General features: G+C 48.3%; 2 protein-coding genes across 9 annotated transcripts in view; one reads left to right on the top strand and one right to left on the bottom strand.

Annotated features, from left to right (window-relative positions):
- The first annotated feature begins 353 nt into the window (after positions 1 to 353).
- ACACB (acetyl-CoA carboxylase beta) lies at positions 354 to 109542 on the top strand. 8 transcript variants are annotated; one of them, XM_067014677.1, is made up of 54 exons: positions 354 to 450; positions 789 to 944; positions 7827 to 8408; positions 26396 to 26528; positions 28484 to 28622; positions 31314 to 31423; positions 31638 to 31719; positions 32872 to 32970; positions 34173 to 34282; positions 34377 to 34487; positions 37637 to 37846; positions 38134 to 38304; positions 40518 to 40679; positions 42748 to 42911; positions 45816 to 45966; positions 46065 to 46168; positions 47216 to 47297; positions 49752 to 49897; positions 51047 to 51197; positions 52733 to 52867; positions 55486 to 55632; positions 57081 to 57269; positions 58766 to 58866; positions 60451 to 60539; positions 60632 to 60756; positions 66160 to 66273; positions 66437 to 66550; positions 67123 to 67212; positions 70440 to 70558; positions 73223 to 73360; positions 74172 to 74271; positions 74360 to 74467; positions 76766 to 76822; positions 77059 to 77100; positions 78820 to 79035; positions 80470 to 80625; positions 81716 to 81919; positions 83346 to 83501; positions 88617 to 88739; positions 89067 to 89336; positions 90245 to 90342; positions 91399 to 91519; positions 93906 to 94016; positions 94882 to 95025; positions 96309 to 96429; positions 97992 to 98088; positions 100015 to 100111; positions 101721 to 101856; positions 102871 to 103048; positions 104877 to 104989; positions 105929 to 106083; positions 106812 to 106982; positions 107085 to 107221; positions 107940 to 109542. In XM_067014677.1, the coding sequence occupies exons 3-54, from the start codon at positions 7837 to 7839 to the stop codon at positions 108064 to 108066; spliced, it is 7296 nt and encodes a 2431-aa protein (XP_066870778.1). In that variant the 5' UTR covers positions 354 to 450; positions 789 to 944; positions 7827 to 7836; the 3' UTR covers positions 108067 to 109542. The 8 variants fall into 8 exon arrangements, with proteins under 8 accessions (XP_066870778.1, XP_066870779.1, XP_066870777.1 ...); XM_067014678.1 differs by having other exon boundaries at positions 789 to 956; XM_067014676.1 differs by lacking the exon at positions 789 to 944 and having other exon boundaries at positions 7753 to 8408.
- A 5763-nt stretch (positions 109543 to 115305) lies between these two features.
- Positions 115306 to 121896, bottom strand: part of FOXN4 (forkhead box N4) — a 23279-nt gene continuing 16688 nt past the window's right edge. The window contains exons 3-9 of the mRNA XM_059040315.1: positions 121458 to 121582; positions 121251 to 121364; positions 120816 to 120943; positions 120088 to 120184; positions 118979 to 119186; positions 116648 to 117040; positions 115306 to 115565 (exon numbers count right to left, since the gene is read on the bottom strand). Coding sequence (XP_058896298.1) covers positions 115306 to 115565; positions 116648 to 117040; positions 118979 to 119186; positions 120088 to 120184; positions 120816 to 120943; positions 121251 to 121364; positions 121458 to 121582 — 1325 coding nt within the window. The remainder of the gene's footprint in view (positions 115566 to 116647; positions 117041 to 118978; positions 119187 to 120087; positions 120185 to 120815; positions 120944 to 121250; positions 121365 to 121457; positions 121583 to 121896) is intronic.

Genomic DNA, 121896 nt, shown 5'->3' with positions numbered 1-121896 from the left:
CAGAGACCAAGACAACGTTGTAAAGCAGTTAAACTCCAATAAAGATGTTTAAAAACAAACTCTAGAGGCTCAGCGTTGGGCAAGGGGGTGGCTGACCACACGAGCAGCTAAGTAGGCTCTAAGTCCAGGAGTGTGACAAGCCAGAGGGAGGTGGCCCTGTGGGCCAGAGAGTATACACAGCCTCTTAAGTACTTGAGCTTGAAGCTGGGGGAGGGGGAAGGGCGAGGACCTTGGCAAATGGCTTATATTTGTGGATGACAGATAAGGGCGCCTGACTTGGGGGAAAACTCACTCGTGTCCAGCATGAGCTGGTCCAAACTCCTCCCCATGGACATGACACCAGCCTCCTGCTGAAAGGTGACACTCCACGGCCCCAGTTCCCTCAGGCACCGTGTGGGAGCCTGTCAGACCCACACGAGAATGGAGCCGGTGGCCGTGGCCACAGTGGCGGTAAGTGGAAGCGAGCAATCGGGAGTTCATCTTGGTGGGAGGAAACATCTGAGTGGGGAACAGGATGGCTGGTTTAATGCTGACATTCTGCCCTCCTCTGTCCCTCAAAGGCCAGGCCAGGTATGGGTGGGTGTGTTGGAGGCGGGTGGCTGGAGAACAAACTCCCACCCCGCCTCCCTCTCCAGCCCTTGCTTGGCTGTCAGCCAGCACCTGTTGGAAGCGAGCAGTTTCCTGCATTCGTTATGGTCAGGGCCACGATTGCTCTGGCACCAGGCAGCTGTTGCTTGAGTTCGGTTTGCAACAGATAAAAATAGCTTCGGCCCTCGCTGGGTTTTCAGGTCAGCTGGGTTGTTTCAGCAAAGGGCAGCAGCTCGGCATGGCACGTCCACAAGGGTTCACTGGAAGGACTTCTCTGGCCTTGACTGCCCGTGGATCTGAACCACATGTACAGTGCTCCTTCTAGACCGCTGTGCACATCTGGCTCCACCCTCCAGGTACACAGCCAGGTATCTGATTTTAGGGTCGTCTCCAGGTGCTTGTGGGAACACCCTCCGCTTTATGGAATTTATTTATATTCAGTTTCAATCGTGGAGCAGTGGGAAAGGTATGAGCATTGGGCCTGGATGTGAACAAAGTAAGGGAACCAGACTTCTCTGAGCCACAGTTTACCGAACTGTAAAATGGGACTGTAATAAAGACCATAGCAATCGTAAGATCCACCAAGTTGTTCTGAGGATTGGAAGCTTGAGGGCACTGTACATGCTTGGTGGCTTTTTGATGCTTCTGATCGCATTGACACAAATGCTACATAGGTTATTCGAAGAGCAACTGTGAGACAGGTAAAGGGCGCGAGACTCAGCATCCCCATTTTACAGGCGAGGAAACTGAGGCTCAGAGGGTTTCTTTGGGAGCTTTGTCAGAGAGTTCCCCATTTGTCTCTATGTACTTACTTGGGAAAAGTTCTCATGTGGTGGCCTGTGGGTCCCCCATCATCACACTGCCAAGAAAAGGGAAAGACCCTGAGGTTTTTTGTGCGGGTAAACCTCCGCAAGGTAGGTTTGGGATGTTTGACCCACTGGCTCCTATCAGAATAACAGCAGCTCATAAAGGATTTGCCGAGTGAGGGGCGGGGGCTGAACTGGGGAGAACTGCCGGTCCCTCCATTCATTAGAACTTACCATTTAGAGCTTGGCAACTTCACCCACCAACCCTCAATTGCTGACCATGCATGTGTCCCGCCATCTTGCCCATCTGGTCATCCGCTCAACCCCTCTCCACGCACCACCTATCCATCCTTCCACCCACAACCCCCATCCGCCATCCGTTCATCCAGCCAGCAAGTTCCCAAAGTGCTTGTATGATGCAAAACCGCATGGTTTGATTGGTTTTCCAATGGAAATCAACGTAAAGTATTCATTCTCGGGGTTCCTAAACTCCAAACCATTGTAGCATATTTTTGCTCTTTTATTTCCTCAGCAACAACTCAAGTATTTTTCTATTTGGGGTAGGGGGAAGCTCAGCATTTCAATGTAATGCACTTACTATTTCTTATTTCTCAGAATTTCCAATGTGTACATTTAAAGTGTACCTAAAATTGGCCACATTTGCATGAGGTCTTCTGCTTGGCACTCTACTTCAGAACTGCCACGGAGACACCCAGCTTGTTCCCCTGGTGTTCCTGAATGCAGCTTCAGAAATGAGATCCTGGGGCTTCCCTGGTGGCGCAGTGGTTGAGAGTCCGCCTGCCGATGCAGGGGACGCGGGTTCGTGCCCCGGTCCGGGAGGGTCCCACATGCCGCGGAGCGGCTGGGCCCGTGAGCCATGGTCGCTGAGCCTGCGCGTCCGGAGCCTGTGCTCCGCAACGGGAGAGGCCACAACAGTGAGAGGCCCGCGTACCGCAAAAAAAAAAAAAAAAAAGAGAGAGAGAGAGATCCTGAAACCAAAATTCCTGCTTGGTACATACTTTTTGAGCACCTACTATGCACCAAGCACTAGCCTGGGCACAGGGATCCAGAAATGAGTGACAGTTGGTCTGTGTTTCCAAAGGTCTCTGAGTTGGCCAGGGAAGACCAGTGAACAGGCTGTTTCCACGGTGGAGGTCTGTACCCACCGGCTGACTTGGAGGGGGTGGGCAGTGGAGCTGTGAAAGCACGTGGCCCATGTGGCCAGCAGAGGGTGTGAGGGCGGAGTGGCCAGTTGGCACAGTCTTGAATGACCTTCATGCACTGCCGTAACCTCCTGCTTGGGGAGGATGTAGGGCTTTAAGCTGTCGAGCCTCCTGAAAAGCCAGGAGAGCCTTTGCACCATTTTTGGCAATGTCATCTGCCAATTACCAGAGAACACGTGTGAGTCGGTAATTTCAGGACTCTGACCTTTCTTGCTGGTGCTTTTTAAACTTTTCTTGAGCACTTACTGTATGCAAGAGATGAGTAAAGAAATACACCTTTTCCCCAGAAGCTCCCATCTCACAATCTAGAAGCAGGGGGGAAGGAGTGCATAGGTATAGGAGTTAAGACCAGTGGTTCTCACGTGAGGGCAGTTTTACCCCCCAGGGACATTTGTTCAGTGTCTGGAGATAGTTTTGGTTGTCACAAGTGAGAGGGAGGAGGGTGCTATTGGCATCAAGTGGGTAGGGGCCACGGATGCTGCTCGATATCCGACAGTGCACAGGACAGTCCCCACCACAAAGAGGTATCCAGCCCCCAATGTCAGGAGTGACTGACTGAGAAACCCAGGAGTAGGAGCAAGGCTTGAGCATCAGAAAGTTGGGGTGCCGCTGTGAACATGTGTGTTTATGTCATTGTTTGTCCTTGTTTTCAATGCTTTTGGGATATGCCTAGGAGTAAAATCCCTGGGTTGTATAGTAATTCTATGTTCAACTTTTTGAGGAACCACCAAACCATTTTCCATAGCAGTTGAATTATTTTACATTCCCCCTAGTAACTTACAATTTCTCCACATCCTCACCAACACTTGATATTGTCTTTCCTCCTTTCTTTCTCCCTTCTTCCCTTCCTCCCCGCTCCCTCCCTCTTTCTTTTCCTTCCTTCCTTCCTTCCTTCCTTCCTTCCTTCCTCCCTCCCTCCCTCCCTCCCTCCTTCCCTTCTTTCATCCTAGTGGGTGTGAAGTGGTACATTGTAGTTTTGATTTGCTTTTCCATAATTACTAAGGATGCATGTTTTCATGAGCTCTTTGTATATCTTCTTTGGAGAAATTTCGATTCAAGTTCTTTGCTCGTTTTAACATCAGGTTGTCTGTCTTTTGGTTGCTGAATTGTAAGAGTTCTGTATGTGTTCTGGATACTAGGCCCTTACCAGATATATGGTTTGTAAAAATCTCCCATTCTGTACATTGTTTTTTCACTTTCTTGATAATGCCCTTTGGTGCACAGAAGTTTTTAATTTTGACGAGTCTGATTTATCTATTTTTAATTTTGTTGCTCATGCTTTTGGTGTCATATCTAAGAATAAATCCATTGCCAACTCCAAGGTCATGAAGATTTACCCCTATGTTTTCTTCTAAGAGTTTTATGGTTTTAGCTCTTGTATTTAGGTCGTTGATCCATTTTGAGTTACTTTTGGTGTATGGTATGAGTTAGGAGTCCATCTTCATTTTTTTGTATGTGGAAATCAGTTGTCCCAGATTCGTATGTTGAAGAGACTATTCTTTCCACTTTGTCAAAAATCAGTTGATATAGATGTATGGGTTTACTTTTGGACTCTCAATTCTATTCCATTTGTCTATATGTCTGTCTTTATTCTAATACCACACTGACTATAGTTTTGTAGTAAATTTTGAAATTGGAAAGTGTGAGTCCTCTAATTTGTTTTGCTTTTTTAACATTGCTTTGGCTTTTTGGGGCCCCTTGCAGTTCCATGTGAATCTGTAGACTGCTTTTGGTAACGCAGCCATCTTAACAATAGTAAGTCTTCCAATCCATGAGGATGGGATGTCTTGCCATTTATTTAGGTCTTTAATTTCTTTCAGCAATGTTTCATAGTTTTCAGTCTATAGGTCTTTTACCTTCTTGATTAAATTTATTCCTAGATATTTTATTCTTCTGGATGTGACTGTAAATGGAGTTATTTTCTTAATTTCCTTTTCAGATTGTTCATTGTTGGTGTATAGAAACACAACTGATTTTTGCATATTGATCTTGTAGCCACCAACTGCTTAATTTATTACCTCTATTAGTGTTTTTTGGTGGTCCTTTAGGATTTTCTATATATAGGATCATGTCACCTGTGAATAGAAATGATTTTATGTCTTTTCAATTTGGATGCGTTTTATTTCTTTTCCTTGTTTAATTGCTCTGGCTAGGACTTTCAGTATGATGTTGAATAGCAGTGGTGAAAGTGGGCATCCTTGTCTTGTTCCAGATCTTAGGGGAAAGCTTCCCACCTTTCAACACTGAGTATGTATTTTCTGTGGGTTTTTTTCATTAATGTGCCTTATTCTGTTGAAGTTCTTTCATATTCCTACTCTTCTGAATGTTGTTATTAATGGGTGTTGGATGTGGGTTTTTTTGGCTGTGCCATGTGGCTTGTGAGATCTTAGTTCCCCAACCAGGGATTGAACCGGGCCCTTGGCTGGGAAACTGCAGAGTCCTAACCACTGGTCCACCAGGGAATTCCCAAGGGTGTTGGATTTTTGTCAAATGCTTTTTCTGTGTTCATTGAGACGATTATGTGTTTTTTCCCTTTGTTCTATTAATGTGGTTTGTTCATTGATATTGAGCAACCCCTTGACTGACTTTTTTTAAAAGGAAACTTGATGATCTTAAAAGAAAAAAAATCTCCTAACCCTGTGTATTACCTAGAAAATATCCCTGACAGCATTTTAGCAAATTTTGTTGCCCAAACTGTGCAAGAAGTACTTGGATCGTGTAGTTCTGGGAAATCTTGAGAACTTTTCCACTTCCCTTAAGAGCGTTGTGTTGAAATTTAAAAAGAAAATGCAGGACTTCCCTGGTGGCACAGTGGTTAAGACTCTCTGTTCCCAATACAGGGGGCCTGGGTTCGATCCCTGGTCAGGGAACTAGATCCCACGTGCATGCCTCAACTAAGAGTTCACATGCTGGAACTAAGAGTTTGCATGCCACAACTAAGGAGCCCACCTGCCGTAACTAAGACCCGGTGCAACTAAATAAATAGATAAATAAATAAAAAGAAAATGCCTTTTAGATACTAAAGTGATAAGCTTGAGTTTTGCGGTCCTCCTTTTTTTAAAAAATTTAGTTAATTTAATTTATTTATTTGTGGCTGTGTTGGGTCTTCATTGTTGTTTGCGGGCTTTCTCTAGTTGTGGTGAGCGGGGGCTACTCTTCGTTGCAGTGCGCAGGCTTCTCATTGTGGTGGCTTCTCTTGTTGCGGAGCACAGGCTCTAGAGCGCGCGGGCTTCAGTAGTTGTGGCATGTGGGCTCAGTAGTTGTGGCTCGCGGGTTCTGGAGCGCAGGCTTAGTAGTTGTGGTGCACGAGCTTAGTTGTTCCGCAGCATGTGGGATCTTCCCGGACCAGGGCTCGAAGCTGTGTCTCCTGCATTGGCAGGCGGATTCTTAACCACTGTGCCACCAGGGAAACCCTGGTCTCGCTTTTTTAATGCTTCTACTGGATAATTGTGGCAAAATTGGGTCAGAAATCTCAACACATTCAGGTTGCGTTCTCATTTGTTTGCTTTTTAAACTATTTCCTGCAAATAATAATTATCTATTCATTAATAGGGTAGAGTTAGTGTGGTGGTCAGAGGCATGGCTTAGAAATCGGCATATCTGAATTTATGTATTCAACAAAATTAATTTTTTTTCCATTGTTAAGCTCTCACTCTGTACCAGGCGCTGTTCTAGACCCTGGAACAGAACAGACCCTCCTTGGTCTTGCTGAACTTTCATTCTAGCTATGAGCATACCTGCATCAGGTGTACTAGCGCTACAAAGAAAATATGACAAGATGCCCATTCCTCTTTCCAAGACCATGGTGATGATTGTGATAATAATACAGTGATGCTGATGATCCTGGTAGTGATGAAGATGATGATCATAGAAGCCAACAATCATTTTCATCTACAAGTTGGAATATAATGAAGTCTTTTTTCAAGATAAGCTTCGTTGAGATATAATAACTCATATACTGTTTGACTCACGTAAAGCACAAAATTCAATGGTTTTTATTCTATTCAAAGAGTTGTACAACCATCACCCCACTCAGTTTGGGAACATTCTCATCACTCCAAACAGAAACCTTGAACGCTTTAGCTTTCACCCCCCTCCCATTAGCGCCAGGCAACCACTGGTCTTTCCATCTCTATCAATTTGCCTAATCTGGGCATATTATCTAAATACATGGAATCATACAATATGTGGTCTCTTTGGGGACTGGCTTCTTTCACTTAGCATGGTGTTTTCAAATTCATCCGTGTTGTAGCACGTACCAGTGGTTCATTCCTTTTTCTGGCTGAACAATATTCTGCTGTATGGATAGACCCCACCTTGTCTATCCATTCATCAGTTATTGGGCATTCAGATTGTTTCCGCTCTGGGGATATTACGATTAAGAATGCTGTAACAGAGTCTTTTTTTTTTTTTTTTTTGCGATATGCGGGCCTCTCACTGTTGTGGCCTCTCCCGTTGCGGAGCACAGGCTCCGGACGCACAGGCTCAGCGGCCACGGCTCACGGGCTTAGTTGCTCCGCAGCATGTGGGATCTTCCCGGACCAGGGCTCGAACCTGTGTCTCCTGCATCGGCAGGCGGATTCTCAACCACTGCGCCACCAGGGAAGCCCTGTAACAGAGTCTTTTAATGTACCTGATCTCATTTAGTTCTCTCTCACATGCATGTTTATGATTTATGGTGAGTGTTTGTTAGTTTATTTAAATTAGAGGTGGGAAACTAAGATCCAGAGAGGTTAAGAAACATGTCCCAGGGACCTCCCTGGCAGTCCAGTGGTTAAGACTTTGCCTTCCAATGAAGGGGGTGCAGGTTTGATCCCTGGTCGGGGAGCTGAGGTCCCACATGCCTCGTGGCCATAAAACCAAAACATGCAACAGAAGCAATATAGTAACAAATTCAATAAAGACTTTGAAAATCGTCCACATCAAAAAAAAAAAAAAAGAAAGAAACATGCCCCAGACCACAGAGCATGTAAGCCGGGAGGAGCACCCCTTCTCTGCTCCCTGTCTAGAGCTTTTCCCCTCCAGCTCTCTCAGCCGAATACACAGAACCTTAACTGGCTCTCACCACCACGTCCTTTAAGAGCTAGATAACACGATTACATAAATCCTAAAAGGTCTGTCTTGTTCCCTTACAGATTTTCTGAATGATCCTGCTTCTTTTTCTATCTTATTTGATTTTCTCCTTCTTGACCTTTTGCTGGTTAAAAAGCTGGGGGAAAATGACGGACTCCAAGCAAGTTACCAAGAGTAAATTGAAGGTGAGCTTCATCACAAGTCAGGAGCCTCTTCCGGCCTCAGACAGCTCCAGGGAGCCACTGCGGGAAAATTGCGGCAGCAGCTCTCTGCCAGAGACCCCCGAGCCGGCTGATCCAGCCGCCCACAAAGGTCCCAAAGACGCCTGCCAGCAAAGAAACTCCCAGCCGCCCTTGCTGCAGAATCCCCAAGGAAACCCCCTTTCCTCCGAGGACGCCTTCCCAGCACACCAAGCCAACGGGACAGGGACCGAAGGCCTGGAGACCCCAGATACCAGTGGCCTGTCCGTGCTAGCCAGACCCCAGGGCCAGCGAGCCAGAACCCTCTCCAAAGAAGACAGGAAGCAGGCGCACATCAAGAAGCAACTGATGACCAACTTCATCCTGGGCTCTTTTGATGACAACTCTTCTGACGAAGACTCTGGCACTGCCTTGTTCAGAGACTCTTCCCGGAAGGGCAGCCGAGCCAGCCTGGGGACCCTGTCCCTGGAGGCTGCTCAGACCGCGGGCGAGACTGAGACCCCCGTCCCCACTATAAGGTAACATACCCTCTGTCCTCGTAACCAGGAGGCGCAGAGTTAGGGTGGGGTCCACACCCTTCCCTGCTCAGCCAAGCTACCAAGCTGATGCCAGTGCTTTGAGGGTAGCTACGTGACAAGTAGAAGACACGAGCCCCCCTGCTTCCTTCCTTCCCTCCTATCAAAATCATTTATTGAGCATCTGCTGCGCGTACAGGGCCCCAGGCCAGGAAACTGGCTTTCTACAAGATCACGCTCTGGTTGCGGAGGATGACCTTGTATGCAACAACGAGTTATAATTTAAGCAGAATGAGGTCAGGTTGGCAAGAGCCAAAGCAATGACGGGAACCCAAAGGGAGGGACAGTTTCCCTGACTCCTGATGAGACATTCATTTACTTGTTCGTTCATTTGTTCATTCATCCAATAGGTAATTAACAACTGTAAAACATGCCTTCCCCCAGCGATACCTTAAAAGCAGAAATTCAAGGGAATTCCCTGGCTTTCCAGTGGTTAAGACTCTGCGCTCTCACTGCCGAGGGACTGGGTTCAATCCCTGGTCAAGGAATTAAGATCCCACAAGCCATGCGGCATGGCCAAAAAAAAAAAAAGGGGGGGGGGCAGAAATTCAAATACTATAACACATCCATCAAACTGATTGTTCGAAACAAATACCTACAGGTCCATCACAGGTGGGACTGTCCCGGGGGTGTAGTCAGTGGCTTCATTTCTGTTGTTCTTGTTATCAGACTTTGCCACCCCCCACTCCCAAATTACAAATGGAATACGGTAATTCCAGGTAGAAAACATGGAAAATATGGGAGAGCAGAGAGTACAAAAGAGCCACCAACCATGACTTTGCCAGCTGGAAAGAACCTCTGCTGTGTTCTAGTGTTTCTTCCTGCTTCCAGTCTCTTCTTCTGCCCTGGGAGTGGAATCTTTTTGGCTCTTCTTTTAAGCAGCTCTTGCACGCTCTCTGCTAAAATGAGGAAAACCTGGCCTGGGAGATGGGCTCTTACATAGGCACCAAGTTCCTGGGGAGCATGGTTACTGGAACATTTTTAACCCTGGTTATTGGAAATTGGAGATAGAGAAAAGAGAAAAATGCAAATATTCTCTATACTGATGATCTTTAGGGGAAGACTGTTTTGAGTTTCTGGAAGGGTTAAAGGAACAGTCAGACTTCAGAGTTGAGTTCCACCCTGGCTCTGTGACCCCACACTGTGTGACCGTGGGCGTGGCACATTGCCTCTCCTGGCCCCGGTCCCTCATCTGTAAAATCTTGAAGGATTAAATCGGATAATGTTTATAAAGTATGCACAGAGTTTGGTATACAGTAGGTGCTCAATAAGCAGTAAATTCCTCCCCAGCTCCTTTCCCACCAGCACCCACTTCACCCAGCACTCGAATTCACCCAGAGCTTCCCCACTTCTACCTACCCCTCTTCTACCTACAGTTTATATAAATTACCCATTTATCCTTTTTAACAATGGTACAAGGCTGGTGGTGGATCCCTATTTTACAGATGAGAAAACTGAGGCTCCGAGAGGTGAAATAAATACTACTCAGCTTTAAAAAAATAATGAAATAATGCCATTTGCAGCAGCATGGATGGACCTAGAGATTATCATATTAAGTGAAGTAAGTCAGACAGAAAAAGACAAATATCATATGATATCACTTACATGTGGAATCTAAAAAAATGATACAAATGAACTTATTTACAAAAGAGAAACAGACTCACAGACATAGAAAACAAACTTATGGATACCAAAGGGGATAGTGGGCGGGATATAAATTAGGAGTTTGAGATTAACATACACACACTACTATATATAAAACAGATAAACAGCAAGGACCTACTGTATAGCACAGGGAATGATACTCAGTATATTGTAATAACCTATAGTGGAAAAGAATCTGAAAAAGAATATATATGTGTGTGTGTATATATATATGTGTGTGTGTGTATATATTTATGTGTGTGTGTATATATATATATATAAAACTGAATCACTTTGCTGTACACCTGAAACTAACATAACACTGTAAATCTACTTTTTTAAAAATGGTTAAAAAAAAAAGAGGCAAAGTACCTTTTCCAAGATCATGCATCTAGGAAGTGGCAGAGCCAAGTTTCAAGGCCAGATCTGCTGGACAGCAGGATTCATTCTACTGTGTCCCAGTGTGTTCTCCAGTAATCTCCAACATTCTCTCCCTTCCAGACCCTTCTTTCCCTCATTATGACGGTTTCAGCAGGGATTAGGGGAAAACAGTTTATTAAACCAATTCACCCAAATGAAAAAGCATCAGAAATTATGTTAGACATGGATGTCCAACGAGGGGTTGCTAAGTGGCATCTAAGGAGGAGGAATGGTGAGATACATTTACCACACTGGCTCCGGCAGGAAACAAGATGGAGAGTCCTAGCAGGGAGGCAGGAAATGTACAAATAAAGAGGTAAACTGATAAGATAGTTTCCAAGTATGTTCAATGCCAGGAAGGAAACAGGCTACAGAAGAAATACCTGTGGGGATCTGTTTTAGAAAGATGTGGTCAGGTCAGGGAAGAGCTCTTGGAAGAGGCAACTTTCAAGCCAGAACAGAGCAGTCCAACAGAACTTTCTGCCACATTGGGATGTTCCAGAATGGAATGTTCTAGAACTCTGCTGTTCAATATGGCAGCCACTCATCATATGTGACTATTGAGCACTTGAAATGTGGCTAGTGTGACTAAAGAGCTGAATTTTATTTATTTGTTTGTTTGTTTGTTTTTGGCTGCACCGCGTAGCTTGTGGGATCTTAGTTCCCTGACCAGGGATCGAACCCGCGTCCTCAGCAATGAAAGTATAGAGTCCTAACCACTGGACTGCCAGGGAATGCCCAGAACTGAATTTTAAATTTAAGTTTTAATTAATTTAAATTTAAATAGCCTCATGTGGCTGGTGGCTGTTGTCTTGGATGGCACAGACCCAGCCCTAATGGATAAAAAGGAAACAACTGTGTGAATTCTTCCTACTGGTGCTAATTAAGAACTTATCAAGCAAATCCTGAGTCTTGGATTCCGAGAAAGTTCTGAAGATTAAATCAACTCATATTTCTAAGGTGTTTAGCAAGAGAATAAAGCACTTAATAAATGGTAGATTAAAATGGTAGGGCAGGGCTTCCCTGGTGGCACAGTGGTTGAGAGTCCGCCTGCCGATGCAGGGGACGCGGGTTCGTGCCCCGGTCCGGAAGGATCCCACATGCCGCGGAGCGGCTGGGCCCGTGAGCCATGGCCGCTGAGCCTGCGCGTCCGGAGCCTGTGCTCCGCAACGGGAGAGGCCACAACAGTGAGAGGCCCGCGTACCGCAAAAAAAAAAAAAAAAAAAAAAAAAAGGTAGGGGAGGGGGAAGACTCCCAAGTTTCTACTCCCTGTCTTCCACTACTATTTTGAGGGGTCTTTGCTGGTTTGTTCTTAAAAAAAACAGCTTTTCTGGACTGGCAAATTTGTAAAGGTAAACGATACTTAACCGAGGGCCTCCCTTTGCATATGGCTGTGGGCCAAAACAGGAAGTGAATTTTCTGCCCTTGTATCTTCATTGCATAAAACTTAGCATTGTAGGTGAATCATTTTTCCTGCCTTGTCCCAGCAAAGGACTGGGGGAGGGGTAGAAGGATCTTGGTTTTTATAAACCAGAGGCACCAAAACATAGAGATGAAGGTGCATTGTGAGGTGATGGGACACAGGGAGGGCCAATGTGCTGTGTGACCTTGGGTAGGCCTCTTCCCCTCTCTGAGCCTCCAGTGCCTCATCTGCAGCATGAGGAGGCTGGACCAGACTCCTGAAAGCTCATGGAGCACACAGTTCTTTTGCCCCCAATACATGTGCTTTTCAAAGTTGAGAATTTTGAATTTTAGTACCAGGGGCAACTCAGGTGCTTCTGCTGGTGCTTCCCAAGATCCTGGTATTTCCGTTAGAACATTTCCAGCCCCAGCTGAGTCCCCGAATCAGGGGCCTCTGATGGAGGAGACCGCACGTGTTCGTTGTTTCTAATGACCTGGCACAAGAATCCCATGTGGAAGTATCTTCAGGGAGTCGAGGCCCACCTTTACAGTATTCCCCACGTGCCCCTAGTTTCTTGATCGATCACCCTGATGTGTCGTGAAAACTTAATCACTCCTTGAGATCATGTCTTTAGTTTCTTTCTTTGTTTACTTGGTTGTTACCTGTCTCCTGCATTGGACCCCAAGCTCCATGAAAACAGGGCCATATTTTTGGGGTCTCCGCTTTTCCCCACTGCCTAGCCTAGTGTTGGTTCATGGTAGACTTTGAAGAAATACTCACCAAATGTGTGAATGAAACAAGCAACCCAAACCTGCCAAAGACAGAATTCTGAATTTCTGGGGCAAGCAAGACACTTTGTGAATGAGTCTGGGGAGGAATGAATGAATGAATAAATTGATGGATAGGTGGATGGACAGATGGGTGGATGGACAGATGGGTGGATGGATGGATGGATGGATGACTAGGTGTTTTGTTGTCCCTCTTTAGCAGCAGTAGAATTTCTGTTTTCATAAAATCCTTTTTGTATAAATCTTGTGATTTGTAGACTAGTTCCGAGGTTAAACTCCCATTTCAAATGTTTCTTCTGCCTTTAATACAGTTATGCCACCTCACACTTCCCTTCCATTTTCCAACTGGACAAGGGCTGGCTACGATTATAGATTGATTACAGATCCAGTGACTGTGCTCTCTGCTCAGGACTTCCCTCCTGTCTCTTTCCTTTTGGGATCATCTCAAACCAGGAGTTCGAGCTTGGTCTTCCTTTGGACTTGGAAACAGTCCCCAAAGGTTGGAATTTCCATGCAACCCTTCAAAACAGAGCTGATGAGAACATTACATGACATATATAGCAAAATAGTTGCTCACATATTGTGAAATGAAGGTTACAGGGCAATCCCACATGTTTTACAAGCAGCAAAGTGGTTAGTACACGATGGACCTGGGCTGAGACACCAGGTTCAAAGCCGCCTCTTACTCTCGTGTAACCCTAATAATCCTACCCTATGGGGCGCATATGTGGATTGAGTGGGATGGGACACATTCAGGATCACGCAATTGCAGTCCTGAAATTTAAAGTTCTGAAACTTAAGTTTATAAGTTGGCAGTGAACTCACCAGCAAAACCTGCCTTGATGCAAAGTTATTTATAGTCTTGTCCCATTTTGTGTGAATATTTATGCCTTCTGCTGGTGAAATATTAACACCATAATGTGTCACGTAAGGCTTTACCTTCCTAGAAAAATTTCCAAATTCTAAAATACATTGAGCCCTGGGAATTTCTCGTAAAGGATTGTGGGCACATGTATGTCATGTGCTGAGAATATTCCCTGATGCATAATAAGCACGAAAATACTCATCCTTAATAAATGTGTGTGTGTGTGTGTGTGTGTGTGTGTGTGTGGCTGGAGAGACTGTAAGGAATGTCTCCAAATAGTTAGTAATCATTGTCTAATTATGTGGTACACTTATGAGTCATCTAAATTTTCTTCTGCATTTTCTAACTTTCTGCTGTAAATATCATTGTTATAAGAAGTTTTAACAATGTTTAATAATAAAACAGTATAAAAATTACGGGGAGGAAAAAGCGAATCAGTCATCTCACTTCCTAGATAAGGAACTGAAACCCAGAGAGGTGCAGGGGTCTGTCTGAGGCCTCCCAACAAGATATCATAGGCCCTTAGGCCATTCAAACCCAGACCCTCAGCAGATGCAGATCAGAAAATGGTCTTCAAACTCCCAGTGTTGATGCTGCCTCCTAACCTGGGCCCCAGAAAAAGTACCTCCACCCTCCTCCTAACTTGTTCTTTCTATAAATGGGAAGCGTGAGGAGATGAGGCAATCTATCAGGCCGCCTTCAGCTGTGCATCCTTGCGGATGTCACCTGCCCTCTCCATGGCTGGACTGGATGCTCTAAGTCCTTTGTGGCTCTCATGGTCCTTGCTTTTGTGTGGAGGGTTAGACAGGTCTGAGTTCAGATCTCAGACCAGTCCCACGCCCTCTCCGCTGCAATTTCCTCCTCTGTTGAAGGGGGATAACATCAGTGTCTACCTCAGAAGGGTGCAGAGATCATGAGGGCGGAAGTGCTGGGAGTGGGGGGACAGCTCAGAGGCTGCCTCGGTTGCCATCATTTGCTTTTTTTTAAATTGAAGTATACTCGATTTACAATGTTGTGTTAATTTCTGCTGTACAGCAAAGTGACTCATACATATATTTATACATTCTTTTTCATTATGGTTTATCTCCGGATATTGAATATAGTTTCCTGTGCTATACAGTAGGACCTAGTTGTTTATCCATTCAATGTATAATAGTTTGCATCTAATAATCCCAAACTCCCAGTCCATCCCTCAGTTGCCATCATTTGAATGGGCATCTCCCAAAGTTCTTATATGTGGCCACGGCTATTTCCAGGCCCCACCGGGCATACACCTTTAAGGTATAGAAACCTGTGTCCACAGAGGAAGACGGACTGAAGAGGCAGGTGAAGCTCTCTGATAAAAGGATACAATGCAAAGCAGAGAAGTTGAAATATCCACACGGTGTTAATGAGTATTGGGGTTTGTCAATAGAGAATAAATATCTAGAAAAATGTGAGTAAACTGGAGAGCCTAACTGACGTTGGGTAGGGTAGGGTGTTTTAAAATACCTTCATGTCCTGATTTTAATTGTTTTTCCTATTTTGAGGTGGTTACATGGAAGTGTGGGCCATTTAGGTCATGAGTACTTTGGGGTTTTTATTTGAAACTTAAAAAAAAAAATCAGCCTATGGCAGGTTTCTTTTTTGGAGGGACTAAAGATAAAGCCATGAAGAAGCTTCTGGAAACTGAAGAACTGATCATTTTGTTCACCTGTTTTATTTATGAAAAAAAATTTTTGTTGTTGTTGAAGTACAGTTGATTAACAGTATTATGTTAGTTTCAGGTGTACAGCAAAGTGATTCAGTTATACATATACATATATATACTCTTTTCTATATTTTTTCCATTATAGATTATTACAAGATATTGAATATATATTTTTTAAAATTATTGTTGAAATGTTGTTGAATGTATAGTTAGAGGACTAACCAGCTAACCAGTGCCCTCAGTCAAGGCTGCTTACACAACTCCAGGGAAAGGTCACTGTTCACTTTGTGGCCGCCTGGATGGCGCCCCCTGGAGGTGTGGCCCTAGCTGTGCCTTTAGAAGAGAATACCTTTGCATTTATTTTATTTCTAATTTTCGGGGTTTGCTATCCACATAGACTACATTTACTACTATTGCAATGCTTGCTAGGCAGTGTGTCGGATCCTTTTTATTTATTATAACTACTTGGAGAAGCATTCATTCATTCATTCTAACTGGAATCAGATTGCCTGGGTTCAAGTTGCCAGCTGTGGCACCTTGGGCGATAGACATCTCTGCGTCTTCTTTCCTTATCTGTATTACGGAAATAAAACAGTAAGATTGCTGCGACGATTAAATGAGACAGAGGCACCGAAGAACACTCTGTAAATACCTTAGCAGAAGGAAACGTACTTAGGGTCACAGGGCAGCTGCGTCTTTCCTGTCTTGGAGGCCCTCATTTTAGCTGGGGACCCAGGTGGTTCCAAGTGTGTGCTAGAAGCTCACTGGGGCGGGGGCGGGGGGAGGCATGGAGCAGACACGTCCCTGGAAGTATAGGTGAAAGAATAAGCAAAAACCGGAACTTGGAAGCCAAAAGTTGACTTGACTGCGGGGTCTTTTACCAGGCACTGTGGTGACATCTGACTCACATTTTAAATAACCCATATTTTCCACCACTTCCCTATTGTGTGCGTATTCCTGCACGTGAATTGCCTGCAAGTTTTTCCCAGCTGCCAGTTTGTAGGGAGGATGCCATCCTGGAATTGTTCTACTCCAGTCCGGGGAGCTGGGGAGCCAACAGGTTTTTTAAAGTCTCGGGCCACACTCTCCCGGCGCCCAAGGTCAGCGGTGGCTGCGCTACTGGCTGGTCCCAGGCCGGGTGGGGGAGGCGGGACCGGGTGTGGGAGATGGCGGGGTCCGTGTCCTGTCCCGGGACAGGAGGCGGGGCCCGGTCAGGGGGCGGGACCTCTAGGGAGGCGGGGTCCGCTTGGTCGGGGCGGGGCCTGGGCGGGCGCGTCGGCCCCGGACACAGGAGCGCCGGACGCCTTTCGGGATGGAGGAAGTCCCACGCCGAGGAGGGCTCCTGCAGGGTGGTGCGCCGCCCGGCCCGAGGCACTCTAGGACCGCGCCTTCGCCTCCCTGTCGCTGCCTGGCTGGGCCCCGGGACAGGGGTCTGCTTCACAGGGGTAGGGGGTGCATGCTGTGCATCCCAGCCGGAACCTGGTGGGCGGCAGGAGAGTCAACATGAGTCCCGCCAAGGGCAAAGTCTGTTTCCCTGATCTCAAAGTAAAGTAAGTAAGGCTTCAACTTTAATGACCGTTAAGTTATCTTTAAAAAAAATTTTTTTATTGGGGGATAATTGACTTACAGTGTTGTGTTAGTTTCAGCTGTACAGCAAGTTATCTTTTTATAAACTCGTGCAGAGTCCCTCCCACCCCCACTCCCCGCCCCCAGCCCCTAGTAAAGACAGGCTGCGCCACCCGCTCCTTCCCCGCCCCAGCCGAAGAAAGGCCGGCTTCAGTTTGGCAGCTGGGGAGATGGAGCCTGCCTCACAAAACTCTAGCTGGTCTTGGCGGTGCAGGTGGTTGCCAGATTTGGCAGTGATGTTGATTGGAGAAGGGCTCTCGATAGCGCACAGGTGCCTCAAGGTTGACTGGTTGGCGGGGCCCGCGCTTTCCCCCTCCTCCTCCCTTTAGCCTTGATAAAGGTGATGGTTGCCTGATGGCAGGTCGTTTTGAAGGCTGGTGACCGTGAAGCCCGGGGCGAATCCACGTACCCTTGGGAAGGCATCCCACTTAACGGTTATTTTCTGAGCAGGTTAAGTGTAGGCATTTCTGTGCCTGAGCCCCTCTTAGCACCACCTGCTTCATTTCGTTTCTTTTATTTTTTTTTTGTCTTCATTTTATTGCATTTTTTAAGGTTACCAAAGTGATGCTGTGTTTGTTGTTGAAAATTCAGAAAATTATAGATAAGCAAAAAGGAAGAACAAACTCACCCATACCCCTCCCCTCCATTTGATCTTTATTAACAGCTGCTGTATAGTCTTTCAGCCTTTTTTAATTTTTGGTGCAGGTATGCTTTAATTTATGAACTCGAATCATACAGAACATACTATATTGTAACTTGCTTTTTCACTGGGCATTAAGTAGTCTGGACTCGGCAAACTGTGGCCCACAGCCTGTTTTTGTGTGGCCTGCGAGCAAAGAATAGTTTTTAACTTATTTATGTTTTTTGGCCGCGCTGGGTCTTTGTTGCTTCACGCAGGTTTTTCTGTCTAGTTGCTGCGAGCGGGGCTACTCTTCATTGCGGTGCGCGAGCTTCCCATTGCGGCGGCTTCTCTTTTTTGCGGAGCACGGGCTCTGGGCGCGCAGGCTCAGTAGTTGGGTGCAGGGGCTTAGCTGCTCCACGGCATGGGCATGGGGGATCTACCCGGACTAGGGATTGAACCCGTGTCCGCTGCATTGGCAGGTGGATTCTTAACCACTGTGCCACCAGGGAAGTCCCAGTTTTTAACTTTTAGATGGTTGAAAAAAAATCAGGGAATTCCTTGGCGGTCCAGCGGTTAGGACACTTTCACTGTGGCGGCCTGGGTTCAATTCTTGGTCAGGGAACTAAGATCCTGCAAGCAGCGCGGCATAGCCAAAAAAAAAAAAAAAAAAAACAGTTGAAAAAAATCAAAAGAAGGCTACTATTTAGTGAGATGTGAAAATTACATGAAGTTCAGATTTCAGTGTCTACAAATAAGGTTTTATTGAAACATAGCCACTTTATGTATCATCTATGGCTGCTTTTGTGCTTCAAGGGCAGTATTTAGTAGTGAAATAGAGACTGAATGGACTCTAAAACCTAAAGTATTTACTGTCCGGTCCTTTACAGAAAGCATTTGCCGACGCTTGTTCTGCATGGTGCATTCTAGGGGTCCATAGTGTTCCTTTAAATGGATACACTTTAAAATTTATAAACAATCTCCTACAGAGAGTGGATATTTGGGCTCATTCTCCCTTTTTGTTATTATAACTAACACAGTGAAGAACAGCCTTGTAGCTAAGTCTCTCCCTATCCTTTGTTCTTTTCCCAGGATGTATCCATCTGGTCCATAAACATTACCTATCTCCTGAGTGTAAGGCCTGAATCTGGAACCAGGAAGGGACACAAAAATGTTTGGGAAAAATGACCTCTGCCTTCTAGGAACTCTTTTTTTTTTTTTTTTTGCGGTATGCGGGCCTCTCACTGTTGTGGCCTCTCCCGTTGCGGAGCACAGGCTCCGGACGCGCAGGCTCAGCGGCCATGGCTCACGGGCCCAGCCGCTCCGCGGCATGTGGGATCTTCCCGGACCGGGGCACAAACCCGTGTCCCCTGCATCGGCAAGCGGACTCTCAACCACTGCGCCACCAGGGAAGCCCGGAACTCTTTTTTTTTTTTTTTTTTTTAAATTTATTTATTTTGGCTGCGCTGGGTCTTTGTTGCAGCTCGTGGGCTCTTTTTTTGTGGCTTGTGGGCTCGTTTTTGCAGCACGTGGGCCTCTCTCGTTGTGGCATGTGGGATCTTAGTTCCCCGACCAGGGATCGAACCTGGGCCCCCTGCATTGGGAGCATGGAGTCTTAACCATTGGGCCACAAGGGAAGTCCCTAGGAACTCTTGATCTAATGGGGGAAGCAGGTGTTTTTTTAGTAATTCAAATTCAAGGCCCACGGGAACAACAGTAATTAACTGCTAGCCTTTGTGGGGTGCTTTCAGGATGCCAGGCTGAACACTTTGTACGTGTGATCTCATGCCGAATTTACAACAGCACCGTGGGACCCTCAGTGGGTGCTGTCATCTCCATTTTACAGATGAGGAAACTGAGGCTGCCAGTGCTGGTGATAGCATAACGGGGATTCCGCTCAGGCTGTTGCCCAAAGGGCTCTTCATGGGCAGCCAGGTTGTAATGCATAATGTGCTTGAATAGACTCTTTCAAAATACAAGCCCTTCCTATTGTTGGACTAGTCAGCAGACTAAAGGACTCGACCGGTAACTAGTTACTCTGGCTGGTGAGTGTGCCAGGGAAGTGAAGACTCTTAGAGCCAGAAGGGCCTCAGTGGTTATTTAGTTTCTCGGATGCAGGGTTCAGAGAGGGCAAGAGACCCAGATGTGTGGCCGGCCCACCAGGAGGGAGGCTGACCCTCCAGTTTTTTTGTCTTTCCGCAGAGGAGGCTAACAGAGCCTTCAGGGGCACCCTCCTTGGAGTGCTCAGAGCATGTCTGAGCAAAGGGCCCGCAGAAGGATAGTGGTCCCAGATTTGAATCACAGTCTTTCTTGTGCACTACGTTTTTTGTGGAGTACGGTAGTCACATTCCTTCCACATTTGGAGCATCTGGCCAAAACCCTCAAGTCTTACAGGAACGAAAGCAGGCCACGTGGTCTACAAAGGATACATTTTTTTCTGATCTATAAAACTATTAACACAAAAAGTTTAACCTATAACTCTTGAATCACATTTAATTGTACACCTTAATCCAAAAGAATAGCTTTCACAAACCACTTTATTTTTTATTTTTATTTTTTAAAATTTATTTCTTTTATTTATTTTTGGCTGCATTGGGTCTTTGTTGTCTCAGGCGGGCTTTCTCTAGTTGCAGTGAGCGGGGGCCGCTCTTCGTTGTGGTGCGTGGGCTTCTCATTGTGGTGGCTTCTCTTCTGTTGCAGAGCACAGTCTCTAGGTGCATGGGCTTCAGTAGTTGTGGTGCGTGGGCTCAGTAGTTGTGGCTCGCAGGCTTAGTTGCTCTGTGGCATGTGGGGTCTTCCCGGGCCGGGCTTGAACCCGTGTCCCCTGCACGGGTAGGCGGATTCTTAACTGCTGCGCTACCAGGGAAGCCCCGACACAAACCACTATAATCCAAAAGAATGAACTTGCACGAAATTGGAATTGTCCCGGCAAGTTCAGACCATGTGATCACTGTGTATATAATAATATGAAGATGCTTTATTGGGTCACTGCATGGTTCCTCTCTTAGCTTAAAGCCGCTAAAAAGATGGAGATAGACAGCCGCACTCTGCCGCTGAGCTCTGTAGCCTTGAAAAGTGCCATCAACCCTTTGAACCCCGGTTTCCTCATCTGTCAGTGGGGCTGATCCTAATTGGCCTTTCCAGGGTTCTTGTGCCCAGGGCCGTGGGTGCTGTCCTGAGTCAGCACAAACATTTGCACAACTGGTAACAGTGATGACAGAATTCTGTTGCGGAAGAGGCCTACGCAGTCAAGAGTCATTGGGGATCCTGTCCTGAAGGCCTGGACCATCTACTAAGGAGCCAGAAATAATAGGAGGGCCAGGTCCCAAATGCCGGCCAGCATTCCTTGGTGTACAAACAGGGCCAGAGTTCAGAGAACAGAGAAGTGAATGTGGGTCGGAGTAGTTGGAGGACATCCCAAGAAGAGCCTTGAGTCTCTGTTGGGATGAAATAAAGTTGAGGCCAGGAAGGCAGAAGAGTCTGGTCTTCAGTGAGCCCCACGATATCCCGTTATGATGTCACTGCCGAGGGAATCCTGCTCAGGACCAAGGCCCGCTGCCCATGTTGAAATGTTGTGGGTAATCTCACTCCTACGTTGTGCGCATTAGAATTTCCTGAGGGGCTTTTGAAAAACCAAAGTCTGCAATCTTTTCATAAAGGACCAAATAATAAATATTTTCGTCATGGTGACAGTATGGTCTCTGTCACAGCTACTCAGCCCTGCCTTTGACTGCTCCAACTCCCACAGACAATATGTAATTGAATGGGCCTGAGTGTATTCCAGTGTATTCCAGTCATGATTTACAGATACTGAAATTTGAATTTCATGTAATTTGCACATGTCACAAGGTATGATTCTTTTTCAGCCATTCAAAAATGTAAAAAACCTTTATTAGTTTGTGGGAGGTACAGAAGCAGGTGGCAGACTGGGTTTGGCCCTTGAGCCCTAGTTTGCTGACCCCTGGCCCAGCCAAAGTGGCCGTCTCTGGAGGCACTGAGGGGGCAGTTGGCCTGAGAAATTTCCAAGCGTCCACTTATCTGGGGGTCCAAAGATGAGTTCAAAGCTATCGACCTTTCCTGGGCTATGCAATGTCCTTTCTTGCTTACTTGCTGGGTGATAATAGTAAGACCTTTACTTCCATCAGGGCATCAGCTCAGAGCAGTGGCCATCCCTGTTTTATGAAAGAAATGGTAGGGTAAGGGATTTAAGAGCTGGTTAATGCCAGGGCCCTAGCCTGATGGCCTCACACTGGAGCTTTTATACTGGCTCCCGTGCAGAGAGGCACCTCAGCTAAAGCTCCTTCCTGCAGGCCAGGCCCAGTGGTGAACCCTGGACACATGCTCTAGGTGGCAGATCCTATTAATATTATAAATATTCACATCCTATCAGGGAGGCAAGGCACAGAATATTGAAGCAAGTTTCCCAAGATTACACAGGTCATAAGTAGTAGATTTTGGATTCAAAGCCTGGGAGGATGGTTCTAGTCTACTGGGCTTCTCACTTGTGGCACTGTTCACATTTGGGTCCCTGTAATTCTTTGTTGAGGGCTGTCCTGGGCTTTGCAGGATATTGAGTGGCATCCGGGCTCTTTATCCACTAGATGCCAGGAGGACACGCCACACTGTGATGACCAAAAATGTCTGCAGACAGTGCTGGGCGTCCCCAAGGGAGCAAAGTTGCACCCAGTTGAGAACCCCAGATTACCATATTGTCTCTCAAATGTAAGTGCTTGTTTTTGAAAGTCCAGACCATAGAGTTACTTCCATTTATCTCAGATAGCTTTGTGCCTTGAAATTAGATCCCAGGGGTCAGATAGAATTGGATTGGAAGTCCAGCTCTGCCACTTGCCAGCTGTGTGACTTGAGGTCAGTGGTCCTCTCTGAGCCTCGGTTTCTTCATCGTGAGCAGGAGATGATGGTCTCCCCTGCATAAGGCTGTGGGGATTCAGGGAGGAGCCCCCTGTGCCCAATCTATGGTGACATTTGAGGATGTTTATTCCTTCCTTCCCAGTGCAGTCCTGCCTGGTCTCGTGCCTGGGCAGCTGATGGTGTCTGGCTGACAGCTCTGTTGTGTAGTTGACCGCACCTGAAGCCATTTCCAAAGTCACCGTGGAATATTTCAGCCTCCACACTTGCCTTGGAACGAATGCCAGCCAAAGGTCAGTCCCCCAGAGCCAATGTTGATTGGCCTCCAACTTCGTCAAAAACAGATAAAAATAGCCACTAGCCTCAGGCTGGCCCCACTGAAGCAAAGCCACACCAGCAGCATTGTGTGTTCACCCGTGTACTTTGCCGGGATGGGTTTGGGACCCTTCCGGTGGAGGGGCTGTGTCACCAGTTTTGAAGTCAAAATGGTGCTGTGAATGGTTTTTCCCAGGCCACAGAATGGTGTTTGTCTAATGGTTGAGTTTTTCTTTGTTGCTGTTTAGGTCAAATTGCTGAGTTTTTTTTTGGTTTGTTTTGCGGTACGCGGGCCTCTCACTGTTGTGGCCTCTCCCGTTGCGGGGCACAGGCTCCGGACGCGCAGGCTCAGCGGCCGTGGCTCACGGGCCCAGCCGCTCCGCGGCACGTGGGACCTTCCCAGACCGGGGCACGAACCCGTGTCCCCTGCATCGGCAGGCGGACTCTCAACCACTGCGCCACCAGGGAAGCCCTAAATTGCTGAGTTTTAATGTTGCCTGTATAAAAGTGGGATGTCTCAGACTTTCTGAAGCCACAGGATCAAGCCAGCCAGTTGGGGAAGACCGTGGACAGAATGAGGAGGGTGGATGGTTGGGGAGGAGGCCATGGGCAGAGGAGTGGCCTGATGCCTTTCTTGGTTAGATTGGGAGATCAGTCGCCCCCGATCCTCTTGGCATCACTGCATTGAAATAATATAGAGTTTGCCGTGTGCTAGATGCCATCTTTTACTTTTTATGTATTGATACGAGCTTATTTAATCCTCACAATCCAATGAGGTACATGTTAGTATCCTCATTTTACAGTGGAGGATACTGAGTGCCTTACCGAATGGATACCAAAATGACCATGGCTTTCAGCATCCCTATTACAAAGTTAATAGCTCTTTCTTCTTACTGAAAATAATATATCGTGGCAGAAGATTTAACAAATATAGGCAAAGAGGAGAGAACAGAAACCACCCATAATTCAACCACTTTGAGAAAGCTGCTCTTAACATTTTGGTATCTATTTCCCTAGATCACGGGTCTGCAAACGATGGCCCTCAGGCCGAATCTGCCTGTTTTCTAAAGAAAGTTCTTAAAAGCAAACTGACCTGCTTGTTGGTTAATGGAATGTAATTATGATGAAAGCACTGTTCGTATTTGTAAGATGATATTGACCTTCAGAGTCCTTTTCTAAGTCCTGTTTCGGTTCAGCAGTTCAGTCCTAGGAGGTTTTAGAAGAAAAGCTGCTTGCAGTTTGTGGGAGGCAGGAAGGCCAGTTCAGGGGCCGGAAATCATTTGTTCATTTGTTTGTTCTTTTGGACAACATGCATAAGCCTTGTTGAACGGAGACAGTCTTAAATGAAAATACAAATCCTGTGGTGGCATAGCATCATTATCGGTTTCTGTCATTCATTTCTGGTTTTGTTTCCTGGCCAAGAAGTCCGTTTTTTCATTTCTGATAGGCAGAGCTTGGGTTGGGTTGGGGATGAGGGGGACAGGCTACAGGTTTGTAGAAGGCTTTTCCCACGGGGAACTGTCCTGGATGGATAGACTTTATACAACAGAAAATGCCCACACCCAACGTTTCCTGGTGTGATGGAAAGAGCCCCAGTCCCGTTGACTTGCTGGGTGATTCCCTTTGCCTGACAGGACCTCAGTTTGCTCATCTGTAAACTGGGCGTTCTCTCCCCACAGTGGCTTATTGGCTTCCAGCTTTGCTCTTCCCGGTGACGTGCTGGCAGTGTTCCTTAGGGTCTATCAGTTCTTTTTCTTTTTCCCCCCCCAATATTTATTTATTTATTTGGCTGTATCGGGTCTTAGTCGCGGCATGTGGGATCTTCGTTGCTGCGTTGTGGGATCTTTTGTTGCAGCATGCGAACTCCTAGTTGCAGCATGTGGGATCTAGTTCCCTGACTAGGGATTGAACCTGGGGCCCCTGCACTGGGAGCACGGAGTCTTAGCCACTGGACCACCAGGGAAGTCCCGGGTCTATCAGTTCTTCACCAAAACTTTTGCCCCCCCCCCCCCAACCCACTCAGCCCCAGACTCCCCAAATGCCTGGTGACACAGTTGCTGGATGCACCCCTGGGTGGCGAACCTCTAACTTAATGCCTGGCAGGTGGCTATCTCCCTGCTTGAATAGCCCATTTCCGGGTTGAGAGAGTGGGCTGAATGCCTGATTCTGCACCTGTCACCACCCCACTAAATGACAGCAGAGAGATTTTTCTTAAAGAGCTGGAAACCCATCAGGCCCTGGAAGAACAGGAGGGGAAGTTAGCAGCAACATTTTGGAAGCCAGAAAGCAGAAGGACAAGCAGTCACTGGCTGAGCAGAACCAAGAGGGCTGAGCCATAAGGCAGCAGTGAGGGAAGCTGAGAACCTGTACCCCAAAGGTGCAGGGATGGGCAACATTGGGTGCCTCTGCGTCTGGGAGCATCTACATGAGAAGAATTGGGTGATGGAATCCCAGATCTCCGCATCTCCAGGTGGCTGGGGGCTTCCCGGACCGGGGCACGAACCCGCGTCCCCCGCATTGGCAGGTGGACTCCCAACCACTGCGCCACCAGGGAAGCCCTGTACCATCTTTTCAACAGGATGAAACTACTGGCGGCTATTCCCCAGCAAAACACGGGAGCCCATCAAGAAAGAGGGAGCCATGCAGTCCCTCAAACTCAGGATCAAACCCCAAGGAAAGGCAAAGGGCCAGTGAAGGGAAGTCCCAGTTGACGGTTGCATAGGGGTTTAGAGAACAGCGTCTGGATAAGAGGAGAGTCGAGGCCTTCAGTAATGATGTGGTCAATGGAAAATAATGGAACCGATCAATTATCTTCCATGTACTAAGAGGCTGAGGAGTGAGATGAATTAGCGACAGATGCAAGGAAAACCAAGTCAATGAAAAAAAATCACTAACTCCTGGGGGAAAAAAAAAAAAAAAAGGAACATCTGGTATACCGCACCCCCTCACCTGTGAATAATGACACCAGACTCATAAAACACCAAATACTGAATTTACCAAATTGCAGTATACCTGTATTGAGAGGCTGGGGAAAGGGGAGCAGATGGGTTGGCTGCTTAAGGCACTAATTCCACATCTGTGAAGATAACAAGTTCATAGGTGGATGGCGTCTTAAATGGATGCCTCACTAGATAATGTACACATATTGTTCAGAACCATGGAGATGTGTAAATGCCAGAAAGAGTCAAAATGTGATTTCCTCTGGGGTGGGGTTCTAGAGGGGGGATGGGGCAAGGACCCTCTATTTGTTATACATTTTTTTGTTTTCAGTTTTTTCAAAAAATTTGATATACACGTACAGAAAAGCACATGAAAGATACAAACTGTTTAACAAGTGTAAAGTGTTAGAATGTGGGAACTTCCCTGATCATAAACTTGCACCCCTGTTCTAAGCTTTTTTGTATTATTTGAGCTCCTAAATTATGGGCATGTAAAGTAAGAATGACTCTAAGATGAAAAATATGATCGTACAGCTTGGGGCAGGTCAGGGGGTCGTTCCTACTTCATTTGTGATCTGACCTCTGGAGTCTCCTCCTAAAGTGTTTCAAGTTCCCCGGAGGGGGGCTGCAAAGAAGCAGGGGTCTGATGGGCTTTGGCTTCTCTGTGGATGTGCATTTCACAGCTGCCGGGTGCCCGACCCCCTCCCTGAGCGTCCCAGACCTGCTTGTTCATGGGTCTGTCCTGTTCCCTGGCAGGCCCAGCATGTCCGGGCTCTACCTGGCGAGAAGAGGCCGAGAACAAAAGAAGCTGGACCTGCACAGAGACTTTACTGTGGCTTCGCCTGCCGAGTTCGTCGTGCGCTTTGGGGGGGATCGGGTCATCGAGAAGGTACAGATGGGGTCCCGGCACTCGGTGTGGGGTGAGGTGGGCCAACCAGCCTCAGGCTGCAGAGAAAAAGTCGTGCCCCTTTGTGAGCGCTTGCGGAGGGCTGGGCGCTGGAGTTCATCAGCTTTTCACCCTCAAGACAGCCTAAGTGACAGGTGTATGACCCCGCGTCACAGAGGAGGAGACTGGGGCCTCTGAGAAGGGTGGGGAGGCAAAGACCCTTTGTGCAGGGGGCTGCTTTCTGGGTTTCTAGGAGGGGAGCCTAAAACCCAGCCCTGCCCTCTCGAGGGGTATAGCTCCTTACAGGAGAGCAGAGCCAGATACTGGAATGACAGTAATGAAAGGAAACAGCTAAAATCGGTGGTTTGTGAAGGCTTTTCACATCGTTTCCTGTTCCAGCCGGTAAAGGCCCTGACCTCGTGCCGTTTGATCATTCCCGTGGTATTCACCGAGAAGCTAGAACTCAGGGATTTGACATTGGCTGTCCAAAGTCACGTAGGTAGTAAGTGCTGAAGTCAGGATTTGAACCCAGGTCAGTTTGACTGAAAGGCCTTTTTCTTTTCCATTTTATTTGAGGGTGGTAATAATAATGATAACAATTACAATAATAACAATGGCGGCAGCCACCATTTATTGAGGGTCTCCTCTGGGCCAGGCATTCTGTTAAGTGCTTTACATGGTTGTGTCTCATTTAACCATCCCCACAGCATTGTCAGTGGGTATTATTTTACAGATGAGGAAACTGAGGCCCAGGCAGGGGAAGTGGCTTGCCCGGGTCTCACAGCTAATCAGTGGCAGAGCTAGAATTTGAAACCAGAGCCCATGCCCTCACCCCAGCATCCTAAGTACGGCATAGAGACTCATATAGGCTTCCCAACTCGGCTGCCACCCGTCTCCCTGGCTGAAAATGCACACACCCACACGCCTCCCCCGCCACCCCGAAGCCTTGCCCTGATAATTAGGTTGAGGAAGCCATAGCCCAGCGGTTCTATCATCACTCATGGGAGGCATTTTTGAAAGGGGAGAAGGAATGCAGAAACTACGGTGGCCACTCGCGGGATGTGATGTCTGGGCTCGCATTCCCTTCTGTAAAATAGAGGCGATCACATCCCCAAACTCCAATGGGACGTGTCCTTCAGGGCCATCATGAAGATTAGTCAGCGATGGAAGGACCTTAAAATTATGGACTTGGTACAGAAAGTCGGAACTTTGGACCTATACACCTAATTTTTTTTTTTTTTAAACAAGAAAACTAGAGATTGGTTTTATAGAGACCAAACCAGGAGGTTTACCAGTCTGAGCTCCTCATATGAAAATGAAGCACAGAGTGGGAAAGGATCTGCCTAAGGCCACACAGCAAGTTCACAACACAGTGAGAACTGAAACTAGGACCCCTCTGTTGCTGGGGACAGCCAGCCCCACTGCCTTTCTTCCCTCCCAAATCTGGGACATTTAACCTTCTGGACACAGAAGCAGCCACCAGGGACAGTTCAGAGCATAGGTCATACTGTGGAGGGCTCACGGGTGCCAGCTCTGCCACTTACTAGCTGTTTGATCTTGGGCAGGTGCCTTAACTCCTCTGGGATTTAGTGTCTTTAACCCCAAATAGTGATAAAAATACAACCCCTTTCAAAGGGCTGTTGTGAGGTTGAAATGAAATGGTGCTGGTAAAATACACTGTACTGTAGCTTGGTACATACTAAACGCTCAAAAAATGTTACGTGAACCTGATGGCGCCAAACGAAGGAATCAGAAATCATTCATCCATTCATCCATCCATCCATTGGATCATCCATTCATGCATCCAGCAGACTTTAAGTACCTGCTCTGTGTCCCGTAGAACTACAGAGAGGTGCCATGGGAGGCTCACGGAGGTGAGATGGACCCTGGGGTAGCACCCAGCCTCCAGCACAGGTAGATGTGCAGCTCTGGCCCCTTCCTCGTTTTCGCCTGTCCAGGTGCTCATCGCCAACAATGGTATCGCCGCCGTGAAATGTATGCGCTCCATCCGCAGGTGGGCCTACGAGATGTTCCGAAATGAGCGGGCCGTCCGGTTTGTAGTCTTGGTAACCCCCGAGGACCTCAAAGCCAATGCAGGTATTGATACTTGGGCCCTGGCTTTCTTCCCCTCTGCCACGTACCCCCGTCCTTGCCTGCCCTCACCTCCTTCACCCCATGTGGGCCAAGTCCATCCTGGACCCCAAACAGCATCGCAGGGTACCTCTCCTGAGCTCGTATTTATTTCCCCTTTCTTTATTTAATTAAAATTTCTGCTGACAGCAAGAGTGACCCATATGTCGTATCAAAATGCAAATGGTTAACATGCAAAGCGGAAACCTCCCCTTTGAGAAACGTTACGGTAGACTGGTGTTTCTTCCTCCGTATGTTTTCTTCTTGCACTTGTATGTTTTTCAATCATTCCTTCATTTTTCTATTTCTTTACCTCTCCATGTCTATTACCATTGATCACTCTGTTAATAACTAGTGGACAGTTTGCTTTTTTCCCTGAACAGTTGTATCCCTTTACAGACCCTGCACACAGCAGGCAAACCGACCTTTTAAAAACACAGCTCAGGTCCCATCAGCCCCCTCCTGTGTCCAGCACCAGCTACCTCAGCCCCCCGAGCCTCCCCAGAGTTTAGGCCCTCGGCTCTGCTCTGCACAGACGTGGCCTCCTTTTTGCTCACTACAGTGAGGACAGGTTTCCTTCTTAGCCCCATTTTACAGATGAGATCATCGAGGCACGAGGGTCTAACTCACTTGCCCGGGGTCATGCAACCAGTATGTGAGGCAGGCGGGATTGAAACCCTGGGCTGAGTCCACACCCTTAGGTTGTCGGGTCTCCCATCGTGCTCAGGCTAAAATTCCAGAACCTCACTCAGGCCAATTAAGGCCTCACAATGACGTGGCCCCTGCTGGCCTCCTGGACCCCCATCTCCCACCTCTAGACATCCATCCCTGGGCCCCAGTCACACTGGCCTCATCAGGTTTGGCCTCGCTCTTTACTGTTGCAGAGGCTTGGAATGTTCTGGACCTTCTGCTGACAGTGCTTTCCCGAAGCTCTTTTTTTTTTTTTTTTGCGGTACGCGGGCCACTCACTGCTGTGGCCTCTCTCTCCCGTCGTGGAGCACAGGCTCCGGATGTGCAGGCTCAGCGGCCATGGCTCACGGGCCCAGCCGCTCCGCGGCACGTGGGATCCTCCCGGACCGGGGCACGAACCCGCGTCCCCTGCGTCGGCAGGTGGCTCTCAACCACTGCGCCACCAGGGAAGCCCGCGAAGCTCTTTGTACAGCAGGTCTCCACCCCTCCACGCACGACTTGGGTCTCATAGTCCTCCTGGGCATCCCTCTCAGAGAGCCTGGCGCTGCTCACAGCCTCTAGTTACCATTTTTGTCTCTCGTTTATCTTCTCCAACAGGATAGTAAAGTTCAGTGAGGAGAGGTTCATGGTCTGACTTCTCGCTTTATAATCTCTGGGACCTCTCCAGTCGTCAACACAACGTGTTGGGTAATCATCAGAGGCCGGCGGGCACGGAAGGAGGCATGGCCCTCACATTTCTTTCCAAGTCTGCACATAAAGTTCGACATCATTCCTTTTCAGGGTGTTTGAGACTTTCATAGTACAGATGTACCAACTCCTGACTTTTGATTGAGTCTAGCTCTTCACAGTTCAAAACACTGGCCCGTGAACACCCTCTTACATCAGTCTTTGGCCTCATCGATGAGTGTTTTCTTAGAACGTATTTCTAGAAGTGGGATGCTGGTTTTAAAGAACACGATTATTTTTAAATCAAAACATTGTATTGTATTCAGCTTTGAAAAGGAGGGAAATCCCGTCTCACGTTACAGCAGGGATGAACCTTGAGGACATTATGCTCAGAGAAATAAGCCAGTCAAATACTCTATGATTCCACTTGTATGGGGCACCTAGAGTAGTCAGATTCATAGAGACAGAAAGTAGAATGGTGGTTGCCAGGGGCTTCGGGGAGGCGGATGGGGAATTGTCGTTTTATGGGTATCGAGTTTGAGATGCGTGAGATGAAAAAGTTCTGGAGATCTGTTTCACAACAATGTGAATACGTGACAGTACTGAGCTGTACACTTCAAAAGTGATTAAGATGGTAAAGTTTGTTATGTGTTGTTTTTTTTTTTACCATGATTAAAAACAAACATTGTATTGTTTAACGTCTAAACCTTAAATAAGAATTTTTAGGGAGTTCCCTGGTGGCCTAATGGTTAGAATTCCAGGCTTTCACTGCCGTGGCCTGGGTTCAGTCCCTGATTGGGGAACTGAGATCCTGCAAGCCGCGTGGCAGGCCAAAAATTTTTTTTTAAAAAAGAATTTTTAAAAGCCACCTCTAATCTGACTATCTTGATAGCTTGTTTCCTTCTTTTTTGTTGTCTTCCAGGCCTTGTCCAGACACCCATGTGTTTTCTTTCTTTCTTTTTTTTTTTTTTAATCTTTATTGTTTATGTTTTGGTTTTTTTTGGCCATGAGGCATGTGGGATCTTAGCTCCTCGACCAGGGATTGAACCCACACCCCCTACATTGGAAGCACAGAGTCTTAACCACTGGACCGCCAGGGGGAGTCGCCAGATACACATATATTTTCACATGATTAAGTCATACTCAGTTTTCTTTGAACTATCATATACATTTGTCCATTGTTGCCCTAGAATGTTCATGGTTATCCTTTCAGTAACGGTGCATGGTTGCATCCTGCAGATGTCCTGTGCTCGACTTCAGTCTCTCAGCCCTTCTTTTCCTTTCTCTCCTGTTTAATCCCAGAGTATATCAAGATGGCAGATCAGTACGTCCCCGTCCCGGGAGGGCCCAACAACAACAATTATGCCAACGTGGAGCTGATTGTGGACATTGCCAAGAGGATCCCCGTGCAGGTAAGTCAGACGGGACACCCCAGTCTACCCACGGCGGGGGTGATGCCCTGAGCTCTGGAGCAACCTGATTCCGCAGTTCGGAAGGGATGGAGGAGCTGGGTCCTAGGAGACTCTGAAATCCAGGGCTGATGTGACCCAGCAAAGAGCTTCTCGGGTGTGATGGGAGGCGGGCTCTTGAAGAAAGACCTTTGTTCATGCCTCTTTGTGTTTGCAGGCAGTGTGGGCTGGCTGGGGCCATGCTTCTGAAAACCCCAAACTTCCGGAGCTCCTGCACAAGCACGAGATTGCTTTCTTAGGTAGAGTGCGCCTCCATCAGATGCGTGGGAATTGGGGTGTTGATGGGCTGCTCGGTGGGTCAGATTCTCTTTAATACAGCCCTGTAAGGAGGGGACCAGTTTGATATTCCCACGTCACACTTTCATGGTCAGGAGCAAATGAATCCAGGGGTGGGAGGTCACGTGGATAGGTCGGCCAGCCCAGGGAAATAGGAGCCATTACCATGGTTACTACAGCAGAATAATGCCGGCCAAGCAGAACCCTCTGCTGGTGTTCCTGTTGGTACTGAGATACCAGTCATGTTCAGATTTCTAACTAGGTTTGGAAACCTTTCTGATAAGGTCACACCTTTTCTTGGGCTGTTCTCAGACCTTTGGAATGCCCTCACCCCCTGGGACCAGAGCCTCTTATCTCTACTACTTATTAGGTGAAATGATACTTATTGTCTATGGCATCTGTTTGTTTCAGGATTTGGATTTGAAATTTGTAAACTTTGCTCAGTTACACTATCTGTTACGTGTGATGGGAATCATTTACCATCCCCAATAAATCCCTATTGCTGCTGCTTATCTCTGGGCCCACACCCCAGACTTGAATGTAAAGCAGCTTGGTGCTAAGTCAATACCTGATATTCACCTAAGGGTCTGCCTGGTGACCTGTGCTCACTGATGTATTCTTTGTCCATGACCTCTGATTGGCTGTCACATGGGACTCTCATTATCTCTCATGTTTAATCCTGGAGATTGATGGTCCAGCCCCAGAGCCAGCCAACTACAGCCCAGGCCAAATCTGGCCTACTGCCTGCTTTTGTAAATAAAGTTTTATTGAAACACAGCCCTGCCCATTCACTTATGTATTGCTTATGGCTCGTTATAGAAAAAGTTTGTGTGGTCTAGTGTTTTGAGGTGCTGGCTTGCCCCCTTGGTCTAGCTTTTTGCTAGTGAACTTTGTATAGGCCACAGAGCTTAGGTTGTAAATCACGTTTACAATCCACATGTATTGAAAGTTGACTGGTAAAGTAGCAGACTAATAGATTTCTTCTTCCCCGACTTGATGTTAAATCCTTGGAAGCTGGGACTTGGGGACTTTTCTTTGTGCACCTGGTTGGCACCTGGCTTCCAGGGCCTTGTGGCTGACTTGAGTCTGCCTTCCCCTTTGCCCCAATCCCTCAGGCCCTCCCAGCGAGGCCATGTGGGCAGTGGGAGACAAGATCGCCTCCACCATCGTGGCCCAGACGCTGCAGATCCCAACGCTGCCCTGGAGCGGAAGCGGTAAGGGACCCTGAACCTCACTTTGGGGGAACTCCTGGGCCCAATCTTGCTAATGTGAGCAGAGGGGGTGACAGGAGTATACTTTTTAAATTCTTTCATTAAAAATGTTTTAAATGGGGCTTCCCTGGTGGCGCAGTGGTTGAGAATCCGCCTGCAGATGCAGGGGACACGGGTTCGTGCCCCGGTCCGGGAAGATCCCACATGCCGCGGAGCAGCTGGGCCCGTGAGCCATGGCCGCTGGGCCTGTGCGTCCAGAGCCTGTGCTCCGCAACGGGAGAGGCCACAGCAGTGAGAGGCCCACGTACCACCAAAAAAAAAAAAAAAAAAAAAGTTTTAAGTGATCATGAAAGTGGTCCTATTTCATTGTAGACATCTTAGAAGCTAGGAGAAGTACAGAAAAAGAAATAGAAATCCTTTATAATTGACTGACCAGGTTTTGATCATGTGTTATATTGTTCCAGCCTTTTTTCTAGGCACAGCCTTTAAAAAACCAGAGCTCTTACATTTAATAGTTTGTGACTTGTTTTTTCTCACTAATCTTTCTATGTCAGAAAATACACTTTGCAACATTTAAAGTGCCTGCATAGGACTGTATTATACAGATGTACCGTAATTGATTTACAGTTATACATTTAGATTGTTTCCGATGAATTTTTTCTAATTTTGAAAATATTCAAAGCTTTGATAGTCCTGTACCTAACTCTCTACGTCCATTTTAATCACTTCCTTAGGATAAATTCCTAAAAGTGGAATTTCTAGGATAAATTTTAAAAATAAACAGGAAAAAGTCTCAAGAGTTTCTTATTCAGTTTGATTTTTTTCCTCCAAAGATTGAATTTTAAATTTAGAATGAAAAGTTTGTTTCTGTTTTTGTTTTAAATCTTCACAGGGTTTTGGAAAGTAATGATTCACATACGAATGACTCCATAGGGTAGAGTTGGAGTTGGGATTTTTTTGGATTCAGGTTAATATGGCTGTTCTTGGTAGACTCAGTCTGAATTTTCTTAAGCTTGGTTTCGCCTTCAGGGTTGAGTCAGTCCTTCAGGAAATTAAAATCCACTGCAGGAAGCTGAAGGACTGTGTCTGAATTCTGCTGGTCCAGAGGCCAGGTCCAGAGTGGCTTTGGTGGGAAGAGGCCCTGTGTTTCTGTGGCGTGTCTATGCTCTTTTGGGAAGGATTCAGTTTTCTTTGTGACCTTCCAGGTCTGACGGTGGAGTGGGCAGAAGATAGTCTGCAGCAGGGGCAAAGGATCAGCGTCCCAGAGAACGTTTACAACGATGGTTGCGTGAAAGATGTCGATGAGGGCTTGGAGGTAAACGCTTCTGGGGGGTTAGGTGCCAGAACCTTCTCATCATCCTGGTAGCAGCGGAAACCTCTAAAGTGGTCTGTTTGTCCTTTGCCCCCAGGCAGCAGAAAAAATTGGTTTTCCCTTGATGATCAAAGCTTCTGAAGGCGGTGGAGGGAAAGGCATCCGGAAGGTGGAGACTGCTGAGGACTTCCCAATACTTTTCAGACAAGTGAGCTGTTCGCGCCGCATATTTTTCCATGTGTATTTGGGAATTGTGTTTATTCAGTTGGTGGCCACCAGATTCTTTCCACTAACATTATTGTGTCACAATCAAGAGGACACTTGCGAGAGCTGCAATATTGCTGTGTTGTGTTGCAAAACAAATGTATACATTTTTACTCACGGAAGTCCAAGGCTTTTGTTGATCTGTACACTATTTCCTTAAGATGTTTGATTCTATGAATCAGTGTGTCTCTAAAGGATTTCAGAGGTATCTGTTTGTGAGAATATCTGTTTGTGTCTATATTTGTCTATCGAGAGATGGGATAGTTTGTACATTTTAGCAGTTTCAATATTTTTAACATTTCTAGACAATTGATTTTTATTGTCTGAACGAATCGTATATTTACTTATTTGTAGCTGATTTTCCACTTTTAAAACATTATGCCCAAGGGGTGGGGGAAGGGATAAATTAGGAGCCTGCGATTAACATATATACACTACTACGTATAGAATAGATAACCAACAAGGGCTTATTGTATAGCATGGGAACTATACTTAATATTATGTAATAACCTATAAGGGAAAAGAATCTGAAAAAGAAAATAATGTATATATAAAACGGAATTGGACTTCTCTGGTGGCACAGTGGTTAAGAATCCACCTGCCAATGCAGGGGACACGGGTCCAAGCACTGGTCTGGGAAGATCCCACATGCTGCAGAGCAACTAAGCCCATGCGCCACAACTACTGAAGCTCGCGTGCCTAGAGCCCGTGCTCCACAACAAGAGAAGCCACCGCAATGAGAAGCCCGCGCGCCGCAACAAGTAGCCCCCGCTCACTGCAGCTAGAGAAAGCCCGTGCACAGCAACAAAGACCCAACGTGGCCAAAAATAAAATAAAATAAATGAAAAACACTGAATTGCTGTGCTGTACACTTGAAACGTACATGATATGGTAAATCAACTACACTTCAATTAAAAAAAATTTTTTAAAGGTCACCTAACTATAGATTAAAGAAAAACCCACATTGTTGGCAATGTTTATAAAAATTCATACCGGTAATCTTCCTGTTCTTAACCCAACTCTTTTAATATTTCTAGGCTTTCTTGTAGACCTTGCTCACATGTATATTCAATTTATTTTATTTTTTTTAATTTTTATTTTTTAATTGAAGTATAGTGATTTACGATGTTTCAGGTGTACAGCGAAGTGATTCAGTTATACATATATATCTCTTCTTTTTCACATTCTTTCCTATTATAGGTTATTACAAAATATGCACGTGTATATTTTAAAGAGTTGTATTTGGCCTACACAATATTTTGTTCTACGTTTTAAAAATTTCAAATTGTGGATCATAAACAGTTTCACCCTGTCCAGTCCTTATATTTTGATGATTGCATAGTATTCCCTATGTGGCCATTGTCTTATTTATCAAAGCTTTCCCTTTTTGTGAAATGTTAAGCTTGCTTCCATTTTCATTATTATGCACAGTGCCACTATAGTGTAATATGGTATTTAATACTATAAATAATATTTAGCGTTTTTTTCTTCTTCTGAATTATTTTCTTGGGTAAAGACCATGGGGAAAGAAGGATTTAGTTAAATAGCATGTACTTTACATGCACTGACAAATACATACCAGTAAATTGCGTTCTCAAAAGGTTTACCGATTATACAGCTGTGGACCATGTGTGAGTATCATATAAAGTAGTGGTTTCACTACCACATGTCCCTATTGGGAGGTACTGGTTTGGGAGTATCTGGGGGGGAAGAATTTGTATTTTCGGGCAAGTTAGCAGTACAGAGTCCCCACGTACCCTTCACCTCCTTTCCCCTATTGTTAACATCTTTCGTAACAGTACCATGGTTGTCACAACTAAGAGATTAATTTCATTAATCCATGTCTATTAAGTGAACTCCAGACTTGATTTGGATCACCCCACTTCTCCCCACTAATATCCCCTTTCTGTTTCGGGATCCAGTCCTGGATCCTACCTTGCATTTAGGGGTTGTACATATTTTAAAGCTTTTATCTTTCTTTTTTTAAAAAACAGGCTTTACTCTTTAGGGTAGTTTTGTTTGTTTGTTTTGTTTTTTTTGTTTTTTTGCGGTACGCGGGCCTCTCACTGTCGTGGCCTCTCCCGTTGCGGAGCACAGGCTCCGGATGCGCAGGCTCCGTGGCACGTGGGATCTTCCCGGACCGGGGCACGAACCCGTGTCCCCTGCATCGACAGGCGGACTCTCAACCACTGCGCCACCAGGGAAGCCCCTTTAGGGTAGTTTTTAATTCACAGCAAAATTAAGTGGAAAGGACAGAGTTCCCATATACCCCCTGTTCCCCAGCTGCACGCAGAGCCTCCCCCAAGTTTGCTTTTTTTTAATTACGTGAGTTCAATATGAAAATGTTCTCAGTGTCAACATTTAGGCAGTTCAGGAGTACGTTACGAATAAAAAAGGAAAGGTCCCTTTCGCAACATCACCTCTCAACCCCTCACCCCTTCCCAGATGTAACCCCTGTTAGCCACTGGGTTTCTTTCCAGTACTTTTACTGTAGTATAGACTTTTACATAGACCTTCATATAATTCTGTTTTATTATTTTTCACATAGGTGGGATCATCCCATGTGTTACTGCAACTTGCTTTCACAAAGAATTTGTCTTAGAAATAATTCCATGTGAACACGTATTTTTACTTCACTTTTAAGGGTCTCTGGACAACATGCCTATAAGACAATGCCTTTCAGACATTAAAAGCATGGAGTCAGTCAGTCTGTAGGTTCCACCGAGGAGAGCTGGCTGAGAGAGTGAATTAAGTGGGAGAAAGAGAAACCTACAGAGTAGTGTGTTTGGGTTCTATTTTTGTTTCAAGAAACATTTTCTCTGTACGCAGAGAAGAAAACCAATTTGTACCCAACTCTTAACAGCATATTATCCTTAGGAGATGGTGTTGCAGGAGAATTGCAGTTTCTGCATTATGTATTTTCATCATATTTGACTTTAAAACCACAAGAATGTAATGTCTTTGAGAGAGGTAAAACTAAAAGATCGGCAAAACCACGGGCATCCCTGCCATCGTTTCACGCCCTCTTTGGAGAACTTCCTGCTCCAGCCCTGCTTCCCCAGGGAAGAGCCAGCCACCCTGCCGTCCCCCCAGGTGCAGAGCGAGATCCCCGGCTCCCCAGTCTTTCTCATGAAGCTGGCCCAGCACGCCCATCACCTGGAGGTCCAGCTCCTCGCTGACCAGTATGGGAACGCCGTGTCCCTGTTTGGGCGTGACTGTTCCATCCAGCGGAGGCATCAGAAGATCATAGAGGAGGCGCCGGCCACCATTGCCACGCCGGCCGTGTTCGAGATCATGGAGCAGGTGGGCTCTGGGGAGTTCGGGGGCAGGCATCTCAGCTCAGAACCATCAAGAGCTCTCAACAGTCCAAGTTGCCAAAGTGGGGTGGGTGTCCAAGAAGAGCCCAAGCGGTGTGGGGGGCCCATCGTGGAGGTGATTTCAGCCTCACACGGGGTTACTGGAGTACGATCTCGGAGCTCCCAAGGTCGTTTACACACAGCAGGTCCTCAGCCTGCCTTTGGCGAGGGAGCTTGTACGTTTTCCCCGAGAAAACCACTGGAAGCCCCTCGCCTACCTCCATCTCTCTGCAGTGTGCCGTGCGCCTGGCCAAGGCCGTGGGCTACGTGAGCGCGGGGACTGTTGAATACCTCTACAGCCAGGATGGCAGCTTCCACTTCTTGGAGTTGAATCCCCGCCTGCAGGTGGAACATCCCTGCACGGAAATGATCGCCGATGTCAACCTGCCGGCTGCCCAGCTACAGGCAAGGAAACGGGCTCCGAACCCTGGGGCTGCTTCTGCCCAGAGTGGGGGTCCCCTGTCCTGCTCAGATTAGACCTCCCTGCTCGTCTCTTGGCTGGTGTCCTGGGGAGTGACTGTTTTAATGTGTGGGTAGCACGGAGAGCCATGGTTTGTCACCTTTGTCTGGCCATAAAGCCCTTGGAGAAACTGGCAAAAGCCTTGGACCTTCACCCTGGAAAAATCTATTTTATACAATTTGGGGGCATTTGTAGACCTCCCCAGTACCCGTTCATAGACCTTTCTTTCATTACAGCCTCCTCATGGAGCCCTTTTAGACATTTCCGCCCCTAATTTCTCCCCTATGAAATGTTACTATCACAGATATACCGTATATCGGTTTGGATACTGTAGATATAGCTGTGTGTTATACAGGCATACCTTGTTTTATTGCACTTTGCTTTATTGCATTTTTTGTATGTTTTGTTGTTTTTTACAAATTGAAGGTTTGTGGCAACCTGTGTCGAGCAAGTTATAATGGTGCCATTTTCCCAACAGCATTTGCTTGTTTCGTGTCTGTGTCACATTTTTGCTAATTCTTGCAATATCTCAAACCCTCCACTAGCAAAAAGATTAAGACTCTCTGAAGGCTCAGGTGATGATTAGCATTTTTTAGCACTAAAGTATTTTTTATTTAAGGTACTCACATTGTTCTTTCAGACATACTGCTGTTGCACACTTAATAGGCTACAGTATAGTGTAAATGGAACTTTTATATGTGCTGGGAATCCAAAAAATTTGTGTGACTTGCTTTATTGCAATATTTGCGTTATTGTGGTGGTCGGAATTGAACCCCCAATATCTCCAAGGTCTGCCTGTACATAGAAAGAGTAAGATTATTTTCACCCCCAAGAACAAATGTTTACCCTGTTGGGCTCACCCCTGATAAGAACATGTCACCCAGAGTTAGGAACTCTTGCATTAATAGAAACTCTTTAATTTTTTAATTAATATCTTCTTCCTTCCTCCCTTTCTTTCTTTCTTGAAAATTTCTTTTAAATTTTTTAAAATTTAAAGTTTGATTAAATTTAATTAACTGAAAATTTAATTTAATTAGTTTTACTTTGATTTAATTAGAATTTTAACTTTAATTTCTTAAAAATCCTCCCAGAGTTTTTATTCCGTTTTTTATTTTGTTTATTTTTCTCAGTTTGAAAAATTTCAGAAAAGTTGCAAAAATAATACAATTCACACCCATACCCTGCACCTCGGTCCACCACTTGTTAGCATCTGACCACATTTGCTTCCTCTCTCTCTATTTGTGTTTTTGTATAATTTTTTTTTTCTTGGCTCAACCTTTAGAGAGATGTTTTGGCTTGAACTTCATGCCACTTTGCCTCTAAATCTTCCAGATAAGAACCTCCTGGGAATAATACCGCGATAGAATCGCCCCACTCCAGAAATAGAGCTTCGACACCCTCCACTTACCTATCTAATGTTACTTACTGTCCACATGAAAGTTTTCCCTGTCGTCCCAATAATTTGTTGCTGTCCTTTGTTGTTCAAGTCCAGGATCCAATCCAGGACCCATACATCCCTTTCCATTTTCAAGTCTCCTAATCTCTTTAATCTGGAACCGTTCCCCAGTCTTATTTTTTGTCCTGGATGTTGACATTTGTGAAGTGTTCAGGCAGAATGTCCCTCCATTTGGATTTGCCTGGTCATTTCTTCCAGCTGGAAGTCACTTAAACACTTCGGCAGGATATTACACAGGTACCATTGGGTCCCTTTTAGTGTGTCACATCCAAAGACCCAGCAGATTCAGTTTGATCTTTTGGTTCACCTGGTGTCCGTCACTGTCTGTTTTTCACTCGATCCTCCAAGCCCAGCTTTCCCTGTGTCCTTCACAAAACCTTCTTTGACTCTGCAGCTGGACACCATTCCCTCACCCCTTCCACAGCACTAAGGATCTGTGACTTTTATTTGATGCTCGCGATGTTGTTCTGTGACTGTCGCTTCTTTTCCCAGTGACACAGTTCACTCCTTGGGGGCAGGGTCAAGCCACCTGTCTTTCTCTCTCCGTGCCTCTCCTGCCACCGTGTCGCCGGGTCTGGTGGGCGCAGGAGGAGCTCAATATATCCGAAATCATTCGACCCCGCCCCCCACCTCCATGGCCTCTAGCACTGGCCTCCACGTTTGGGGACTGACCCTCTTTGGGGATGGATTTCTTGATTTCAGATCGCCATGGGCGTGCCTCTGCACCGACTGAAGGATATCCGGCTTCTGTATGGAGAGTCCCCATGGGGCGTGACGCCCATTTCTTTTGAGACCCCTTCCAACCCTCCCATCGCCCGAGGCCACGTCATTGCGGCCAGAATCACCAGCGAAAACCCAGATGAGGCAAGTCTGAGGGCCCTGAGTTTCCACCTCCCAGTGTGTGGCAGACCCCAAACCTTAGCCTGTTGAGACACCCACGTGCACAGTTTACAGGCGAGGACGCTGGGATGCGGGAAGGGACGTGCCACGGTTTATCCACACGTGATGCGTCCCAGGTACCGGGCAGATGCCTTCATATATCAGTTACATGACAGCCCCGCCGCTGGGCATTGTGACCCCACATTACAGCTCAAGAGGTTGGGGTAACCACCTTCACACCCGGGACTTGCTGAGGCCACGGCCAAGCCCCACTGGGGGACTTTACAGACCACGTCCATCTTTGGGACAAACAGCCAGGTTTAGAGCACAGGTCCTTGGATTTCTGGCCCCGTGAACTTTTTGCTGCAACGTACAATCTGGTTCATTCTAAGGAGTCCCTGTGTGACTTGTTCTTACTTGTGCCTTAAGATACCAACCAGCTGGCATCTATCAAGTTTACATGCTTACTGACAGTTGATTGTCACATAATCTCCATAATCTAGCACAATTTACTTGTTTAATAACTACATTTAAGGGCTTCCCTGGTGGCGCAGTGGTTGAGAGTCCGCCTGCCGATGCAGGAGACACGGGTTCGTGCCCCGGTCCGGGAGGATCCCACATGCCGCGGAGCGGCTGGGCCCGTGAGCCGTGGCCGCTGAGCCTGCGTGTCCGGAGCCTGTGCTCCGCAACGGGAGAGGCCACAACAGTGAGAGGCCCGCCTACCACAAAAAAAAAAAAAAAAAAAAAAAAAAAAAAAAAATAACTACATTTAAGAAATTTGGGATAAGAGAGGTTTGGGGTTTTTTTTACCGCCCCCCCTTTTTTTTTTGGTAAATAAATTTATTTATTTATTTATTTTTGGCTGCATTGGGTCTTCGTTGCTGTGCCTGGGCTTCCTCTAGTTGCGGAGAGCAGGGGCTACTCTTCATTGCGGTGCGCGGGCTTCTCATTGCAGTGGCTTCTCTTGTTACAGAGCACGGGCTCTAGGCTCGCGGGCTTCAGTAGTTGTGGCACATGGGCTTTAGAGCGCAGGCTCAGTAGTTGTGGCTCACAGGTTGGTTTAGTTGCTCTGCAGCATGTGGGATCTTCCCGGACCAGGGCTCGAACCCGTGTCCCCTGCATTGGCAGGCGGATTCTTAACCACTGTGCCACCAGGGAAGTCCTCCCACCCCACCTCTACCTTTTTAATGAAAAAATTTTAAACTATGGTGACTGTATTAGTTTGGGATCTTTGGCTACAGGCGAACAGTCAGTTCTGATGGTGGACAAGCAAAACGGGAAATTTTCAGAGGGTTGATGCCCTGTTCACAGGTGCCTGGGAGGATGGAGGATCACATGTAGAAATAGCCCAGGCACCTGGAACTTTCCATCTCTTGCCTCCAGGCATGTCTGCCAAAACGAATGCCTCCATCACAAGCTTCAAGAGTTCTAATCCCAGCAAGAGGATCCACCCCACCCCCCCTTTACCACAATTATACTCAGAAGGGAATGGGCCATCCCTGCAAAGGGAATTATGTGTGTGTTAGCATCAGCAAGGGCTAACACTGGATTTCCTTACCTGCTGAAATTTTCATAATCTGGAATTGGAAATCCAACTCCTCTTTTTTTTTTTGGCTGTGCTGCACAGCATGTGGATCTTAGCTCCCTGACCAGGGATTGAACCCGTGGCCCCTGCAGGGGAAGCATGGAGTCTTAACCACTGGACCACCAGGGAAATCCCACCAACTCCTCTTTTATTTACACTTTTTATTATCAACAATGGCAAACATTTAAAATCAGTATGTACCTTCACTCGGCTCCATCAGTGATCACCGGTCCCAACTTGCTGGTTGTTTTTTGACTTTTTTTTTTTTTTTAAGTAAAAATGACACACATTGATGTGCTCACCTGGAAACACCTGCACCCCTAGTGAGAAGTATCAGTATTTTGTTCATCACGCTAAGCTCTTGGGTGGGGGGGTGGGGACTCTTGGGTTTTCCTAGGATTTAATTCTGATGAAAATATATCTGGAGTAACTATTTCTTCCATTTTGCTTTTTCTGTCTGGGCTCCAGGGGTTTAAGCCGAGCTCTGGAACGGTCCAGGAGTTGAATTTCCGCAGCAGCAAGAACGTGTGGGGTTATTTCAGCGTGGCTGCTGCTGGAGGCTTACACGAATTTGCCGATTCCCAGTTTGGGCACTGCTTCTCCTGGGGAGAGAACCGGGAAGAGGCCATTTCGTCAGTATCTCCCTCCCTCCCTTCCTTCCCCACCTCGCTTACGAGAAACTAAAAATTAGCCTGCTGCTTCAGATGCAGCAGCGCTTTAGGAGATGAAGAGCAGACCCTATTTTAAATACCCTATGTTGAAGTCCAAGAACCCAGTCTGTCCTCTTCCTGTACTTGAGATCCATGACATACATGAAATCAGTTCACCAAGGTCATTGGTCTTGAGCTTATTACAGGTCGATCTTGAAGGAGATCCAAAGAATGTTCAAGGTGATTCTAAAAGTTTAAAAGGTGCTGAGTACTATATCCTTTTTTAAAAAGGTGGTGCTGGTTGGGATGAGGATGGGGGTTCTTTTAAATTTAAATCTCATAAGTGGTTCCTGGAGAAACCTACACTGACAAGCTTACAAATTCCAAAACATCCACATCTTTTTTTTGTTGTTGTTGAAGTATAGTTGATTTATAATGTCGTGTTAATTACTGCTGTATAGCAAAGTGATTCAGTTATACCTATACATACATTCCTTTTTTTAATATTCTTTTCCATTATGGTTTATCATAGGACATTGAATATAGTTCTCTGTGCTATACACTAGGACCTTGGTGTTTATCTATTCTATATTTAAAAGCTTAACATCTGCTAATCCCAACCTCCCACTCCATCCTCCCCCAACCCCCTCCCCCTTGGGAACCACCAGTTTGTTCTCTATGTCTGTGATCCTGCTTCTGTTTCATAGATAGGTTCATTTGTGTCAAATTTTAGATTCCACATATAACTGATACCATATGGCATTTGTCTCTCTCTTTCTGATTTAGTTCACTTAGTATGATAATCTCTAGTTGCATGCATGTTGCTGCAGATGGCATTGTTTCATTCTTTTTCATGGCTGAGTAGTGTTCCGTTGCATATATTTACCTCATCTTCTTTATCCATTCATCCGTCAGTGGACATTTAGGTTGCTTTCATGTCTTGGCTACTGTGAATAGTGCTGCTATGAACATAGTGGTGCATGTATCTTTTTAAGTTAGAGTGTTGTCCAGATATATGCCTGGGAGTGGGATTGCTAGATCATATGGTAATTTTATTTTTAGTTTTCTGAGGAACCTCCATACTGTTTTCCACAGTGGCTGCACCAACTTACATTCCCACCAACAGTGTAGGAGGGTTCCCTTTTCTCCACACCCTCTCTAGCATTTGTTATTTGTAGACTTTTTGATGATGGCCATTCTGACCCGTGTGAGGTGGTACCTCACTGTAGTTTTGATTTGCATCTCCCTAAAAATTAGCAATCAGAACCCCCGCATCTTAACATTTTCTTCTGCCTTGACCTGGGAACAAAAAGGTAAACACCAGTTCAGTTCGTAAAATTAAACATTCTTGTCGAGGTGTCTTATGGAGTGAAAGACATTTCATTTGAAAAGCATTTAAATCTGTCTGGCCTGGGGCGCTTAGCCATGAATTAAATGGAATTTCCTGCTTTTGAGGGAGAGAGTTTCTTTGCCAGCTTTGAATAATTCATCCTTTTTTTTTTTTTTCCTCTTGCGATATGCGGGCCTCTCACTGTCGGGGGCCCCTCCCGTTGTGGAGCACAGGCTCCGGAAGTGCAGGCCCAGCGGCCATGGCTCACGGGCCCAGCCGCTCCACGGCCTGTGGGATCTTCCCGGACCGGGGCACGAACCCGTGCCCCCTGCATCGGCAGGCGGACTCTCAACCACTGCGCCAGCAGGGAAGCCCTGAATAATTCATGTTAATCAGTGAAAAATTGAGACGCTTGGAGCAAATAAGGATTAATAGAAGGTGGGATGGTGGTCAGCCAGCCCGGCTGTCTCTGAGTGAAGTGACCTGTGGCTTGTCCCATACTGTGAGTGGCCAGCGATCACTTCAGCAGAAGAGGAAGGAAAAATTCCAGCTCTTATTGCCATCAGTGTCCAAAAGGGGGATCAACTGTCCCCGTTTTCCCAGGACTGTTTCCCGGGATGTGGGATTTCTCAGTGCTGAAACTGGGGAAGTCCTGAGCCAACTGGGACAAGCTGGTCACCTTTGAACCCAGTGGCTCAGCCTGTAGATGCAGGTTCGGGTCCCACACCCACCTTGCAGTAGCCTATTTGACACCCTCATTTAACCTCCCTGCGTCTTCATTTTTCTCACCTTCCCGCTGGGGTCTCGTGGCCACTCTGTCACAACCTGCTGACAGCACGCGGGAGCATCGTAACTGGTGTGAAAGCTCTCCTCTCCCAGGAAGGGTTCTTATGCCCCCTCTTCCTCTGGTACCTTTCCCTGAAACATTCTCCCTATGATTTCATGGAGAGTGGAGGTTTCTGTCCTTTGGACTGGACACCCTGTTTGGGGGGAGGCAGCCCCTCTGGGAAACGGGAGGTGGTTACAGCCAAGCACATGTGGGCTGGTGACCACCATGCCCAGAGGGGTCACCGGTGTTAGCCACCTACTCATGTACCCCCCAGGCACACCGGACAGCTGTGCGGACAGGTAAAGAGCGGCTCGTTGTTGGGACACTGGGGGATTTTGATAGGTCTAGCGGGAGAGGGAGTCAGAGCAACTGGCATGGTTAATAGCAATTATAATCACTGTAATAAATCGTTTCATAGCAGTTAAGGTTTATTGTTGAGTGACCATGTGCTTTATTTATACAGACTGTCTAATTTTAATCCCCAAGCATCTGTGTGAAGGCAGGGTTATTCCCCCATCTTCCAGATGAGGAAACTGAGGCCCAGGCAGTTAAGTCACTGGCCCAAGATTTGCTGTACCAGTCAATGCTGGAGCCGACATTGCCCCAAGCCGTCTGACTCGGGGCCCTCCCTAAACTTCTGTGCGGTTCCGACTCACTTGAAACCACTCCAGAACTCTGATGACGCGTATGTTAATCGGGAAAACAATCCGTGTGCCTTCCCCTCAAGGAACATGGTGGTGGCTTTGAAGGAACTGTCCATCCGGGGCGACTTCAGGACCACCGTGGAATATCTCACCAATCTCCTGGAGACCGAGAGCTTCCAGAACAACGACATTGACACCAGCTGGTTGGATAATCTCATCGCCGAGAAAGTGCAGGTGGGGAGCTGCACGTGTCTCCCCTGGGGGTCCTGGAGCCCTCCTGGCTCCCCGTGGCTTTGGTCACTGTGGATACTGATGTGCAGAGTCTCTCCCAGGCCGAGAAGCCGGATATCATGCTCGGGGTGGTGTGCGGAGCCTTGAACGTGGCCGACTCGATGTTCAGGACCTGCATGACAGATTTCTTACACTCGCTGGAAAGGTGGGGCCCATGGGGTACTTCCTTTCCCCTCTTGGGATATGTGTTGGTGGCAAGTAAGGCAGACACATGCTTTATCTGGGTGTAAATCCATCACCAAGCGATTAGTGAACCTCTCCTACGTGCTTGCCTCTGTAGAATTCCTTGGATAAACCTGGAAGCCCTAGAAGAGGCTGGGGTAGGGGGCGGGAGGGGAGGGGTACTCAAGACCAAGGCAGCCGCCATCCTGCAGACAGCAGTGCGCTTCCTCGTGCTGACCTGTGCAAGCTACGTCGTAACACTCAGGGCTTCAGAGAGGAGGAGGTGGATTTGAGAAGCAAAGCGGGTTATAGGTCACCTCTACGAATGGTTCTTTCCCAGACCCTCACCTGAATCAGGTGACCAGTGAAATGGACCCTGTGGAAGTGGCCAGGAGCTCCCTCTTAGGATAGGCCAGGGTTTCCCAACCTCAGCACCGCTGACCTTTTGGGCTGGGTCGTCTTTTGTGGTGAAGGCTGTCCTGTGGGACAGGGTAGGAAGTTAGCGGTATCCCTGGTCCCATCCAGAGCATCCCCTCTCCCCCTGGAAGTCAGGACAATCAAGTATGTCTCCAGATATTGCCAGATGTCCTCGGGGTAGAGGCAGACCCCACATTGGAAACCACTGTGGTAGGCAAAGGAAACTACTGAAAGGGAACTAGAAGGGCGAAAGTTCTTAGCACTTGGATAATATGGTTTTGAATGGTAAATAGAATCACAGTCTGTGCATTTGTTTCTTTCACAAGCAGGTGGCAGAATTCCCACGTAAGGAATTTTTTTCAAGAAGAAGCAGTATGGTTATTGCTTCTCAGAGGAGCCTTTTTGAAATGTCACATCCTGTAGCAAGAGCAGTTTCCTTAAGTTCTAAGGGATGTCAGGTTCCTTGGGACTCTCCATTCCTTGCCTTTTATCAATCAGGTGTGTTGATAGTTAGAAGAGGCAAAGAGTGGGTGGTTTTTCATATCCAGGGGATGGATGGCTGCAGAGTTCTTGGCCACTCCCAAACTGACCACTGGTCTGTCTTCTCTCTCAGGGGCCAGGTCCTCCCCGCAGACTCTCTGCTGAACATTGTGGATGTAGAATTAATCTACGGAGGCGTTAAGTACATCCTCAAGGTAAAGGTCCCTGTTAGATGTCTCCCACGCTCTGGTGGCTCAAGGGAGTTTTATTTCTGCGACGGGCCATCCCTGCAGTGGATTTTCTCACGCTTGGTCCCTGGATTCCCCGTGCAGTCCCGTGACCTTGAAATCTAAGGTCTTTGGATTCTAGAACCCGTAGGCTTGAGCCACACACACAAGGCACGTTAGAGAGTGTATTGGTTTCCCGTGGCTGCCATAATGAAGTCCCATAAACTGGTGTCACTCCAAACAACAGAAATTTATAGTCTCTCAGTTCTGGAGGCCAGAAGTCCAAAATCAAGGTGTTGGCTGGGCCATGGTCTCTTTGAAGGCTCCCAGGGAGCATGCCTTCCTAGCTTCTGGTAGTGGTGGGTGCTCCTTGGTGGTCCTTAGCTTGTAGGTTGTCACACCAGGCTCTTCCGGTCTCTGGCTTTGTACGGCCACCTTCTCTGAGTGTGCCTGTGTCTGTCTGTCTGTCTTAACATCCTCACCCTTCTGTGCCTGTCTCTCTGGGTCTCTTCTCGTACAAGAACACCAGTCAGACTGGATTTAGGTTTCAGCCTAATCCAGCACAACCCCTCCTTAACTAACTACATCTGCAAAGACCCTGTTTCCATTAAGGTCACAAGCTGAGGTGCCAGGGAGGACATGAATGTGGGGGGACATAATTCAACCCCGTACAAAGTGTGAGCCGGACCGTTGCTCAAGAGCAGAGCGTCTGGGTGCATTTCCCCGGGCTGTGAGACTGGCTTTGTCCAGCATCTCTGCACCGAGAATCAATGTGTGGATTTCCGACTGCTTCCGGGTCTATCGCCGGCATCCCTGGAGCATGTCAGGGTTGCTCTTCTCTGTTGGACGTATCTGGTGACCCGTCCTGAGCCGTCCCAGGCCAATTCAGCAGAGTGTCAAAGAATATTTGAGATGTGCGCGCACAGGATGAGCCCCCCGGGGGTCCAAGCTGAGGTGGCCTTCGGACGCGATGAGTCCCCGGGAAGCCAGGGCCTCCCCAGCACTTCCCAGCCTCATATTCCATGGAAAAGGCAACAGAATTTTTATTTTCTCTTACTTGATTTTTAACATTGCTGAGCACACATTGAACTTTCAACTTTGGAGATTTTCAGGCTTCGTTCAGCCAAACGAGTGTGTCATCCACGTAACGTGTGTAAAATCGCTTCCCTTTTGCCCCTGATGCTTCCTGGCTACCTTTGGGGGCCTGGGTCCCCTCAACTTGATTTTAAATATGACACATGCTCGTTGCAGAAAATTTCCAAACAGCAAACAAGCATGAAGCGTCAGAAAAACAGTCCACCATGGGGGAGTTCCCTGGTGGTCTAGTGGTTAGGATTCTGCGCTTTCACTGCTGTGGCCCGGGTTCAGACGTTTTAGCAGACCTCTTTTCAGTTATTTTTTTCCTTATGCGTTGATTTTATAAAGTTGCAAATGTTTTTACTGCTTTGATATTATCACGGCCTATAGTTTCCCCCTGTTATTAGCAAGTTTCCCTTAACATCAGTTTAGAGTCTGCAGCATGGTCCAATAGAACTTTCTGCAGGTGTGGAAATGTTCTAAATCTGCTCTGTCCAGTATGGGCCACCTGGGGCTATGGAGCACTTGAAATGTGGCGAGTGTAACTGAGGAGCTGAATTTTACCTTCCATTTAATTTTAGTTAACTTACATTTGAACGTCTGGCTAGGGGCTACCATATTGGACAGTGCGGGTCTAGAACATTCCATGGCAGCACCCACTGTTGGAGAGCTCGTTTGATTCTGGGTTTTCCCGTTACCATAAATAATGTGGCAATAAATATTCCTCTATTTCTTGCCATCTTTTGTCACTATATATATTTTTAAGAGGTTGAGGGCTTTTTAGGGTGCTAGTTTTCTGAGAGAGAGCACATACTTTGAACTGAGGGCCAGGTGGGGCTGGTGTTTCAGATTGAAATGCAGAGCCGAGGCCAGGGCCTGGCCGTATATGTCTCCTTCCAGTGTCCCAGATCCACTGTGTGCCCCTGGGCAGGGCCAGGTCTAACGGGCAGAGCCCTGGTCCATGTCCAGGCCACTGATGGAGGCCCCAGGTCTGCCTCACCCAGACCAAGACCCCCATCTCCCTGGCTCCCAGGGCAACCCTGCTTGGAGACAGGATCAGAAGAAAGGCCTCAGCCCTCAAGGGCACACAGTGGACAGTGATGTCCGGCCTGGGACTACACCCGCGGCCGGCAGCCACTAGCCCACCCACAGGGCAGGTGTGGCTCACTGGCCCCGGGCTCCCTCCCTGTCGCTGCTCCCTTGGGGTGAGTGAGGGCTGGGCCTCGAGAGGTGAGGTGTCCACCCCAGCGCTCCCGCCGTGGACACTAGCCTTTGCTTGTGGTCGGGGGGCCAGGCGGTGCTCTGGGGGCACAGGGCCAAGCAGGCATCCTCATTTCAGGTGGGGACATTGAACTGTCCCCACAGGTGGCCCGGCAGTCTCCAACCATGTTCGTGCTCATCATGAATGGCTGTCACATCGAGATCGACGCCCACCGACTGAACGACGGGGGGCTGCTGCTGTCCTACAACGGCAGCAGCTACACCACGTACCTGAAGGAGGAGGTCGACAGGTGTGTGGTCGTGGAGGGCACACAGAGCCAGCTCTCCCCTTTAAGTCTGAGGGTCTTAGCTAAGGCACCTTCTCTGGAACATTCTGGGGCTCCTGGAGAGGTTAATGTCTCGGCTGGAATTCCATGCAGCTGGCAGGCATTTATGGGAGGCTCCCAGGAGGCCCTATTCTAGTGACTTGGGAGGATTCAAAGCCGAATGGGACGTGACTCCCAGCTCCAGGGCCTGCAAGGTGTGTGCTGAGTGCCAGAGGCTCCGGGCCTGAGCTGCAGTGTCCACACCCATCAGATCAAGGCTTGGAGAAGATGAGGCCATCCGATTAGGGAAGAGGCTATTTATTGAGCATCTGCTTACACCAGATGCCGGGCTAGGTGTTAGGATACAGCCGTGGTCATGACTCATGGAGTCTGTCGGGGAAGAGACACATCGAACAAGCAGATGGCGGCAGGGAAGCTCGCTCTGTGTCTGGATGGGTGGAGGACTGGATGGTCCGGAAGCACTTTGCACAGGGGCGTCGCGTGTCCTCCTGGTCCAGCGTGTCTGAGCTCACATGATGAAACACAGACCCTCCCACCCCCACGGAAAGGCAGCAAAGACCCCCCCGACCAAGAGAGTAAGATGGGGAGGAGTGGGGTTCCAGAGGCCCCGTGCCTGGAAAAGCTCCAGTTAGATTCCCTTCCGAATCCCCGATGGAAGAAGGTGGACTAGATTCATCCGAGATCGGTGTTTTTTTTTTTTACCTCTTTTTAACCCGTGTTCTATCTGCCAAGAATATTCAAGATGATTATAAGCTTTATCCACGGGGCATGCTCTTCCCAGTTCTAAGGTGAAGGCTTTCAGTGGGTCAGTATTTACTGAATAATAGTGATTGATTGCTTTCTCTATACCAGGGCCTGTTGGAATTATGTCAGGAAAAGGAACTAGTTTTCAGCCAGTAAAGGGTCCCAACCCAGCTCACACCCAAAGTCTCTGCGGTAACTGTCAAATGCTACCATTTGGGAAAAATGGAGTAAGTCCCTCAAACCACACACAGGGTGATGCTCACGGCTGCCTTTTAGGAAGGGAAGATGCTGTCGAAACCCTGACTCGGGCACCTGGGTCGATGGTCCTCCCCAGTCTCCCCACCACCTCCCCACTCCTTCTCTCTGCAGTTACCGAATCACCATCGGCAACAAGACGTGTGTGTTTGAGAAGGAGAATGATCCCACGGTCCTGAGAGCCCCTTCGGCGGGGAAGCTGATACAGTACATGGTGGAGGACGGGGGCCACATCGAGGCTGGGGGCAGCTATGCTGAGATAGAGGTGACCGCAGAGCTGGCCCCCCTGGGAGGGGGGTAGGGCTGCAGCCAGGTCTCCCTTACACCCCCTCCCGCAGGGAGGGCCATCTACCAATGCTGCTTCACCTAAGCCGGCAGACCTCCCCTCTCACCTGGGCTGTCATCTGCAGATTCCTAAGAGAGCCATGTGTGGGGGGCTCAGCCCCAATTCCCTGCAACATCCAAAGGGAAAAAAAAAATCTCAAAAATGTATACCTCCCCAGGAGTGAGTAAGAACCGATGAATGATCATGATGCGGACAGTTAAAAAGTGGTAAGCCAACAGAAGCAAAGCACTTCCCACGTGGCAAGCACTATGCTAAGCATTTTATCTGTCTTTAATTACCTCCTTTAATCTTCCCAGCACTCATATAAGTTGGACACAAATGGGACCCCCATTTTGCACATGAAGACACGGGGCCCAGGCAGGCTAAGGAACTCACTCAAGGTTACACCAAGCCAGGATTCAAACCCGGCCTCCATTCCCTGCTGCCCAGGAAAATAGTGATTTTTGTAATGAAAATATAGCAACGGTAGTAGCTGACGCTTGTCGGCCTCCTACTATGTGCCATCCTGCTTCATCCTTGTCAGTGCCCTGTGAGGCAAGACTGTCATTTCCTCCCATTTTACTGTTGGGGAAACTGAGGCTCAGAGAGGGGAAGGCACGTGCTGGAGATCACAGAGTGCTGGATGGGAGCAGGGGTTCCATCCCAGGCCTGGCTGACTTGGGTGCCCAAGCTGTGAACTTCTGAGCAAAGGGTGGGACAGTGCTGTCAGTCTGCAGCCCACACGTGACAACAAAACTCATCACGTCCACACGGCCAGACTCTCAGACCAGTTCAAGGGGCTGATGACTGTACTGCAATCATGTCCGTCATTCCCAAGAGGGTTTTCTCACTGCCTTTAAAAACCGGAGCTGCGGGCTTCCCTGGTGGCGCAGTGGTTGGGAGCCCGCCTGCCGATGCAGGGGACACGGGTTCATGCTCCGGTCCGGGAAGATCCCACATGCCGCGGAGCCGCTGGGCCCGTGAGCCATGGCCGCTGAGCCTGCGCGTCCGGAGCCTGTGCTCCGCAACGGGAGAGGCTGCAACAGTGAGAGGCCCACATACCGCAAAAATAAATAAATAAATAAAAATAAAAAAATAAAAACCGGAGCTGGTCACAAAATGCACCACATTTTAGGGATGTGTGTGTCAGTCACCCTACATCATACGATTCTTCTGTATTTCTAAGAGAGAGGCCTTCCTTTGGAAATAAAGCTCAGTCTCCACGTCTGTAAAATGGGTACAATGAACACCTGCCTCCCTGGCTGGCTCTGCAGGTGGAAAAAATTTATGCCCAGCGCTGTGCCTGGTACACAACAGATTGTGTAAATGCTGGTTCCCTCTCTACCCTCCGCTTGAACTCTGCCCACGGAGTCATTCAATGTAAATGACACGGTCCCTGCTCCAGAGTTACTAGTTTGGGGTGACACAGGCCAGTCCTAGTGGGCTCCATCTAATCTCTTCTCTCTGCAAAACAGGTGATGAAGATGATCACGACCCTGAATGTGCAGGAAAGCGGCCAGGTGAAGTATGTCAAGCGCCCAGGGGCTGTGTTGGAAGCAGGCTGTGTGGTGGCCAGGCTGGAGCTCGATGACCCTTCTAAAGTGCACCCGGTATGTGGCACCCGGCACAGCTACCCCTTGAGCCAGACAGGCTTGTGGCCCCGGCTCTCCTGCCACCACCTGCCCCCGGCAGCCAGCACGACGGGCGTAGGAGTGTGCCTGCCTGTGCTCGCGTCCTTCTCAGCAGCTTCCCATCCCACTTAGAATAAAGGCCATGCGTTTCCGATGATGTCCAGGACCCGCCCTGAGCTGTGCCCCGGCTTTCTTCCCTGGCTTCATCTCCTTTCCCACTACCCCTCCCTTAATCAAATGCTCCAGACCCGTCCCCCTGGGGCCAGTTCTGTCTGCCTGGAAAAACCTTCTCCCAGACGCTTACAGGGGAAGGGTTCTTCCTGTGAACTTTGACCTAAACATCATCCCCCAGTGCGTTATATAGAGCTGTCGTGTCTCCGTGACGTGACATGATTTACCCTCCTAGAGTAAGCCAGGCCTGCGGGGAGGTGGCTCTCGCCATTTATGCATGTCATTTTGTTTTCTCTACAATAATTAGTGTATATGCCCAGGAAAAAACAAAAGCTAGAAAAGCATTTTTTTAAAAAATCAAATCGACTCTTTTCTTCAGACTATTCTATTAGTTTCATTTGTTTTCCTCTCCTTCTTTTCATTATTCTTTTTAGAGGGATCCCAAAGCTAGAAATAGACTGAACTTTGTTAGATCGCCAGGAAGGTCTGTGCCTGCTTTGTGATTCCTTTTAGCAAACGTTTCCCGGGCTAGGTTCTTGAGACGGCTCCCAGCCACAGGTCAGGAGGCTCACAGATGCCCGTGAGAAAGACGGCCTTTGTAATTCAGCTCGGTAAGTGCAGTCAGAGGGGCTGCCCTTGGCTGCTGGCTGTGAGGGCCCAGGTGGAGAAGCCAGCAGCCGATTGTGGAGAAAGGAACCGGTCCGGTGAATCTTCAAGGGTGAGAGGAGCCTGCAGGGTTGGGAGTGGAGTCGAGGGACCGGAAGCTGAGGGTTCTGGGCCAGCAGAATAGCGTCGTCCCCCCCCCCCCCCCCGCAGCTCCTCGGTCCCAGTGCCTCACACAGTTGGTGTTGAGTGGATATTTGTAGAATAAATTAACAGACGAATGGGTACATTAAGTCAGTGTTGCCCCTTCGGGGAGCTTTTTATTTGGCGATCCTTTAAGGCTAAATGTTTATGATTTACAAAAAGCACGTACACTTGCATGAGAGTTTCCTAAATTTTCACCCTGCTAGGCATTCATCTTTGGGGTTCGAGTGAGACTGAAATAAATAGAAAAAAACAGGAAGATGATCTTGGTTTGAAAGCAAAGCAAAACAAAAACATCTGTCGACAAAAATAATAAACAGTCTTTACTAGGAATAGAAAAGAGGGGTTTTTTTTAAAAATTAATTAATTAATTAATTTTTGGCTGTGTTGGGTCTTCGTTTCTGTGCGAGGGCTTTCTCCAGTTGCGGCAAGCGGGGGCCACTCTTCATCGTGGTGCGCGGGCCTCTCACTGTTGCGGCCTCTCCCGTTGCGGAGCACAGGCTCCAGACACACAGGCTCAGTAGTTGTGGCTCACGGGCTTAGCTGTTCCGCGGCATGTGGGATCTTCCCAGACCAGGGCTCGAACCCGTGTCCCCTGCATTGGCAGGCAGATTCCCAACCACTGCGCCACCAGGGAAGCCCAGAAAAGAGTTTTATTTGAACCAAACTGAGGACCATAGCCCGAAAGACAACCTTTCAGATAACTCTGGGGAACTGCTCCCAAGGAGCATTTTTTTCAGCACAGTTTTATGTCTTGTCAGAACAAAGAGCATGAAACAAGTCAGGGATACATTCCTTCAAGGTTTCAAAACATACACACAGAAACAGAACAGATCAGCACGTACACAGCGAGTCCGTATGGGCTTGGCACCTGGTAAGGGAATCTTATCATCAAAGAAGTACCAGCATTGGCATGAAGGAAGGGAGGCATTTCATCTTTTTTTTTTTTTTTTTTTTTTTTTTGCGGTACGCGGGCCTCTCACTGTCGTGGCCTCTCCCGTTGCGGAGCACAGGCTCCGGACGCACAGGCTCAGTGGCCACGGCTCACGGGCCCAGCCGCTCCGCGACACGTGGGATCTTCCCGGACCGGGGCACGAACCCGCGTCCCCTGCGTCGGCAGGCGGACTCTCAACCACTGCGCCACCAGGGAAGCCCTCATCTTTATTTTTAACATGGACATTCTTTACTTCCGGTCAGTGTGCCCTTTCCTTTAATAATTAAAGCAGTTATACAATGTCTGTTTGATTGGCTACAAACTGGCTGCTCTAGTTAGCCCGAAATTCAAGTTAACTCATGTAGAAGCCAGAATGACTTCCCCAGATCTCAACATGGGAACGTTTTTTTAAAAATCACATCTGACGCCCTCCAAAATTATTTGGGGTACATAATTGACTCTGGGGGAAGGTTTGGAAACCTCACACAGGGGTGTGAATGTAGCAATTTTAACTTTCCAATACAATGTTTTCTTTCGTTCCCCCCTCCCTCGCAGGCTTCATGATAACCACATTATGTATATTGTGTATATTGTGTGTTGGTAGCTCTGCCTCGGCCCTTGGCTTGTATGTCTCATTCAGAGGCCACAGTGGCCTTGACCTCTGACTCCTGTGGTGTCTCATCAGGCTGAGCCCTTCACGGGAGAGCTCCCCTCCCAACCAACGCTGCCCATCCTCGGAGAGAAACTGCACCAGGTTTTTCACAGTGTCCTGGAAAATCTGAGGAACATCATGAAGGGCTACTGTCTGCCGGAGCCTATTTTTAGCATCAAGGTGGGTCACGTGTGCAGGGTAGGTGTGTATCTCATACACACGTGCATAGGTCCGTATGAAGAGCCAGGAGATCCCAGAGATCTTTATTGAGGTAAGAAATGAGAAAATGATTCATTCTCTGTTGTTTCTATCAAGGACCCATTCTCAGGAAATTCCTCAGTTTCATTGTAAACATCAGTGTATGCTTCTCTCTGATTATAAACTGTTGTAAAGGTGACATTGCTTTTTGGGGTTGGGTTCAGCTCAACACTGAGAATGTTCACATAGTAAGTTAAGAAAGGAGTCAATGTGGGTCACCCTCTTAAAGAGACAGCAAGGAAGGGGCTTTGTCCAGAAACACAACCCTGTTTATCATCCCAGGGTCCCGTTGTCTGTAGAGAAACAAGTCCTCAAATTTGCAGACCTCCGTGAAAGACCCATGCTGCTGAACTCGACGTCAGTAACTATAAAATTGTGCTACATCACATTCCATCCCAGAAAAGCCAATCACAGTGATGGTGGGGTCATAGTAATAACTCAGCCCTTGTCCTGTACATGCTATGTGCCATCTACTACTCTAAGTACTTGACCCTTATTAAGTCATTTCACCATCCCAACAACCTAGGAGGTAAGAACTGTTATTATTTCCATTTTACAGGTGAGGAAACTGAGGCACAGAGAGGCTACAAAATTTGCCTGGTTTCACCCATGAAGAGGCAAAGAGGGGACTTGAACCCTGGCCCTCTAGCTTCAGAATCCATGCACTTAGCCCCTAGGTTATGCTGCTTAATTGCTAGAATTACAACATTTTTTTTTAGTCTTTTTGCACTTGGCTGTGTGTGCATGGTTTCATTTTTAAACCTTACAACCACGTTATGGGGTTGGCGCCATTATCCTCCCCATTCAAAGACCATCAACAGTTCTGCTTCCGGGTGAGCCGGAAGCAGTGCAGTGCAGCTGTTAAGAGTCTCTGAGTCTGCCTCAGTTTACATCCTGGCTTTGCTTCCTACTAGCTGGGCGGCTTTGGGTAACTTAATTAACCTTTCTGTGTTTCAGTTTCCTCAACTGGAAAATGTGAATAATGATTATTCCTACTTCGTAGGGTTATCTCTGAGGATCAAATGAGAACGTGCAAATCCAGGTCCTAGAACAGTGTCTGGCACAAAGCCAGTGTCCCACAAATGTTCGCTTTTCCCAGGGCCTGGTGTTCTATCCCCACAAAAGTCTGGCTATTTGGATGCATGGAGAGGGGAGTGGGGCCTTCCTAGGTGGGGAAACTGGGCGTTCATTCCCCCTGTGGTCAGGGGGCCATTCTACTCTGGACTGTTCCACAGGCCACTGGGTCTAGATCTTTGACCACCCAGGTGCACGGGGCCTGGATGGGCTGAGTGTGTCGGCCGCCCCGTGGTGGGTGGCCGTGCCCATGCCCCCAGCACAGCCTTGGGCCGACTCTGTGCTCCCCGCTGCAGCTGAAGGACTGGGTGCAGAAGCTCCTGGTGACCATCCGGCACCCAACGCTGCCACTGCTGGATCTGCAGGAGATCATGACCAGCGTGTCAGGCCGCATCCCCGCCCCCGTGGAGAAGGCTGTCCGCAGGGTGATGGCCCAGTATGCCAGCAACATCACCTCGGTGCTGTGCCAGTTCCCCAGCCAGCAGGTGGGTGCCCCCCACCCCCACTCCAGCCCCGCTGGGAACTCATCTCCCCGTCGGTGCGGACGTCCAGTCTCTGATCAAATCTGGCTTCACGAGACCCACTTACAGCCGAGATGCTGGGGACTGAGAGTTTTCTTTCATGCCTTCTCTGCAGAATCGCAGCATTTTCCCCAAAGCAACAGTTGTTTAGAGGAACATAAACAGTTATCAGGCCTCACTCTGTGTAACTCGGCTTTGGAACAGGAGTAAACGGTGCAAATAGAGTGAGTGTTTTCCAAAAATACGCTGGCTGACACAGTAGAGGACATTGTGAGTTCTTCTTGCTAGTGTGTAGCACTGATTCTCTCCCTCTGCTTTGTGTAAGGTGACAATCTTGGGGCTATACGTATATATAATATTTTTTAAGAATGGAAACCATTTCCGGGTAGTATCAGAAATCTCTAATAATTCTACAATGGCCTCGTTTTGTTCTTTTTTGGGGGTGCTTTTATCAGGCATTTTAAAGGAAATCTGCATTTGGAAGAGCCACCTCTTTTTTACCTTCGTGCCCTCTGCCTGGTTATAAGGGCTGCCTCCCACCATCACCCCACCCACATGTCAGCAATTTGGGGCCCCCGAGGTCAGTGTAAGTCAGTTTATTCCCAGAGGTCAACCTCCAGGTTGGAGTATCATTCAGCCATAAAAAGGAATGAAATACTGATTCATGCTACACCAGGGATGAACCTTGAAAACATGATGCTTAGTGAAAGAAGCCAATCATTAAAGACCACATGTTGCCTGATTCCATTTATATGAAACATCCAGAACTGGCAAATCCATGGAGAAGAGGAAGTAGATTAGTGGTTGCCAGGGGCTGGGGGCAGGGGGGTTGGCAAGTAGCTGCTAATGGTTATAGGATTTCTTTGGGGGGAGAAGAAAACGCTCTGAAATTGGATAGTGGTGATGGTTGCACAGCTCTGTGAATATACTACAAAGCACTGAATTAATTGTACACTTTAAAAGAAGGGGGTTGGGGCTTCCCTGGTGGCGCAGTGGTCGAGAGTCCGCCTGACGATGCAGGGGACACGGGTTCGTGCCCCGGTCCGGGAAGATCCCGCATGCCGCGGGGCGGCTAGGCCCGTGAGCCACGGCCGCTGAGCCTGTGCGTCCGGAGCCTGTGCTCCGCAACGGGAGAGGCCACAGCAGTGAGAGGCCCGCGTACCGCAAAAAAAAAAAAAAAAAAAAAAAAAAGAAGGGAGTCGGAATATGATGGTATATGAATTCTATCTCAACTGAAAAATAATGAAAACAAAGCTCTCAAGGACCCCAGTTGAGAAAAATACACATTGGAACCTTCTAGGAATTTGTGATTGATGCAGGTTTTTCATTACATGTTTTTTTTGTTGTTGTTGTTTTTATGGTATTGTTATTGTTTTTATGGTGGGTCCTTCTGGTGGCTTCTGCGTGGCAACCAGATCGTGTGGTTTGAGTGGCCAGACCTGTCCTGTTTTCCCATGCAGATAGCCACCATCCTGGACGGCCATGCGGCTACCCTGCAGCGGAAGGCCGATCGGGAGGTCTTCTTCATGAACACCCAGAGCATTGTGCAGCTGGTCCAGAAGTGAGTCCTGGGCCCTCCTTGGGGTGTGGTTATCACACTCAGTTATCCATGTATTTATTGCCCCAGGGTGGTGCTATCTTAAGGGCAGGCTCAAACTGAGAGACAGTGCCTGGGGTCCGATACCCCAGTTACAGCCCCGGCACAGCCCTTCCTAACAGCAGAGCAAAGCAACACCCTTTACTTCAGTGAATCTCAGTTTGCCAGTCTGTAAAATGGGTATAAAAACACTTCACACACCGTAAGTCATTTTGAGCTATGAGCAGATTGATTTTTCTAAAGTGCTGACACATAGTGAGTCCCGTGGTAGCTTTGATTATGAGACAGTGGGATGAGATGGCTTTATAGGCTGTAAAGGTTTATACAGATTATCCTTGCGGTTTTGGGGGATCCTTGCAAAGGAGGAGTTGGCAAAGAATTTGTATTTTATCTTAAGTAGTTCTTGAGCGGGGGGAACTATTCTGATGATAAAATGAACCGCCCTTTTGCATGAAAACTCTACCCAGCAAGAAAGCTTTGCCTATAAGGACAGAATCCAAACATTCTCAGACTTCCGCGCATTAATTCAGCGCATGTTAGCCATGTGCCAGAAACTATCAGAGGTACAGAGGATATAGGACTATAGGAAAATGCCATCCTTTGCAGGGTGCTCCCTGGCTCATGGGGACTCATACTAACAATATAGGATTGCAGCTGAGGAAGGAGATTTGAGTTTGGATTCCCCACAAAGTGAGAGTCGCAGCTGAGGGCTAGGAAGGGAATCCCTTCCCCGGAACACTTTGACTGCTAACGCTAACCCATCCTTCAGCGATGGAAATGCCTAGAAGGAATGAACAAATGATAAACGAATCAAATTCCATAGCAGGTTTTTGTGTGTTTAAAAATAAATCTCAAAGCTCTGTCTTATGTGTGTTCGTGTGTGTTTTTAAAATCACATCTGAATAAAAGAGTATTTTAGGTTCTTACTCTCTTTTGTTGCCATTTGGTGATGCTGGGGTGAAGCTGCTTTCAGCTTCCGTAAAACTCAGCATCACATTCTCTTGAAAACTCAATTCCCTGTGTTCTGAAATAGTTTAGAAGAGGAAATGGTTTAAGGAACATCCAGGTTACCATTTGGTTTTAAAAGGGAAGTGAAATTTACACAGGGATCTTTTGGTAAATGTCCTTCAAGTTTTGTTTTGTTTTCCAGTCGTTTTGTCTTCCAAACTGTCTTTATACATTGAGTGGTTAATTGAAAATTTTTGCTTTTCAACCGTGCATGCAAGGCAGACCCCTTTCAGCATCCCAACTCTGTAAGTGTTTTTCCTTCTCTCTGGGGACGGGCAGGCATCATCCAAAGGCTCAGGCTTGGCCTCTCGTTGGATGTGTGACCTTGGGCAAGTCATTGCTCTCCCTGGCCTGTGGAGTTATTAGCACAAATGAACTAACTCACACATCCCTCCCAGGCCTAAAGATTAGAGGGAGCTGCCTCCAGTTTCTTTATTAGGGTTTTCTCCTTTTTCAAATCATAAAAGTCCTGGCTGTGGATAACTCCGGCACCCCAGGAAGTAGAGCTGATCACTAAGGCAGCCTTCCCTTCCTCCCCAGATACCGCAGTGGGACCCGGGGCTACATGAAGGCGGTGGTGTTGGATCTCCTGCGAAGATATTTACTGGTTGAACACCATTTCCAGCAAGGCAAGAGTCGCCACCGCAGGCATTGGTGACAAGCCCACAGGGGCAGGGGGGGCCCCGAGCCTTACCCCACGTGGCCTTTTGTCTCCCTGCAGCCCACTACGACAAGTGTGTGATAAACCTCAGGGAGCAGCTGAAACCAGACATGTCCCAGGTGTGGGACTGCATCTTCTCCCACGCGCAGGTGGCCAAGAAGAACAAGCTGGTGATCATGTTGATCGTAAGCAGGAAAAGTCGCCCTTTACCCAGAGTGGGGGTAGCTCAGGGCTCCACCAACGTTTTCTGGAAAGGGCCAGAGAGTAAATATATTAGATTTAGCCCAGGATATGGTCTCTGTCCTGACCTCTCAATGCTGCTGTGGCACGGTGTAAGCAAATGGGCATGGCTGTGTCCCAGTAAAACTTTGCTTATAAAAACTAGGCAGTAGGTAGGATTTGTTGACCCCTGGGGAAGATGATGACTAACCCACAAAGCACCTACTGTGTGCCCGGCACTCCTGCCATGCTTTACAAATGCTAACTTGTTTAATTCCCACAGCAGCCCTAGGAGGTCGGTACCGGTACCGTTCTCATCCTCCTTTGACAGAGCACAGAGAGGTGAAATCACTTTCCCAAGGGTACCCAGCTTATAAGTGCAGAGCTGGGATTTGAACCCACAGCATGGCTCCAGAGTCATGAGCTATGATTAGTCAAGGGATATTGGATTCTTTTTTTTTTTTTTTAACATCTTTATTTGAGTATAACTATTTTACAATAGTGTGTTAGTTTCTCCTTTACAACAAAGTGAATCAGTTATACGTATACATATGTTCCCGGATATTGGATTCTGAGTCCTCTGGTAGGGCTTTCATTTTGCCTTCTTGGTGAAGCGTGGAATATCTTTGTTCTTATTGCTCCTCCTACCAGCTAATAATTAGCAATCCTTTATAGCTAAAGACGTTTTTCCTTGACGTGACTTAGAAAATGCAGGATCAGCAGATAGTAGCAGAGACTTGGGCTTGGCTAATAGCAGGAAGAGGTCGGCAGATTGTTTTTCTGTAAGGGGCCAGAGAGTAAATATTTCAGGCTTTGGCCATGCAACCTATGTTGAAACTACTCAGTCCTGCCATTGTAGCGTGAAAGTGGCCGTAGACAATATGTGAATGAATGAGTGTGGCTCTGTGCCAGTAAAACTTTATTTACAAAACTGGGCAGTGGGCCAGATTTGGGCCTGGGCTTATAGGGCAGTTAGCACCCTAACAAGATGGATTCATAAATATTGATATTTTTGTAAAGAATCATTAAAAAATCTCCTAGTGCAGCGTGAGATTCTCTTAATCCTGGCTGTACTTGACAACCACCTGGGGTGGGGATGGGGGAGCTTTTAAAAAATACAGATGCCCAGGCCCCACCCTTGGTCCATTAACTCAGGGTTTCTGTGGATGGGGCCCAGGCATTAGTACTTTCTGAAAGCTTCTCCAATGGAAAGTTTAAACGGGGACTGTATATTAGATAATAATATTGGCTTAGTGTTCAGTTTTTGGAGTGTTTTAACAGTTCTACAGTTAGCTGGGGAAAGATCTTTTTTCTCAAAGGGGTCCATTCTGAAGTAGTGGGAAGGATCATGGTGTCTGCAACTGAAAGAGAGAAAGAGAAAAGAGTGAGTGTGTTTGTGTGTACAGGCATGCATGCATGCTTACTAGAAAAGCAAATGTGAAAGTTTAGCAATTGCTGAATCTGGATAATTTTCAATGTACTGATCTCCTGTAGTTTTGAAGTTCTTCAAAATTAAATTTGGGGGACTTCCCTGGTGGCGCAGGGGTTAAGAATCCGCCTGCCAGTGCACGGGACACGGGTTCATTCCCTGGTCCAGGAAGATCCCACATGCCACGGGGCAGCTAAGCCCATGCACCACAACTACTGAAGCCCGCGAGCCACAACTACTGAGCCCACATGCCACAACTACTGAAGCCCGCGTGGCTACAGCCCGTGCTCCATGACAAGAGAAGCCACCTCAGTGAGAAGCCCGCGCACCGCAACGAAGAGTAGCCCCCGCTTGCTGCAACCAGAGAAAGCCCACGCGCAGCCACGAAGACCCAATGCAGCCAAAAATAAATAAAATTTTTTTTAAAATTAAATTTGGGAGGAAGACTCCCCATGTGATTGCAACATGCAGCCAGGATTGGGAACTTAAGACCAAGGACATATCTAGTCTTGGGGGGAATTTCACTGCTAAAATAATATAACCCTTTTCTCAAAGTACCTCCTTTGGATGGAGTCTTTTTAAGTGTGAGTGTCTGTAAAACAAAGGATGCCTATAATTTATTACAGTCCACTCACCATTTGTTCATCGGCCAGGGCTTGGGTCTGTGGGTTATTCTGCTGTTTGCTACTCTTTGTGTACATAATAACTCTCTTGGGGCGAAGTTCTTAAAAATAATGTTCATCAGAGGATGGCCTGGGGAAGAGGATGGCCTGGTGGAATGGCCCCCAGATCAGAGGACTAGGGCACTGCCAAGGGGCTTCTTGGTGAAGGAGGCTAAAAATGTTGTAGCAGGTGTAGTTTGGGGGTTATATGTGAGATTCATTATTCTTCTGGCTCTCTTGTTTCCATTTGCTAGAAAATGGTGAGTTCTTTGCATTTGACGGTATTTGATGCTTTGGAGATTTTGAGCAAAGACTTGTTAATTGAGTGATTACTTGGAAATGAAATTTTTTTGAGCCTTTACAGGGAACCTCATTTCTTTTTTTTTTTTTTTTTTTTTTTTAACATCTTTATTGGAGTATAATTGTTTTACAATAGTGTGTTAGTTTTCCCTCTACAACAAACTAAATCAGTTATACATACACACATGCTCCCACATCTCCTCCCTCTTGCATCACCCTCTCTCCCACCCTCCCTATCCCACCCCCCAGGCGGTCACAAAGCACAGAGGTGATCTCCCTGTGCTATGCAGCAGCTTCCCACCAGCTATCTAATTTACATTTGATAGTGTATATATGTCCCTGCCACTCCCCCACTTCGTCACAGCCCACCCCTCCCCCTCCCCATATCCTCAAGTCCATGCTCGAGTAAGTCTGTGTTTTATTCCCGTCCTACCACTAACCTCTTCATGACATTTTTTTCCCTTAGAGTCCATATATATGTGTTAGCATACGGTATTTGTTTTTCTCCTTCTGACTTACTTCACTCTGTATGACAGACTCCAGGTCCATCCACCTCATTATAAATAACTCAGTTTCATTTCTTTTTATGGCTGAGTAATATTCCATTGTATATATGTGCCACATCTTCTTTATCCATTCATCTGCTGATGGACACTTAGGTTGCTTCCATGTCCTGGCTATTGTAAATAGAGCTGCAATGAACATTTTGGTACATGAGTCTTTCTGAATTATAGTTTTCTCAGGGTATATTCCCAGTAGTGGGATTGCTGGGTCGTATGGTAGTTCTATTTGTAGTTTTTTAAGGAACCTCCATACTGTTCTCCATAGCGGCTGTATCAATTTACATTCCCACCAGCAGTGCAAGAGGGTTCCCTTTTCTCCACACCCTCTCCAGCATTTATTGTTTCTAGAGTTTTTGATGATGGCCAATCTGACTGGTGTGAGATGATATCTCATTGTAGTTTTGATTTGCATTTCTCTAATGATTAATGAGGTTGAGCATTCTTTCATGTGTTTGTTGGCAATCTGTATATCTTCTTTGGAGAAATGTCTATTTAGTTCTTCTGCCCATTTTTGGATTGGGTTGTTTGTTTTTTTGTTATTGAGCTGCATGAGTTGCTTATAAATTTTGGAAATTAATCCTTTGTCAGTTGCTTCATTTGCAAATATTTTCTCCCATTCTGAGGGTTGTCTTTTGGTCTTGTTTATGGTATCCTTTGCTGTGCAAAAGCTTTTAAGTTTCATTAGGTCCCATTTGTTTATTTGTGTTTTTATTTCCATTTCTCTAGGAGATGGGTCAAAAAGGATCTTGCTGTGATTTATGTCGTATAGTGGGGAACCTCATTTCTGAACGTCAATTCAGTAGTCATAGGACTTTGCTAGTGACAAAACAAAGAAAACAAAACATGATGCTGTGAACTAAAATATACACCATGGGACCACTTCACAAAAGTTAACAAGAAAGAGAGAGAGAGTATTTTAGACTTTTGTGTGTAGAGTGTAGTGGCCAGATTTTAAAATTTTTCATACAAAACTTGTCTTGAGTCTTTCCTCTCTTATTTATTTTTTATTCCTATCTTTGGCCATGCCACATGGCTTGCAGGATCTCTCCCAACCAGGGATTGAACCCAGGCCGCGGCAGTGAAAGCCTAGAATCCTAACCACTAGGCCACAGGGAACTCCTGAGTCTTTCCTCTCTTAGAAAACCACTAGCCTGTTTGTTGGACGGCGCCTGCGTTCTGTGCTATCCTTGGAGCCACAGGCTGGTGGAATGATGGAGACTAATGCCACCGCCACTTGATAAAGCAAATCAGAATTTGGGAGGGAGAGAAAGTTTAGAATAATTTCCCACGAGATTTCTTCAGCACTGACATGCTATGTGTTTGTGTACGAGTGTGAAATATTAATATGTTAAAAAAAATTTTTCTGTTTGTAAAAACAGTGTGGGCTCATTCTAATTAGGAAAATGCAGAAGCAGATGTGGAAAAGAATGACCCCTGGCCCCACCATCTGGTGACCACTTGGAGAACGGCCTGGTGCAAGGAAGCGGGGTGTGATGCCCAGGCATTCAGATTCCCAGCATTCATTGTTCTATCTTTGTGGGTATTGAGGGAGTATAAGCTCTGAGCCATTACCAAGCCCTTCTTGCATTTAGGGCATAAGAGGAGTTGCAAAGACCAGTCGCATGCGGCCCTGGTCTCCAGCAGAAAGGTCCCTTGTTCAGAAGCAGAGAGGAGGGATGTACATAGGAACCCTCATCCCTCCCTCTTCTGTATGTTCCACCTCTAGATCTTCTCTCTTGCAGGAAGCCTCCCTTGACCTCTCCAGGCCCTAGATGCTCCCCTCACACCAGGGCTCCTGGAGGGTAGCTTACACACCCTCAACAAAGCCTCCCATGTGGCTCTTACTTTTTGTTCATACCTGCCTCTATTTCCCCTCATCCCTCTTCTCTGAAAGTGCACTCCATAAGTCAGGCATCAATGTTTAGAGGAAAGAGGGAGAGGCCTTAGGGACAGGGGAGCCCTGGGTTCAAATGTGGCTCTGCCTTGCACATGCTTGGTAGCCTTGGGGCAAGGCATGTTGCCTCTCCGAGCCTCAGTTTCCGCATCTGTAAAATGGGAATCGTATAGCAACTTGTCAGTGGGTTGGGGTCATTTGAGGAAATGAGTAGAAAGGGTCTAGCTGCTTGCCTGGCCATAGTAAGTACCTGATAAGTGCTGGCCATTAATAGTGATGCAGGCAGAGACTTTGTTGTCTTTTTCTTCATGCCAGGAATTTAGGGCATGTTTTGGGGTGGATGAATGGGAGAGTGAATGAATTGGGGGGTAGTTGGTGGAGAGTGGCTTAGGGTATGTGTATCATGCTGTGCAGATTTGCGGGGGCAGCCACACCCCCACCCCCTGGCCAAGGGTGAATGCTGGCCTCTTTCCTTCTGGTAGAACAGAGAGCCATTTGGATTTTGTTTCTCTCCCCCAAAGGATGAGCTCTGTGGCCCAGACCCTTCCCTGTCAGATGAGCTGACCTCCATCCTCAGCGAGCTCACTCAGCTGAGCAAAAGCAAGCACTGCAAGGTGGCCCTCAGAGCCAGGCAGGTAGGATTGCCAGCCGTGGTCTCCACTGCGCATGAGGTCACAGGGTGCCGTCCTTCCCCACCTGCGGCTCCGCCGTGCATGTCCCTTGTGCTGCAGGACCCGCCCCTTGGCTCCTCCCCATGAGAATGGCTCGCCCCAGCCCCTCTGTCCCCTGCCTCTGCAGGTCCTGATTGCCTCCCACCTCCCCTCCTATGAGCTCAGGCACAACCAGGTGGAGTCCATTTTCCTGTCTGCCATCGACATGTATGGCCACCAGTTCTGCCCGGAAAACCTCAAGGTGAGGCCATCTCCATCCATCCACTTGGCAGAGAGCACACGCTGTGGCCCAAGTGGGGCCTGGGGGTGGGGAAGCGGGCTCCCTCTTCCCTCGATGGGCTGGCACTCGGGTGCAGGGCACAGTTGCCAACTCCAGTGGTTTAGTCCAGTGTGGCCAGGGCTGCCCAGGGGAGGCTCTGGGAGAGGTTGAGTCCTGCAGGATGGACAGAGCCTCAGGCAGCAAGGCTCTCCCAGGAGGTGTGATGTTAAAAATTCATGTGTGATGGAACTTATTAGCAGCTGGGAGCACTCACATGGTTGGGTCATGGCTTCATCTTCCCAGGGCTCCCTCACTCCCTAAATCTGCCTCATTCACAGGCTTCCAGGCACCCCCCTCCACATCTGGAGCTGGGAGCAGTCACCCCAGAACTGCCTCCACGTTCAGATCTCGTGGGCCTGGGAAATGGGCAGCGTTTCGTGATAACAACACGACCAGCCTCCTTCCCTGCCCCCATCCCTCCTGCTTATCTGACTGCTGGTTAGAACTTGTTAACATTCCCTTTTCCTTCTTTTCCCCCCTTCCATTTCCTGTAGAAATTAATACTCTCAGAAACGACCATATTTGACGTTCTGCCCACTTTCTTCTATCATACTAAAAAAGTCGTCTGCATGGCATCCTTGGAGGTAAGTAGGAGAGAGGCCCCCGTAACAGCACCAGTACTGACCGTGCCGGTCCTAACAGCCACTACCCGCCTGCCACATGCCTGACCCTGGGCCACGTGCCTGGCAAACGTGATCTTATCATTCTCTCGACAAGGTAGGTCCTGTTACTTACACCTGTCTCACGCAGAAGGGAACGGAGGCTCAGAGAGGTGAAGCAACTTGCTCAAGGTCACACAGCTAGGAAGTAGCAAAACCAGGATTCACATTAGGTCTGTCTTAGTCCAGAGTCCTTGCTGGTAACCCCTGCTATCTTTTTTTTTTTTTTTTTGGTGGTATGCGGGCCTCTCACTGTTGTGGCCTCTCCCTTTGCGGAGCACAGGCTCCGGACGCGCAGGCTCAGCAGCCATGGCTCACGGGCCCAGCTGCTCCGCGGCATGTGGGATCTTCCCGGACCGGGGCACGAACCCGTGTCCCCTGCATCGGCAGGCGGACTCTCAACCACTGCGCCACCAGGGAAGCCCAACCCCTGCTATCTTGTGTGCCATTCCAGCCTCCTCCGGACCAGGCACAGTTAAATATGAACCCCCAAGGGCTAAGTCTGAGGCACTTCATCCAAACTTTCCAACTCACCTGCCTTAGATACCTTGGAAAGACTTTTCCACTTGGAACTATGAGAGCCAGAAGGAGCCTAGGTGACAATTTAAGGTGACCTCCCTGTGTGTCAGGCAGAGATTAACATGAGCCACTGCTCATTAGAGCCAGGTTGTCTGCTTCCGCTCTGGCTTTCCGGAATTCAGGGGCTGAGAGGTGTTCGGTTAATTTCAGGACATCACGATGTTTCATCTGCTCTTTCAGAATCCTTTTAAGGAGTTATGAGATGATGGGTGTTTTCAACTTGACCGTCTTCCCCTGGTGATTTCTCCTCATTTCTTTACCCTCTCAACTTGGAGTCTCAGTCCCCTGTGGTACCCACTCTTCTGCCATCTTTTAGACCCCATGGGTCACCCATCCTGATGCCAGAAGGTTGACTGGGTCTCCATGGGGACCATTTTGGGCTTGTAAGCATGTTACAGCCACTGTCTCTGGGCCTGCAATTTTTACCCCTCCCCTGGTTTCAACTCCAAGAACCCCTCCAGATCCCACTCTTTGTTCGCAGCAGTGAGACCTAATACAACTCTTAAGGAGCTACCAAGTGTTTTCCCTCTGTCTTCAATTTTCACCAGTAATTATTGAGACCTACTGTATTCCAGTTGCTGGGGATACATTAGAGAAAAACCATAGTCTCTGCCTTAGTGGAGCTTCTCTGGCTGGGGAGAGACACACGCTCAGTATTTCTTTAATTACACATGTGATAGGGCCACAGAGGGAAAATGCAGGCCGTGATGAGAATTGCACAGCAGTACTTAACCTTACCAGGAGGTTCAACTCAGGCTTTGATGAGAAAGTGACATGAAAGCGTCTGAAGAGCAAGTAGGAATTGGTAGGAGGGAGAAGCAGAGAAATTCCAATCAGCAGTGTATGCAAAGGTCCAAGCTGTGTGACCTCTGGCAAGTTGCTTTCCTTCTCTGGACTCTTAGATTTTTGCGCTTTAAATAGGGATAGTAATGCTGACCTCACAGTATGAGTAAGCATCAGATGTGAGTATTGATCACCATTGTCACCCATCATCCAAACACCTGTCCTATTTAGGGGGTCCTAAGTCTAGGGGTCCTAAGTCAGATAGAAAGCAGCGGCCCACCTTCCCCACTTAATAAAGTGCTGAATCCCATTTATTTCTGTTAGTGATTTTTCTAGGATGCTTTCTTTACACGTTCCATCACTTTGTTGGGCAGTTTTATTGAATAGAATCCAACCTTTCTTCATGACTCAAGATGAGCATTGTAAACATAAGGTTTTCACTTGGCCACTTGAGTTGTGTAGAGTTTTGTCCCTGCTTAAAATGTTTCTGGTGCTCCCAGACCATGCCCAGGGTCACTGATTCTCTAGGAAGACTCCCAGGACTCAGCATATAGATGTGCTCACAGTTGTGATTTATTACAGCAAAAGGATACAAAGCACAGTCAGCAGAGGGAAAGGGCTCATGGGGTGAAGGCCAGAGTACACCACACACAAGCTTCCAGTGGTCCTCCAGGCACTTCTAATTCCTTGGCAAATTATGGCAACACATGTAAAAGTTGTCTACCACAGAAGCTCATTAGAGACTTAGCACCCACAGTTTTATTGGGGGCTGGTCACGTAGGCACTCTCTGCTTGACACATACCAAAATTCTAAACTCCCAGGAAGAAAACACATGTTCAACATAAATATACTGTTTGCATAGTTTAGGCAACGTCAGCCATTCTTATCTGCAAGTGGTGGGAATCCTCCCTAAGTCTGAGTTCTTAGTTGCTAGCAAAAGGCCAGCCTTGCAAGCAGGCCTTTCAAAGGATAGCAATTAGGCCTGCTGTGTTAACTTTTGCTGCACAGTCCCTGGCTTCCCTATTCAATTAAAAAAATTCCCAATGCTTAGACTCTAGAACCGTGTGGTCCAATATGGCAGCCACTGGCCACGCATAGCTTTTGAGCACTTGCAGTGTGGCCAGTCTGACTGAGCTGTGAATCAGTGTAAGATACACACTGGATTCCAAAGACTCAGTATGGAGAAAGAATTTAAAATATCTTAATTTTTAAAAATTGATTACATGTTGAAATGATAATGTTTTAGGTATTGGGGATGACATGAAATATATTATTAAAATTATATTTAACCTGTTGCCTTTTTTAAAGTATCAACTGGAAAATCTGAAATTGATTTAAAATTGCCTACGTGGCCTGTGTTGTATTTCTGTTGGACAGTGTTACTCTAGAGCAGGAGTCAGCAAACTATAGTCCGTGGGCCACATCTGGCCCACTGCCTGGTTTTGTAAATAAAGTTTTATTGGAACACAGCCACGCCCTCTCATTTACATATTGTCAGTGGCCCGAATGTATGCCCCCTGTAGTGGAAGCTTGGAGTCTTAACCACTGGACTGCCAGGGAAGTCCCTACAACAGCAGAACTGAGTAGTTGTGATAAAGGTATATTCCACAGAAGCCTGAAATATTTACTATCTGGTCCTTTGCAGATTAAGTAGCATCCTGAAGAGTGAGCAAATTTGCTGTTAGCTACCACTTTAGGGATCATATTTCAAGATAGTTTCTGGGACCCTTCAACCTGAGTTTTCTCAGGTGTTGAGGGCACTCCGTCAGCTGTGCTTCTGTTTCGTTAGGTTTATGTGCGGAGGGGCTACATCGCCTATGAGTTAACCAGCCTGCAGCACCGGCAGCTCCCGGACGGCACCTGTGTGGTGGAATTCCAGTTCATGCTGCCCTCCTCCCACCCAAACCGGTACAGAGTGGTACCCACTTGGGGGGCCAGCTTGTGCTTCTTTTCTCCCTGACCACTGTAGCCCTGTTTCTGGAGGGACCCAGCAGGGATGTCTGGGAACTGCTGGGAAGACGTCAGGTGCACCGCTTCCCCACCCTGGCATCTCCCCCCATCTTTGTTCTCTCGTCTGTAAAATGGAGATAGCCCAGTGCTTATCTCCGGTAGCCACTGCCCACCTGTGGGATATCGAAATTAAAATGCATTACAATTAAATTAAAAATTCAGTTCCTCGGTTGTGCCAGCTGCATTTAAAGTGTGCACTAGCCACAAGTTCACATGTGGCTTGTGGCTGCCATGTTGGACATTGTGGTTCTAGAACATTCCGTCACTGCAGAAAGTTCTATTGGACAGAGTTGTCCAAGACCATGATGAAAAGTAAATGAAATAAGGCAAAGACAGCACTTAGGGCTGTGCCTGGCATGCAGAAAGTTGATGAATATTAAGGATCCCTTTGAAGATCATGGCTGATACTGCTATTACTGTCCGATGGCATGACGTGGGTCGGGCTCTATGCTGAGTTGCTTCCACACTCTATTTCATTCAGACTTATTCCCCCCCCAAAAAAAAGAATTGTGACATTTGCCCAATTGAGAGAAAAGGGGACTGATGCTTTGGGGGCCTGGAATCATTTTGGGGGTCTGTGGGAGGGGTGGTGTAAGAACTTTTGAACTTGTCCGCCCCTGAGGAGGTATTCTTTCCCTTTGGATTTCATTGGCACAGCAATTCAACCCCATTAGGAAAGGGGGGCCGCCCTCGGAAGGCCGGGGGTCACTCACGCCTTGTTTCTTGGAAGAACCTACACGGGTGTCCAGGTTATTGGTTGTGACCCTCAGTATAGACACAGGGTGTTACTATCAGCCAGGGAGACGTTGAGGACCCTAGAGGACTTCCCTGACTGTCTCAGGCCCTTGCCATTGCTGTCGGCTGGGAGGGCCAGGAGCTTACTTGGGACCTGTGGCCTCAGCTGCCTCCACAGCCCTGCTCTTGCAGGCCTCTGGGAAGATCATGAGGGGTGAGGTCTCACCGCCCAGCAGGGCCTGGCTGAACCCTCCACACCTGTGTCTGTAGAGCCAGGCACGTTGTGAATTGGGTCATGAGACCAGAGGGGAGGTCAGGCGAGAGACCAGCAGGACTTAGGTCCAGGCCCAAGGGGCGCTGAGCATGGCCAGAGCGAGGGAACTCACGAACACGGCCATGCCTGAGGGGCTGTTGTCCTAGTTCCAGAAACGTAGTTGGTGAGGCCAAACCTTTCCGTGTTTTTTCCAAGAGAAGCAGGAAAGCTAGACTTTAAAAAGAAAATCAAATCCTCAACTTTTCAGTGTGGACACGTAGTCAGTGTATAAGGAATATATTTAAAATGCTGTGTGCACCAGCGTCTGTCTGGAGCCACAGGGTCCATCTGTGGGCCGAATTCAGCCCATGCCGCCACACCAGTGTGTTACCCCTGCATTCAGCTGTCTGGGAGCAGGGGACCTGGCGGATGGTTTCAGGGGTATCCAACAGGAAGGCACACACAGGCCCTGCCCCACCTGGATCGGGGGTCCCCAAGAGCATCCGTGGTTTCTAGAATTCACTAGGAGAATTTCCAGGATTCAGCATATTCACGCTTGTGACTGTGATTTATTATAAGGAAAGACACAAAGCCCAGTTAGCAAAGGGAAAAGGGGCATGGGGTCAAGTTCAGAGGAAGCCAGCGCCAGGTCCCAAGAGTCCTCTCCCAGTGGAATCACCCAGGACATGCTTCATTCTCCCAGCGGGGAGTTGTGATGGTGTCTGTGCAGTGCCGTCCAGCAGCTGGTTAGAGGCTCAGCGCCCACGGTTTTCACAGGGAGCTGGTCACGGGGGCACCCTCTGCTGAGCCTGTACCAAAATCCTAGAGCCTCCCTCATCATTTAGGGAATGGGGGCAGCCCCAAGTTCCTGGATGCCAGCCAAGGGCCAGCCTTGCAAGTAGGTCCCTTTTTCAGGAGAGCAACTCAGGCCCGCTCTGTTGACTCTTTTCTGCCTCCGTCTGATGAGCAACCCCTCCTTTGCTTGATTCCAGGGCCCTATCCTAACCACCTGGGGGACCCATTTGGATTTGCTTCTGGTGTGCAGCCAGTCCTGGGGGCAGTGGCCACCTAAATGCCAATGGGCTGCTGGCCCGGGGGTCAGTTTTGGTTTCTGGCCCCGTCCGTAGGGCGGGCTTGATGGAGGGGAGTGGTTAGGGGAGCAGAGGCCTGGAATGTCTTTCAGAACCAAGGCTGGCCCTTCACCAGCCGCCGGGGGCTGGGACTCTCCAGGAGAAATTGGCGCTGAGTGCATCCTTACTCTGTGGCTGAGTTCACTACTGTGGATTTATCAGGCGACCCTGTTGGAATTGGACTTGCATGCATGCACGTACCATTCATTCATTTATTCATTCACGTGTGGAGCTCTTGCTCTATACCAGGCCCTGAGGAATCAGATGAGGCTCCCCAGCCCCTGTCGCTCTACTCCGTCCCTTCCACCCCGATTCTAAGCCCCCCTGTTTCTGAAGGCTCTAATGTGGCGCTGGCTCACCGAAGCTTCCAGGGCAGGAACAGCCCTTGGGGCTAGATCCACAGGTGGCTGGCTGCCTCACCCCCTACTTCCCACCCCTCTGCAGGATGACCGTACCCATCAGCATCACCAACCCTGAACTGCTGAGGCACAGCACGGAGCTCTTCATGGACAGTGGCTTCTCCCCCAAGTCCCAGCGGATGGGGGCCATGGTTGCCTTCCAGAGATTTGAGGATTTCACCAGGTACCCAGTGTGGCTCAGTCTCTACAGAACACCCCATGCACAGGGGTTGAGTGAGCTTCCTCTGACCCCCACCCATTCATTGCACCCACAGGTGGGGGAGGCCCAGATGCATGACACAGCAAGTTAATAATAACAGAATAATAATATCATCAAAAGTGTGGGCTTTTGTGTCAGCATCTCCTCCTTTTGAATTCTGGCTCTGCACTGCTTCCTGACTATAAGACTCTGAACAAATGATTTCTCTCTGTACCTTCGTTTTCTCATCTGTATAACGGGCATAAGGGGAGGACTTACTTCGTAGAGTCACAAGGAAAATTAAATGAGATAATACATATAAAATATTGTACTTAAACTATAGTTAATATGTAAACAACATGCTCAAAAATGTCAGCATCGTTGCCCTTTTGTCAACTTGGTCCTGTATATTATGCATCATGCTTGGATTATCTTATATGTTCACAACAGCCTTGGGAGGGGTAGTGGTTACTTTTGTTCTCCTCAGTTGACTCAGGGGAGTGAGATGAGGTTGCAAGGGTCTACCAGCCAGTAAAAGGGGGACCCCAGCCATGCCCCCAAAGTGTTGGGGGCATCATTTCCTTTATTCACCATCTCACATCACATAGGTTCATTCTTCCCTTTTGGGAAAGACCCCATCAATGGTGCCTTGGACGTAGTCAGGAACCACAGGAGTTCTGCACAGATTTGGACGTGCTTGCAGCGTGGTGGTTGGGAAAGAGTGGGGGTCGGGCCTGACCTATCGCCTTGCGGGGCAGCAGCCTCTCAGCCCTCCCTCTCTGCCCCGCGCCCCCAGGAACTTTGATGAGGTCATTTCCTGCTTTGCCAACATGCCCAAGGACATCCCTCTCTTCAGCAAGGCCCGTACTTCCCTGTACTCCGAGGATAACAACAAGGTGAGTGTCTGAGCAGGGAGCAGGCCGAGGAGGGGGTGGGCTGGGGCCCTGGGCCCTTCTACTGCCTACCCTTGGGTTTCTCTCCCAGAGCCTCCGAGAAGAGCCGATCCACATCCTGAACGTGGCCCTGCGGTACGCAGACTACCTGGAGGATGAGAAGCTGGTGCCTATTTTCCGGACATTCGTTCAGTCCAAGGTATGCTGGGCAGCCTCTGGCTCTGGGTCCCTGGAGAAGGAGGAGGGGCTGACTTGGTGAGGTGTCCATGCGCCCAAGTCACTTACATAAACAACCACGTATGCATATAACTGTGGGTTGGTTTTATAAACGTGGTGGCCATTGCCGGCATGGATTCTTACCCAGCAGTAGGGACAGCTGTTACATATGCTTAATGACCCCAGCTGCAAACAGATGTGGAGCAGCTTGGCAAGTGTAGGTAGTAGAACTATGGGGCAGGTGCTGTGTGACCTCCAGCAGGTTAGTTTATCTCTCTGATCCTTAAGTTTTCCCATCTGTAAAATGGGATACTTAGGCTCATAAATTAATCACATCTGCCAGGCACACTGTATAGCTGTTAGTTCTTTACCCTCCTGACTTGGTCTCAACTTTTTTTTTTTTTTTTTTTTTTTTTTGCGGTAAGTGGCCCTCTCACTGTTGTGGCCTCTCCCGTTGCGGAGCACAGGCTCCGGACGCGCAGGCTCAGCGGCCATGGCTCACGGGCCCAGCCGCTCCGTGGCATGTGGGATCCTCCCGGACCTGGGCACAAACCCGTGTCCCCTGCATCGGCAGGCGGACTCTCAACCACTGCACCACCAGGGAAGCCCCTGACTTCTAATAGTAGAGATTAGTTTTGTCTGTTTTAGAGTTTTGTATAAACTAAAGCATATAGTTTGTACTTTTTTGTGTCAGGCTTTTTTATTCAGCTTGTCGTCTTTTTTTTTTTTTTTTTTTTTAAATACAGCAGTGCCCCATCCCACCAATTTCATTAAAGAGTTCATGAAATGTTCATATATATATATATGTGTGTGTGTGTAATATGTATGTATAAATATATATACATTAATAGGTTTACTGAATATAATTCACCTAGCACACCATTCCCCCATTTATTTTTTTATTTTTTGCGGTACGCGGGCCTCTCACTATTGTGGCCTCTCCCATTGCGGAGCACAGGCTCCGGACGCGCAGGCTCAGTGGCCATGGCTCATGGGCCCAGCCGCTCCGCAGCACGTGGGATCTTCCCAGACCGGGGCACGAACCCGTGTCCCCTGCATCGGCAGGCGGACTCTCAACCACTGCGCCACCAGGGAAGCCCCCATTCCCCCATTTAAAGCGTACAATTCAGTGCTTATTAGTACAGTAGTCTCCTTTTCTGCAGTTTTGTTTTCTGCAGTCTCAGTTTCCCACAGTCCACCGTGGTCTGAAAATATTAAATGGAAAATTCCAGAAATGTTTAAGTTTAAGCAATTTGTAAGTTTTAAGTTGTGTGCCATCCTGCTCCGTCCCGCCTGGATGTGAATCAACCCTCTGTCCAAGCGTAGCCGCCCGTTAGTCACTTAGTAGCTCCGTTATCCCACCGTCATGGTATTGCAGTACTCATGTTAAGTCACCCTTATTTTACTTAATTATGCCCCCAAAGCACAAGTGACGCTGGCAACTCAGACATGCCGAAGAGAAGCTGTCAAGTGCTTCCTTTAAGTGAAAAGGTGAAAGTTCTTGATTTGATAAGGAAGGAAAAAATATATATATGCTGAGTTGCTAAGATCTGTGGTAAAACCAAGTCTTCTATCCATGAAATTGCGAAGGAAGAAAAAAGAAATGCATGCTAGTTTTGCTGTCACATCCTAAATTGCAAACATTACGGCCACAGTGAGTGATAAGTGCCTCGTTAAGACGGAAAAGGTGTTAAATTGGTACAGGAAAATATCTTGGGAGCCCACATTCACATAACTTTTATTACAGTCTATGGCTATAATTGTTCTATTTTGTTATAATTATTGTTAATCTCTTACTGTGCCTAATCTATAAATTGAACTTTATCATAAGTATGTATATATAGGAAAAAACATAGTATGTATAGAGTTTGGTACTATCCGTGGTTCCAGGCATCCACTGAGGATTTTGGAATGTCTCGCTCATGGGTAAGGAGGGAATACTACGTAGTCATAGAGCTGTGTAGCCATCATTGTGATCATTATGCTTTAGAACATTTTCACCACTCCCACCAAAATACCCATTAGCAGTCACCCCATTTTCCCTCAACCCAAAACCCTTTCCCCTGCTCTAGGCAACCGCTAATCTACTTTCTGTCTCTATGGATTGGCCTATTCTGGGTATTTCCTATAAATGGGATAAATAGAATTTCATACACTATGAGGTCTTTGGGGGCTGGCCTCTTTCACTTGGCATGCTTTCAGGGTTGATCCGGGTGGTAACCTATCTCATTCCTTTTTGTGGCCAAATATGATGCCACTGTGTTTTTGGTTTTTAACGCAGAAAAACATCCTTGTGGAGTACGGACTCCGAAGAATTACATTCCTGATCGCCCAAGAGGTCAGTCCGATTCTCAACACGTCTGAGTTTTTCGCATTCTTCAAGACTTGGTGCCATTTATTTGAGGTTTACTCTGTAGATTGGGGTGGAAGAACTCAGTCCCTACAGAAGAGATGGCTTTCCAAATGATTCATTCTAGAAGTGGACTGGGTTAGGGTTAAAAGTCGCAAAACAGGTCCGTAAATATTTAAATGAGTCTTGCTTGATTTGTCTTTCATACGGATTTCTTTTTGCAGAAAGAATTTCCCAAGTTTTTCACATTCAGAGCAAGAGACGAGGTATGGTGAAGAGCTATGAACTGGTTCTCGCTTCCCTGGGATATTTGATATTCAGCCAGAATATAGTCCTTAGTCCTTGTGGTATCCCCATATTCTAGAGCATGCGACTTTTGTGTAGATTCCAGCCTTCCCCTGGGCTGGTATGTCCAGTGAGAGCCCGGTGTTGCTGTGTGGAGCTCAGACCTCAAGTTTCCCGCCCTTTCAGCCTTCACTACAGGTTTCTGTCTCACCTGGATACTTTTTGTACTTGCCAGTGTAACTCTGTAAGCCGGTTCTCCCAATCTTTTTCTTTTTTTAAAAAAATATCTTTATTGGAGTATAATTGGTTTACAATGGTGTGTTAGTTTCTGCTGTATAACAAAGTGAACCAGCTATATGTATATATATATATCCCCTCCTTCTTGAGCCTCCCTCCCACCCTCCCTATCCCACCGCTCTAGATGGTCACAAAGCACCCAGCTGATCTCCCTGTGATATGCAGCAGCCTCCCACTAGCTATCTGCTTTACATTTGGTAGTGTATATATGTCCATGCCACTCTCTCACTTCGTCCCAGCTTACCCTTCCCCCTCCCCGTGTCCTCAAGTCCATTCTGTACGTCTGCGTCTTTATTCCTGTTCTGCCCCTAGGTTCTTTAGAACCTTTTATTTTTAAATTTAGATTCCGTATATATGTGTTAGCATATGGTATTTGTTTTTCTCTTTCTGACTTACTTCACTCTGTACGACAGACTCTAGGTCCATCCACCTCACTACAGATAACTCAATTTTGTTCCTTTTTATGGCTGAGTAATATTCCATTGTATATATGTGCCACCCCTTCTTTATCCATTCATCTGTAGATGGACATTTGGCCAACCTCTTTTTCTTATGTTCTTCCGGAACAGTGGTTGGCAAACTATAGCTTGCAGGCCAGCCCCCTGTTTTTATAACCAAAGTTTGATTGGGACAGAGGCCACACCCATTAATCACTTACTGTCTCCTGTGGCTTTCTCGCTCCAGTGGCTGAATTGAGTACAGTTGGCCCTCCGTGTTCACGGATTCCACATTCGTGGATTCACCCAACCATGGATGGAATCTCCGCAGTTGGTTGTGTCCGCGGATGCAGAACCCGAGGATTCGGAAGGTGGACCGTGGTTGTGACCAACTGTCTACTCCATCGGTCCTCTGGCCTTTTAAGAAAAAGTTTACTCATCCTTATTCTAGAACAGGTGGGCTTGTTCCCAGCACAGATCCGATCTCCACTAAACAGTATTTTAGTTTATCCAAAGCCTTCCTTTCCTAGTTAAGACGCATCCTTTCTTTAGCTTCTTCATTTTCTCTCCAGTCTCCAGCACTGTCAGTCGCCTCCTTCTGGAGACCAATTTCCACAAGGAAACTAGGGCTCAGTGACTTCTTGAGAAATACTCTGTGTGGTGGCAGATAGAGAACAGCCTGGTGGTGCCAGCAGGTGCTGGGGACTAGCTAGGCTCCCGTGGGGCCGAGGGGCTTACGCCAGCACAAGATTCCACTCTCGTGGCTCTCCTCTGGACCATCGCAAAATCCCAGATCTCTTGAGCTCCCAATTAGAGGACATCACGAATGCTTCAATTCCTGAGCGCTAAACCCGCAGACACCAGGGATCTGCAGGACAGGGCGTGGCTCAAGCAGGCACGCAGCCCCAGTGTCCAGCTCCACCTGTCTGTGTGTCCATCTGTTTGCTCTCTCTGGTCGGCCCACAGTTTGCAGAAGATCGCATTTACCGTCACTTGGAGCCGGCCCTGGCCTTCCAGCTGGAGCTCAGCCGCTTGCGTAACTTTGACGTAACCGCCATGCCCTGCGCCAACCACAAGATGCATCTGTACCTGGGCGCTGCCAGAGTGAAAGAGGGCGCAGAGGTCACGGATCACAGGTTCTTCATACGCGTCATCATCAGGCATTCAGACCTGATCACCAAGGTGGGATGTCACGGGGTGTTTCTTTCTCCCCCTGAACTTGTCACTCACGTGCTGGCCTTGCCCTCATTGAGTTCCTGCTCTGGGTTAGGCCCTGGCTGCACTCTGGGGGAATCTCAGGGTGCACAGGGCACACACAGCCCTGCCCTTGTGACTGACACTCCAGTCTGGGGGTGGAAATGAAGTGCTCTGTTTTCATGGGGCAGCATGTGGATTCTTCCTTCTGTCACGGAGATCTCTCTGCATGAGGAGAGAATTGGGAGGATAGAAAAGAAATACCCTGGTTTGTTAAGGGGATTTTTTTGTATTTGCTCATAGTGTGAGTGATCATGTCCCATTGCTTCTTGCATTTAGAAAAGCAATTCATGATTATGTTGTGAAGATTGCCAAAAATACTGAAAATATTTTTAAAACTCAAGGAAAAGGGCCAGAATCCTGCCACTCAGGGGTCAGCCCTGTTGGCGACCCTTTCTAGGCCTAATTCCATATATGTATTGGGATTGGGTTGTAGGTGTAACGTTACAGATAGGAGCTCAGGCTGGACAAATCATTTAAAGACTTTTTCTTTTCTTTTTTTTTTTTTTTTTACCGTAGACCTCTTTCCATGTTAATGAAGATGATTTCTTTCATGCAATTCCCTTGCGTGGATGTATATCTTGCGTGTGTGATGTTTTTTTAACAAATCCCCTAGTGATGGATGTTAAGCTAATCAGTATTTTGCTGCCTCTGTCACCTAGATATTTTAATAGCTTTTATGATTATCCAGGTACGGTAAGGCCAACAGATCAGGAGACAGTTGTGATCGAAAAGATGGTTTATTTGTTATCACAGATTCCAAGAGGAGGGGGCATGCTGAGCCCTGGGGGCCACATGGGGAAGCACCAGGGCTGCTCAGGAGGTAGAGGGAGGGGGGATACATGGACAGGAGCCTTTATTGTGGATTCCGCAGGAAGGAGTGGCCGAGGCAGGGCGAGCAGGCTTGGGACCGGCTAGCTTGAGTAATTTCAGCAGGCCGTGCGCATAGGGACTGTCTCTAGTTCTCTGATACCTGGCCCTGGGGTGATTAGGGCCAGTGGATAGTGGCCTGGAGGGTGAGAGCCTGACGAGGAGGTCGTTGGGGTGTGGGGTCTGGATTGGTGGGTTTGCCTGAAAAGCATGCCCGTGGGTGAGTTGTTTACAAACTCCAGGAACTGGCTGACCCTGGGAGGGGCGGTCCCTCCAGGGTCAGCAAGGCCTCGCTGTCAAAGCATCAGAATCCAGAAAATAAAAGAGGTGCTGAGTACACGAGACAGCCTTGGACATCCCTTTACCTCTGGAGGCAGGGCTCCGCCGTGTGACCTGGCACGCCTTTCGGAGGAGGGGGACGTTCTCCCTTCCCTTGGACTCTCTGGGCCCTGCGCCCCTGGCCTAGCGGCTGCCCCTCCCCCCCTTTGGCAGGAAGCCTCCTTCGAGTACCTGCAGAGCGAAGGCGAGCGGCTGCTTCTGGAGGCCATGGACGAGCTGGAGGTGGCGTTCAACAACACCAGCGCGCGCACGGACTGCAACCACATCTTCCTCAACTTCGTGCCCACCGTCATTATGGACCCCTCTAAGGTCTCAGCTCTCGGGGTGGGGCTCTCACCAGGCTCTAGGGTCACCTTCACTGGGACCTTCCTGCTTCAGGGTATTGTCTCCTGGTCCTCGAGACCCGAGTTCCAGGATGCGTATGTGCATGTCTGAGCCTCATGTGCTGCAGGCGGAGAACACACCTTCCATCGAGGGGCTTCCCTGGTGGCGCAGTGGTTGAGAGTCCGCCTGCCGATGCAGGGGACGCGGGTTCGTGCCCCGGTCCGGGAAGATCCCACGTGCCGCGGAGTGGCTGGGCCCGTGAGCCATGGCCGCTGAGCCTGCGCGTCTCCGTGGCGGGAGAGGCCACAACAGTGAGAGGCCCGCCTATCGCAAAAAAAAAAAAGAAATGCTTCAAACCTTCCATCGATTAATACTAGAGCCGTTTTTCAGCCACCACCCTTAGGACCGTCCCTAAGGATGTTCCCCCTCCGTCGGCACGCTTCACGTTTCAGAAGACACAGACGCCCAAAATGTCCTTTGCAAAACAAAATTTTGTCCTCTCCCTAGTTCCAGGCTCTGTTGGGGGCTGCATGTGGGTGGGGGGAGGGGGGCGAGAACCTGAGTTCTGTGGCTCAGCCATTCTCCATTGGCTGGTTCTTCACGAGCAGGCAGAGTTTGTGGTGGTGATTCTGGATGAAGGAAGTTCTAGTCCATCGGCTTGGCATGTGTGGGGTGCGGGGGCCCATGCTGATTCCCCAACTCCACCAGTTCACATAGTTCCTTCAAGAGAAAATGCATAGGCTTGGGATGCATGATGGAGAGAAAGACAGGGTAACATAGGGGCGCTAGCTCTTACCAGCCTCAGCTTCCACATCTGTCAGTGGGGGACAAAAATACCAGCCTCTCTGAGTAATTATGGGGCCCGGAGTGAGATAATGAGCTTAAATGCTTAGCATGATACCTTTGATTATTATCAGCTTATAGTTAATGGATACATGCTACGTATTGCTCTGCTATATACATGCAGTGCATTTTGCATTCAGTATATCTCATCTTTCTGTTATAATCAGAGCTAGAACTATTACGGGTGTGCGAGGAGTGGGTCCTGAAATTGAATTGCTGTGGTTTGCGGCAGATTGAAGAGTCAGTGCGGTCCATGGTGATGCGCTACGGCAGCCGGTTGTGGAAACTCCGCGTGCTCCAGGCTGAGGTCAAGATCAACATCCGCCAGACCACCACCGACCGCGCCGTTCCCATCCGCCTGTTCATCACCAACGAGTCAGGCTACTACCTGGACATCAGCCTCTACAAAGAAGTGACCGACCCCAGATCTGGAAACGTAAGGCCCGGCTGGCTCACAGAAGTCAAGTCAAAGTGGAGGCAGGCTGCCCGGAGAGCAAGACATAGAGTAAAATGGCACACGGAAGCTCTGCTGTGTCAGATTGGGGCCGCTCCTCTGAGTTTTATGATAAACGTGTTAGCTTCTGAATCCCAGTTGTTCATTCCTCTGGGAAGGAGAATGAATCCAAAGTTTAATCCAGTCTAGAACCATGTTTGGGATAAGATGTGGAGTAGTACGGCTGATTATAATACAGTTCCCAAGTTAGTTCAGTTAGGGACATGGTATTTTCTCCAACCGTGTTTTGGAATAGACTTCTGTAAAATGAATCAAGTTTCCTATTGACTACTGTATATACATATAGTAGATTACATGTATACATATAATCGTTTTATTTTGAAACACTTAAAGACTCTCAAAAAGTTGCAAAAATAGCACAGAGGAGAAAATTTAGTACAGAGAGTACTCATGTACCCTTCACCCAGCTTTCCCCAATGATAGCATCTTTTTTAACCAGAGACCTTGTCAAGACAGGAAGTTGACATTGGTCCACTTCCTGTCTTGACAAATCTGTTAACTCAAATGCAGACCTTATTTGGGTTTCACCAATTTTTACATGCACTCTGGTTTGGGGTGTGTGTGTGTGTGTGTGTGTGTGTGTGTGTGTGTGTGTGTGTGTGTGTGTGTGTGTGTGTGTTAGTAGTATGATAATTACAGTTTTGGAGCTGTGTCTCCACAGAGAAGATTACTCACCCGGGCACTCACTTTGTTATGTGATACATGCTATGCATACATATTATGTGATACATGCTATGCTTCCCCTCATTGCATTTTTTATTGAAATATAGTTGATTTATAATGTTGTGTTAATTTCTGCTAAACAGCAGAGTGATTCAGTTATACATATATATACACATTATTTTTTTAATATTCTATTTCATTATGGTTTATCACAGAATACTGAATATAGTTCCCTGTGCTATATAGGGAACTATATAGTTCCCTATAGTTCACTAGGACCTCGTTGTTTATCCATTCTATATATAATAGCTTGCATCTACTAACCCCAAACTCCCAGTCCATCCCTCTCCCACACACCCTCCCCCTTCACAGCCAGCAGTCTATTCTCTATGTCTGTGGGTCTGTTTCTGTTTCATAAAAGTTCCTTTGTGTCATATGTTAGGTTCCACATATAAGTGATATCATATGGTATTTGTCTTTCTCTTTCTGACTTTCTTCGCTTAGCATGGTAATCTCTAGGTCCATCCATGTTGCTGCAAATGGCATTATTTCATTCTTTGTTCTGGCTGAGTAGCATTCCCTCGTTGCATTTTCACTGAGGACTGGGAAGAAATAAATTGAGCAGGAGCGTGGTTCTCTGAGACTTGCCCTCCTCACTCCCTGTTTTTCTTTCTTTCTGGTCCAGATCATGTTTCACTCCTTCGGCAACAAACAAGGACCCCAGCACGGGATGCTGATCAATACTCCCTACGTCACCAAGGATCTGCTTCAGGCCAAGCGATTCCAGGCCCAGTCCCTGGGTACCACCTATGTGTATGACTTCCCGGAAATGTTCAGGCAGGCAAGTCCTGAGGCTGAGACTCAGCACTGCCCAGGGTCCCCTTAGAGACTCCACTGGCATCCACAACCCCCATCCTTAGTTACTCTTTTTTTTTTTTTTTTTTGGCCACACTGTGCAGCATGTGGGATTTTAGTTCCCTGACCAGGGATTGAACCTGGGCCCACGGCAGTGAAAGCACCAAGTCTCAACCACTGGGACCACCAGGGAATTCCCCTTAGTTACTCTTCTGAAGACCCCACTCTAAAGAACACAGTAGGGCTTCCCTGGTGGCGCAGTGGTTGAGAGTCCGCCTTCTGATGCAGGAGACACGGGTTCGTGCCCTGGTCCGGGAAGATCCCACATGCCGCGGAGCAACTAAGCCCGTGAGCCATGGCCGCTAGGCCTGCGCGTCCGGAGCCTGTGCTCCGCAACGGGAGAGGCCACAACAGTGAGAGGCCCGCATACCGCAAAATAAAAAAAAAAAAAAAAAAAAAATTTTAAAAATAAATAAATAAATAAATAAAGAACACAGTATTCGTGAAGGAAAAGAAACTAATATTGAGAATGACTTCATAGTCTATTTTTCTAAAACAAACCTAATTTCATCCCAGTGATAACAAGGAATATAATATAGAAACTTTGGAAAGTAAAGGAGAGTGGAAAGAAGGAAAAAGTGGCTCCTTGTTCCACATACGAAAGACAAATTGCTTACTACTTCCTTCTGGTCTTTTTAATGCTTATATTAAGTGCTGGCTACATGCCAGGAACCATTCTAAGGGTAGACAGACTATGAGGAAGAGGATGGGGTCACTGCCTTTGAGGAGTTTTTGGTCTACTTCAAAAAATTTATGTTTTAATGGTTATTAAATATACACTGGATACAGAAAAATAGGAATAAGCAAATAAAATTTCACTCATAGGTAATCACTTGTCTACCATTGAGGACTGCAATAACATTTTAGTGTATTTCCTTCAAGTATGCTTTCTATGCCTTTATTTTTTTTACGTAGAAGGGCCTTTCAAGGAGACTGAGCACGCTGGCATTGGTGATATGGGTACCTGTGTACATCTTCTCCATTGCCTTGTGAATGACGTTCATGAAACTGAGGTCGTGGACTTCTACTGTCCGCAGGAAAGCATCAGTGTACTTTAGGCATAGGAGATTCAGGATAGTAGGAAAAGCCGCCATTTAGGGTCAGTAAGGCCTGGGCCTGAGTTCCACATCTGTCCTTTGCTTCCTGTGTGTCCCTGGGCAAGTTCCTTCACCTCTCTGGGCCTCACTTTCCTCCTCTGTAAAATGAGGCTAATAATATTACCTACTTTCCCCAGGTTATAGTAAGAAATATATATAAAGTATTCAGTAGATGCTTAATAAATGGAAACTTTTATAATTAAGAATGTCATTGTCTGTATCCTTTTGCCTCAGAGGTCACAGGCCATAAGAATAAGAAACAGACAAATCAGGAATAAATCCATCCACTTTCTTTTAGGTAAAGAAACAGAGTATGGTGGACAACCCATAAATTTGAAAACAGATGAAAATTTCTGAGAAAAATATCTTATCAAAACTGACTCAAGAAGAAATAGAAAATGTAACTAGACTATAAGCATTAATGAAATTGAATTAATAGTTCAAAAACATACATCTAGGGCTTCCCTGGTGGCGCAGTGGTTGAGTCCGCCTGCCGATGCAGAGGACATGGGTTCGTGCCCCGGTCCAGGAGGATCCTACATGCCGCGGAGCGGCTGGGCCCGTGAGCCATGGCCGCTGAGCCTGCGTGTCCAGAGCCTGTGCTCCGCAACGGGAGAGGCCACAACAGTGAGAGGCCCGTGTACCGCAAAAGAAAAAAAAAAAATTCATCTACTAAAATTGGGCCCAGACAGGGACTTCCCTGGTGGCACAGTGGTTAAGAATCCGCCTGCCAATGCAGGGGACGCGGGTTCGAGTCCTGGTCCGGGAAGATCGCACATGCCGCGGAGCAACTAAGCCCATGTGCCACAACTACTGAGCCTGCTCTCTAGAGCCCTCAAGTCACAACTATTGAAGCCTGCGTGCCTAGAGCCCGTGCTCCGCAACGAGAGAAGCCACAGCAATGAGAAGCCCATGCACAGCAACAAAGAATAGCCCCCGCTCACTGCAACTAGAGAAAGCCCACGCGCAACAAAGACCCAAAGCAGCCATAAATAAATAAATAAATAAATTTGAAAAGAAAGCATTAATGAAATTGAATTGGTAGGTCAAAAACACCCATCTACTAAAATTGGTCCTAGACAGTTTTACAACAATTGTTGTCAAACCTTCAAGGGACAGATAATTCCCTTTGTATACAAACTATTTAGAGAATAGAAAAAACAAAGGGAATGCTTCTTAACTCATTTTATCAGGTTATTATTACTTTAATATTATCCAAGATAAGAACATTAGGAGAAAGGAAATTTATTATCTCATGAAGATGGACACGAATCATAATTAAAATATTAGCAAATGAAACCTAGTAATGATTTTTTTTTAAATTTAGACTAAGTAGTATTTATCTTGTGACAGCTTGTATGGTATTAGGAAGTCTATAGTTTACCATGTTAATAGATTAAGAAAACTTAAATTTCTCAATAGGTGCAAAAACTGTATTTGAAAAGATAGTATCTATTTATAATAAAAGCTTTTAATAAACTAGGACTAGAAGGGAATTTTTTTTTAAAATTTATTTCTGGCTGCATCAGGTCTTTGTTGCTGCGCGCAGGCTTTCTCTAGTTGCGGGGAGCAGGGGCTACTCTTCGTTGTGGTGCACAGGCTTCTCCTTGTGGTGGCTTCTCTTGTTGTGGAGCATGGGCTGTAGGCACATGGACTTCAGTAGATGTGGCACGCGGGCTCTAGAGCACACCCTCAGTAGTTACGACGCATAGGCTTAGTTGCTCCGTGGCATGTGGGATCTTCCCAGACCAGGGCTCGAACCCATGTCCCCTGCACTGGCAGGGGGATTCTTAAACACTGTGCCACCAGGGAAGCCCCAAATTTGTTTATTTTGATAAAAGACATCCACCTAAAATTAATAGCAGCTAATGGTGAAATGTTAGAAGTATTCGCTTCAAAGATAGGTACAGATAGAAATATCCATTAACACCCCTTCTATTCAACTTTTTTTACTAGAGTTCTTGGCCAATGCAAAAAGATGAGAAAAAGAAATAAAAGGTATAAAGACTAGAAAGAAGGAAGCAAAGTTATGTTTTTTATAGATGATATAAATGTCTATACAGGAAATCCAAGAGAATTTATGGAACCAATTAGATAATACAGCAAGATCGCTAGATACAAGAGCAATATACAAAAATTAATTGTACTCTCATAGACCAGCAATAATTGTAAAATCTAATTGGAAAAAATGCCATTTACAATATTAAGATCAGCTCCAAGTTTAGGGATAAATCAAACAAAAAACATACAAGACCTTTATGGAGGAAATTTTGAAACTTTACGGAAATACTTTAAGCCTAAATAGAGAGATATATCATGCTTATGCATGATGGGAAGATTCGATATTGTAAAGATAATAGTTCCCCCCAAATTAATACATTCAGTATAATTCTGGAGTTTTGGTGCAACTTAAAAATTCATAAGGAAAGCAAAAGTTCATGAATAGCAGAAACACTTTTGAAAAAGAACAAAATCAGGAGGACTTGTCTTAACCATCCTTTAAAATAAGTCATTATTTACTTTCAAGCAGTAGTACATACTACAGTGTGTAATATTATTGTAACAGAGCTAAACAAATAGACCAATGGAACAGAATAGAGTCTAGAGTCAGACCCACTCACAAACAGAACCTTGATTGAATGCAAAGGTGGGATTCTGAATCAAGGGAATAAATTTCACTAAAAGGTACAAAGAAATTTCTTATCTAATTGGGAAGAAAAATTTTTGATTTCTACCTCATCTGGTGTACAAAAATAAATTTCAAGAGGGTTAAAACTGCTTGGAGTGAGTTGAAAGCATAAGCATAGGAAAACCCCATAAATTTGACTATGTTAAAATTTTTAAGTTATCTATGTAAAAGAGAAAAGACAAACCCCAGATTGGGAGAATATGTTTAAATATCTGTGTCCAGCAAGGGATCAGAGCATTTATAAATCAGTTGGAAAAAAAAAAACAAGCAAAACTATAAAAAATATGGGCAAGAGGTATAAATAGGAAATTGACCAAAAAAAGAGAAACTTACAAGATCAATCAGTATATTCTAAGGTGCTCACCTCACTGATAATCAGTGAAGTACTGATCAATATCACAGTACAAAAAAAAAATCACTACAGTTTCACACCCAGCAGATGGGTAAACATTAAAATATTTGACAAAGCCAAGTATGGACAAGTATATGGAGCAAAGGAGCTGTCACACATTCTTACTAGAACTGTAAAACAATTTGATAATATCCAGTAAATCTGAACGTTCACATACCCTATGACCCAGCAGTTTCATTCCTAGGTATACACCCACTTAAACACTCATCCGTGTTTATTTTTTAAAAAGACCATAAAAATGTTGATTACAGGATTGTTGCTGTAGAATTGGAAACCTAAATGTTCCTAAAAAGGGTTATGAATAAATAAATTGTGATATATTCATATCATGGAAAACTGAACAGCGGGGAAAATGAATAAACCAGAGCTAAATGTATCAATATGGATAATCTCTCAAATATATTGGAGAGTTGGAAAAATAAGTTGTAGAAGGAAGTGTCCAGTGCAATACCATTATTTAAAGTATAAGTCATGCAAAATAATGCTGTGTTTTAAATGTCTGCACATATGATGAAATAAAAATGTAAAAGCATACAGAGGACTGATGGACAGTAATTCAGGATAATAGTTACCTGAGGGGAGCAGCGGGGAGGAGGGATGGGAATGGGATGGGGAGGGGTACACCAGGGACTTCAACTGCATTTTTCTTATTTCTTTAAAAAAATCTTAAGCTACTATGGAAAAATTATGATTTGACAAAGCCATGAGATAGATGCTTGGGTATTTATTTTTCTGCATGTATGCTTCAAATAGTTCACAATTGAAAAAGAGAGAAAGCAGTAGAAAATGTACTTCCTTACTGATGACTTCAGGTTTTTCTCTTTCCTGTTGTCCTCTCTGTAGGCTCTTTTTAAAATGTGGGGCTCCCCGGACAAGTACCCCAAAGACATCCTGACATACACTGAACTAGTGCTGGACCCGCAGGGCCAGCTGGTGGAGATGAACCGACTTCCTGGAGGAAATGAGGTAAAGAACTGAGTCGCTTTGCTGTACAGAAGAAATGAACACAACATTGTAAATCAGCTATACTTTAATAAAATTTAAAACAACAACAACAAAAAACCTCACAGAGCCCAGCCAGTGGCCGGAATCACCCTTTAAAAAAATTTCCTCCTGGGGGACTTCCCTGGTGGTCCAGTGGTTAAGACTCTGTACTTCCACTGCAAGGGCGCGGGTTCAATCCCTGGTCAGGGAACTAAGGTCCTGCATGCTGTGCAGTGCGGCCAGAAATAAATAAATAAATTCCCCCTGAAGAAACAAACCCATTTTCTTGTGCATTCGTGTCCTCGCCAGGTGGGCATGGTGGCCTTCAAAATGAGGTTTAAGACCCTTGAGTACCCAGAAGGGCGCGACGTTATCCTCATCAGCAATGACATCACCTTCCGGATAGGATCCTTTGGCCTTGGAGAAGACCTTCTGTACCTGCGGGCGTCCGAGATGGCCCGGGCAGAGGGCATCCCCAAAATCTACCTCGCTGCCAACAGTGGGGCCCGTATCGGCCTTGCGGAGGAGATCAAACATATGTTCCAGGTGGCTTGGGTGGACCCGGAAGACCCCCACAAGGTACGTCATAAAGCTGGGGTGGCAGTATGACTGCACTAAGCTCATGTTGTATTTTCTGTGGGGGTGACAGCACCTCCAAGGGGGTGGAAAAAACCTTGCTCTTTGTGTAGACAGCAAAGATATCCATAAAATACATAAACAGGCATTAAAATTTCATGGGAGCGGTGATGATTAGCAACAAAGGTCTAAGTGGGATCCTTAGGGGGACAATAACGGAAAAAAAGTTATTTTTTATGTAAACACAGAGTTAATACATACTGAGCATCTCTTGAATGCAGTGCACACCCGGGGTTGCAAATGTGAATGATAACATAATCTCTGGCCTCAAGAAGTTCTTAAAAATCATCCAGGAGACCTAGAGACACCAGCTACCACAAAAGGCAAACTGAATAGAGAAAAGCTTACATCTTGTGATGTGGAAATGCAGGGGACAGAGTCATTCTTTGCAACCAGAGCATGAGTTCTCAAGGGGGTGGTATTGCCACCCCAAGGGGGCAAAAATTATTCTTTTCATGTAAAAAGCATACACACATATATATGTATACATACATACACACATTAAATAAACAATATATCTATAATAAACTTTTATTGGGGGGGGGGGTTGGCATTAAGGAAAAAAATGCTCTGTAGGGGAAAGAGAATGAAAAGATGATTAAAAAACATTAAATCAGAGAGCCCAGGAAGAAAGTGAGGTTGTGTTGTAAGGACCAGTAGAAAGCACAGAGCAGACCTTCAGTTTATTGCTGTTATTAACATGATATTAACATCAGACAGGTGACTGTGTTATTAACATGCTGTTATTAACACCCCCGCCCACCCAACACAGTGTTGACATTAAAACAAAACAGTGGCTGTTGAGTGCACGAAGCTGGACTCACAGCCTTACCGAAGTATGTATTTTTAAGGGAATTAAATACCTGTACCTGACTCCCCAAGACTACACCACAATCAGCTCCCTGAACTCCGTCCATTGTAAACACATCGAGGAAGAAGGAGAATCCAGGTAAATAACTTACCAGGCAGCTCCTTCATTTTGCCTGTGGTTAATTTCAGCTACTCCCAGGGAATCTGCCTCTTCACCTCTGGGCTTGTGACAGTATATCAAGCAGGTGGTAGTGTTTGTACAATGGGACCCCTGAGCTCCACTGGGGGCACTGATAGCCCAGACACTTGGGGCTTCCTTTAGGGTGAGCCCATCCTTGTCATCCCCAAATGAGGCACGCCCTTCACAAAAATAACACATCATGCAAGGAGAATTAGGTTGGGTTCCCACAGTGTCCCCGGAGCTGCAGGTTCACATTTTGTGACCAAATTAGCCAAACGGACTGAGCGGTGATTTGGTGAGCTGGGAAGATGCAGGGAGGGCCTGCTCCGTGAGAACGTCAAGGGCAATACTGGCTGTCTTTTCCAGGGAAGGTTGTGGGTTTTTAAAATCAGATTCTGATTTAAATCAGAATTTCCCAGGCTGAGTTTCCTGGAATGTTAGTTGGTGATTTGGGAGGATGGGAGGGAGTGAAAATTTTCCATAGTCAAGTAAGTTTGGGAAACACTGGGTTAAATGAGATCCAACAAGCGTCTTTATTGCAGGCCTTCTCAGAACATTTAATGCACTGAAATGCCTTGTGAATCCCTAATGGTTTAGGCTGTACAGTGTACTTATATGGCCATGGAATCTTGATTGATTGATTGATGATTACGAACCAAGTGGCTTCTCCTTGTATATATACCCCCATGTCTCTGTAGACCAAAGGCTATACTAGATTGTTTCTGGAGGAATGCAGGGTGGGGGGACATTTCATTAGGACAGCCTCTGAATAGGCAAACTTCATCTTTGGTTGGAGGGGTGCTAATTATCGATGCTGTTACTTGCCCTTCTAGAAACTTTAGGGCCAGTCATCAGGGGGCCTAGACCCCTGCCTTCATCTCACCTCTGGCTGCTTTATCACTTTCCAATCCCTCACCTTGCTTAGCCTTCCTTCCTCGGGTCCTTGGGAAACGCATCAGCCTTGGATTTTTCTGGGCTAGAGCTCAGTGTTTAACTCGCATTTGGTTCTTGAAGGTATGTCATCACGGATATCATTGGGAAGGAGGATGGCCTGGGCGTAGAGAATCTGAGGGGCTCAGGCATGATTGCTGGGGAGACCTCCCTGGATTATGATGAGATTGTTACCATCAGCTTGGTGAGTCCCCTCCTATTTTCTTTTCCGTCTCAACTTTTTGTTATAGAAACTTTAAAATAGTCAAGAAAGTAAAGAGAATTGCTAATGAGCCCTATGTACTCATCACCAGCTCCAACAATTAGCACCGTGTAACCATTCCTATGTCCCCAGTCCCTCGGCCCCCCGTTCTGAAATATTTTAAAGCAAATTCCACTTATATCTTTCCATCTGTAAGTACCCCAATGTGGATCTTTACTAGATTAATCTCCCCCCCTCATTTTTAAAAAACATAACCGCAGGGCTTCCCTGGTGGCGCAGTGGTTGAGAGTCCGCCTGCCGATGCAGGGGAAACGGGTACGTGCCGGGTCCGGGAGGATCCCATGTGCTGCGGAGCGGCTGGGCCCGCGAGCCATGGCCGCTGAGCCTGCGCGTCCGGAGCCTGTGCTCTGCAACGGGAGAGGCCACGACAGTGAGAGGCCCGCGTACCACAAAAAAAAAAAAAAAAAAAAAAACCATAACCGCAGGGCTTCCCTGGTGGCGCAGTGGTTGCGAGTCCGCCTGCCGATGCAGGGGAGACGGGTACGTGCCCGGGTCCGGGAGGATCCCACGTGCCGCGGAGCGGCTGGGCCCGCGAGCCATGGCCGCTGAGCCTGCGCGTCCGGAGCCTGTGCTCCGCTACGGGAGAGGCCACAGCAGTGAGAGGCCCGCGTACCAAAACAAAACAAAACAAACAAACAAAAAAACATAACCACAGTACTATTACACCCAGCAGTATCAATGGCACTTCTTTAATATCATCAGAACAGAGTTTGGGTTCAGTTTGAATAGTTATCTCAAAAATATCTTGTTAGAGTTGGTTGGTTTGAATCAGGGGCCAATCACCTCTTATTTTAAAGGTACTGAGTATTTAGAAGAACTTGTGTCCGATTTTAACTGGTACTAAATGACTCTCTTCCCGCTCCCCAGTTTGGCCTTTTGAAAAATATTTTCTGTTTCTGGTAGAGTCATAGTAATAGTACTTTTCAATGGTAAACTGTCACTCAGGATATGATTTTTACCTTCAGTGTTGTATATTCAGTTTCCAAGGTGGAAGATGTTGGCCGTGAGTGTCTTCCTTAGGCTTGTTTTCTAGATGTCATTTAAATATGTTTCATATATATTTCAAAATAAAAAGATTTATGCATATATTTACATATTCCAAAATATTTTTATTTGGAAGGATATAAAAAGATACATATATTTTTATATATTCCAAAAATATATAAATATATATGTATCTTTTATTTATTTATATATATATATATATATATATATATATATATATATATATATACAGACAGGCACACCTCAGAGATGTTGCAGGTTTGGTTCCAGACCTCTACCATAAAGCAAATGTTGCAATAAAGTGGATATCGCAATAAACGTCACACGGATGTTTTGGTTTCTCAGTCCATGTAAAAGTTATGTTTATACTATACTGTAGTCTATTAAGTGTGCAATAGCATTAATGTCTTTTTAAAATGTACACACCTTAATTTAAAAATCCTTTATTGCTAGAAAATGCTAACCATCATCTGACACACAGAGTTGCCAGAAACCTTAAGTTTGTTATAAAAAAAAAAAAAGCAATATCCGTGAAGTGCAATAAAATGAGATCTGCCCGTATGTCTTTTTTTTTTTTTTTTTGCGGTACGCGGGCCTCTCACTGCTGTGGCCTCTCCCATTGCGGAGCACAGGCTCCGGACGCGCAGGCTCAGTGGCCGTGGCTCACGGGCTCAGCCGCTCCGCGACATGTGGGATCTTCCTGGACCGGGGCACGAACCCGCGTCCCCCGCATCGGCAGGCGGACGCTCAACCACTGCGCCACCAGGGAAGCCCTGTATGTCTTTTTATTTTGAAATAGTTTAGGACAAACCAGATACGAGATAGCATAGGCAGGTCCTATGTACCCATCACCCAGCTTTCCCCGTGACAGTATAACCATCCGACGTGATCAAAACTGGGACATTGACATTGACACAATACGGTTAACTCAGTACAGACCTCGCTCGGATTTTTCCAGTTTCACACGCCCTCTTAGGCCTCCTTTGGTTGTGTGAACGGCTGCAATGTCTCAGGAGTGGCCAAGTTCAGAAGAGCCACAGACATGCCTCCTGAAGCAAGAACCAGAACTTTCCACTTCTGCTGTCTTTATAACACTCTTCTTTGCTAACCCCATTCTTTCTGGTTAGGAGGCCGAGGTCAGGCACCCTGAAGGAAGGCTTGTGTCACGCTGTTTGGCCTCCAATCAGGTTGCTAGTGGCCAAGCTTAACTTCCGTTGGTGCCCAGCGGGTCCCTGGGCTGTCCCCACTGTGGGAGGTGGGGCACGTGGCTCTGGGGTATGTAGGAGGGATCCTGTCTCCACAGGTGACCTGCCGAGCCCTTGGGATCGGGGCCTACTTGGTGAGGCTGGGCCAGCGAGTGATCCAGGTGGAGAATTCCCACATCATCCTGACAGGGGCAATGGCTCTCAACAAGGTGACCTTGAAGGGGCCACTGGGGAGTGGACATGCAGGGGCGGGGTGGGGGAGGGGTCATTTTAACTTTCCCAGTGTCCCCGATGGGGGATTTTTCTCAACATGAAACCAGTTTCATCCCTACTGATGTAAGAGCTGTTTTTCCATTTTGCAGTTATATGGGCCTCTTATGACCCCCAAAAAATATGTATATATATTAGGCTCTTCTGGTGGAACTAACTCTGTATGACTGTAATTTAAATTTTTAAATATTATTGAAATTTTAAAAATTATTAAAATGGCATTACACATTGCAGAAAATTGGAAAAAGACCCCCCCAAAAGTAATTTTGCTCCTACTATAATTTTGGTGTATTTTCCTCTCATCTTATATCTTAACATGGTTAGACTCCTAGTGAGTGCAGTTTCATTTGACTTTTGCACTGTATTGAAATGCTTTCCACATTGCTGTAAAGCCTCCATAACATAATATCTGCTAAAATCCCACTGAGGGTCTCAAAGTCCGGCCCCTGAACCAGCAGCATCACCTGGGATCACATAAAAATGCAAATTCTCAGGCCACACTGCAGACCTGCTGCATCAGAAATGTTAGGTAGGGTTTTGCTTTGGAGTTGACTAGAGTAATCAGCTGGATCACTGGTTCTCAAATTGGGCTACATATTGGAATTTTCTGGAAGTTAAAAAAGAAAATACCAAAGATTCTGATGTAATCCGTCTGGGTACAGCCGGGGCATCGGGACTTTTGAAAGCTCCCAGATGATTCTAACATGCAGCCAGGGCTGAGGACCACTGAGGGAGATGACTTCCGAACAGGTGGAAGGGCCCCGGGCTGGGCAGAACCTTGCTAACCCTGCCATGTCAAAGCAGGTCCTGGGCAGAGAGGTTTACACATCCAACAACCAGCTGGGCGGCGTGCAGATCATGCATTACAATGGTGTCTCCCATGTCACCGTGCCGGATGACTTCGAGGGTGTTTGTACCATCCTGGAGTGGCTGTCCTATATGCCAAAGGTGCAGTATCCCCCTTGCAGCTTAGAGCCTGGAAGACTCTGTTGTCAAGTTCATTTGGCAGGGGGTGCGGGGAACAGGGAGCACTGAAGATGTGGCTGGGTTTAATTTTTCTTTACTCCTCCCTCCTTCCCTCTCTGATACCAAGCCCTGTACTTGCTGTTCTTTGCTTTTTTTTTTTTTTTTTTAATGCCATTGTAAGGATGCTCTCTGTCAATCCTTCAGAAAGAGGTGGCAATTTCAATGTGGATGGACATGTGTTAAATGTGGAATGATGTATTTAATGAATTTAAAAACAAAATAGAGTTCTTACAACTCCTACACCAAGACCAAGATTTAAGAGTCATCACTAATATTTACTGAGTACTTACTAAAGTCATTATGTGAAGAAGCTCTTTATCTTCATAATGTTGTTAAATCCTCACAACAGCGCTATCGGAGAGCTGCTATTATTATTACCACTTTACAGATAAGGAAATTGAGATTTAAAGAAATGCAGTACCTTGTCCAAGGTAATATGGCCAGTAAGTGAGTAGAAACAAGCCTCTAAAATGCACATGCCATCCTGTATGACAATTACCAGCAAACTAATTACCCTGAGATAATACAGCTAGAATTTTACACACAAGGTGCTTTGAATTTTAATGTCAAACATCAGCAACTTTAATATTTGTTTTTAAATCTTTGTTTGTTAATCCCACAACTCAGAAAGTTAATTGCTAAATATCCTCTTTATACCCAGGGAAATAGTTTCATTTACCAAAAAAATCACCTCTGTACTATTTCTGTGTCATTGTAAATTCTCTAAGGGAATAGCGGATGGTTGGTGCCTGAACAAACAGAATAAAAGGCTGTTCTCTAACAACAACAAAATAAAGGTGGCATTTCCTCTCATCAAAAGAGGTAACATTGGACAACAGAGAATCCTCAAGCTTTGCAGTCAGGCTCGATTCGATTCTTGGCTTCCTCCTCCGTAGTAATGAGACCTCAGGACCATCTCTTAATCTTTCTGAGCCTCGGTTTCCTCATCTGTGAAATGGGAATAACAATAGCACCCACCCCAGGGTGTTATCATGATGGTTAAGTGACATGATGTGTAGAGCCCGGCACTTACTAGGCCCCTCACCAAATGCTACTCATAAATGTGATGATGAGCTATTTGGGGTTGGGCTTCTGTCACGTAACCAGGCATCACCACCAGAGGAGGAGAGGAGGGCAAAGAGCAGACTGCAGACGTTATTGACAAGCACAGAGGACTGAGTTGGAGACCTGGCTTTCTTTTCTAGGATAATCGCAGCCCAGTCCCAATCATCACACCCACTGACCCCATTGACAGAGAGATTGAATTCCAACCATCTCGCGCGCCCTATGACCCCCGGTGGTTGCTTGCAGGAAGGCCTCACCCAAGTAAGTCCTAAAGGGCTTTGCCTGAGACCTGGGTCTTGGGGTTTCTTTTCTGTGCCTGGGATAAAGGAACGTGTCGATAGAAGCACTGTTACTTGGTCAGATATCCCAGAGGGATACACCTGAGATCGAATGCAAAGCGGTTGGAGGAATGGAGATTTTTCTCTAAGCTTTTCCTGAGCTATTGACCAAGAAGGGGTGGAAACAGCCTCTGGTTTCTGGAGCTGATGGATGGAGGTGAAGGGTAGCAGAGGTCATGGCCTCCCTCCCCAAATTTCCCCAAATGAGGTTACATAGGTGGAAACTCTGGTGCTATAACATCAGGGTTTCAAAGAGAAGAATGCTTCTCTCTCTCCCTCTCTCTCTCTTTCTTTTTCTCTTTGGCTAAACCTAATAAGGTAACTCTCCACGAGTTTACTCAGGACGAGCAACTTAGCCTCTTCTATACCCACGTTTGCAGATTCACATGGATAGATGTGCACCCACATGTTCAAACACACCCATGTGCACCCACATGCTTTCACACACACAATTATCTCTCTCTCTCTCTCTCTCTCTCTCTGAAAGGGACAGGTAGGCCTCCTGGAAGTATTTGATTACATTCGGAGCAACCAGAACAGGAAAGCTGAGCTGCCCCTGTTACCACAATCCCGAGTCTAGAATTTCACACGCTGTCCCCTTTAGAACTTGGCCTCCCCATCCAGCTGTGTGGGGCGGGGGACGTGCTGCCAGGAGCAGCTCGCCAGGCCCTGCCAGCAAAAGAAGCCCCACGCCCTGCTTCTCCCTCAGCCATTTCTCTTGGGCTTTCTTGCCTGAGAGCACTGGCTTTATCTTGATTTTAAAAATGCCTGATACATTACTGACAGTTTTCTCCAGCTAGTCGGGCCAGCCCCCAGGCAGACACTGAGGTTGGGCTGCTTTGTTCCCAGAAGCCCAACCTCCCACTCCTGCAACTTGAGATCTCTCATGCTACCTGGCACCTCGTGTCCAAACTGCAGTCATTTACACCGTGGTGTGGATTCCTGGCACCACATCCTCTCCAGGGATAGCTGCAATTGACATCATCATATTCATTCTCTTTCTCTCTGTGTGTGTGTGTGTGTGTGTGTGTCTCTAAAATTGAACACTTTCTTCCCAGTTAAATGGTTTTGAAGCTGCAGCCACCAGGTCAGGGATGAGTTTTTTGGGGCAGGTGGTCCCTTCTTGAAATCCTGCCTTCCGAAGGCATCCATCAGCTCTCTTTGCCTCTTGGGAAGAAAAGGCAGAGACTGTGATTAGGGTCTCCTTGTGTTTGGCCTTGACAGGAGTTGATGTATATAGTTGGATGTTCTATATGGACTGAATTCCTGACTTGCTATATTTTTTGCAGCCCTGGTTTTGTGTGTTGGGGGGGCGGGGGAAGGGTCGATATCTGTGTAGTTTTCCAGGAAAAAAGGTATTGGGGCTGTCAAGGTCAGGCTGTCCTTAGGGAGATGGGAGAGCAATCTGCCCCTGCTCTCTGGGGGTCTCTGGGGGGCCCTTATCAATCCAGCCCCTGGCCTGGCCTTCTGCCCTTCTTCCCACAGCCCTGAAGGGATCCTGGCAGAGTGGATTCTTCGACCAGGGCAGTTTCAAGGAAATCATGGTGCCCTGGGCCCAGACCGTGGTGACGGGACGAGCAAGGTAACCCCGAGGATGGGGCAGGCAGTACACACCTGGCCTCCCCAGGTATTGGGACTCCCAGGTACAAAGCCAGGGATTCTTTCCTCCTAGGTGGCCCCTAGGGACACTTTCTCCCTGGCCCCAGGATTTTCTGAAAGAAAAAACAGTGGGGGGCAAGGAGGATGGTTTTCTGGATAATGAACGTCTTCATAAAGTCTGGATTTGTCTGTGGCTTTAGAAGGCATCTCAGCCAACCTCTTGCTGGGGCCAGCACCCTTGCCCCTCATGTCTGCCCCTGGGGCAGGGGTCCCTAGCCAAGGGGGCCATGGACCCCTTTGGGAATCAGAAGGTGGCCCTGGTACTCCCCCGGAAACTGCACAGACAGTCAGAACTGTGAATTCCCATTTCAGGAGGGCCACAGGCAGGAACCCCTGTTGTAGACCATAGCTGGCAGAAGGCTTAAATGCTTGAATGCTTTGAAAGCTGAGCCTCTCATTGCTCAGTGGCATAGCCCTTATCTTTTTGGATCACTCCAGCTGCCCCAAAGTTCCTCTTTATATGGAGCCCAGAGCAGCATCCTCATAATTTACCGCTCAGATTCCTGACACGATGTAGTTGCTTCAAGTCCAGGTTCTGGAGTCGGACCTGAGCTCCGTCATTTACCCTCTCTGGGCCTTTACATCCTCATCTGTAAAATGGGCGTAATAATTCGACACCTCCCCCACCCCAAAGGATTGTTGTGATGATTAGAAGAGATAACATATGTTAGGCACTTAAAATATAAACAGGGAGTTCCCTGGCTGTTGAGTGGCTAAGACTCCACGCTTCCACTGCAGGGGGCGCAGGTTTGCTCCCTGGTCAGGGAACTAAGATCCCACGTGCCACACAACGCGGCCAAAAAATTAAAAAAATAATAATAATAATAAATAAAAAGCTTTTAAAAAATCATAACCACTCCACAGGTGGTAGCAGCTACCACCACTGTCATTACGTTGCGGAGCACAGGCTCCGGATGCGCAGGCCCAACGGCCATGGCTTACGGGCCCAGCCGCTCCGCGGCATGTGGGATCCCCCCGGACTGGGGCACGACCCCGTGTCCCCTGCATCGGCAGGCGGACTCCCAACCACTGCGCCACCAGGGAAGCCCTATTTTTTTTTAAATATGTTTTTTAAACGAGATGAAATCTACTCCTCCCTCCATAAGGAAGCTCTTTATTTGAAGACTGCTCTCCCCAAACCTGCCTCATACAACTGTTGGGAGTGTAAATGAGAGTAATTAAGTGCCGCATGTGGCTGGGGGCAGCCAGTGGTAAGCGGTGATAGATACCGATGCCATGGACTCCCCGTGACTGAAGCTCCTTCAGGCTCAGCAACCCTCAGCCCTTTTCCAGATGTGACGTGGTGTCTGGACCCATGCTGTCCGCCATGGTAGCTGCTGGCCACACATGGCAGTTCAAATTCAGATGAGTTACAGTGAGAGAGCATGACACATATTCAGTTCCTCCGCTGTCCCTGCCGCATTCCAAATGCTCAGTGGTCACGTGCAGCTCGCGGCTGCCACACTGGTCAGGCAGATAGAGAACGTGGCCATCATCACGGAAAGTTCTAGTGGACAGTGCTGCTCCCGTCCCTGCACTGGCCTGACCCTCCCCGCAACCATGGCCGCTGTTGCCCCAACAAGGGCACCCAAAGGACCTTGCCACCCTGCTAGTCTGTGAGGCTTTTCACTGCTTTGGGGCTTCTGCTTTGCCTTCCCGTAGAATAACCTGCCAGACTGAAAACAGCATTCTCCTCTGTATGCCCTCATCCTGGCCACCCAGGACCCAGCCCATGTGCCTGTAGAATATCACGTGTAGAATATCAGCTCGGGCTGGCTGGACTCACCAGTCCCCACATCTGCCTGGGATGCTGCCCAGCACCCCACTTCTCTCGTGCTCCACCTTGCAGGCTTGGGGGGATCCCCGTCGGAGTGATCGCTGCAGAGACACGGACAGTGGAGTTGGCTGTGCCCGCAGACCCTGCCAACCTGGATTCCGAGGCCAAGGTTAGGGGCCAGGGAGCTGGGGCTGCTATTTTCGTGTTGTTTTTTTAAATTGAAGTGTAGTTTACTTACATTATCATATTCATTTCAGGTGTACAGCACAGTGATTCAGCATTTTTACAGATTATGCTCCATTAAAAGTTATTACAGGGCTTCCCTGGTGGCGCAGTGGTTGAGGGTCCGCCTGCCGACGCAGGGGACACGGGTTCGTGCCCCGGTCCGGGAAGATCCCACGTGCCGCGGAGCGGCTGGGCCCGTGAGCCATGGCCACTGAGCCTGCGCGTCCGGAGCCTGTGCTCCGCAACGGGAGAGGCCACGGCAGTGAGAGGCCCACGTACCGCAAAAAAAAAAAAAAAAAAAAGTTATTACAAGATAATGGCTATAGTTCCCTGTGCTATACACTAGATCCTTGTTGCTTATCTATTTTATACATTGCAGTTTGTATCTCTTAATCCCATACCCCTAATATGCCCCTTCCGCCTTCCCTTTTCACCTTTCGTAACCACTACCTTGTTTTCTATCTGTGAGCCTGTTTCTGTTTTGCGTATACGTTCATCTGTATTATTTTTTAGATTCCACATATAAGTGATATCATCCTGTGTTTGTCTTTCTCTCTCTGACCTCTTTCACTAAGTATAATATTCTCTAGGCCCATCCACATTGCTGCAAATGTCAGAATTTCATTCTTTTTAATGGCCGAGTAGTATTCCATTGTCTATATGTACCGCATCTTCTTTATCCATTTGTCTGTTGATGGACACTTGGGTTCCTTCCATGTCTTGGCTATTGTAAATAGTGCTGCTGTGAACATTGGGGTGCGTGTTTCTTTTCAAATTAGTGCGTTTGTTTTCTTTGGATATATACCCAGGAGGAGAAGTGCCAGGTTGTATGGTAGTTCTATTTTTAGCTTTTTGAGAAACCTCCTTACTGTTTTCCTGAGTAGCTGCACCAATTAACATTCCCACCGGCATTGTATGAGGGTTCCCTTTCGTCCACATCCTCACCAACATTTGTTATTGCAGACTTTTTGCTGTTAGCCATTCTGACAGGTGTGACAGGTGCTGTTAGCCATTCATGGTAGTTTTGCCGGGGCTGCTGTTTTGGCTGGCTCAGCCGACAAGAGTGGGTCTTAGGTGGTCACACCTCTGTCTTTCCGGCTCAGAGACCAGAGGACACCTTGGCCCTGGGGGGGCCTCAGCACTCTCTGCGGGGTGCATAGTGCTCTGCACCGTCTTCCTCAGAGGATGACGGGTCCCTAGGAATCCCTCCCACCTCCAGCCCCCATCACTGTTGCTATTTCTAGGGCGGGTCACACCACATACTGGGAGGAGTTCAGAAGTCAGAGGGCGGGTCCTCGGACCCCATTCAGAGTGGCCTCCACTAGCTCGGCGCCTGTCAGTGGGCAACAGGAGCCTCCCTGGGCCGCAGCGTGAGGGTCACGTGTCTGAGGGTTACAGACGAGCTTTGGGCCTTGCCCATGAGCCCTGGCTCCCACCTTGGTGCCAGCTCGGATCAGACTGCCTGTCCTCCGGGGTGAAGTGCGGTCGGCCGTCCCGTGTTCCGGGGCTGCCCTTGCACAGAGGAATCGGACCCAGGCCACTCTGTGTTCCAGATAATCCAGCAGGCAGGCCAGGTGTGGTTCCCAGACTCGGCCTACAAGACAGCCCAGGCCATCCAGGATTTCAACCGGGAGAAGTTGCCCCTCATCATCTTTGCCAACTGGAGGGGCTTCTCCGGTGGCATGAAAGGTAAAGTGGCCTTCCTTGTGGGTGCCCTGAAGCCTCGGGGTCAGCACGCAGGACAGCCCCCTCGGGGTCACATCGTCATTTTCGCTCAGCTCCCCCAACCCTGAGCCGTTCAGGTAACGCCGCCCGTTTTACAATTGAGGAACTAACTGAGGGTGCCTGGGGTGACTTGCTGGAGGTCACGGTCACACCAGGAGTGGTAGGGGAGGCAGGGGCGGCCCCGGGAAGCTGCCCAGTGACCTGGGCTGTCACCTCCCCACTTGGTAAGATGGGGAGAAGGTGCCTGCCCTCCTCAGGGGGCTGCTGTGAGCATCAGTGACCTGACAGTCACGCAAGTGCTTCTTAAGCCACCGGGCTCATTTCAAGACACAGTGACTGTATCAGTGGGACGTTGAGGAAAGAGCTGGACGGGGGCCGGCAGACCTGGTCTGAATCCTTGCTGGGTGGGTGGGTGGCTGCTCCGAGCCGCAGTTTCCCTCCTCTATGAGGGGAGTAAGAATAGGACCAACTCAAGGGCCAAGGTGACGACTCACTGAGCCCATCACTGGCACGTGGTGTTTACTCTCAGTGTGATTATGGTGGAGTTTGTTACGGTGCTCTTGTTACCATGTAGGGTGCCTGGTACTGGATGGGCGCCTCTTGGTAGCAAATAAGGACCATGTGCCTGTGGACAGGAGGGAAGGGCCTGTGTTATTGTTGGGGAGGGTTCTGTTCTGGGAATAGCGGGACAGGCCGGGTGCATCTCAGAGTCAGAGCTGGAAGGAATCTTAGCAATCGTGCTGCGCCGCCTTTTCCAGGTGAGGACACTGAGGCCCAGGAAGGGAGGGGCACCTGTCCAAGGTCCCGTGGGCACTTAAGGAGCAATCCGTGCCTGGGCCGGTTCCTGCCTCTCGGCCCAGGGAGAGTCTTTCCGTAGCGCTGTACGGCCTCCCAGCTGACCACGCTCTCCCAGAACCCCCAGGACAGCGAAGACTGGGGCCTGCAGTCACCTCACCGCGTGGCTGCCTTGCTTTTCAGACATGTACGACCAGGTGCTGAAGTTTGGAGCCTACATCGTGGACGGCCTCCGGAAGTACAAACAGCCTATCCTGATCTACATCCCGCCCTGCGCGGAGCTCCGGGGAGGCTCCTGGGCAGTCATGGACATGTCCATCAACCCACTGTGCATAGAAATATACGCGGACAGAGAGAGCAGGTGGATGTGCCACCCCCAGCCCACCTTAGCCTCTTCTTGTTCTCACTCCCAGTCCTTAGGCCCCATCACCTTTGAGCCACTGGCTTGAGGATCGCAGGGGTGTTCTGAGTTTCTGAAGGGACAGAGGGCCTCCAGTTTTACCAATCTGAAACTAGCATCCAGTGTACGACTGGATTTTCTCAGTAGAATTAGTGGCTGGAGCCCAGAAGTGGTGGAGGAATTGTTGTCTCTTCTTGGTTTTTTTTTTTTGGTACGCGGGCCTCTCACTGCTGTGGCCTCTCCCGTTGCGGAGCACAGGCTCTGGAGGCGCAGGCTCAGCGGCCATGGCTCACGGGCCTAGCTGCTCCGTGGCATGTGGGATCCTCCCGGACCGGGGCACGAACCTGTGTCCCCTGCATTGGCAGGTGGACTCTCAACCACTGCGCCACCAGGGAAGCCCCCTGTTGTCTCTTCTTTCATCACTTATACTCACCTGCTTCCCAAGGAGGTTTGCAATCAAATTAAGAAAGACCCAAAGCATCTGAGCTTCCTGGCAGCCAGGATGAAAAGGGAAATATGACCAGTCATCTAGTTCTTACTAGACTCTGAGCCTCTCCTAAAGCTCTCCTGCAGAGACTGGGTTTTTTTCAGTTTTATAACCCGGGGCCCAGTACAGTGCCTGACTCCTAGTGGGTGCTTGGGAAATACTGGCCAAACGAATGACTAAATGAATACTTGGATGAGAGGATACCAGTTCTTCAGGGGAGAGAAACCTTCTTGGCACATTTTTTTTAAATTCAGAATTCATCCCAGGAACTCTTACAGAAAGGATAATGACAATAATACTTGCAACTCAGTGTTTGAGTGCCTTCAAAATGAAGACTATGCCAAATGCTGTGTATACTCTAAAGGCTTCAAGAGTAGTTCTGCCCAAAATATAGATAGGCACCTTCTTCCTGTGTCTATTCCCTTATTCATTCCATAATCCAATGAATATTTATTGGGTACCTCCTATGTCTCAGGCGGTGTGTTAGGCATTGTGATATGGTGCAAATGAGCCAAACCTGCTCTGCCTTCAGTGGCCCTAGACCTTCATGGAAGGCTGCTGAGATCACCCTCCAGGAATACTCAGGACGAGAACAGCCTTGAATGGGGTCTTCATTAACTTTTCACTCTGGTCACCAGGAAGCTCAGAGCTACATATAGTATTGCTCAGGGTTTCCAAGCTATCAAAAGAAAAGGGGGCAGGGGGAGACTGAGGGGTGAGTGAGAGAGTTGGGAATGAGAGGGTCACTCATACCTTGGATCCCTCACAAAAGCCTTTGTGTGCTTTAAGGAGATCACAAACAGTACCCTGGCCCTAGGAGAGCAGAGATTAGGAAGGCCAGAAAGGACTGTGGCTGAAGAGCTCGAGGCTTATGTTGTTCTGGAGAAAGTCATACACTCTTGGAGCTGAAAGGGCCTTCCAGAGTTCAGAACAATCCATTCCATTCCATTCCATTTTTTACTTTTTGGCCTCACCATGAGGCGTGTGAGAACTTAGTTCCCCAACCAGGAATCAAACTCGTGCCCCCTGCAGTGGAAGCACGGAGTGTGAACCACTGGACCGCCAGGGAAGTCCCAGAACACTTTATTTTAAAAGCTGGTTTAGTTCTTCATTCTATGGATGTAGAAGCAGATGACCAGAGAGGGGAAGTGACTTGCCCAAGGTCACACAGTGAGTCAATGAAAGAGCAGAGAACTGACACCAGATTTTTTCTGGCTGTCTTGCCTCCCCCTGCAGTGTCCTCTGGCTGTCGCTTGCTGGGGGACACCTCATACACCACCCCCCTGCTGCTGTTTTTTTCAGAGCGAGTGTTCTGGAGCCAGAGGGAACAGTGGAGATTAAGTACCGGAAGAAAGATCTGGTAAAGACCATGAGAAGGATCGACCCAATTTACAAGAAGCTCATGGAACAGCTAGGTGAGTGGGTCTGAAATGAACCACTTCTCAGAGGTCAAGAGAGTCTCAGCCCGCTCATTGCTGGAGGTTTGTGGTATATTAAAAATAGCGAAGACATACCAAAACACAGCAACAAAAATTATGAGATATTTTAAATGTTCACATACAGTGTATCAACTCCTTTAACATTAAAAAATATACACTATGCCTTAGTGAATGTATTTCTCGGCACACACAAGATATAATAATTGAAGTATTTCGAGCCAATAAGAAACATTAGAATTTTGGTAGCAAAATTACCCTTTAGAATTTTTCCATCAGACATATTTTTGTTTGAGTGATAGCTTTGTTTCACTTGTAACTTGAGGTGTTAATTCTCTTTAAAAGTCCATGTTAGGTGTCAGTGTCTTTATAACTGACCTCTGTCATCATAAATTCACAGGATTTATGATGATGGTGATGATGGGTGTATAATTTCTTTGATTTGGTATCAGGGGAATGCTGATATCACAGGGCGAGTTGAGAAGTGTTTCCTCCTATTTTCTGAGTTTGAATTGGCACTATGTCTTTAAATCTTTGATAGCAGGTTTCTAACTACAAATTCAACTTCTTTATTATATCTAGGAATGTTCAGTTTAATCTGTTTCCTCTTAGGTGAGCTTTCATAGTTTGTATATTTCAAGGAATTTGTCTGTTTCATCTAAATTATCGAATTGGCATAGACTTGTTTATAATATTCCCTTATTAGATTTTACCATATATATTAAAAGTGGTAACTGATAGTGTCCTGTAAGCACAGTGGGCCTGATAAAAGGGGATACATTTGAAGTTGCGTGTTGAATGCTGTCTTGCAACTCTGGGTGCATTTTTGAGACTGCACAAGCGACTTGACTTCTGGGCATTATCGGAGTTAAAGCTGAGGCCTGTCTTGCACACCCTGGTTCTTGCCCTTGCCTGCAGGAACGTCTGAGCTCTCCGACAAGGACCGCAAGGAGCTGGAGGGCCAGCTGAAGGCCCGGGAGGACCTGCTGCTGCCCATCTACCACCAGGTGGCGGTGCAGTTCGCCGACCTCCACGACAAGCCCAGCAGGATGTTGGAGAAGGGTGCCATCTCTGTAAGAGCCTGCAGCTCTAGGGTCCGCGTGAATGGCCCATCCTAAGGTCACGTGGTTTCCACCACACAGAGGATATTTGGGCTCAGGGCTTTGGGATGAGTCAAATGCCACACGTTAGAATCACCTGGGGAGCTTAAAAAAAAAAAAAAAAAAATCCTAGTGCCTGTTGGTCACTGGAGAAGTGGCTCCCAGACCAATTAAATCAGAATATGGGTGGTGGGAGTGGGGAGAAGCCAGGCATCAGTATATTTTTTTCAGATCCCCAACAGATTCCAATAGGTAGCCAAGTTTGGGAACCACCAATCTAACCTCTGTGTGTGTTTAGAACTGCTGGTCCAGGTTTGGGAACCATTGTTCCCACCCTGCATTCACCCACCACTGACCATCACAACCCCGCCCTATTGCCCTGTCCCCACGAGGACATCCCCAGTCCTGCTACCCCTGCGTCCCGTGCTCCGTCCTACCTCACCTAAGCCCTCCGTACCTCTGGGGAGCCCGTGTTCTGTGTCTGGAGGTAGAGGTGGGCGCCGGGTTTGTTCCCCAGGAGAGGCAGCCTAGAGACCCGGCAGTGTCCTGCCTCTGCCGCCTCCCCAAGCCTCAGTTTCCCGGCCTGTAAAATGGGAATGGTCCCAGAGCCTTCCCCAGCACAGGGCCGGGCCCCGGCAGCCTCCCGAGTCCCCCGCCCCACCGTTGCTGGGGGCTCAGGCCTGGGTGGGGCTTGTCCGCAGGACATCCTGGATTGGAAGACCGCCCGCACCTTCCTGTACTGGCGCCTGCGCCGCCTGCTGCTGGAGGACCAGGTCAAGCAGGAGGTCCTGCAGGCCTGCAGCGAGCTCAGCCACGTGCATGTCCAGTCCATGCTGCGCCGCTGGTTCATGGAGATGGAGGGGGCCGTCAAGGTGGGCCTGGGGCAGAGATAGGTGGGCTGGCAGGCGGGGGCCGAGGGGGAGCCCCTCCCAGCAGGGTGTCCCTCCCTGACGCAGCCTCTGCCCCCTCCCCAGGCCTACCTATGGGACAACAACCAGACAGCAGTGCAGTGGCTGGAGCAGCATTGGCAGCCGGGGGCGGGGCTGCGCTCCACCATCCGCGAGAACATAGAGTACTTGAAGCGAGACTCTGTCCTCAAGACCATCCGAGGGTGAGTGGCCGCCCTGCCTGCCCCCCCACCTCTTGGACTTGTCAGCGAGCGCAAAAGCCAGGACTCGTGTGCAGCCACCTGCCCACAGAGTGGCCACTCGAATCCACCGCATCTCACGGTCCCCGGTCTCAGCCTTGGCGTCGGGGTCCACGGCCCGGCCCCCCGGCAAAGAGGCCACCACTCCCCCAAGCCAGATCTCCCAGCACAGAGTCCTAGGGATGCTCTCAGGAGGTTGTGCAGTGATTTCAATTCATGGTCCTTGTTGGAACATACAGGGTGCCTGGTCCAAGGTCACAGCCAGAGCTGTGTTTGGTTAGAGAACCCACATTCCGAACTCCTAGGCCTCAGGCTGCTGGCTTCCACTCTGTATCAGCCTGTCTGGAGGGTTGGCTCCCTGCATCCCCATGGGGTAGGTGGCAGGGCACATGGGACCCCATTTGGGGGATGAAGCTGAGGTTCAGGGGGACTGTTGTGTCTTGGGTCACACAGCTTATGACCAGGAGATTCCGCTGTTGTTCCTTGAGGTTGTTTTGCTTCCCTCCTGCCCCAAAGGACGTCACGCTGCCAGTGACCACAGCAGGAAGAGTGTTGGGGGATCTGGGTGGTTGGTTGCCCCCCGGGAATGGGAAGGGGCCCTGCACAGGGATCCGGGGCTGCCGTAGGGCCCATTGAACTCAGTGGCAGGAATGACCTCGCCCTTCTTTCCCCTCCCGTGCAGCCTGGTTCAAGAAAACCCTGAGGTGGCCGTGGACTCCCTGGTGTACATATGCCAGCACCTCAGCCCGGCCGAGCGGGCCCAGATCATTCACCTCCTGTCCACCATGGACAGCCCGGCCTCCACCTGACCCCGGTCCTTCCGGTCACTTGCAGGTCCACAGGCAAGAGAAACCACACTGATCTGCTGACTGCAGGCCCTCGCCTGCACCTTGGGAGTTTGCTTTTTACAATTGCAGCAAGGCTGCTGACCCCCAAGTCACTCCTGTTTCAATAAAAGGCTCAGAAGCGGCCCCTTCCAAGCAGAAATCACCTCCTCTCCATTGTTGGAAAGTCTGGTTTTTGTCTCTTAAGACATTTTGCTGTGTCACTGAATTGAGTTGAACCCAAACACCCCAGTTTCCAGCTACTTTCCGGTGCCTGCTTTGTGGGATCCAGGTGTTCTTTTTAGGCTCATTTTATATCAGAGCATGGAATCGTATTATTTTTACTCTGAGACCAGCTCATGATGTAAGCATCTCATAGCAGCATAACAAAGAAAGAAAACTAGAGACAAGACAAGAGAAAACCTGTTTTTGTAATGATGCTTATTCGGATCCTGTTGGGTCACCCAGGAAAGGGTATGAATGATTTTTTATTAAGAGTGTAAAATGGTATTTTGTTCCCCACGTGGCCCCTGGTAGTGAATCACTAGCAACGTCCCACTACCAGGCTTAGTTCTCTCATTAGCAGAGAGTTGCATAGCCGTAGGTTCAAGGGCATTGGGAGACTTCTTTTATGTGATTCACAGCCCTCTGCCTGCCCCTTCCCTCTGAGGAGGAGAGGACGAGCCCTCCCGTGTCCTGGACGGTGCACGAAGAGGCACGCATCCTCCAGCCCAGGTTGGGAGGACAAAGAAGAGAAGGAAAGCCTTCTCCAAACTCGCAGGCCAGCTTGCTCACAGGTGTCCCTGCTGAGCTTGCCGTCGCCTGCCTTGGAGGGCCCTTCGGGTCACCTTCACTCTTTCGCCTCTTGCCTCAATGTCCGTTGGTGGGATCTGGCCCTGAGGGACAGAGCTGTCGGTTCCCGAGGACTGGACCACGAGGACCACACTGATTCACTCAGGGAGGGCTTCGCACTGTATCCGCCGGTACCCAGCGCTGAAGGCCGCACAGCGTCAGGACCTGCCATCCTTCCGGCCCCATCCATCTGTCCCTGGGTGCCAGTGATGGGAGGGAACTGGCCACCCTCCACTGCCGTGACGGGCAGTTTGAGGACACCAAACATTACACCTGTCCGTCTTGGAGGCCAGCGAGGTTGCCCGGGGAAGCCCCTACAAGCTGGGATGCTGGAGGATGTCTGAGGCCATCGGCCAATGACAGCTCTGGCCGATGAAGGTGGTGTGGGTGCAGTGAGGGGTGGGAGAAAGATAAAGTAGCCCTTGTCACATGCTGAGACTGGAGGGGGCAGGGAAGAGTCCACGCTGCTTTGGGAACTGAACGCCTTCCGTGGTGGGGAGGCCCTGCTGGATTGGGAAGGATGATAAGTCGATGACTAGCTGCTACCCAGGAACAGTGGGCGGAGGAAGCTGCCGGGAAGTGTGTGGAATAAATAATTTTCTGAAGGAAGCGCTTTGGCCTTGGCTTATTTGGACCAGAGAAAGCAGGCCGCCTCACTGGGGAATCGCTCTCCATCCTCCGACAACCACTGAGATCAAGCCCCCATCTCAGGAGGACAAAACTCTGATTTGACTTCCCCTCCCTCCCGAAGCCCACCGGGGGAGCGGGGGACCACTTCATCCTTGCAGCTCAATTTCAAACATGGACACAAACTGCTGTCTGCCGGCAGCTGAACAGACTTTCCCTGATGGGGTCGGCTTTCTTCCCTCGAGAGACTTAGTGCAGGTGCCTCCAGGGAAGGGAGAAAGGATCAGACCACTGAGTGTGGACAGAGGCCTGGGTGGGCAGCCCGGGTCTAAACTGAACGCTCCGGGTGATGGCCACTGGCTACCTACAGTGCCCTGGCCTCGTCCCGTGCAGTCCCATGAGCTACAATTCTGTCTACTTTCTGTCTCTCTGAACTTAGCTCTTCCAGGCACCTCATATAAGTAGAATCATACAGTATTTGTCTTTTTGTGACCGGCTTATTTCATTTAGTAGAATGTACTCAAGGTTCATCTATGCTGTAGCAGGTGTCAGAATTTGCTTCCTTTTTGAGGTTGAATAATAATTCCATCGTATATATAGATCACATTTTGTTTATCCATCATCCATCAATGGACACTTGGGCTTCTGTGAATAGTGCTGCTGTGAACATGCATGGCAAATACCTCTTCGAGTCTCTGCTTTCGCTGCTTTTCTTTTCTTTTTTTTTTTTTTTTTTTTTTTTTTGCGGTACGCGTGCCTCTCACTGCTGCGGCCTCTCCCGTTGTGGAGCACAGGCTCCAGACACACAGGCTCAGTAGTTGTGGCTCACGGGCCCAGCCGCTCCGCGCCACGTGGGATCCTCCCGGACCGGGGCACGAACCCGCGTCCCCTGCATCGGCAGGCGGACTCCCAACCACTGCGCCACCAGGGAAGCCCACTTCTTTTCTTTTGGGTATATTCCCAGAGGGGAATTGCTGGGTCATACGGCAAACCTGTCTTTAAGTGTTTGAGGAACAATCAGGCCGTTTTCCTTGGGGCTACACCATTTTACATTCCCACCATCACTGCACGAGGGTTCTGGTGTGTTCACATCCTCATTAACACGTTGTTTTCTGTTTGTCGTTTTTTTATGGTAGCCATTCTATTGGGTGGAGCCTAGAAGTCATTTTAACTCAAAAGACATTGAACCTTTTTCCTTGCATCCCTCAAGCAATCATGGGTGGGATGTACAGACCCCACCAGCGAGCCTTTAAATTCCCAGTTCCTCTGCCTTCCGCTTCGGTTGCCCACTCAGTTGCTCCTCCCCTGGTCGCCCCGCCTCCCTTCCTTCCGCCAATGAAGTTTCCCATGTTTCAGCTGCCCATTTAGTCTTTGTCCTGCTACCCCTGGACTCAGGGAACTGTGACTCTGGAGACAGAAGGTTCAGCATCTATACCCAGAGGAAGAACGGCATTGGTACAACCAGCATCCTCCAGAGGCACCACCTCATCTCCTACTTCTGACCTTTTATCCTTCCCCTAACCTCCACCAGCTGCCCTTCAGGTGCAAACACTACACCAGGCAGGAAGGGGCCAGGAGATCTTCAGACCCAGGGTTAAATCCCAGCGGCGTAACCTCAGAGCTGTGGCTCCTTTTTTGTTTGTTTTATTTTCAGTACGCGGGCCTCTCACTGTTGTGGCCTCTCCCGCTGCGGAGCACAGGCTCCGGACACGCAGGCTCAGCGGCCATGGCTCTCGGGCCCAGCCGCTCCGCGGCATGCGGGATCCTCCCGGACCGGGGCACGAACCCATGTCCCCTGCATTGGCAGGCGGACTCAACCACTGCGCCACCAGGGAAGCCCTGTGGCTCCTTTTGAAAACCAGCAAGTGGACAGTGTCCGCTGAGCCCTCTGAGACTGACGATTGACTGTGGGGAAGCAGAGTGTCATCGGAATCCCATCTCTACCCCATTGCTAATCACAGGTAAGCTGCTCAGCCTCTCTGAGCCTCCATTTCCTCTTCTGTAAAATGGGGGTGTGTTTGTTTTCTACGGCTGCTGTAACAATTAGCACAAACTCAGTGACTTGAAAACAACACAGATTTATTCTCTTACAGTTCTGGAGGTCAGGAGCCCGAAATAGGTCTCGCTGGGCTAAAATCAGGGTGCTGGCAAGGCTGCAGTCCTTCCAGAAGCTCTAAGGGAGAATCTGTTTTCTTGCCTTTTGAAGCTTCTGGAGGCCCCGTTCCATCTTCAGAGCTTGACATTGACTTCCCTCTTCTACTTTGAGCCTGTGATTACATTGGGCCCACCTGGATAATCCAGGATGCTCTCCCAGTTTAAGGGTAGCTGATGAGTAACATTAATTCCATCTGCTACCTTAATTCCCCTGCCACCAGTGGCATAAAGTCACAGGTGCTGGGGATTAGGATGTGGCTGCCTTTGGGGGCCATTATTCTGCCCACAACACGGGATGACAGCTTTACACCATGCGGAGTAGGAGGGAAAAATAAGATACACTGTGTCATAGTGCACATTGTAGCATGGAGTCAAGCCCCCTCTGCCCGTAAGCCAGTGTTATTTGTCTTTTGGTTGTTAGACTGTGGGTGATTTCTCGTGGAGGGGGAAGAAAAGCTGCATGATCATGATCTGAGACTCAGTTTTCTCATCTGGGAAATGGGACCATCCCACTGGCTGGGGGTCTGGTTGTGCTGTTTCAGGGAGATGCTGCCGGAGCAGCGTTTAACTCCATGATGCACACGGCAGGCCCTCAAAGGGGCGGCAATGAGTATGTTTCTCCAGTTAGTTGGCCAACTGCAGAGAAACCCTCAGCTAAGCCTCATTGCTCCGCCTCTCCTCTATGCTTTCTTCTGGCATCGGCGTGGTCCCTGCACAGGTTGGGTTCTGGCTGTGACTGGGGCTCTTGCCCAGAGGCCGTGACCCTGTGGCCTTGGCATTTTTCGCCCTGACTCTGTACATACCTGGCCCCTCTTGCCTGTGCTAAGGAATGGATGTGACTCAAGAAAGGGCTCCCTGGCCTTCTCCACATGGTGCTCCAGCCACACAGGCTCCATCCTCCCAGCTTAGCACCCCAGGAGGAGGGCACCCCTGTGTCTCAGAGCTTCTACAAAGCCCCCAGGTGATGCTTATTGGCTGTGACCAATATGGTCTGAGTCACTTGCCCCCCAGTCAGTCACTGGGGATGCCCGGGGGTTGCGATGCTCTTATGGGTCAGGCCTGAGTCACAGGGCCACTCTGGAGCCAAGCTGAGGAAGAGGGGTGCTGGGGAGAGAAAGGCAGCCCAGGGCTGCTGCAGGCACCCCCTCCCTGCGGCCTGCCTGTTCTCCACTGAGGTGGGGCCCCATTCAGCACTTCGCGATACCACCCACAGCCCCGTCATCCCCTCCCTTCCCTACTTGCTAATCGTTGCATGTGTGTGTGTGAATCTGGTCTCCCCAGTGAGGCTGCAAGCCCCTTCCTGGGTGGGCTTAAGAGTTTAACCAACTCCTAATTAATATGCCCTTTTGCTGTTATCTTGGGTGGCAAGTCACCTCCGTTAGTCCTCTGAGCCTCAGTTTCTCCGTATGCAAAATGGGTGTAACAACTAGTAAGACACTCCTCTTAAGGTTGTAGCGAGTATGGAATGAGCTAATTTACAGCAGTGACTGGCGCAGGGCCTGGTGCTGGAAAGGGTGCCCCCTCCTCCCACCTTTCTGCCTTCTCTGACCCCAGGCGGGCACCAAGAGCCAGCTCTGGGGAGTGCTGCTGAGCCCGGGCTCTGGACCTGGCACACACGGACTCAGTCCTGCCTCTTCACTGGACCCCGAGTCCTACCCAACCCCTCTGAGCCTCGCCTTCTGAACAGTAAGCGGGTTTCACATCACTGCCTGAGCAAATGCCCATCCAGAGCCTGGCACTGTGGGATGGTGACCGGCGGCCAGGCTAATTTTACTGATAATGACAAGGTCCTCCCAGGGTCTGGCACATTGGGAACCTGGCATCAGTAGACCTGGGTTCAGTGTTCCCTCTCTGGGCCTCGGTTTTCCCATCTGTAAGGGGGGCGTCTCCACCGTGAGGGGCGAAGGGCGCTGTTGTCCTTTACCCCCTCCCTCCCCCGTCAACCCCACCCACCCACCCACCCACCCAAGCCACAGAGCTGCGTTCAGCCTTTATTGACAGAAGACGGTTCTCCACCACTACAGTACAGTCCTGGCATCACCCGAACACGCGTTTTCCTTAATGACTCAGACATCTTATCAGCGGGGGAGGGGGCCACATCACACAAAGCAGCTGAGCAGCCAGTGCCAGTCAGACGGGCAGCACTGAGCTGTGTGTAACGATGCTTGGTGGAAAGTTCCAGAATTAGGAAGAAGTTAGAGATGGTCCTTTGAGACAGGCCCGAACACCAAGCCTCCCAGGTAGCTGTGGATTAATCAGAAAATTCTGGCTCTAGGGTTCAGGAACTCCCAGATGTAGGAACCCAATATCCAGTTGGTCAGAAGAGGACAGTGGTATAAGCTGCTGCCGTAGGCCGATCCCTGGTTACCTCCTCTTGTCCCAGCCCACTCACCTGGGTCCCCTCTAACCCAACTGTCTGCAGAACCTGCCACTTGGAAAGTCAGTAACTGGCAACAAGAGAGGGGAAAAAAAAACATAAAAAAGGTCACGGGGCAGTGAGACAGGCCCAAAAGTGCCCATACTCTGCATTGCGGCTTCGACAGCCCCACTTGCTACGTGAGTCAAGTTTTACCTGGTTCAGTTTACTTTCTTTCCATCAGGGCTGTCTTCAATTCCAGTACAAAAAGGCCCTGCCATTCCTCCCATTCCCATCCTGACTTGAAGCCCCCAGCGCTCAAAACTAGGGTGTCTCTCTTTTTAGGTGCACATGGCAGGAGATTCGAATCATGACTGAACAGTTAGAAAAATATCTGGTCTCTAATTTTTAAAAATGGGATGTTTCACAGTATCAAAAGTGCTTGCTTGTTCTAAAAAGCAGCCCGAGGCTGCAAAGAGCTTAAGAGCCAGTTGTTGACGTGATGCGCGGATAATTTAGGAGTTAGGATCACCGGGCTGCAGGGAGGGACCACAGAGTCTCGTTCCAGGGGCCACGGGCTGGGTTTGAAGAAGTGGCGTGGACGTGCTCCAATAAATATAAATAAATGTACGGAGGGTCACAGTGCCCGGGATGGCCCAGGGATTCGCTCTGTGAAACCCTAACGGACTAAGGGAGAAGGGGGCCCGGAGGCCAGCGGGGCAGGTGCCCGGTTCAGAGTTCAAGTTGCTCCGGTCCAAGGGAAGTTGTACGGTCTGCCAGCCCCGCTCCCAGCCTCAGGGGCTGTCCGCTGGAGGCTAAGGCAGGTGTTTCATCCTAGGAGGATAATAAATTAAAGGCCTTCCCCCTTGGGTGTTTCCACGGCACACCAATGCATCCCAAAGTGGGCTGCGGGTTGTCTGGGAGCCAGACTGGGGAAGCAGTCTAGAGAGACCTTGTTCTCAGCTCGGCTGGGCCTCGCATCTCAAGCCTTGGAGGAGCATCAAGAGTGGGGGAGGCAGGGGTGCTTGTCCACTCTCCTCTGTCCTCCTGACTTGGGGAGGCCCCAGAAACTTCCCGTGGAGGTCAGGGAGGAGAGCAACTATTGCCCTGTCGGCCAGCAGCCCCAGCGACCGTTCAGAGGCCTGTGGGAGGGTGGGGGGCCTTTCCTGCAGGAACACCCGGCTTGGTGAGCATCCTTCCTGGGCCCAGGTTCTGGGGCAGGCGAGGCCGTGGGCTCAAAGCAGGGCTATAGGCTTGTTCCCCGGCGCTCCCAGGTACTGAGAGGAGGAGGTGACAGCTGGCGTGGCCGCACTGTCTGGGGTCGAGTAGGTGCTGTAGAGACCGGTCACCTGCAGGTCTGGGAAGGACTGCTCACTGCCGCCGGAGACGGGGGTCAGGCCCGAGGCCCCCAGCTCACAGCCCAGTGGGGAGTCTCCGAAGGCGCCCAGTGTGTCCAGGCTGAAGCCTTCATCCTTGATCTCCTCCCAGAGGTTCCCTTTCAAAGACAAGAGCGTTCATGTCAAACGGACCCGAGTTCGAAGGCCGTCTTAAGGCTGAGGCAGAGACCACGTGTGGTGTTTAAAGTCACGTGTCGCAGGGCAGCATGGAGGAGCCGGCGTTCCCGGCCCTTCCCTCTCCACTGGGCGTCCTAGGGAACGTCACTACCATCTCGGAGCCTTGGGCTCCTCGGGCGGAAATGAGATGATCAGAGAACCCACCGCCTAGGATTGAGAGGCTGAAACTAGGCGATGAGTGGGAAACGCTCAGCCCTCGTTAAGTGGTACCATGGTGGTCAAAGCCAGGGGACAAAAACCATGATTTTCCCGGCACGTTTTAACTGCACGATAATCCAGGTGGAGAAGCAGGGCAGTTCAAACATACCCATTTCGCAGCTCTAACTGACTAACTTGCTAACTAACTAACCTGATACCTTGTCCATTTCCCTCACTAGACACGCAACTCCTTGAGGGCAGAGGATTTCTCGGCTGTTGGCTGGCACACAGTAGGTGCACCAGTGTTGGTGAATGGATGACTTATGAGCCTTCACTGAAGCCTGAACTCCCCTCGCTCATTCATTCATTCATTCATTCATTCATTCCTCGTGTATTGAGGATGGCAGTGAGGGTCAGAGTGTGACCTGGCACGAGGTTGGCACGTGCAGGTTGAAGCAGTTACTGGTTGAAAGTTTGGGGGTCAGAGAGGCCCGGGTTGAAATTCCAGCTCTGCCACTTACTAGCCGGGCGACCTCAGGCCGGTGACTTCACTTCTCTTGGCCTCAGTTTCCTCATCAGCAGAATGGGAATATGAGATGGCAGTGGCCTCCCAGGACTGTTGCAGGATGATGCCTCTGAAGTGCTTGGCACAAGGCCTGGTATCCCGCAAGTGCTAACTAAATGCTTGCTGTAATTCGCTAGGACTAGGTGGTCGGGAAGTGTTTTTTTGAAGGGACGCGCTGTGGGGTGAATGCAGATCGCCCTCCTTTCCCTTGCCCTCCCTGACCTTTCGGGCTGCTCCTCCCCCAGCCTGTCCCCACCCACCCCCGCCTCTGTTCCCCTCACCCCCTTCCTCCAGCCTCACCGTGCAGAGCAAAGTCCATGATGCTGGGGTCCAGGGCGTCCACCTCGGTGTTCATGTCAGGGCTGACGTTGACGAAGTCCACAGGTGCCCTTCCCACGGTGGGCTGGGGGAGGGGGCTGGGGCTCAGGTCCGGCAGGGCATGCAGGGGTGGGGTCTGGGCCGGGGCAGGAGAGTCTGGGGTGAGATGTGCCTGGGGCTGGACCTGGTGGTGCAGGGGAACCGACTGCAGGGACAGGGTCATCAGTGGCTGGGGTGGGAGCTGGGAGACGGCCAGGCAGCCGTGGGCCACGGCCACCGTGGTGGCATGGGTCAGCACGGGGGCCTCAGGCTCCCCTGGCTTGCCAGGGCGTCGGCAGCTTTCTGGCCTGTCCGAGATCAGCTTGTCCAGCTCCTCTGCAGGCAAGTGGGAGAGGTCACTCATCAGAAGCCACCCTACAGTTTCTGGGCCCCAGCCCAGGCCTGGATTCAAATCCCAGTGATTTTTAGCAAGCCTCTTGGACTCTCTGAACCTCAGTCTCTTCATCTATGAGATGGCATCACACACTCTGCACAGGGTTGTGGAAATGGAATGAAATCACAGATTCCATAGGGACTTTGAGGAATGAGAGGGGTCTCAAATAACATTGGCTCCTCCCATGGGGACCGTGTTTTACAGGACAATCCTGTAACTCTAGGACTTCACTTAAACCTCATAACAGCCCTACGAGAGGGAGGTAAGGCAGAGATTACAAATCCCACGAGATTGGGACAAAATTTATTCACATACAAGGGGTCCTAGCCACTCCTTGCTGCTAAAGAGACATGAAGCGTTGCTGTGGATTGAAACTTGGATCCTCCTTAATACTCTTGGATAGAAACAAGACGCAAATTACTCTCGAATTATTTTTGGTTGTTGGCTTGTATCTCATTGACTACAACACAGTTTTGAGACTGGATCACTAGGGTCCCAGGATCTATTTGGGTTGCACCCATTTTAGAAATGAGGACACTTTGAATTTAGAAGGACTTCCCTAGCTCTCACACCAAATATGTGTCAGGACGGGCCCTGGATCTCGAACCAGACCCCGGAGCTCTCAGCTGAGGGCCTACTGGATCCTGCTATGGTCTTTCTCTCCATCTTATTGAATTGTTCATCTCTGAGCTAGACTCCCATCCCCCCTTGGTACTCAAACCTCAAACACGATGATATTCACAGGGCCAGGCCAAATATTCCTAAGGCTGGGTGACATTAGCCTCCCATATCACTCTTTCCATTCATATGTCACTTGTATGTCCCCAGCTTCTATCTCTTAAGTAAAAAAAAAAAAGCAGGTACAATATATTTTTTTTCTAATCTAAAAGTAATTCACGAACAGGGTGGATTTGGAAAATAGAGAAACGTGAAGAATATAAAAATTATCAGTGGTCTCTTCATTCACAGTAAAGATTTTGGTATATTTCTTCCAGTCCGTGTGTGTGTGTGTATACATGTATGTCTATAGATATATACGTATGTGTGAGTGTATGTGTATGTATATATATGTATATATGTATACACACACAAACATATATATACACAAATGGGTGTGGATATAAACGCATTTTAGAGTGTGACCATGCTGTGTATATTGATTCATAACCTGACTCTTTTCACTTACTGTATTGGGAGCATTTCTTTATATCCCCCCAAATACTTTTATCTCTACTACTTGCACGGTATAACATTATATCTATTTAAATAATCCCCTGTTGCAGGATGTCTAGATTGCTTTCAATTTTTTACTATCAGAAATCACTTCATGATGGATAACTTTGTTCATAAACCCTTTGATCACATCCTTGATTTCTTCAGCATAAACTGCCAGAGTAGAATAAGTGGACCAAATTGCAGGACCGAGTTTGCATGTTTTCGCTACATTACTTTGCCCTGGAAAAGTTTCACAGCTCACGTTCCCACCAATGGCACATGATGCTGCTGACTTCTCCACATCCTAGCCCACACTGGGTGTTATTGTTTTATTACTTTGGGAATCTGCACTGATGTGGTAAGAAAGGTAAGGAAGCCACGCTTTCCCACGGTTGTTGCGTTCGACATGTCTGCGGGAGAAACCGGGGTTGTTAGCGAGATTCTACAGCTTTTCACGTTTCTGAATAGACCCTTCAATGGACCAGCCACCACGTAGGGATGGAGAGGAGAGGTGTATTCAGGGGAGGGGAGGGGGGGACAGTCACCAGGCGCCCACGTCCCCGCCATGGTGACTGGGCTCGTTGTGGGATGGGCAGGATGCCGGGCAGGGATGTGTGTGCGTGTGCACGTGTGTGTGTGTGTGTGGCGGGGCACCCGGGCCTCACCGGGGTTGGCCATGCTCCGGTGGATGGCGGCCAGGTCCTTCCTCTTCCACTTGTGCATCTCCTCCTCCATCTTGTCGATGCGGGCCAGGTTCAGGGCCCACAGGCAGCCCTTCCGCGAGGAGCCACTCATCTTATTTTCCACCTTCTCAAAGCACTTGTTCAGGGACAGGTTGTGTCGCACTGAGTTCTTCCAGCCATCGGGAGCCGTCTGTGGGGAGAAATGGGCCCGTGGGAGACCCCTGCAGGGACGCCCCTCTGAACCCTCTCTCTCCTTGGGGATCTCAGGCTCAGGGCTAGAGGGTCAGGGGGACGATGTCAGTGGCCAAAGCTCAACCTCGAGTCGGGAAGACGAGAGAGAGCAGGGGGGCAACCTGGCAAACGGGAGGGTCCATGCCCTGATTAAAGGGGCAGCTGTACTTTAGCTCTGGGCAGTGGTTAAGACATGAGGACAAGGCCCAGGGCTGCCAGATCTCCCACTCTTTCTCTCCCACTCAGGAAGCAAGCAAGATGATGCTACTATGTGGATAACTGGTCGAGTGCATTAAATGTCGATCATTTTTATAAATGCTCACACTTTATTGTTAGGTAACCAGATATTGCAATGCACCTCATACCCTATTCATTTTATTCTCTCTCTGTCTCTCTCTTACTAATGGTCAACCAGGCGCCAGGAGCTGCCAGTACCTTTACATGCAGATCCTTACTAACCTTGCCAGCTGGGTATCATTCTCCCCATCTTACAGAGGGGGAAACTGAGGCACAGAGGGTGAAAGTGAGGCTCAGAGAGGCAAAGGTTTTCACCAAGTCTGTGTTTAGCATCATTATGTTTTACTGAGTCTGTGCTGAATAACTAGGTTGGCCCTCTACCCTTTGCCCCCTGGGATGCCTGGTGAACTCCTCTTCATCCGTCAGAGCCCAGCTCAGATGCCCTCTTCTCTTTCGGGATTTCTTGGCCCATGTCTGTGTGAGTGCACATTGCAGGTGTCTATGGACATAACTAGGGGACTAAAAGGGTGGTCCCGTTTGGCCCGGGGCCAATCCTGGGTTCTGGCAGTGCCAGGGAGAGGCCAGAGCTACTCCAACATCCCTACCCTGGCTGGGCCCCTCACCTTGAAGTAGGGGAAGTGCTCCTTCATGAAGCTGTAGATCTCGCTCACGGGCAAGCTGCCTGTCTTGCTGTTCTTCAGGGCCATGGCGATCAGACAGCTGGAGGCAAAATGTAGAGCAGGCCAGGCATGAAGTCATCTCAGGCTGACAGCCCAAGCCTCCTCTGCCAGGAAGCTGGCCCTGCTTAACCCTACTGGTACCAGCCCCTACACATAGTGTTAGCTCTTGATACCTTTTCCTGGCCCTGTGTCTTTCCCACCCCCTGACCTTGACCCTGAGCTCAGCCATTGGTACCAATTTGAGAAACCTTGTCTTTTCCTCCTTTCTATCCATTTCCCATAACTAATGGGCCTTTAGACTTTCACTAGGCTGCTTACCCCCCCCCTCCCCAAAATCTTGTGAGGTATATAATACTATTATTTGATGAGTTTTTACATCAGAGGGAACTGAAGCTCAGAGAGGCCAAGCCACTTCCCCAAGACCACACAGCTTGTGAGTGACAGAGTGGAGTGCTAGGCTCTGTGTCTGGGGTGGGTTCTCAACCCTGGGGGTTGACTGACCACATGACGGTCCTTCCTAAGAACGGGTCCCACCTGGGGGTTCCCCACTCCCTGAAACCTCCCCCTTGGAAGCCTGGGCCACCACACCCAGCTGTCTGAGGTGCCCTCAAGGCAGCCCTCACCCCTCTCCTCCCTGAGGTCCCCACAGTCCCAGCCCCCCTGGACCTCACCTGTATGAATAGATGGGCTTGGGGTAGTGTTTGGGGTGCAGTTCCTGAGATGAATGCACAGCCATGCGGGGCTGGGGGTAGGGAGGCCGTGCCCCAAACGGGGAACCATACAGGCCCACAGGAGCGCACTTCCCACGGGTGGGGACGGGGAAGAGTGGCAGAGAGAGAGACGGTGAGAGAGAGCATCAGTCACTCACGATGACCCCACCCCACCCCATCTCAAAGAGCCAGATGCAGGGTTTACAACCCCAGCAGACCGTCTTGTCTCCACCCACCGCAGGGTTTCTGGGGGAGCCGACTGAACGACCCCATGACATGGTGAAGAATGTTATTCCCATGTTCCAGGTAGGTAAACTGAGGCTCAGAACAGTCCCTCGCCAGTCCAAGTCAGGAGTGTCTGCCTATGAGTCCAGGGCCCCTCCAAGCCCCCGGTACCTGCTGGACGCCCGGGGGTAGCGGGAACTGTAGTTGGGAGGTGGGAGAGTACAGCGGTGGCGGCTCCTGCAGGCTGGATGCAGGCTGGCCCCCCACAGAGAACTGGTTCATTTGCTGGGGCCGGGAGAGAAGGAGACAGAGGGTCAAGGGGGACTCCAGCCCTGTCGGACACCCCCCTCCCTCCCTGACCCCTGTGGTGGCACTTACGCTGGCTCCATGGTTGGTCAGGTGACCCAGACCCAGCATGCCTTGGGGGGCCATGCCAGCTGGGCCATGGAGCAGGGGACCTGGGGCGGCTCCCACGTGCAGGTCAGCTGCCCTGGCCAAGGCACCTGGATAAAGGAAGCACAGAGATGCCCAGGCTGGGGGAATGGTGGCTGCGGGCCGGGACAGCCTGGTCCCTGGGCACCTCCCGAGAATGGAGCCATCCCCCACCCTTGGGGCCCGGCATATAGTAGGTACTTGACAAATTACTTCTCTGGGAATAGTGGTGGAGAGTGGGTTCCTACCAGCTGCGGGCCCCTATCTGCTCTTCTGCCAAGTATTAGCTCAGGGATAGCAGATGTACCCCCTTCTCCTGTGCTGGGCCTGTGACAGACATCGCATCTGTCACAGATTCTCACTGCACCAGCCTGATTTCTAGGTA

This window comes from Kogia breviceps, chromosome 15 (assembly GCF_026419965.1).
Source record: "Kogia breviceps isolate mKogBre1 chromosome 15, mKogBre1 haplotype 1, whole genome shotgun sequence".
Classification (NCBI taxonomy): domain Eukaryota; kingdom Metazoa; phylum Chordata; class Mammalia; order Artiodactyla; family Physeteridae; genus Kogia; species Kogia breviceps.
The sequence above is the reverse complement of the archived record's forward strand: the minus strand, read 5'-3'. Positions and strand labels throughout refer to the sequence as shown.

Coding starts and splice junctions, on each gene's coding strand:
- ACACB (XM_067014676.1), top strand. CDS start 7,762: ATGATCCTGCTTCTTTTTCTATCTTATTTGATTTTCTCCTTCTTGACC. Junction 46,169..47,215: donor TTCTTACACTCGCTGGAAAG/GTGGGGCCCATG, acceptor CTTCTCTCTCAG/GGGCCAGGTCCTCCCCGCAG. Junction 98,089..100,014: donor GTGGTGACGGGACGAGCAAG/GTAACCCCGAGG, acceptor TCCACCTTGCAG/GCTTGGGGGGATCCCCGTCG.